Source organism: Leucopleurus acutus (assembly GCF_964270905.1).
Source record: "Leucopleurus acutus genome assembly, chromosome: 2".
Lineage (NCBI taxonomy): Eukaryota > Metazoa > Chordata > Mammalia > Artiodactyla > Delphinidae > Leucopleurus > Leucopleurus acutus.
Genome location: NC_139143.1, coordinates 21,855,149 through 21,997,967, shown reverse-complemented (window position 1 = coordinate 21,997,967; position 142,819 = coordinate 21,855,149). Strand labels below are relative to the sequence as shown.

General features: G+C 47.0%; 2 protein-coding genes and 1 pseudogene across 3 annotated transcripts in view; 2 read left to right on the top strand and 1 right to left on the bottom strand.

Annotated features, from left to right (window-relative positions):
* Nucleotides 1–43,046, top strand: part of TP53BP2 (tumor protein p53 binding protein 2) — a 66,868-nt gene extending 23,822 nt beyond the window's left edge. The window contains exons 3-18 of the mRNA XM_082833774.1: nt 4,499–4,612; nt 8,477–8,559; nt 19,335–19,436; nt 21,375–21,549; nt 22,320–22,501; nt 22,859–23,023; nt 23,394–23,622; nt 25,022–25,135; nt 25,450–25,598; nt 26,360–26,825; nt 28,138–28,913; nt 31,976–32,113; nt 32,811–32,944; nt 36,227–36,393; nt 39,458–39,657; nt 42,234–43,046. Coding sequence (XP_082689900.1) covers nt 4,499–4,612; nt 8,477–8,559; nt 19,335–19,436; nt 21,375–21,549; nt 22,320–22,501; nt 22,859–23,023; nt 23,394–23,622; nt 25,022–25,135; nt 25,450–25,598; nt 26,360–26,825; nt 28,138–28,913; nt 31,976–32,113; nt 32,811–32,944; nt 36,227–36,393; nt 39,458–39,657; nt 42,234–42,275 — 3,236 coding nt within the window. The 3' untranslated portion in view covers nt 42,276–43,046. The remainder of the gene's footprint in view (nt 1–4,498; nt 4,613–8,476; nt 8,560–19,334; nt 19,437–21,374; nt 21,550–22,319; nt 22,502–22,858; nt 23,024–23,393; nt 23,623–25,021; nt 25,136–25,449; nt 25,599–26,359; nt 26,826–28,137; nt 28,914–31,975; nt 32,114–32,810; nt 32,945–36,226; nt 36,394–39,457; nt 39,658–42,233) is intronic.
* Nucleotides 43,047–46,720: 3,674 nt separating this feature from the next.
* Nucleotides 46,721–109,849, bottom strand: CAPN2 (calpain 2; the record flags this gene model as incomplete). Its single annotated transcript, XM_082833777.1, has 20 exons — nt 46,721–47,734; nt 49,488–49,546; nt 50,041–50,157; nt 51,561–51,639; nt 52,197–52,265; nt 53,523–53,587; nt 55,827–55,884; nt 57,179–57,244; nt 58,171–58,207; nt 59,391–59,602; nt 62,871–63,040; nt 65,511–65,671; nt 66,845–66,919; nt 67,827–67,912; nt 77,105–77,188; nt 78,376–78,544; nt 79,644–79,777; nt 80,279–80,397; nt 104,992–105,061; nt 109,613–109,849. 20 exons carry the CDS (start codon nt 109,847–109,849, stop codon nt 47,711–47,713), a joined length of 2,091 nt encoding a protein of 696 aa, XP_082689903.1. The 3' UTR covers nt 46,721–47,710.
* Nucleotides 100,384–101,252, top strand: LOC309957622 (poly(A) polymerase alpha-like; annotated as a pseudogene). The gene has a single exon. The product of its transcript is annotated as a poly(A) polymerase alpha-like (transcript).
* Nucleotides 109,850–142,819: the final 32,970 nt, after the last annotated feature.

Sequence of the window (142,819 nt, the reverse complement as noted above, 5' to 3'; positions counted from 1 at the left end):
GAATAAAATCCAAAGTCTTGATCTGAGATTGTGAGGTCTTTGATGTCATCTGGAACCATTTTCCTCCTTGCCTGCCTCCTGCAGCTATTTTATATTCCTGGATAAACAATGCTCTTTCCCGCCTTAGAGCCAGTGGCGGCAGCTGTTCGCTCTGCCTCTATTGCTCTCCCTCCAGATTTTGTCATTGCCGGTTCCCTGTGGTCATTTGGATTGCAGCTAAAACATTGCCTCCTCGGAGGTGCTTCTCCCGAGCTTCCTACTAAAGCAGGCATGAGGTTCTCTGTTTTACAGCTCCATCCTGATTTGATCCTCTGCGTGAGGTGTGTCCGGTTTTTTGTGTGTGTTTATTAGTTTATTGCCTCTTTAATCCCCGTAGCCTCACACACACGCACAAGAATGTAAACTCCCTAAGAGCAGAGACCTGCTTGTCTTGTTCCTTGCTGCACCCCAGCTCAGAGGGAGTGCTCGATAAATATTTACTGAATGAATAAATGAGCTTCTCGTTGCTCTGGTGGCCTCCTTGCATTCTGCAAATTACTTTCCCAAGATGATTGAAACCACGCATTGTGAGCTTCCTCGGTTTCCTTCCTCTGTACTTACCTCAGGTTTCTCTGCATGTGTGCCTACCCTTCTGGCTGATTTTCTTAGAGCAAGAAGTGTTCTTTCACTTTGCCAAGGCTCACTCTCTGAGTTGAAACTTTTTTTTTTCTGGGAGCCTGGCATGGTCTCCTTATTTTTGATTATTGATGGAATTCTTTTATTTATTTTAATGAATTCATTTATTTATTTGTTTATGGCTGCATTGGGTCTTCGTTGCTGCGCTCAGGCTTTCTCTAGTTGCGGTGAGCAGGGGCTACTCTTCATTGCGGTGCGCAGGCTTCTCATTGCGGTGGCTTCTCTTGTGGGGCATGGGCTCTAGGCACGTGGGCTTCAGTAGTTGTGGCACACAGGCTCAGTAGTTGTGGCTCGCAGGCTCTAGAGCGCAGGCTTAGTTGTGGCGCACAGTGTCACAACTGTGGTGCACAGTTGCTCTGTGACATGTGAGATCTTCCCGGACCAGGGCTCGAACCCGTGTCCCCTGCATTGGCAGGCGGATTCTTAACCACTGCGCCACCAGGGAAATCCTGTGAATTTTTTTTTAAATTATTTATTTATTTATTTGGTTGCGCCTGTCTTAGTTGCGGCAGGCGGGCCCCTTAGTTGCAGCACGTGGGCTCCTTAGTTGTGGCTTACCAGCTCCTTAGTTGTGCCACGTGAATTCTTAATTGTGGCATGCATGTGGGATCTAGTTCTCTGACCAGGGATTGAACCCGGGCCCCCTGCATTGGGAGTGCAGAGTCTTATCCACTGCACCACCGGGGAAGTCCCCCACGAATTTTTTTTAAAGTGTCTTATTGAACAGCTGTCTTTTTCCTTACTGATGTGAAATGTCACTTTGAATTCTGTTATATCTTATATGAAGTTATGTTTCTATAAGCTTTATAGTCCGTTACTTTTATTGTTTTCTTCTAGTTTTATGATAGGACCAAATAGTTTTAATTACTATAGTTTTATAAAAGGTTTGGTATTGTAAGGCAAGTGCTTATTTCATTGTTATCCTGTAGTATTCTTGTGTATTTTCTTTTTCAGATATGTTTTAGAATTACCTTGAAATGTTCCATGAAAAATTCTTTGGGGCTTTTGATTGCTTACAGTGAATTCGTAATTCATTTGAGGGTTGTTTGTATGGTGTGATTAAGATCAAGGTCTTAGGTATCAAAATCTTGTCTCTTTCATTTACTAGCTTTATAACTTCAGACAAGGTACTTAATCTCAGTAGTCCTCAAGTGTTTACCCTGCATAATTGGGATAATAATTGAATCTATTGCATAGGATTGTGTGAGGATCCCAGGAGCTGACATTTGAAGGGGGTTTAGCATAGCCCCTGTTAGCATAGCACTTAATGTTAGCTCTCAGCAAGTAATAGCTGTTTATGTTTTCAACTCCTCCTTTTTTGCTGTAAATTGTTCAAGGTGCCCCATTTTAAAAATAGTACATTTGGACTTCCCTGGTGGCACAGTGGTTAAGAATCCACCTGCCAGTCCAGGGAACACGGGTTTGAGCCCTGGTCTGGGAAGATCCCACATGCCATGGAGCAGCTAAGCCTGTGCGCCACAACTACTGAGCTGGCGCTCTACAGCCACAACTACTGAGCCCATGTGCCACAACTACTGAAGCCTGCGCGCCTAGAGCCTGTGCTCCGCAACAAGAGAAGCCACCGCAATGAGAAGCCCGCACACCGCAATGAAGAGTAGCCCCCGCTCGCCACAACTAGAGAAAGCCCGCGTGCAGCCAAAAATAAATAAATGAATAAGTAAAATTTAAAAAATAAAAATAATAAATTTGTTGCTTCCACTTTGTTAGCTTCTCAAGTTTCCCATTTCCTTTAACTGACAATCTTTCAAAATATGTAGCTTTTATTTGCCATCTCCATTTCCTTCCTCCCCACTCATTTGTTTGCTAAGAGAACATTTCTTGGATTCCTATAATGTACTAGGAACTGTGCTTGATTGTGAGGAATAGAGAGATGAAAGTGTCCTGCCTTCAAGTAAAAGCAGGAATCAGCAGACATTTATCATACAGTGCGATGACTGCAGGAATAGATGGATGTGCTCCATCTGCAGAAGGAGAAAAGAGTGATGGGGACAGTTCTCGATGCTAGGAATGGCTTGTTCCCAGTCACATAGGCACGGATGCCAGGACAAGGGGATTGGTGTGGTCAGAGCGTGGGGTGAATAGGCGGCTTTGAGACCCTTTGAAGTGTATTTCAGCGTTTGCTGGCCTAATCCTGATTTTTTGTCGTCATAGGCCATCAGGACCTTAGCTCCTAGACCTTGTAAGACGGTCCAACCCAGCGTGGACTGGAAGTTACTTCCCTTCCTTTGAATTCCCTCTTTGCTTATGGAACCTGGGGATTTCACTTCTTTTGAAATAAAGTGTCTGTGTGTGTGTGTGTGTGTGTGTGTGTGTGTGTGGTTTTGGTTTTTTTGTGAGGAGGTGGAGGGTCTGCTGAGAGTTTCTTTTGGGAGGGTGTCTACTCAGCTATGGGTGTTTCCTTTTGCGGGGTGGTCTTAGTTAGAATTTCCCCAGTTTAGAGGGGAGAGGGGTATCTGTGTCAACTCAGTATGTCAAGAACCAGAGCTGTACTTCGTTGCAACCGAGCAGATTAAGTTCAGGGCTTAGTTCACAGAATTGGCTGCTGAACCCTTGGCTGCCCCATTCTCTGCCCGTGTTGTTTATTTAAGGTACTCAGATAGTGTCTTTGATTACTGACAAGTGCATTGAGTTTTCTTAGGCTGTTTCAACTTTCTTATATTAAAAACTATATCGATGTTACCGGAGTTCTTTCGTTTTAAACAGTTGCATCCTCAGACAGTATATTTGGTTTTTATATCCAGATCCCTTAAGATTGGAAGATTTTTTTTTTTTTTTTTTTAATTTTGGCTGCGTTGGGTCTTCATTGCTGCATGCAGGCTTTCTCTACTTGCGGCAAGAGGGGGCTACTGTTTGTTGCGGTGCACGGGCTTCTCATTGCGGTGGCTTCTCTTGTTGTGGAGCACAGGCTGTAGGTGCACGGGCTTCAGTAGTTGTGACACGTGGGCTCAGTAGTTGTGACTCGCGGGCTCCAGGGCGCAGGCTCAGCAATTGTGGTGCACTGGCTTAGTTGCTCCGTGACATGTGGGATCTTCCTGGACCAGGGCTTGAACCCGTGTCCCCTGCATTGGCAGGCGGATTCCTAACCACTGCGCCACCAGGGAAGCCCTCAAGATTGGAAGATTTTTTGAGGGGAGCTTAAGATATCTGGTTTCTCCTAAAGTTCCCATTTATTAGGGTATTTATCTATGCCCTTCTTTTTGTGTCTAGAAAAGTTCTGACAACTGGCAGTCTCATTGGAAGAAGGGCCAAAGAAGCATATTGTCAGGGCAGTAAAGAGGCTTTTGTTTGGAAATGCATGTGTCTGATTTTTTTTTAACGTAGTTTATAAAATTGTAATTAAAAAAAACAATAGACAGTAAGACTACACTATTTAGAAAGCTGTTTTTTAATGTTTCATGTGTATACTTAGAGAATCATAGAGCCATTAGAGTTAGAAGGGACCTCAGAGACTGTCCTATGGAATAGATGACAGGAGCTTTGGAACCCGCAGAGCTTCCCAGCCTGCCTATGGCTAGTGAGGGGCCGCTGAATTAGACTCCTGAGTTCCTGCTAGTGGCCCGGATCCAGTCCTCCCCCCAGTACTCCACCCATGCTTGACCCTGATTATGTGGGTGGAAAGCTGGTGATGCTTCATTTTCTAAGGGTTCTTTAAGAAAAAAAAAAAAAAAAGATGTAAGATGCTAAGTAACTTCTCCATTCATAATGCATAATTTGCATGAAGGATAGACAGTAAATGATATGTTCGTCTTTCTTTTTACCTGCAGATAACATGATTTGTACCTCATTTATTCGTTTCTTTTAGAACGTCCAGTTGCCGATAATGAGCGAATGTTTGATGTCCTGCAACGGTTTGGAAGTCAGAGGAGTGAAGTTCGGTTCTTCCTTCGCCATGAACGCCCCCCTGGCAGGGACATTGGTAGGTAGCATCCTATCAGTCATAACAAAGATCTGAAGTTTTATTTCATGCTCGGGTGTAGCACGTGATCAGGAGCCAGGTAATTTGGGGGGTAAGTGAGAGGTAAGGAAGTGGGAACAGCGAGGATAGACAGCTCCTCTAAGCCCTGACTGGGGGGTGGGGAGAAAGGGGTGTGGTTCAGTTTGTTCTGTTTTCTTGGAAGATGGGAAAAGTTTGGCGACAGTTTTTAATGTGGGTGGGAAGGAAAGAGTCAGTAGAGCAGCGGGTTGAAATACAAGAAGGAGGAATGCTCGATGGGCAAGTCAGCCAGTGGGAGGTGGCGGGGGAAGGGTCTCTCTTCCATTTATTTATTTATTATTTTTAAAATTTATTTTTAACATCTTTATTGGAGTATAATTGCTCTGCAATGGTGTGTTAGTTTCTGCTTTATAACAAAGCGGATCAGCTATACATATACATATATCCCCATATCTCCTCCCTCTTGCGTCTCCCTCCCACTCTCCCTATCCCACCCCTCTAGGTGGTCACGGAGCACCGAACTGATCTCCTGTGCTATGCAGCTGCTTCCCACTAGCCCTCTGTTTTACATTTGGTAGTGTATATATGTCCATGCTAGTCTCTCACTTCATCCCAGCTTCCCCTTCCCTGCCCCCCACCCCTGCTGTGTCTTCAAGTCCGTTCTCTAAGTCTGCGTCTTTATTCTCTCTTCCATTTTAACTGGGTGGAAGGGAAACTTTGCAGATGCAGGTAAATGTGTGCTCCCTGTGGGAGCAGTGCAAGGGTCTTCTCATCTGAGAACATTTGTTTTCTCTGAGATGGGAGGCACAGCCGTGTGAAAGTGATGGTTGGAGCCATGGTGGAGAACAGGAGAGAGTGCTGCTGGGGGACCAGGGTCCCCTGGAGGCCAGTTGAGACTAGAGACGAGGAGACCATGGGTGATTTTTTTCCCCAGTGATGCTCTGCAGCCCAGAGGGTTGTAAGAGGAGATGGTTGGATTGACCCAAGGTTGGGGTTTGACCAGACCAGTTCAGTGGAGTCAGTGGGACAGGGAAGACGAGGATGTTGGTGAGATGACGTCTAAGCTGGGTGGGGGCGAAGTGAAGGCAGGGGGGCTGCAGGGCAAGAGCAGACCAGTGCTAAGGAACTGCATGTCTCAGATTCATGCACAGGTGCAGTGAGAGGAAATTATGGTCAAAAAGTAGAAAGTCTGAATTTAAGATTTCAGGGGTAGAGCACCTCTAGGTGACGTGGTCCTGCACCGGGCCATGAAATGATCCTGAATTAGAGAGGAGGTAGGAGGCCACGGATCCTAGAGGTGAGCTTTTGGGTGGTAAGGTCATCCAGCATGAAGGCAGAACTTGGAGTGGGGAGAACAGGGGGGTCAGGTGGTCACATCTGCGGTGACTGAGGGTTGTGACCAGAGTTTATAGATGACAGTGAGGAAAGGGTAGAAGGTAATATGTGAAGGTGGAGAAATAGTGGGCTGAAAGCAGCCCTAGACCTCGGGACACAGCTATCCCTGTGACCCTGGAGATCTCATAGGACATGGGAGAAAAGGCAGTTTCAGGTCTGAGATCTGTAGGGAAACTTTGTTCTCAGTGGGAAACCACTGGCCGGAGCATGATTACTAGGTGTTTCTAAAAATGTTGGAACTTTTAAAATGGAAGGTTTGTGACTTCAGTATATGTGTAATTCTTGGGAGTAAGAATGTCGGTAACAGAGGTTAATTATTAGATGTCACAGAATCTCAGTTTTATTCCTTTAGTACAGATGTCCACATGGTACCCAGCAATTAGACATTCAGACCGTGGGGGACCCCAGAATTGACTTAGTCTGGCCTCTTACTCTACAGATGAGAAAGGCTGATACTCAGGGGTTAAATGACTTGTCAGAGGCCACGTCCCTAGAGGCAGAGGCAGGAGTGGAACCTGAGTCACTTCAGCCAGGCTGGCTCACAGGCCTTTCAGTGTCTCTGGTGTCTGTAACTTTATTTTAAATAAGCATGCTTTTTTTTTTTTCCTAAAGCAGCCTTCTTTTTTGTGGTTTTAAGTTGGCATCTGCATCTTATTTTTATTTTGTTCTTTGTTTACATTACTGCATACATCTTCTTTTAGTAAATTAGATGAATTTTCCCCGTTGATCTACTAGTTCAAATATCTTTCTCTGTCGTACCGGGTAAATTATTAAACAGCCTCTCAATAGTGCAGTACGCAGTTTCAGTGTGTCTGTAATGTGAGAAATATAATCTGAAGATAAAGACGCTGTTTTCACATTGTTGCAAAACACCAGTGCCACATAGTGTCTGAACTGGGATAAAACAGGATTGCTGTTCAGTGTCAGCCTTTGTGGTGTAGACTTCTAGATTACAGATTAGGAGACTGTTACTGTATTCTTTTTCCAGTTTAACTAGGACCTGTGACCCAGAATGTATATGACATTAATTTTAAAACTCTTGCTTTTTACTCTGATTATGTAACTGAACATGCCAAGGAGAAACTGGTGGAGTGTGCTTTCTTTGAGGCAGCAAAGAAAGCAGTTATTCCTAAGTGATAGATTTTTTTTTTTCTTCTACGGAAATATTGTCACAGGTTACCTGAGCTGTTTTGTCAGAGAATTGAACAGTATTTAAAAGTAGGGCTTCCCTGGTGGCGCAGTGGTTGAGAGTCCGCCTGCCGATGCAGGGGACACGGGTTCGTGCCCCGATCCGGGAAGATCCCACGTGCCGCGGAGTGGCTGGGCACCTGAGCCATGGCCGCTGAGCCTGCGCGTCCGGAGCCTGTGCTCCGCAATGGGAGAGGCCACAGCAGTGAGAGGCCCGCGTACCGCAAAAAAAAAAAAAAAAAAAAAAAAGTAAAGCTAACTCATTGGAGTTAGATGTAAGTGTGGTACGTGGCCCTGAGGATAGACATATTTATTTACTGGAAATTTGTGCTAAGCTTCCAGGCAGGTACAATAGAGATTTGATTCAAAAGAAATTTTAATCTAAAACCTCTTGGGAGATAATTTAATAAATTTTCTAACTTCTGGGAAGTACTAGGTCTAAGCTTAATTTCACATATTTAAGAAATTCTCTTTGATATTGTTTCTTATAATTTATCAGTTTAAGACTATTTTCCCTTCATGATGCTTTAAATGGTACTGAGAGACCCATATATTCAGGCTTGAAAAATTCTTTTTAGCCAAAAAAGCAGAATGCACAGTGTTTTCCAATTAGTACTTTCCCAAGCTAAGAAAATGGAAATTTTTTTACTTAAATAAATGGGGAAATACTTGATAATACTTCGGAATTATCGCAAAATGACCAAATGTTCGAAATGCCACTTGTTCTGTTTTCATTTGCTTCCTTCCCGTGTAAGGTACAAACTCTTTAACGAGTACAAGGATGGGTTGATTTAATTTTCACTTTTATTTCTTTCAATGAAACTATTCCCAATTTCACTGCTGAGTAGCTAAATAGAGAACTGGGAGGAGCCACTTAAGCAAACGGTGTGAATGACCCGTAATCAGAAGTACATGTATTTTCTTAACTTTGCCTCCTGTGGTATCTGACGCATGGGAATGGTTAGCATGTGACATTTTCTAGTGCTATTTCTTTTTTTTTTGTGGTACGCGGGCCTCTCACTGCTGTGGCCTCTCCCGTTGCGGAGCACAGGCTCCAGACGCGCAGGCTCAGCGGCCATGGCTCACGGGCCCAGCCGCTCCGCGGCATGTGGGATCTTCCCGGACCGGGGCACGAACCCGTGTCCCCTGCATCGGTAGGCGGACTCTCAACCACTGCGCCACCAGGGAACTGAGAAATGAACTGGGACTTAAAATATCTGTCAACTCTAGTGTTAATGCCTGCTTTCTGAATTTTGTGCCTAGTGAGCGGACCAAGGTCTCAGGATCCAAGTTTAAAAAGAAATGGTGTAAAAGTTCCTGGTGAACATCGAAGAAAGGAGAATGGCGTAAGTGATCATTGTTACCCATGCCATGTATGGACCACAGTGATACTGCTTTTTTAACCTTTAAATCTCATTCACTGTTACTTTTTTTTTCAGTGGGTTATTAAGGATGGCCCTTTTTAAAAGGCCTATTTTAAATTTATTTCTTCAAAAGGGTTAATTTTAATGATCTCCACGTGGCTGTCGAAATAATTCAAATGCTGAATGTACCATAAATTCAGAACAAAGCAGATGTTGAGCAGGTTGGAGGAAGTGTCTGTTTTTTTGGTGATTTTATTTGTTGCCGTCGTTTTTAGCGATTAATGATATATTAATACTCTTGCTACTGCATATGAATTTTAGCAGGTATCCTTGGGATTCCTTGTAGGCATTTTCTTTTCAGAGCTTAGACTTTTTAATACTGTTAAGGATTAGCTAAATTACCTCTCTCCAACCTACATTTGCTTCCGCTCTGCCTTTCCCCATATTCTTTGTTTTTCCCCCCAAAATTCTTCCTGCTTCTCTTCTCTGATCTCATATTTATCTTACAGTGAAGAAAGGTTGATATGACGATAACAGAAATGGCTCAACCATTAACAGGATTTCAGTGCATCTTGACACAATGTATCTTTCCCTATCACTGGGTTTTTTATTTTTTATTTGTTTTTTCGGCCACGCAGCATGCGGGATCGTAGTTTCCCGACCAAGGATCGAACCCATGCCCCCTGCACTGGAAATGCAGAGTCTTAACCACTGGACTACCAGGGAAGTCCCATCACTGGGTTGTTAAAAAACATCTTGATAGAAGTATAATTGTCATATAATAAACTGCACATATTTCAGGTATACAATTTGATAAGTTTTGACATATGTGTACACCTGTGAAGCCATTACCATAATCAAGTTAATGAACATATCCATCACCCCCTCCCCCCGCAAAAAAATTTCCTTACGTCCTTCTGTAATCCTTTCCTTCTTGCCTCCCTCCCCATCCTCAGGGAACTGCTAGCAAGTCTCCTTTCTGTTACTACAAATTAGTTATATTTTCTAGAATCTAGGATTAATGGAGCCATCCAGTATGTGCTCTTTTTGTCTGAATTTACTCAGGATAATTATTTTGAGATTAATCCATTTTGCTGTGTGTATCAATAGTTGATTCCTTTTTATTGCTGAGATACTTCATTGTCTGGTTACACCACTCCTTATCCATTCATCTGTTGATGGACACTTGGGTTGTTTTCAGTTACTCCATATCAAGCTACAATGAATATTTGGGTACACATCTTTGTATGGACATATACTTTTATTTCTCTTGGGTGAATACTGTATAGGAGTGGAATGGTTGGGTCGTTTGGTAGATGTATGTTAACTTTTTTTTTTTTTAACATCTTTATTGGAGTATAATTGCTTTACAGTGGTGTGTTGTATGTTAACGTTTAAAAAGCTGCCAGAGTGTTTTCCAAAGTGATTGTTTTATTTTACATTCCCCACCAGAGAGTTCTAGTTTTTCCACATCCTTGCCAACATTTGGTATGGTCATTCCTTTTCATTTTGGCTGTCTAATAGGTGTGTAGTGGTATTACATTGTGGTTTTAATTTGTATTTCTCTAATGGCTAATGATGTTGGGCATCTATCATGTGCTTATTTGCCATTTGTGTATTGTCTTTGGTGAAGTATTTGTTCACCTCTTTTGCTTAATTTTTTCTTTATTGGGTTGTTTACTTTCTTATTACTGAGTTTAAGGCTTCTTTATATATTCTGGATCCAAGTTTTTTATTACATAGATGATTTGCAAATATTTTTCCCAGTCTATGACTTGTTCTTAATTTTAATACAGTATAATTGATTAGTTTAGAAGTTTTGTAGTTTTAGATTTTACATCTAAGTTTATGATCCATTTTGCAGTAACATTTGCATATGGTGTGAGAGTTAAAGTTCATTTTGTTTTTCGTATATGGATAGCAGTTGTACAAGCAGTATTTGTTGAAAACACTAAACTTTCTCCACTCAATTGCCTTTTTTTCTAAAATCAATTACCCCATGTATGTGTGGGTCTATTTTTGTACTCTCTATCCTGCACAATTGATCTATTTATCTATCATGATGTCAGTAACACACTGACAGGCTGAAACATGGTAAGTCTTGAAGTCAGGTAGTGTATGTTTTCAACTGCATTCTTTACAAAGTTTTGGCTATTGTATGCACTTCCATATGGAATTTTAGAATTTGGTTGTCAGTTTATACAAAAAAAGCCTGCTGGGATTTTGGCTGGGATTCTGTTGACTCTGTAAGTCAGTTTGGGAAGAATTGCCGTCTTGACAATATTGAGCTTTTCGGTTCATGAGCTCCACTTCGCCATTTATTTAAGTCTTCTCTCTCTCAGGCAGGTTTTGAAGTGTTCAGTGTGCAGATCTGGCACATCTTCTGTTAATTTATTCCTAAGTGCTTCATGTTTTTTATGCTATTGTTAATGGTATTAAAAATATTTTCTTCAGTTTCTGCTTGTTGCTAATATATAGAAATATAATTGATTTTGGCATATTGATGTTTTATCCTGCATTCTTGCTAAATAAATTATTCTGGTAGTTTTTTTGTAGATTCCATAGGATTTTCTTCATAGATGACTGTGTTGTCTTTGTGTAAAGACAGAAAAGAAACTTTTTTTTTTTACATCTTTATTGGAGTATAATTGCTTTACAATGGTGTGTTAGTTTCTGCTTTATAACAAAGTGAATCAGTTATACATATACATATGTTCCCATATCTCCTCCCTCTTGCATCTCCCTCCCTCCCACCCTCCCTATCCCACCCCTCTAGGTGGTCACAAAGCACCGAGCTGATCTCCCTGTGCTATGCGGCTGCTTCCCACTAGCTATCTATTTTATGTTTGGTAGTGTATATATGTCCATGCCTCTCTCTCGCTACGTTACAGCTTACCCTCCCCCCTCCCCATATCTTCAAGTCCATTCTCTAGTAGGTCTGTGTCTTTATTCCTGTCTTACCCCTAGGATCTTGATGACATTTTTTTTTCCTTAAATTCCATATATATGTGTTAGCATACGGTATTTGTCTTTGTCTTTCTGACTTACTTCACTCTGTATGACAGACTCTAGGTCCATCCACCTCATAACAAATAGCTCAACTTCATTAATTTTTATGGCTGAGTAATATTCCATTGTATATATGTGCCACATCTTCTTTATCCATTCATCTGATGATGAACACTTAGGTTGTGTCCATCTCCTGGCTATTGTAAATAGAGCTGCAATGAACATTTTGGTACATGACTCTTTTTGAATTATGGTTTTCTCAGGGTATATGCCCAGTATTGGGATTGCTGTGTCGTATGGTAGTTCTATTTGTAGTTTTTTAAGGAACCTCCATACTGTTCTCCATAGTGGCTGTACCAATTCACATTCCCACCAGCAGTGCAAGAGTGTTCCCTTTTCTCCACACCCTCTCCAGCATTTATTGTTTCCAGATATTTTGATGATGGCCATTCTGACTGGTGTGAGATGATATCTCATTGTAGTTTTGATTTGCATTTCTCTAATGATTAATGACGTTGAGCATTCTTTCATGTGTTTGTTGGCGGTCTGTATATCTTCTTTGGAGAAATGTCTATTTAGGTCTTCTGCCCATTTTTGGATTGGGTTGTTTGTTTTTCTGTTATTGAGCTGCATGAGCTGCTTGTAAATTTTGGAGATTAATCCATTGTCAGTTGCTTCATTTGCAAATATTTTCTCCCATTCTGAAGGTTGTCTTTTGGTCTTGTTTATGACCTTGCTGTACAAAAGCTTTGAAGTTTCATTAGGTCCCATTTGTTTATTTTTGTTTTTATTTCCATTTCTCTAGGAGGTGGGTCAAAAAGGATCTTGCTGTGATTTATGTTGAAGAGTGTTCTGCCTATGTTTTCCTCTAAGAGTTTGATAGTTTCTCGCCTTACATTTAGGTCTTTAATCCATTTTGAGCTTATTTTTGTGTATGGTGTTAGGGAGTGATCTAATCTCATACTTTCACATGTACCTGTCCAGTTTTCCCCGCACCACTTATTGAAGAGGCTGTCCTTTCTCCACTGTACATTCCTGCCTCCTTTATCAAAGATAAGGTGACCATATGTGTGTGGGTTTATCTCTGGGCTTTCTATCCTGTTCCATTGATCTATCTTTCTGTTTCTGTGCCAGTACCATACTGTCTTGATTAATGTAGCTTTGTAGTATAGTGTGAAGTCAGGGAGCCTGATTCTTCCAGCTCCGTTTTTCATTCTCAAGATTGCTTTTGCTATTTGGGGTCTTTTGTGTTTCCATACAAATTGTGAAATTTTTTGTTCTAGTTCTGTGAAAAATGCTAGTGGTAGTTTGATAGGGATTGCATTGAATCTGTAGATTGCTTTGGGTAGTAGAGTCATTTTCACAATGTTGATTCTTCCAATCCAAAAACATGGTATATCTCTCCATCTACTCGTATCATCTTTAATTTCTTTCATCAGTGTCTTAAAATTTTCTGCATACAGGTCTTTTGTCTCCTTAGGTAGGTTTATTCCTAGATATTTTATTTTTTTTGTTGCAGTGGTAAATGGGAGTGTTTTGTTGATTTCACTTTCAGATTTTTCATCATTAGTGTATAGGAATGCCAGAGATTTCTGTGCATTAATTTTGTATCCTGCTACTTTACCAAATTCATTGATTAGCTCTAGTAGTTTTCTGGTAGCATCTTTAGGATTCTCTATGTATAGTATCATGTCATCTGCAAATAGTGACAGCTTTACTTCTTTTCCTATTTGTATTATTTTATTTCCTTTTCTTCTCTGATAGCTGTGGCTAAAACTTCCAAAACTATGTTGAATAAGAGTGGTCAACCTTGTCTTGTTCCTGATCTTAGTGGAAATGGTTTCAGTTTTTCACCGTTGAGGACGATGTTGGCTCTGGGTTTGTCATATATGGCCTTTATTATGTTGAGGAAAGTTCCCTCTATGCCTACTTTCTGCAGGGTTTTTATCATAAATGGGTGTTGAATTTTGTCAAAAGCTTTCTCTGCATCTATTGAGATGATCATATGCTTTTTCTCCTTCAATTTGTTAATATGGTGTATCACATTGACTGATTTGCGTATATTGAAGAATCCTTGCATGCCTGGAATAAACCCTGCTTGATCATGGTGTATGATCCTTTTAATGTGCTGTTGGATTCTGTTTGCTAGTATTTTGTTGAGGATTTTTGCATCTTTGTTCATCAGTGATATTGGCCTGTAGTTTTCTTTGTGACATCCTTGTCTGGTTTTGGTATCAAGGTGATAGTGGCCTCGTGGAATGACTTTGGGAATGTTCCTCCCTCTGCTATATTTTGGATGAGTTTGAGAAGGATAGGTGTTATTTCTTCTGTAAATGTGTGATAGAATTCGCCTGTGAAGCCATCTGGTCCTGGGCTTTTGTTTGTTGGAAGATTTTTAATCACAGTTTCAGTTTCAGTGCTTGTGATTGGTCTGTTCATATTTTCTTTTTCTTCCTGATTCAGTCTTGGCAGGTTGTGCATTTCTAAGAATTTGTCCATTTCTTCCAGGTTGTCCATTTTATTGGCATAGAGTTGCTTGTAGTAATCTCTCATGATCCTTTGTATTTCTGCAGTGTCAGTTGTTACTTCTCCTTTTTCATTTCTAGTTCTATTGATTTGAGTCTTCTCCCTTTTTTTTCTTGATGAGTCTGGCTAATGGTTTATCAATTTTGTTTATCTTCTCAAAGAACCAGCTTTTAGTTTTGTTGATCTTTGTTATCGTTTCCTTCATTTCTTTTTCATTTATTTCTGATCTGATCTTTATGATTTCTTTCCTTCTGCTAACTTTGGGGTTTTTTGGTTCTTCTTCCTCTAATTGCTTTAGGTTCAAGGTTAGGTTGTTTATTCGAGATGTTTCCTGTTTCTTAAGGTAGGATTGTATTGCTATAAAATTCCCTCTTAGAACTGCTTTTGCTGCATCCCATAGGTTTTGGGTCGTCGTGTCTCCATTGTCATTTGTTTCTAGGTATTTTTTGATTTCCTCTTTGATTTCTTCAGTGATCACTTCGTTATTAAGTAGTGTATTGTTTAGACTCCATGTGTTTGTATTTTTAACAGATATTTTCCTGTAATTGATATCTAGTCTCATAGTGGTCGGAAAAGATACTTGATACAATTTCAGTTTTCTTAAATTTACCAAGACTTGATTTGTAATCCAAGATATGATCTATCCTGGAGAATATTCCATGAGCAGTTGAGAAAAATGTGTATTCTATTGTTTTTGGATGGAATGTCCTATAAAGATCAATTAAGCCCATCTTGTTTAATGTATCATTTAAAGCTTGTGTTTCCTTATTTATTTTCATTTTGGATGATCTATCCATTGGTGAAAGTGGGGTGTTAAAGTCCCCTACTATGATTGTGTTACTGTCGATTTCCCCTTTTATGGCTGTTAGTATTTGCCTTATGTATTGAGGTGCTCCTATGTTGGGTGCATAAATATTTACAATTGTTATATCTTCTTCTTGGATCGATCCCTTGATCATTATGTAGTGTCCTTCTTTGTCTCTTCTAACAGTCTTTATTTTAAAGTCTATTTTGTCTGATATGACAAAATCCACTCCAGCTTTCTTTTGGTTTCCATTTGCATGGAATATCTTTTTCCATCCCCTCACTTTCAGTCTGTATGTGTCTCTAGGTCTGAAGTGGGTCTCTTGTAGACAGCATATATATGGGTCTTGTTTTTGTATCCATTCAGCCAGTGTGTGTCTTTTGGTGGGAGCATTTAATCCATTTACATTTAAGGTAATTATCGATATGTATGTTCCTATTCCCATTTTCTTAATTGTTTTGGGTTCGTTATTGTAGGTCTTTTCCTTCTCTTGTGTTTCTTGCCTAGAGAAGTTCCTTTAGCAGTTGTTGTAGAGCTGGTTTGGTGGTGCTGAACTCTCTCAGCTTTTGCTTCTCTGTAAGGTTTTAATTTCTCCATCAAATCTGAATGAGATCCTTGCTGGGTAGAGTAATCTTGGTTGCAGGTTTTTCTCCTTCAACACTTTCAATATGTCCTGCCACTCCCTTCTGGCTTGCAGAGTTTCTGCTGAAAGATCAGCTGTTAACCTTATGGGGATTCCCTTGTGTGTTATTTGTTGTTTTTCCCTTGCTGCTTTTAATATGCTTTCTTTGTATTTAATTTTTGACAGTTTGATTAATATGTGTCTTGGCGTGTTTCTCCTTGGATTTATCCTGTATGGGACTCTGTGCTTCCTGGACTTGATTAACTATTTCCTTTCCCGTATTAGGGAAGTTTTCAACTATAATCTCTTCAAATATTTTCTCAGTCCCTTTCTTTTTCTCTTCTTCTTCTGGAACCCCTGTAATTCAAATGTTGGTGCGTTTAATGTTGTCCCAGAGGTCTCTGAGACTGTCCTCAGTTCTTTTCATTCTTTTTTCTTTATTCTGCTCTGCAGTAGTTATTTCCACTATTTTATCTTCCAGGTAACTTATCCGTTCTTCTGCCTCAACTATTCTGCTACTGATCCCATCTAGAGTATTTTTAATTTCATTTATTGTGTTTTCATCGTTGTTTGTTTCATCTTTAGTTCTTCTAGGTCCTTGTGAAATGTTTCTTGCATTTTCTCTATTCTAATTCCAAGATTTTGGATCATCTTTACTGTCATTATTCTGAAATCTTTTTCAGGTAGACTGCCTATTTCCTCTTCATTTGTTCGGTTGAGGGTTTTTTATCTTGCTCCGTCATCTGCTGTGTGTTTTTCTGTCTTCTCATTTTGCCTATCTTACTGTGTTTGGGGTCTCCTTTTTGCAGGCTGCAGGTTTCGTAGTTCCCATTGTTTTTGGTGTCTGTCCCCAGTGGCTAAGGTTGGTTCAGTGGGTTGTGTAGGCTTCCTGGTGGAGGGGACTAGTGCCTGTGTTCTGGTGGTTGAGGCTGGATCTTGTCTTTCTGGTGGGCAGGTCCACGTCTGGTGGTGTGTTTTGGGGTGTCTGTGGCCTTATTATGATTTCAGGCAGCCTCTCTGCTAATGGGTGAGGTTGTGTTCCTGTCTTGGTAGTTGTTTGGCATAGGGTGTCCAGCACTGTAGTTTGCTGGTCGTTGAGTGAAGCTGGGTGCTGGTGTTGAGATGGAGATCTCAGGGAGATTTTCCCCTTTTGAAATTCTGTGGTGCTGGGAGGTCTCTTGTGGACCAGTGTCCTGAAGTTGGCTCTCCCACCTCAGAGGCACAGCACTGACTCCTGGCTGCAGCACCTAGAGCCTTTCATCCACACGGCTCAGAATAAAAGGGAGAAAAAGCAGAAAGAAAGAAAGAAGCTAAAAGAAAATAAAGTAAGGTAAAATAAAAGTTATTAAAATAAAAAAATAATTATTAAGAAAAATTAAAACAAAAAACGGACGGATAGAATCCTAGGACAAATGGTGAAAGCAGAGCTGTATAGGCAAAATCTCACACAGAAGCATACACATACACACTCACAGAAAGAGGAAAAGGGGAAAATAATACATCTTGCTCCCAAAGTCCACCTCCTCAATTTGAGATGATTCGTTGTCTATTCAGTCATTCCACAGATGCAGGTACATCAAGGTGATTGTGGAGATTTAATCCGCTGCTCCTGAGGCTGCTGGGAGAGATTTCCCTTTCTCTTCTTTGTTCGCACAGCTCCCGGGGCTCAGCTTTGGATTTGGCCCCTCCTCTGCGTGTAGGTCGCCGGAGGGCGTGTGTTCTTCGCTCAGACAGGACGAGGCTAAAGGAGCTGCTGATTCCGGGGCTCCGGCTCACTCAGGCCGAGGGGAGGGAGGGGCACGGAGTGCGGGGCGAGCCTGCGGCGGCAGAGGCCGGCGGGACGTTGCACCAGCCTGAGGCGCGCCATGCGTTCTCCCGGGGAAGTTGTCCCTGGATCCCGGGACCCTGGCAGTGGCGGGCTGCACAGGCTCCCCGCAAGGGGGGTGTGGATAGTGACCTGTGCTCGCACACAGGCTTCTTGGTGGAGGCAGCAGCAGGCTTAGCGTCTCATGCCCGTCTCTAGGGTGCGCGCTGTTAGCCGCGGCTCATGCCCGTCTCCAGGGTGCGCGCTGTTAGCCGCGGCTCATGCCCGTCTCAGGAGCTCCTTTAAGTAGCGCTCTTAATCCCCTCTTTCTCGAGCACCAGGAAACAAAGAGGGAAGAAAAAGTCTCTTGCCTCTTCGGCAGGTCCAGACTCCCTCCCAGCTAGCCGTGGTGCACTAAGCCCTTCAGGCCCAAAGCCTGAGCCTCAGCTCCCAGCCCCATCCGCTTCGGTGGGTGAGCAGACAAGCCTCTCGGGCTGGTGAGTGCCTGTAGGCCCTGATCCTCTGTGCGGGAATCTCCCCGCTTTGCCCTCCGCACCCCTGTTGCTGTGCTCTCCTCCGCGGCTCCAAAGCTTCCCCCTCCGCCACCCGCAGTCTCCGCCCGCGAAGAGCTTCTAGTGTGTGGAAACCTTTCCTCCTTCACAGCTCCCTCCCACTGGTGCAGGTCCCGTCCCTATCCTTTTGTCTCTGTTTATTATATTTTCTTTTGCCCTACCCAGGTACGTGGGGACTTTCTTGCCTTTGGGGAGTTCTGAGGTCTTCTGCCAGCGTTCAGTAGGTGTTCTGTAGGAGTTGTTCCATATGTAGATGTATTTCTGATGTATCTGATGCTGTTGGTATCTTGTAATGAATCACGTAGACGCAATTCTCCTTTCAGGTAAAGCTGCGGAAAAATGACTGAATAATGGCTGTTCCTTCATTATCTCCTTTTTCTACTTTTCTTCTTTTTCTGCTAGTGTTGGAGGGTCTCCTGCAGAGTCTGAGGGCGGATGTGGCTCACCACAGGGACAAGGACACTGGCAACAAAAGTTCGGGGGAGTACTCCTTGGCGTGAGCCCTCCCACAGTCCGCCATTGGCTCCATCCAAGAAACGTTTTCGTTTTCAATCTGGACACAGTTTATTTCTACTTTTTTGTTCTGTGGCACTGGTTAAACCTCTTAGGACCATGTCCAACGGATGTTTAGAGAGTGGACATCTTGCTTTGTCCCTGATGACCCAATGTATCTTGAATTTTTAAAATTCTAGTGTCATAGTTTTTTTTTTTTTTTTTTTAATTTTATTTATTTTTATTTATTTATTTATGGCTGTGTTGGCTCTTCGTTTCTGTGCGAGGCTTTCTCCAGTTGCGGCAAGTGGGGGCCACTCCTCATCGCGGTGCGCGGGCCTCTCACTATCGCGGCCTCTCTTGTTGCGGAGCACAGGCTCCAGACGCGCAGGCTCAGTAATTATGGCTCACGGGGCTAGTTGCTCCACGGTATATGGGATCTTCCCAGACCGGGGCTCGAACCCGTGTCCCCTGCATTGGCAGGCAGATTCTCAACCACTGCGCCACCAGGGAAGCCCTAGTGTCATAGTTTTAAAGGGTGTTTTGATGACTGTATTCTAGGTTTGCTGCCAGTGTCCCAGTATCATGTTTAATATGGTCAAACACTGCCTTCCTAATTTAAATTAACTATAGAACGAAGTAATTCCAAGTTGTTCCATCTGTGTTACTGACTATTGAAACTAGTTAATTTAAATTTACAGCTTAGAAGAGTGTTGGTCTGTATGTTAGTATGTTTTATATGTTAATAAGTCAGTGTGGGGTATTAATATAAAAGTTAATGGTTTCTTTAATATTATGGAAGAAAAATGGCTAAATAATTTTGTCATGATTGGTTCAGGTGATGCTTATAAATGGGCCTTTGAGTGAGGAATCTCTGTGATCATTTTGTACTAAGTTGGATTGTTTGCATTTTTTTTTTTTTGGTAGGTTAATAGTCCTAGGATGGACCTGACACTTGCTGAACTTCAGGAAATGGCATCTCGCCAGCAGCAACAGATTGAGGCCCAGCAACAAATGCTGGCCACTAAGGTAATACCTTGTTTTCAAAGACCTAACGGGCCACTCCTGTTCATGTGTGTGTAAAGCCGTTTACGTTCCATCCTCACTGGTAAACCAGTTACCTCCTAGATACGTGTTGATACCATCAACCCGAAAGGTACCTGCTTCCTTCTCTTCACTGCAGCATTTTGTAGAAACCTTAAATCACCCAGGTGTTCCGGATCTTCCCGACCACCATTCTGATCAGAGTTAACCACGCTATGTTGAGTATCAGTAAAACAGGACCAGCGGAAAGAACCTTTCAGCTTTGCTTGTAGGCACAGCTCTGGGCTGACCTCCTCCTGAATCATTACTGCAGCAAGAGGCGCTTGCTGCTCACGTAAACCTGTCCCCAGCTGCTGCTTGGCACTGGTAACAGGCTGCCTGCCTTTATCTGGGGACATTCTTCACCCACCACCTAATTCTCATCCTGTCCTTGGACAAAGAAAACATGGGAAGCCTCTCCACTGCTATCTAAACCAGTCTCCCTGCTGCTGCTTCTGCCAGCCATGGGCTTCTAGTCTGAGCCAGATGTTGTCGGACTTTGTCTGTAAAGGGCTGAGATATTTTAGGCTTTGCAAGCTGTGCTGTCTCAGCTCCGCAGTTGTAGCAGGAAAGCAGCCATAGATGAACGGGTATGGCAGTGTGCCGAGAAGACTTTACTCACAACACGGATAGCAAGCTGGATTTCGCCTGCAGGTCTGCCAGCCCCTGGTCTAAATACCCAGTCTCTGCCGCCAACCAGTCTTTGAGGGACTGTAAGTTCACTTGGGGTGAACAACTTGAGGGTTTGAGTAGCAAGGTCCCCAGCAAGGCTTTGAAGTGATGGCCAGGGATTCTTTAAGGTGGTTCTCAACATGCACGATGGCCTTCCCTGGAATACTTGCTAGGGTTCCGATGCATCCTTTCTACTTCTGATGCCGGACACCAGCTTTTTCAAAATCATGTGTATCATTGCTTCTCAGACTTTAATACGAATACAGATCACCTAGGGATCTTGTTAAAAATGCATATTTTGATTCAGTAGGTGTGGGTTGGAGTCTGACATTTTGCATTTCTAACAAGGTCCCATGTGATGCTGACGCAGCATTCCTTGAGTTGCAAGGACATGAATTCAAAGAAAAAGGTTGATTGTTAACAGAATAACTCTCTACCCTCAGGGTCTTATTTTGAAACTATTTCTGTGTTATTTGTATGTTTTAGCCGTATTAATCTCTGAAGTTTACCCTTGATTATAAATTGTGTGGCTATATTAAAAATTTTAATATAATAGAAATAAAATTGTAAGTTGCATTATTGCAGTTTTCTAAAGGCACTAAGTAGTTCTTTAGCTCTTTTCTAAGTGTATTGAGTGTGTACTAACTATGTACAATACTGTTGACAGAGATTTACATTTCACATTGCATTTAATCCTCACTGTAGCCCTAGGAGGACTAGTGATCATCTCATTTTATAGGTGAAGAGACAGACTTGTGGATTTGGTGAAATTATGTAATTTGCCCAAAGTCTCATAGCTAATAAATGGCAGAGCTTGGGTTTGAATCCAAATTGGGCTTCGAAGTGTATCATTTAATAGCTTTCTCTTACTGCCTCCCCCTCTACATGAGCTCCTTCTTAAAATTATAGCCGCAGCTCATGAAAACTAGTTCAAGGATCACTGCTTGCTTGCTGCACAAGGACCACTTGGATAAAAATACTGGTTCCTGGATCTTACCCCCTAAGAGGTAGATTCTAGGCTTGGGCCCGGGAGAGTCTGTTTTTCACAAACTCCCCAGGTGGTTCTCATAGCAGTGTGTAGGACAGATGGTGAGACCAGAGCAACGCCACCGGTGTACCTCAGCCTGGGCACCTCAGGGTGTGGTTAGATTAATTGTGGGTTAGTGGTCTGCTGTTTAAAATGACATGTCTGATGATGGCTTATATCTTCAGGAGCAGCGCTTAAAGTTTTTGAAACAGCAAGATCAGCGTCAGCAGCAACAAGCTGCTGAACAGGAAAAGCTTAAGAGGCTCAAAGAAATAGCTGAGAATCAGGAAGCTAAGCTGAAAAAAGTGAGAGCACTTAAAGGCCACGTGGAACAGAAGAGGCTAAGCAACGGGAAACTTGGTGAGTTGCTCCCATTTGGTTTACCTCAGTGCTGAATGCTACAGTGTTAAACTGTTTGGGTGTAAGGAAACGCATTGGTATAAGAAAACACGTTGGTGTAGGAAGTTTATGTGAATTTGCAGTAAGTAAGAAGAATAAGATGAGACTCTGTACGTAGATCAACTTCAAAGGATTTTTTTGGAAAAGTATAACTCACTGCAGTTTTGATGCTGCTGCTTCCCCCTGAATTGAATTCAGCTGTTGAATGTTTTAGACAAGGTTTCCAGGTTCCCTTTGGAAAACGTAGTAGTAGTAGTTTCCACCCCCCCCATTTAGTTATTTATTTATTTGGTTGCACCAGGTCTTAGTTTCAGCAGGCGGGCTCCTTAGTTGCGACTCCAGGGCTCCTTAGTTGTGGCATGTGAACTCTTAGTTGCGTCATGCATGTGGGATCTAGTTCCCTGACTAAGGATGGAACCCGGGCCCCCTGCATTGAAGTCCTCTTTCTTCTCTCTAATTTTTGACTGAAAATTTGATGAAGGTAAGGATTTTTTATGCATATAATGGCTCCATCTATTACAATACCATTTTAATTAAAATTTTAGTGATTTGATTTAGAGATGTCTGTTTGATTTAGAGGTGCTTATAAAGGAATAGGTTGATTCTAGGACATTCCTGAAAATTTTCTCTACTTTTTATGAGAAAGTTTATGGTACATCCTGGTTGCCCGGAAAGCAGTCCATTCTCATTTTTCTTTTCAACTACTGTTGCTTTTCTTGTTCTTACTTTAGTGGAGGAAATTGAACAGATGAATAGTTTGTTCCAGCAAAAGCAGAGGGAGCTCGTTCTGGCTGTGTCAAAAGTAGAGGAACTTACAAGACAGCTAGAGATGCTCAAGAACGGCAGGATTGATGGTCACCATGACAACCAGTCCGCGGTGGCTGAGCTTGATCGGCTGTACAAGGAGCTGCAGGTAAACTGTGGCCGCCTGTGACATTCAGTGGCACATCCTCTCTAGGACGACAGCATTGTCCACATAAGCGGCAGGAAGTCCTGGGTTTCGGCCTCTTTTCCTTAAAGCGGGGAGGGGGAGGAAGACCTAAACCCCGCAGAATCCAGAATAAACTTTATAGTACCTCAGACAGGAAATCTGAGGTGTTCCTTATGACCACAGCTGGTGGTCCAACACTTAATTTTAAACCGTGAGATGAGAAGTGTGGGGGGACCTTACATTTTTAGAAATTGTATGATCGAGAACCATGTGATTATCTGTTTGAGAAATTTTTCTTCCTACTCCTTGGCTACCTTTTATTCCCTTAATTTTGTTCAGTTAAGAAACAAACTGAACCAGGAGCAGAATGCCAAGCTGCAACAACAGAGGGAGTGCTTGAATAAGCGCAATTCAGAAGTGGCGGTCATGGACAAGCGTGTTAATGAGCTCAGGGACCGGCTGTGGAAGAAGAAGGCGGCCCTGCAGCAGAAAGAGAACCTTCCAGTAAGTGTGCTGTTGGCAGGGGGCGGGAGGAGGGGACGATGACCATCCCAGTGAGGTCAGTACTTGCAGCAGCATCTTCAGAATCATTGCTCGGTGCGTCCTCCGGAAAGGGACTTCTTGAAAGAGAATCCACTGTTCTTATACTTTTAATATGATCACCTACGTAGCTCTGCTCTTTTTTCTAATTCTTGTAATAAAGTGTGGGTGAGAGTTCACCATGGGGTGTTTTTGTTTGGGGATATCTCTTGTAGATTTGATGGCTAGATCCTGAAAGTGCCGATTTTTAACAAAATTATGAACACGTCACGGGCTTTTCTGAGTCAGATCCAGCCTGACTTGCAATACTAAAGGCTCTGTGCTTTCTCCTAAGGTTTCGTCTGATGGACACCTGCCCCAGCCGGGGGCGTCGGGGCCGAGTCGAGTGGCTGCGGTCGGTCCCTATATCCAGTCGTCAACTATGCCCCGGATTGCCTCGAGGCCTGAGCTTCTGGTGAAGCCAGCCCTGCCCGACGGGCCTGGGGCCACGCAGGCTTCCGAGGGGTCCATGAAAGTCCAGACACTGCCCAACATGAGATCTGGGGTCGCTTCACAAGTGAAAGGTAAAACCAGGCATTTCCAAGTCCTTCCAGGGCTAAGTTGCTCCCGTGCTCACTATGATTTTCCCCCAAATTTGAGTTATTTATTTATTTGTTTGTTTGTTTTTGTATACCTTTCTTTTATTTGTGCTTCACAGCAAGTCTTTTTTTTCTTTATTAATTTAGATTTTTTTTTTCCCTCCAGGTTTGAGTTTAAAAAGATGTCTTCCTATCCCTTGTTCATGTGGCAATTCTAAGAATCTCCTTGTGTTCTCTGGGGTTAAGAAATGATAATTTTCTTAACCCTAAGTACTCTAGGGTTCTGTTCAGGAAATGAAATAAAACATCAGGTTTTTAAAAACCTGGAAATTGTTTTGAATTCCTTCTCGTCAATAAGGAAGTTTTGATCTGATGTTAATAACTTGAGAACTTTCCTTGTGGTATAAAAACTCCAGATATGTTAGTGGTGGTGTCGCCACAGAATGCGAGACAGTCGGTCCATTCTGTTGATGATTGGTGTTTGCTATTCGTATATGTTTCCGTGTGAGAATTTGCCTGATGATAATTTTTAGAATAAAGGTAAACATATTGGGAGATAAAAGTGAAAGTAACAGAGGCTCGTTGTGTTAGTGGTCTTTGCATTCTGTGTGTAGTCCTCAGATACTTGGCCGGGGGCGGGGGGCAGGTGCAAGCCAGACTTTTATAATCGGAGGAAAAAATGAAGGGAGAGTTGTAGGAAAAGCAGGGCAAAAAGCATCCTTTAATGAGCTTATTAAACTCACCCCTGGAGAAAAAAAAAATAGAATCGTCTCTTTTCCGTAACCACTATCATGTGTAAATAATAGCTAACTTTAAAATTATTTATTATTTTGGATTAATTGCCACTGTGAAGCAGTAGTGCTGCATAGTCTGGGTTTTATTGTAGAAAGAGTTAGTTTTGTTTTTTTAAGGAAAAATAAAAGCTATGGCTTTGAAACTTAAATACCAGTGTAGAAAAAACCTGAATACTCTGATTTACCCAAGACTGTGGTCAGAGTCATGGGCTGAAAGTCCGTGCTTTTGCTTTTGTTGTGTGTGCATCACTTGTGGTGGTTATGTAAGACACACCAGAGAGCCCTTGGTCTGCTAGATTGGAAGTTGTTTTCTGGGTGGGATGGTGACGTTTTCTTACCCAGTGAGGAGTAATGCGTCCTTGCTGCTTCAAACGGACTTTCTGTTGATGGTGATTAATTTATTTGAGTCAGCAGGAGCACTCTTAAATTACAAGTATAAAATCTGATGTTTTCTAAGTAAGTTTAACTGGGGTTTTTGTGAGTCTGAGATTTAAACCCATTTTTAGAGATTTAACTTCTTAGCAGCAAAGTGAACCATTAAACATCTCCTTAGAATGCCAGGTTATTGCAGTTGCTTTTCTGTGTTCTAGGCTCTAAAATCCATCTGCTTGGCCCTGATTGGACTCCTCCGAATGCAGATCTTTTCTCGAGCCAACAAGCCTCTGCTTCTGTGTCCAAAAGCTCTGGAAATGCTCCAGAGCAAGGTGAGGTTTACTTGTGCTGTTCCTGGATATTCTGTTTTGGGCATCTAAAGGTTCTGTGTATCCTTTTTTAGATAGCTTATTTTCTAGTGTGTTAAGACCAGGGACTGTGTTTATTTCCAGAACAGCTTCATTTAGCCAGGGAATTAAGGTACTAGCATTGTAGTGTTGGGTTATCCTTCAATCAACTTAATTTAAGAATAGAAGAGCATTTAGTGGGTATACGTTTGAGGAGAGAGAAACATGTGTGAATAAGAAATTTTATTACAAGCAGTTTGGTTATCAGCGTGATTCTTTTTTTTCCCTGTCTTCTTCAGCTGATGATGGGGAGGTTCCGCTGAGGGAGAAGGAGAAGAAAGTGCGCCCCTTTTCAATGTTTGACACCGTGGACCAGTCTGCTGCCCCACCCGCCTTTGGTACCCTCAGGAAGAACCAGAGCAGTGAAGATATCTTGCGGGATGCTCAGGTACTTGAGAGTATCCCAGTTTTAAGATTTAATGGTAATTCTATATACATTTTTTTTTTTTTTAGAAGAGAGAAAGTAAGGGAGAGAAAAAAAATCTATCTGGAAGATTAGAAAATACAACAGCATTCTGTTTTTTTAAATTCTGTTCCTTGAGTATATTTGTGGTCTCACATCGTACTGGCACATGACTAACATGCTTGCTTCTGGCTCATATTTTGTATGATTCTCTAAAAGAAATACTAGTGCCTTGAAGAACATTGTATTTGTGCTGCTCACTTACCTTGTTTCTTCGAAATTTGGAGCTTAGGTTATGTCAAGCAATCTGATGATGAATCTTCCGTAACTGTTAGGATCCCACCCTTTGATAAGCAGTCTGTGGCTGCATGCTCCAAGTTAGGAGTTTTTTTTTTAACCACGTGGCCCAGATTGCGTGACGTTCCGATGAACGAGAATGGTTTTCAGTTATTGGTGTCACCCGTGAATATGAAAAATGGCAGTTAAAAGTTTTCAGGTGGCCACTTACAGTTGCCCAAATAGGAAGGGGTAATGCGGAGGAAATCGTACGGGGCAGGATCTGTATTGCATTACTGAAGTGCCTTTTACGTGTGATTTAGTTCAGAGATTTAAGAGTTTTTAATGGTTTTTAAATGTAGAGCTAGTCTTTTCAGTCTGTACTTAGCATTTGTGCAGTTTAGGGTGTCTGGAACATCCTGTACACCCAGTCACACAGTATTTTAATCGGCTGTCGTGTGTGTTCACAGGCTGCAAATAAGAATGTGGCTAAGGTACCACCTCCTGTTCCATCAAAACCAAAACAGATTAATTTGCCTTATTTTGGACAAACTAATCAGTCGCCCTCAGACGTTAAGCCAGATGGAAACCCTCAGCAGTTGTCAGCGGCTGTCGCATCCATGGGAAACAAACCCAAATCAGCGGGGCAGCAGCAGAGGGTCCTGCTGGCTGTCAGCATGCCTTCAGTTGGCCAAGCGGACCAGACCCTTCCTCCAGGTTCTAAGCAAGAAAGTCCCCCTGCTGCTGCCGTCCGGCCCTTCACGCCTCAGCCTTCCAAGGACACCCTCCTTCCGCCCTTCAGGAAACCCCAGACCGTGGCTGCCAGCTCCATATACTCCATGTATACCCAGCACCAGGCTCCCGGCAAAAACTTCCAGCAGGCTGTGCAGAGCGCGTTGACCAAGTCCCATTCCCGAGGGCCCCACTTTCCGAGCGGTAAGATTCTTGGTCTCATCTTCACCTGCGTGGATGTGTTTCCATCCTACACCAGAGCTGCCGTCGATCAGCAGACAGCACAGTGACGTGTACCTCTTTTGACTGATGCTTTTGTCCTAAGAGATTTGTTTCATTATGGCTTCTGTTCTTCATGGGGAGTTTCAAAGAGTTTGTGCTAAATGTCAGCTACTGTAGTAGCTGAAGATGGTAGGTGAATAAAATGAAATAAATATGAAAATTGATGCATAAAACCTATAGCGATGACATAGCCTTCTGTGTTGAATTTCCTGTGTGCGTTTGTTTCCCGCTCACGGACGAGCTCCTCGGTGAGTGGGGAAAAGTGCCTGCAGGGGTTCGCTGCGCAGAGGGATGTGTCTTCACTCTAGGTCTGACCAGGTGTTCTTGGTGCCTAGAGGTTTAGACAGCTGCCTCTGTATATGTATTTTTTTTTTTTTAACGTTCTCTACTATATTTTAAGTTGTTCTAATGAGGACACAGTTACTAGTTAAATATAAAACACAAAAAGATTACTTTGTGTTCAACACACATAATTTGGTAACTTGTTGGGTTCTTTCTAAGAGTCATTAGTTTATGGGACTGGAATAAAATTCACTGTGTTTTAATGGAATGAAAATGGCTTTCTAGTTATGAAATAAGCACGTAATTGTGGCCCAGAATGTCATGAAAGTAATTACACAGCAGAGAATTAGTATATATGCTACATCTTACTCTTTTTCATGAGTCTGGTGAAAACTGCTAATATAATGATGATGTAATCAGAATGTTTAAGGAGAATAGTTTTGGTAAATAGAAGTGGTTATTAATAATTTTGTAAGCCAAATGATTTGTCACATTGATTTCCTTTTGAAAATTGTGAAAGATGGGATAGTGCATGTTTAGTTTTAATCTGGACACGTGAAAGGATCACCAGTTTTCACTGATTCTAAATTCTTTTCACATTTTGACATTTTATTTATTTTAATTTTTTTTTTTTACATTTTGACATTTTAAATTTGGATACTATGGTCTGTGATTTCTTACAATTATAATTGACAACATTTTCTTTCACACTGGTACATAAAATAATGGTACCTCTTTACAATCAATGAGGGTTTTGATTCTGTAATAAGTTTATTATGCAATGATGGAAACCTTGCTTTGTCATTTGTTATTTTTAAAAATTAGTTGTATTGAAGGGTATTATGTAATAACTGAAATTAAAAGAGGCTTTAATTATTGTTAGCTATGTCTGTTATTTGCTAGTTTTGTTTAATTAATCCTAATCAGGGCTTTTTTTTCCATTTCCAATTAGTTTATGGCAAGCCTGTGATTGCTACTGCCCAGAACCCACAGCAGCTCCCAGAGAACATTTATTCCAATACCCAGGGCAAACCTGGCAGCCCGGAACCTGAAACAGAGCCCATTTCTTCAGTTCAGGAGACCCATGAAAACGAAAGAATTCCTAGGCCACTGAGCCCAACCAAATTACTGCCTTTCTTATCGAATCCTTACCGAAACCAGAGCGACGCTGACCTAGAAGCCCTGCGAAAGAAACTGTCGAACGCACCACGGCCACTAAAGAAACGCAGCTCTATTACAGAGCCAGAGGGTCCTAATGGGCCGAATATTCAGAAACTGCTGTATCAGAGGACCACCATCGCCGCCATGGAGACCATCTCCGTCCCGGCACACGCATCCAAGTCCACTTCTGGGACTGCCAGCCCGGAAAGCCCGCTGGAGACCCAGAGTCCATATTTGCACGTGGAGCCAGAGAAGGAGGCGCTCCCTCTGGCCCCTGAGCCGGTATCCCCGGGGGAAGCAGGGAGCGCCAGTACAGAGAGCAGTGACCTGCCCGCTCCTTCTCCGGGCCTTGAGTATGAGCCTGAAGGAGTCCCAGACAGCAGTCCAAGTTTCCAGAACAACGTGGAAGAGCCAAACCCAGAGGCTCCCCCTCTGCTTGAAGTGTACCTCGAAGAGTACCCCCCCTACCCACCCCCACCGTACCCGTCTGGGGAGCCAGAAGGCCCAGGAGAAGACCCTGTGAGCCTGCGTCCGCCTGAGATCACTGGGCAGGTTTCTCTGCCTCCTGTAAGTACTGTGGTGTCTTGTGGTCACTGCAGAAACCTTTTGTCTTGTCACAGCTTTCTAGGTGGCTAGTTGTCACTACTCAGTGAAACACCAGTGAGTACTTACAGCCGGCCATTCACCAAAGATGGCCTGTGTTTAAACTGCCTGTTGTAGCAAATGTGTTCTACCGCTTGCCCTTTATTTTACAGTTCCCTTGGCACAGAGTGGATCTTATAAATGTTATCAAAACGCAATATGTTCAGCATCACAAACATTTTAATGTTGGGGGAAGAGCCCCTTTCTTTATGAAGGAAACAAAGTTTTGCTCTTATACCTATAAACACCATGTTTGCTGTTTCTTCTCTAGCTGGTGTCACATATTATGGGAGGCAACACTGGGAATGAAAAGACCTGGATTTGGAACTTTCGATCACTAGTTTAGCTCTGTGAAATCGGGCAGATGGTTTAACTTCTCTCATTGGTGATATCACTCTTTCAGACTTTTCTTTTTCTAGCAGTGAAATTTATTTTCAATGTCATATTTAGGTGGAACCTCAAACTTCCAATGCTGATAAAATTGGAAGGGTTCTAGATGAAATGGGGGCTGGGGGAGGTAACTGAGCAGAGAGTGGGGTGGACCCTCTAGAGCCTCTTCCTCTCCTTCAGCCTGGTTTGAAGTCTCTGGGTATCATGGCGATCCCTCAGGTTTCCTTGTGCTCTGACATTGTTATTCTGTTTCAGTACTTGTAATTGGTCTGTTCATATTTTCTATTTCTTCCTGGTTCAGTCTTGGAAGATTGTACCTTTCTAAGCATTGGTCCATTTCTTCTAGTGTGGACAGTCATTTTATTGGCATGTAGTCGCCTGTAGTAGTCTCTTATTGGTCCTTTGTATATCTGCGGTGTCGGTTGTAACTTCTCCTTTTTCATTTCTAATTTTGTTGATTTGGGCCCTCTCCCTTTTTTTCTTGACGAGTCTGGCTAAAGGTGTATCAATTTTGTTTATCTTTTCAAAGAGCCAGCTTTTAGTTTCATTGATCTTTTCTGTTGTTTTCTTCGTCTCTAGTTCATTTATTTCTGCTCTGATCTTTATGATTTCTTTTCTTCTGCTAACTTTGGGTTTTGTTTGTTTTTCCTTCTCTAGTTGCTTTAGATATAAGGTTAGGTGGAGGTTTTTCTTGTTTCCTGAGGTGAGTTTGTATCACTGTAAACTTTTCTCTTAGAACTGCTTTTGCCGCATCCCATAGGTTTTGGATGACGCTAAGTTATTCTAAAGCTTTGTATGTTTTGACTTGGGCGTGTCTTCTGCACTCCTTCCAAATGTTAAGCTTTTCTTTGGAAGTTTATTTTGTCACTTTGAAATAGGTGAGAGAAGATCAGAATCCCAAAATGTCTTCAAAGTTGTTTTCTTCAGAGTTTAGTTTGAAGTCATTTTGTTTCAGTAGGATGCCAAGCTATGAATTTTTAAAACCTGGGCAGAAGCACCATAGCATATTGTAAGGGTTTTTTTTTAAGTGCTTTATATGTTTGATCCCTTATTACATCTTTTAGATGTGGTAGAAGTCAAAGATAATGATTATCCAAAGTTGCCTCAACTACTACTTTACAGTCGACATTTGTTTAAAACTTCTATATGGTAGGGCTTCCCTGGTGGCGCAGTGGTTGAGAGTCCGCCTGCCGATGCAGGGGACACGGGTTCGTGCCCCAGTCCGGGAAGATCCCACATGCCGTGGAGTGGCTGGGCCTGTGAGCCATGGCCGCTGAGCCTGCGCGTCCGGAGCCTGTGCTCCGCAGCGGGAGAGGCCACAGCAGTGAGAGGCCCACGTACCGCCAAAAAAAAAAAAAAAATTCTATATGGTAAACATTGAATTCTAGTGAAAAAAGTTTTAAAATAGAGGTTAACACTTTTTTAACAGTTCTGTGCTGCTCCATCCTGAGGCGTGATTCTCTTTGAGTTAAACATGCGAGATTCTGTTATTCTCTTGCTGGGAAGGTGATCTATAAACTTTTCCCTTCTTGGTTCAAGTGAAATAGAAGCCACTCTCTCGTGCTGTTGTTTGAAAGTGGGTATGATTTTACTGTTTGTGAGTTGTATTATCTCAGCCATGTAATATTTACTCTTGTTTTCTTTTTTTCAAGAGACAGAAACATTTTAGCCATCGTACATTTATGAAATATATTCATTGCTACTTAACGTTTTTCAAAACTCAGTAGTTTTCCACACCTGAAATAAAATAAAGAGAAGTATGTGCAGCATATCATACCCTAGGAGATGTTTCCACTCTGTTGGCTGTGTTTAAGAAACCTGTCTTATAGGATGTTAGATCTAGTTTTAACATTTGCCTTAGTTTTTTAAGCCTGACGTATTAAAATGTAGAAAAGATGGTTAATTTACCCATGTGTCTTGGAGTACAGTTAAATTTTTAAATATAAAATAGTGATAGCATTTTAAGACTTGTAGGATTCCTCCCTGGTATGTCTAAGACAGACTAATAATCTTTAATTTTTTACTTTCATAATATGCTCCACTCCCCGTCCCCCAGGAGGCATTATGTTGGATATGGTTAAAAGGAGGGGCTTTGAAGAAGCCAGATTCCTTGGATTTGAATTCCAGCTCTGATGTTTACTGGCTGTGTGCCTCAACTTCCTTATCTGTAAAATGGGATAATAGGGTTTTCAAGAGGAATAAATGAATAATCATTCAATAAATGTCAGCTCTCGCAATTCTCAGTTTGTGCTCTTGCCCAGTTTATTCATGTGGGGTTAGCGCTACTGTATTAGGTAATTAAAGACCAATCTTGGCTAATTTTGATCCTTGTCAGAGAACCAGCCTGCTTCCTACTGCAGATTATACTCTTAGCGCATGTTACCCAAATGTAGTTTTCACTAGGCTTTAAAGAGTTAGGTTCTTCCCACTTAGTTACGTGGGTTTATTCATTAAGCGCTAATATATATATGTATGTATGTATGTATTTTCAAAGCTCCTTTTACTATCTCGGCTGAGATATTATTCCTCCCTTCTTGTTGTTTTTTGGTCTCTTGCTTAGACCGGGATCCTTAACCTTCCGTGCATTTCTTTTGCAGGGCAAAAGGACAAACTTGCGTAAAACTGGTTCAGACCGGATTGCTCATGGAATGAGGGTGAAATTCAACCCCCTTGCTTTACTTCTCGATTCCTCTTTGGAGGGAGAATTTGACCTTGTACAGAGAATTATATATGAGGTACGACTGAATTAGTACGTTTCTTATATACCGCCTTGTATTTTGTTTTAAAGCTCTAATCAGAAGGCTACTGTAGGGAAACTGTACCTTTGCATTGTTTTCTCTTTTGGGAGGTGGGGTTGTTGAGAGGAACTCTTGAGCATGCTCCCAAACCAGCTTCTCTGTTTTAAAGGTGTGGCTGTAACACTTTCAATAAATAGTGCGGAAGTTCAGTTATTCACTGGGGGTACTTTCCTTAGGGACATCATGACCCTCCTTTAAAAGTTGCTCAAGTATGGATTTGTACCCTGCAGTGTTAAATTACAGATGTGGTCCCTACTTTTCAGAAACCTGCTATTTAAAATGGTTTTAGTTGACCTTTCTTCCCTTCCATGGCAAACGTGACTTCTCCTTAGATGCTTATCTGTGGTGGGAAGTTGGAGGATAAATAAGCAAAAATGACTATAAGGATATATAGTTTCTGGGACTTCTTCAGCTTTTAAAACCCTTTTTATAGGGAGTGCCTACTTAATGTCGTATTTCTAGAACTGTACTTGGTATAGTTTTCTTGGCTCCTGAAGGTTTTAATTATGTTTAAAAAAAAAAAAACTACAAGAGTCTCTTTCAATTCTCTTGATCCTAGAGCCAGTTAATAGTTGACAGTTAAGGTGACAAAAAATTTGAGTGATGCTCACCCTTGTTCTTATTGATGTTACAGGTTGATGACCCGAGCCTACCTAATGATGAAGGTATCACAGCTCTTCACAATGCCGTGTGTGCAGGACACACAGAAATTGTTAAATTCCTGGTACAGTTTGGTGTAAATGTCAATGCTGCTGACAGTGATGGATGGTAAGGTTTTCTTTTAAACTCCACTCAGACTTCAATTGTATCTGCTGCGTAGGCAACGGAGGAGCAGTGTTGTAGACGCTGTTAGAAGGGAAGAAGTATGTCAGTGCGTGTCCTCAATGCTGCTTGTAATCTAGAAGGAGAGACGTGGGAGACATTTTTAAGGAATTAATATGTCTTCATGTAATAGTCATCTCACTCCCGTTCTGGAAGCAGATGGAGTTCTGTTTTTTTTTTTTTTTTTTTTTTCTTTTTGCGGTACGTGGGCCTCTCACTGATGTGGCTTCTCCCGTTGTGGAGCACAGGCTCCGGACGCACAGGCCCAGCAGCCATGGCTCACGGGCTCAGCCACTCCGCGGCATGTGGGATCTTCCCGGACCGGGGCACGAACCCGTGTCCCCTGCATCGGCAGGCGGACTCCCAACCACTGCGCCACCAGGGAAGCCCGAGTTCTGTTTTTTTATATAAAAAAATTTTTTTTAGCCACACTGCATGGCTTATGGGATCATAGTTCCCGGACCAGAGATTGAACTCAGGCCCTTGGCAGTGAGAGTTTAGAGTCCTAACCACTGGACCACCAGGGAATTTCCCAGATGGAGTTTCAGAAGTTTAGTAGTTAAATAATAAAAATAAGAAATGTCCCAAAGTGGTACACAGTTCATTGGCATGCTTCAGTGAATATGAGAAATGCTGATTTAAGCAGGGTCCCCCCACCTCCCTGAAACTACTGTGTGTCTAAGAGGGGATTTTAATTTGTAAACTTCTCCCAATAGTTTTGACCGTGGAATCCATTTTTCATGGAGCATCTTGTGGAACTGGTGTGTGGCTAAAACCCAGGAGATATTATTGTAAATGATGAATATTATTATTCCTAGGATGATGATTTAATGATTATTATTACTAATTAAATTATGATTTAATGATTAATAATGATTCCTAGGAAAGATTTACTTCTTTCTATATGAAAAAAAATTAAGTTATAATCACACTATATTTATGCAAGTATTTAAATTTTATAGCCTGTATTTCTCTCAATATGGAAATAATTGTAATATCAAATTTACATGTATACACATAGAAGTTGCAGACACCCATATGCATAGGTTTGGAAAAGCCTCATCTCTTACCACATGGCTACGACTCATTCATTGTGGCTGTCTCCTTCTTGCTAGACGTTTAGATTGCTTTCCAATTCTTCGTTTGTTATAAATAATTCTTGGAGAAGCATTTTTGGTTGTACTTTAAAAAAATTGTATTTATAAAAGTAATGTGAGCCCATTGTGGAAAACGTACAAAATAGAGAAATAAGAGGAAAACAAGCCATTTGTATCCTACAATCTAGAAGTAAACACCATCAATATTTTAATATGTTTCCTTCAAGCTCATTTATGTATGTGTATATATGTATAATTTTTATTTTTATTTATTTATTTATTTATTTTTTGTGGCATGCGGGCCTCTCACTGTTGTGGCCTCTCCCGTTGCGGAGCACAGGCTCCGGACGCGCAGGCTCAGCGGCCATGGCTCACGGGCCCAGCCGCTCCGCGGCATGTGGGATCTTCCCGGACCGGGGCACGAACCCGTGTCCCCCGCATCGGCAGGCGGACTCTCAACCACTGTGCCACCAGGGAAGCCCTATGTGTATAATTTTTTATGCCTATATATTTTTTTTAGTTTAGCTCTCAATAGGTTTTTTTTTTAAGTTGAGGTATAGGTGAGTTACAATATCATACTAGTTTCGGGTGTATAACACAGGGTCAAAATTTTTATAGGTTATACTCCATTTAAAGTTATTAAAATATCGGCTACATTCCCTGTGCTGTACAAAATAACCTTGTAGCTTATTTATTTTATACATAATAGTTTGTACCTCTTAGTCCCTGATCCCCGTCTTGATCTCTTCCTCGCTTGGCTTTCCCCACTGGTAACCTCTGATTTGTTCTCTGCACCTGTGAGTCTGCATGTTTTGTTCTTTTCATTCATTTGTTTTATTTTTCAGATTCTACATATAAGTAATAACAAACAGTATTGGCCTTTTTTATGCCTACTTTTTTAGTTTACTTTCACAACATAAGCAGAACAAACTCTTAATGTGTCACAATGTCTTTGTTTCCTAATATTGGGAGTTTAGATTATAATTTTTTACTATTAAAAAACTTAAAAAGCCATGCAATTAAAAAGTCTGTAGTAATATTCACCAAATTATTAGTGATAGTGTTTGGGATATGGGGGGTGGGAAATAAATTTCTTTTGTGAAAGACCCAAGTGGAATAACATGAAAAGGGGAGGGAAGAAAAGGGTAAAGAAATCTCATGTACTTCAGGGCTTGATTAACATCCTCCAGCCCATCTTCTGAGTTTCGGCAGTGGTCCCGGCTCTTCCACCTTTACCACGAATCTGGAGTCATTTATAATACATTATGAAACATTTGAGATGGTGGAGAAGGTTCTTTGTCATGGTATTCCTAAGTTCCTGCTAACCGGTTGCTAATATAGATTGAAATGTGTATTTTCCAGTCATTTTTCTGGTCTGAATTGAATTGGCAACTTTTTTTCCAATTAAAATTGAATTAGGATTTTAAAAATGTTGGGTAAAGGTAGTTCTTTATGTGCAACTTAATTCCTTCAAAATTGGTGGTGATAAAGGGACATTTACAGGCATGTGTTTTTTTTGTTGTTTTTTTTTTGTGGTACACGGGCTTCTCACCGCCGTGCCCCCCCCCCCACCGCGGAGCACAGGCTCCGGACTCGCAGGCCCAGAGGCCATGGCCCACGGACCCAGCCGCTCCGCTGCATGTGGGATCCTCCCGGACCGGGGCACGAACCCGCGTCCCCTGCATCGGCCGGCGGAGTCCCAGCCACTGCACCACCAGGGAAGCCCAGGCACGTGTTTTGAGGGGAGGCCTATTATTTAAAGACGTTAGGTCCTCCATCCTGGCGGAAATCATCAGGCTGGATGCTCCAGAACATGGAACTAAATATATTCTATCTTGCTTTAGATCAGTATACAAATTGCGTGTCCTTTCACTCCTGTCCTTGATCCCTCTCACCCGCGGTGCCGCCCTGGCCCCAGTGCCGTCCCGACATTTTTCTTTGTGGCTGGAATTCTCGGATGGGCTCAAGCATCTATGTTTAACTCATTTTTAAAAATCTGTGAGAGCGGTTTTCAGGAGAAAGGGCCTGGTGGGTGACAGGCTGGAGAGCTCTCCCTGCGGATGCCGTGTTGCGGCGGGTGTCGTCCCGTGTAGGAAGGCACCCCCAGTCCTTGCTGTGCCCTTGTCCGCAGGACCCCGCTGCATTGCGCTGCGTCCTGTAACAGCGTCCAGGTGTGTAAGTTTTTGGTGGAGTCCGGAGCCGCTGTGTTTGCCATGACCTACAGTGACATGCAGACGGCTGCGGATAAATGTGAGGAAACGGAGGAAGGCTACACCCAGTGCTCGCAGTTTCTTTACGGTACGGAACAATTCGATTTACGTGCACTGATTACTGCATTCATTTATCCTCTATCTCTAGGGGATCGTTCCAAAGGGTTTTTATTATTTGGGAATGCATTTTGTGTTGTACATAGTCCTGGGCATTGAAGATAGGGCAGCCTCGATCACAAACGTGAATGCAGCTTTTGTGTGTGCCTAGAAGCGGCTGTTATCAGGGACATCTTCAAAGACAAAAGACAGTGATGCAGCCTTGGACCTAGCAGGGTTAATAGCTTTTGACCATCGAAAGATCCTCTAGTAAGACTTCAGTACTTAGCGAGTGATGCTGTATCTGTGCAAATAAGTAAACAGAACCCCCCCGCTAGATGATCAAGAGAAATGCAGGGTTGGAATAAGAATCCACAGATCCAAGTTTTCCTGCTAAATCAAACTTGTCGCAGAGGAAAAGAAAGGCAACACCATATTTTAGAACTGATTTTTTGGACTCTTTTGTTCTCTTGTTTTTGAGTTTATGATTCTGATGCATCCCATCAGCTCTGTCCCTAGAGAAAAAAGGACTTGAAGTTTTAGATGGATATATGTTGATTGGCACAGTTATTTACAAGTTGAGGTTAATGTTTCTTTTTAGTCTGGCTTGAGAGAAGTGGAGAAGGGGAAAAGACAGAGACAAATGAGGAGGTACGTCCCAGGACCCCAGACCACTCAAGCATCAGGCATGGAAAGATGCCTGAGGTGAAACGTCTTCTCTGTTTGACTGTTTTCCGAGTCTCACTAGGCCTGTTTTCAGGCTCTCGGAGAGAAGGGAGAGGGGTCAGAGGGAGAACCACAGACTGCAGGTTCTCTTCTTCATCTCTCAGCTCTTAGTTTTTATCGTTGATATTTATGATCACTCTCTGTTTATGTTCTCAACTTTACATCAAAGAATAATTTTGACATATGGACACATTTTGAAATCAGTATGTTATATTAATATGTATTTTGTTACATTAAACCTATTGGCGATCGAGCTATATGTAAGTATGGGATATGATTTTTTAAAAAACATTTAGGGACCTTTGATCAGATTTTTTAAATTTATGAAATATATCGTGGATACCGGGAGCATTTCTGACATAGATGTGCAGTTTAAGTAATGATGATCCTAGATTAACACAGTGAAACATCCAGGTATCCAGCTTGGGGAACAGAACATGAGCTCTGTCTGCCGTCAGCAGGGGCCCTGCCCTGATATAGCTCCTCTCACATCTGTGGTGTCTGCCCCCTTGAATTTATAAAAATAGGTATATCACCTCTGTATGAATCCTACAACTGATATTGTTTAGTTCTGCCCGTTTTTGACCTTCATATTAAATAAACCATACTGGTGATTCTGTGGCTTGCTGTTTTCATTCCCCATAGTTTTTGAGATGCATCTGTGTTGTTGCATGTAGCTGTTGTTTCTTTTCACTGCGCTGCTGTTCCATTTGGGGACTCTACTACAGTTTATCTTTCCATTCTACTTTTGGCAGATGTTGAGTTATTTCCTTTATTTATTTATCCATTCATGCATTCAATTATAAACATGGCTTCGGCCACCATTTTTGTCCTCATCTCCTGGTGTCTCTCTAGAAGTAGAATAGCCAGGTCGCAGGAATATACGTCAAGCAGAGAGTACCTTTTGCTCTGTGTTCTCTTTGACCTTTGGTGGATTTGGAAGCCTGTCTCACTGTGCCTTTAGTTTGCATTTCCCAAACTGCCAGTGAGATGGAGCATGTTTTTAGGGCCCTCAGAAACGTTTGAAAATTGTTGACTCATAACTCTTAGTTTGGTAAATAGCAAAGTAATGAGAAATTGTCTTCCATGCCTAATGGTTTCCTGGAAATGAGACTCAAGTTGTTATGTTGAGTGCACCATTCTGATCCCAACCAGATGACGAGTCTGGCGTGCTTTAAAACTTGGTGGAGTTACAGTTCTATCAAGTATAACTTGAAAGTTGGAAGTTTACTTGTCCCCATGAGTAGAAACCTGACCATTTAGATAGGTAGAGCCTTCTTTTGGAAAAGAACGATTTAATTCCTTGTTTTGCCCAGAGTGAGAGGTAGTGTGTGCTATGTCATATTAATTGACACAGGAAAAATAAGTTCATAATAATTTAGGTTCGCATAAGTTGAGAAACCCAACTGTTCACAGGCAAGCAGGTATTTTCCTGGCTTTTCTAAAAAGGTGACAATGATAATGACCTCTGACTTGCCCAGGACGTTGTTGTCTAATTCTTCCTCCCCTTTCCCCATGTTGCCTGCCCGTTGACGATTGTTACTGCTCATTAGCGTCGCCTTATAGGATAGGAAGGTATAAATGGAGAACGGTCCAACCTAAGGTCATAGTTCATTTGCAAATCTGTTACTAACTCTGGGAAGAAGTGGACATTTGGGGATTTTTTTTCCTTCCCCAGTTTGTGGATTTCAGTATCTTTTAGAATTCTGATTCTCATCATTTTAGAGTTGACTATATGTGGACTTTTATATCCTGTCTAATATACCTGGCCATATTTCTATATTCTAACATTTTATAATTTTTTTTCTTTTATCTTTCCACATTTGGAAATTGATAGAGACCACTTTAATAGGCACAACACTCTGGTCATTTTTCTCTGTCTGCTTTACGTTTTAGGTAAAGAACAAAAATGATTCCAGAGTTCCTTGGTCATTACACTTAGTGAATAGGCTAAAATTGGACAGATGTTTCATTAACTTTTTTAATATCCTAGACTGGAACAGTTCTTTTTTTATTCCTGGGTTTGTAATCGTTTTGTATTCTGAGTAAGAGAAGTTTTGAGAGCTGCTTATAAGGTGTTGGTTAGTTTTTAGAGCTGGTTTAGAGATGATAGCATATGTTAACTTGTCTTTTATATGTTCCCTCTACACGGCTGGCCTTCCTCTGCTCCCCCTGGCCCCGGGAAGTTTATTTATTGAATGTTTAATGTAGTAGTTCTACCATTCCAGCAGGTCCCCATTTCTTCTCATTTGGTTTTATAGAGTGACAGGTTCTGAGCGTGGTATCCTCTGAGTTACATATATTCTGTTCTGTATCTTACATGATTTCAGGAGTTCAGGAGAAGATGGGCATAATGAATAAAGGGGTCATTTATGCCCTTTGGGACTATGAACCTCAGAATGACGACGAGCTACCCATGAAAGAAGGAGACTGCATGACAATCATCCGCAGGGAAGACGAAGATGAGATTGAATGGTGGTGGGCCCGCCTGAATGACAAGGAGGGATACGTTCCACGCAATTTGCTGGGAGTAAGTGAAGGATGTTTTTTTTAAAACAATTTTTGTTTCTCTAATGTTGTATCTATTTTATGTTATTTATTTGTTTATTTTTGGCTGCATTGGGTCTTCGTTGCTATGCGCGGGCTTTTCTCTAGTTGGGGCGAGCGGGGGCTACTTTTTGTTGCGGTACATGGGCTTCTCATTGCAGTGGCTTCTCTTGTTGTGGAGCACGGGCTCTAGGCGCGTGAACTTCAGTAGTTGTGGTGCGTGGGCTCAGTAGCTGTGGCTCGTGGGCTCTAGAGCGCAGGCTCAGTAGTTGTGGCGCATGGGCCTAATTGCTCTGTGGCATGTGGGATCTTCCCGGACCAGGGCTCGAACCAGGGCGCTGCATTGGCAGGCGGATTCTTAACCACTGCGTCACCAGGGAAGTCCCTGGATTTGTTTAAGTCAGGATTTCCGAATCTGCTAGGGAACTTGAACAGGGCACCAGAGAAAAGATTCTTTGTTCTTTCTCTACCTTTGGATTTTAAGTTTCATAAAAACCAAGAAAATAATCAAATCATATCAGCACATGTAATCCAATAACATGTCTGTATTAGTCTGAAGGGACTGCTGTCAGTGGGCAGACATTCTTGGTGGGGGGAGTATTTTCAGGGAAAGGCTAGTATAGTTGGACAGAGTCTAATATACAAAAAATGGGAGATATTTTCACTGTATTTTCATCAGCTGTCAGACAGACATGGTCTGTGTCCGCAGAGAGCTTCTGTCCCACTCGAGGCCCTGAACCAGGGCTCTGTCTGGAATCATCCCGCTGTCCGGACATTACTCTCTGTGGAGCTCGTTAAAATGACCCCGGTGTTGGGACCTGGAGCTTGGATTCTGGCCTGTATCTCCTCCTCCTGACTCTTCTCCTTTGTGGTTTGATGTGCAGTGTAAATGACATCGTATATCCTGACTGCTGTCTTCCTGGTAGCAAAATTTACTATTAGATAAGCATTTGGGGTTTGGACAATATTCATTCGTGTGATCATACTATAAACGATAAAGAGTAGTGAAACTGAAAAAAACAATTAAGCCATGGAGCCCGTTAAAAAAATCTTTCCAATTACCAGACGAAAGCAGAAACGTAAAGATAGTTCTCTTTTGAGCCCTCCTGTTCGCTTCTACAAAGTCTTTAGCGCCAGAGAAGCATAGTCTCTTGCGTGCAGCCTCTTTCCTTCTTTAATGAACACCGAGAGCAAACAGGCACGCACTTCTGCTTTTTGTAGTTTCTTATCTGGGAAAAGCTCTACCTCTTAGAAGTAGTTGCTTATTTGAGTCTTAACTTTAATTTTCTGACAAAGAGGTCCCGTGGTGAATGAAACATGGGGAGAATGATTTGTTCCCAAGTGTGGAAGCAGCTGGTCAGAGACCAAGCTCTGCCTCCTGGGTGGCTTTCAGAGGTTCTGTAATCAGCGGACTGGACAGCAGATTTTCATTTTAATCGGACATTTAAATATTCTCGGTTCTTTGGAGATCTTTCCTGGGAAGAAGTGGCCTCTACACAACTTCTTTGGGTTCCTTTTGAGGTTTTTTTTTAAAAAGGAAATTGCATAAATGTTTTAGTCAGAGGCTCACATACAAGTGTAGAAAATTATATTGGCTAAAATATCTTTCCTCACAGAGAAAAACAACCCTTGATACAACATTGATCCCTCAGTTAACTTTGCAGTTTGGGCTGGAAGTCTGGCTTGACTTTGTTTCAGTAAACCCTTTTTTCCCTTTGTCTAGGGGAGGGGGAGGAGGGTTTTGTTCTGTTTGCCAGTTGAATGACTAGTTTGAGTTGCTCTTGGCTTCCTGAACACCCTCCTTGCCAGCTCTTGTTATGGAAAACACAAAACCACCAAATCCTAAAACAAAAAACTCCACTTATCCTTCCTCAAATCTGTAGACTTTTAGTCTGTGGCATTTGGTTCCTGATAGCCTCAACTCTGTGTGACGTCCATTGTGAAATAAAGTTAAAATAGAGACTTTTTAACCTCTTACCTTTTCCCGTGGAGCTTATAGCGTATTGCAAATCACCTCTAGTCCTTTGTGGTCCTTGTTGGACTTGATTTACGGTTCAGTAGGTTGTGTAGATGGAGTTAATGCTCAGAGCATCTTGGATTTTTTTTTTTTTTTTTTTTTGCGGTACGCGGGCCTCTCACTGTTGTGGCCTCTCCTGTCACGGAGCACAGGCTCAGCGGCCACGGCTCAGGGGCCCGGCCGCTCTGCGGCATATGGGATCTTCCCGGACCGGGGCACGAACCCGTGTCCCCTGCATCGGCAGGCAGACTGTCAACCACTGCGCCGCCAGGGAAGCCCGCATCCTGGATTTTATATCACTGCACCATGGCGTTGTCCCTGTTGAGGGAACCCCTGTGACCTTTGAATGTCCTTTGTACAAGAGTTGGTAAATATGAATCTTTGGGCAGCTCTGGGTGTTTCACATGGCAGGGAGTTCTTTCTTTGGTTTAATTTCTTTCCTGTGACATCAGCACCCGTCCCTACCCCCCATATTTCTTGAAAATGTGTTATACTCCCACGTCTGTGCAGTATGTAAATATTTTTAAAATTCTTTTTTACAGCTATACCCAAGAATTAAACCAAGACAAAGGAGCTTGGCTTGAAACTTTGCACACTTTTAGTTAATGAAGAATTAATCTGTTACCAATAAGAAGAAATAATATGATTGTTTGTGGCAGAAATTTTGTAAGACTTATTTTAATGACAAACTAACTTGAAAGCAATGAAGATCGGGCTCTGGAAGCAAATGAAGGCTTGGAGCAGAGTCACTGCTGGTGGAGGATACTCAGCACGACGGAATGAACGGAGCTTGGCAGGAAGCTGACCACTCTGCGCTGGATACAGGTACTCCGTGTCACACTCCGAAAGATACACGGTGACCGTCCTGTTCTCTGCAAGAAACGGGACCACTTATTGGGCTCCTGGGAGATCAGCTTCGGGGCCTGCTTAAATGGGCGTTTTTCATTGCCTGCCCCTGTCCCTGCCCTCCCACCGGAAGGAGCAGTGCCATCATGATGCCATCTCAGATTGTCCCCCAGCACCAGCAGGCCCGTGGGGGACTCACATGGAGGCTCGAAGGTGCCGCACACTTGCGTGTCGTCTGTGAAGAACTGTTTGTTGGTTGTCAGTGAGCAATAACTTTATGGTATGAGTTCTTGTAGCGTCATGTATTCAAAATATTGAAACCACACTACACTACAGGTAATTAGATGTAGACTTTTGTTTTTAGGCTGAAGTTTGAATCTATATTTATTGTCTTTTGTATCTCGGAAGTTAGAGACTGGCTATATAGACTTACCCGTGATATTTGTCAAGATCATAGCTGACTTTCAAAACAATTGTAATAAAGTTAAACTTTTTGACTCTAAGCTTTTTACCGGCTTTAGTTTTTTATGTCACGTTAACAGCCTTGTTTAACGTTCCTAAGCCATTGGAATATCGTACCCTGCTGAAAAATAATGAGAATTTTTTTTTTTACCAGCCATGTGATTAAACGTAAGTATTTCTTTGCTCAGTTTTGCAATTTGTGAGTTTCGTGGCGGTCTTTGTTATAGAATTAAGACGCTTTTTAAAGATCCTAGAGGCCATGGTGCTAGAAACTTGTACCTTCACCTAGAGCTTCTGATAGGCTGTTTCAGTGTCCTCATTTTATTTCAGATTCTTCATAGAGTTATATACATTTACGGGATGAAAACTTAGGTGGACACAGTCTGCACGTCGTTTTATTAATAAGTTACCAAGTTTGTGAATTTTGGGGGAACTCATTTTGCTTAGTGAAACTTTCATTTAATAGAAGATACAGGTGAGAAAAACCAGTGGTCACTTTTCCTTATACATTTTTATGAGTAGCTAACTTCTAGCAAAAAAGGAAGATAGATGAATGACAGAACATATGATGCCTTTCAGAGTCATGCAGAAGTAGTGACAACATGGATGAAACATCAGAAGACCCGTGTGGTAGACAGAATTCTAAAGATGCCCCTCCAGCCCCTCATATTCCTGTCCTGTGGTGCTATGGACTGACTGTGTCCCCCTAAAATTCATGTTGACGCCCTCACCCCCAGTGTGATAGTATTTGGAGGTGGGGTCCTTGGGAGGTGATTAGGTTTAGGTGAGGTCCTGAGGGTGGGTCTGCATGATGAGGTTAGTGTTCTCATAAGAGGAGGAGTCTGGTGCACTGTGTGAGGATACCCCAGGAAGGCTGCCACTCTCACCAGACACTGAACCTGCTGGCACCTTGATCCTGGACTTCCCAGCTTCCAGAATCATGAGAATGTTATTTAAGACACACAGCCTGTGGTATTTTGTTACAGCAGCTTGAGCGGACTGAGACACCTGGTTATTTAATCAAGCACTAATCCAGGTACTGCGGTGAAGGATTTTTCAGATTTAAATTAAATTTACTAATCAACTGACCTGACCATAGGGGGATTATCCTGGGTCCATCCCAGGTGGGCCCAACTGGAGCCCTTCAAAGCAGGAGAGATGAGGCCGAAGGGGAGGTCAGCGAGATTTGAAGTGAAGGGATTCGACCTGCCATTGCTGGCTTTGAAGGTGAAGGGGTCATGAGCCAGGGAATGTGGAAACTGAGGAAACCCCTGGCTGACAGCCAGCAAGGAAACGGCGACCGCGGTTTTTACAACGACATGGACCTGAATTCTGCCAACCTGAGTGGGCCTGGAAACAGATCCTCCTCCAGTCTCCAGCAAGAATGCGTCACCCAATAAGAGAGGTGTTGGACTTTAACCTACAGAACTGGGAGATGGTGGGTGTTCTTCAAGCCACCAAGTTTGGGCAAACATGTTACAGCAGCATAGGAGCCAAACAAACAATGGATTCTCGTCCTGGGCTGGTGCACTTAACTCATCCATCCTGTGACCTTGCCCGGGACACTCAGCCTTGTGTGTATAATCTGAGATGGGGTCGAGGGAAACCATACTAAGTACTATACGTGAAGGTACCTGGAAACCCGCAACAAATTGCGCCCATGTATGAAAAGGGAAGATGGGAAAATTTGGGAAAACGTGATCATCTCACTTTTATTTCCTTAGTCCGAAACTTAGAGCATCATTTGTTTTTATTCTCCCTTCGGGGGTGTTTTTACTTGCTTGTTTTATTATCAGAATATCCGTATATTAAAGCTCCCTATAGGGGATTCCCTGGCAGTCCAGTGATTAAGACTCCACGCGGTATAGCCGGAAAAAAAAAAAAAAGCTCCTTAAAAGTATAGAAAAAGGTTATGAAGCCAGGGGGGAAAAGACCACTATGGAGGCAACCATAACTAACATTCGGGCCTGTTTCTTTCTATTCTTGCTTATGATTTTCTCTTCACATAGTTGAGAGCATACTGTTTAAGCAATTCTGTATTGTCCTGTTTTACGCTTCACGTTGCATCACATGCATGATTTTTAATGGCGGTGTAGTATTCCACCAGGTCATTCATCCAGTCGTTTGTGTTGAACGCGTGGCTGCCTTTCGCTTGTGTTATCATCGATGCTGCGCTCACATCTTTATGGGAGCGGAATTTTTAGATTGTTGAAAAAATAAGTGGGGATAAAGCAACTGGAGAATGGGCCTTGCTAAGGAGGGTAGGGTGTAAACTCTAACTGTGCTTGGAGTCTAAAGGCAGTGGAGCCACCGAGGGGTTTTAACCAGGGGAGTACGGGAGTCAGCCAGGGAGGCAGGCGAGCAGGGTTGTCCGAGAGGGAGAGGGAACGGCAGGGACGGCAGCACAAAGTCGGGGAGGGTGATGACAGATACGTGTTCATAGCTTTTGGCTTTGGGAGGTAAGTGGTGATCATCAAAAGCAGTTTTAGGAGAGCGGTCAGGCCATTAGCCAGATTGCAGAAGGTAAAGGAGTCCCAGAAAGATGCAGGGGCGCAGCTGCTGGGGAGGCCTGCCTCTGGGGGAAGGAGGGGAGGCCGGGAGGAGGCGGGTGGTCTGTGTGTTACCAGGTGGCAGGCCTAAGGCACCTGAAAGAGAGTGTGAAGAGAGGGGCCAGCTGATAGGCTGAGACTGCAGTTCAGAGCAGAGACGGGGAGGGCTTTTCTTTTGGACTGGAGGGAAGGGAGCAATGGGGGATTAGATTAGGGTGACTTCCTCGGGGCAGAAGTCTGGGGGGGGGTTTACTTTATCATCTGGTTCTTTCCCCCTGTGAAATCTCTCCCCTTCTCTTTTAAATCTTTTCTAAATTTGCTACGATAAGCATATAACGTATCTTTTTTTTTTTTTTAAGCATTATTTCTTATCCTGTGACTAAAAGTGAAGTTGTGAACTCCAGCTTCAGGCAGCGCGGCAGGTCAAAGTGCACCGGGAGGGGCAGAGCACCCGGAACAGTGGGAAAGGTTTGGAGCAGCCTGGGTGGACTGGGGGGAGCCTGCCTGCCCTTCCCCTCCCAATTTCTACCACTCCTGTATTTCAACCGCCTTAGCACCCTCCTCTCCCCTTCCAGTGGTCAGCCTACCCTCCCCCCACCCCACCCCTCCCATAGCAATCCCGTGTCACTGGGAGCATCCAGCCCTCCCAAACCCAGTTCTACTGAATGGAGAAAATCACCACCCCCCCCCCACCAGGGGAAGTGCTGCCTGTTCTTGGTTCCCGCTTCCTCTGGGCCCTGAGATGCTCCGCAAGCAGGAAAACTTAAACTCCTGCGAGTTGAATTTGGGAAATCCATCTTCCTATCTTTTCATGAGATAGTAGGCCGCCATTTGCCTCTCTCTAGTCGTCTGACATCTTTCCCTCCTGCGGTTCCTCAAGGATTCCCCAGCAGCCGACCTGTGGTTTAGCTGCATGTCTTCCTGGCTCTCTCTTTTTCCCTCCACCAAAGTGACAGGCAGGTGGCAGGTGGAGCACAGACTTGCCGGTACCTCCTTCAGAGACCAAGAAGCAGTAGAAATTGGAGCTGACTTTCTGGTCCATTATCAAAGCTTCTGAATTGGATTTTTAAAAAGCTGTATAGTTCCACACTGAAATGGAGGCCAGCTGCCCTTTCCTCTCAATACCGGCATTTAGGGAGGGAGGGAGCGCGACTGGCTAGAGTGGGACGGGATGTAACTGGGTGTGCTCACCGCTGGGCCCTCAGGAAGAGCGGCACCCACGTGCGATTGCCTGAGCGACTCTTTATTGAACAGTACATTTGGCAGAAGATAAGGCAACAAGGCAGTATCTGTACAGTGTCGCTAGCATTTACCCAAGGTGAAGCCAGGAAACACGTTCATGTGGTTTCCACGGGCGTCCCCCCAATCCATGCGCGAACGCTAGCGGTGAAGTCTGGGAAGGTTCGAGGCAGGCGGCGAACAGCCGTGCTGTCTTCCGTCACCGTGGGCTTGCAGACGGGACCCCCGGTTTGGGTCATCACTTCAGCTGAGCAACAGGAGCGTCCCTTCAGTATCGTAACGCTCAGTTTATAAGACCAGACATGCGCGAGGACTTGAGACAGACACACTGTTAACCAATCAGTTTTATATAAAATCTGTCTCTTATTTAGCCCAAATGAGAGATGTGCTTCTCACCTGGCCTCTTCAGGTGCCTTCGTGATGCAGCATATTTTTCCATTTTACTCAAGGGAAATGGTAATCCCTGGACAGCTGTGTGGTACATGTCACAACTGTATTTTTAAACTCAAAGTTGCTTTAAATATTGCCGGCAAGGACCTTATGTCCTTTAAGGTTTGACTGAATGTTAAATTAAGCTCAGCTGTTAAATACCTCCCTGCATTTTTTTCCTGATTTAATATTGTTATAAACAGGAAAGTGTGTAAAAGTAAAGTGTATCCTATGTACAGATTGAAGGTTTTCTCTAAGTTTTTCAAGGGTTAAGTGACTCGCTTGCATTTAGTACGATTATATGCAAACCTTTTACTTTGATATCTGAAAGTTCTGCTTTCTCAAGCAGATAGTATCATCATTTTCAGCTCTAATCATCAGTTTAAGTAAATGTTCCCATAAGTTCAAGATCAAGATAAAAAGTTTCTCTGTGGAGGCTTAGTCCGTGGCTGATTTTCTTTCATGAGAAGTCTTCAGGCAGATCAGTTATAACCTCAAAGTACTGAAAAACACAGCCACTGTGGGGAAGGAAAAAAACCAAATCAGTTCAGTGAGCATTCTTAGAATTAAAAGGCTATCTGAGTACCTACAGATTATTCTGAAAGATTGACTGTTGTACGAGAAAAGCTGATCAAGGGTTACGATATCAGAGTATTAACTCACATTTTTTCTACCCGATTTCTAGAGTCTAGCTTTTTACAGGGTCGTAAAAAGCCGTTATCTGAATTAGGTGGTCATGAGTCGTATTACAGGGTTGACTGAAACACGTGAAACGTGGAAAACACGAATTAGCATTTCTGTATCCCTGCCTCAGTGTCACATCAGAGGTTAGTTTGGATAGCCCTTAAACTAGTGGTTTTCAACCTCGGTTCTCTACTGGAGTAATCTGCGAACTTTAAATCAGTCTCTAATGAAATTAGTCTGGGATGGGCCTGGACATCAGGACTTCTGCGAAGCTCCCCAGGACTGCAAGCTGCAGGCCAGGCTAACAATCGCTGCAAACTGAAGGAGAGGTCGTCTTCTGTCGCAGCCTCAGCGAAAAGAGAGTTGAGTGTGGGGAACCCCAGGGACCTGTGAAAGGCGAGGCTTAGGAAAGGAAGGAAAGCCGGTGGGTAAGATGTTTCTCAGAGGAAATGGGAGGATGGTCTGAGTAGGCTGGCCGCATAAAATAGTGGGAAGAATGAGATTTCCAGCCAGAAGGATAAAGGGGGCTGCAGTTTCCCAAACTTCACACGTGGCATGTTTAGGTCCCAATTGTATTGCCTCTACCTTAGACTGCAGTCTCAGGGGAGGGTTATTTCCTGAGCTACACAGAGTTTTAAGCAAGTTAGTGTTCTTTGGAAGCAGCTAAAACGTATTTTGCAGTTGGCTCGCGTTACTTTAAAATGCATTGATACCAGAGTGAAAGAGCTATTTAGTTGCTGGCTTCCTCCAGAGTTCGAAATTCAATGGAAGGAGGCGCCAGTCCCTCACCCTCGTCCTTCTTACCACTCTGCTCCTCTCTGGTCCCTGGGACTTGGTCGTTCCTACCCAGCACTGGCCACCCAACCCCAGTCTCTGTAGCCTGTGTTGCTCCAAGCTCAGTTCCCCCTTGGACAGAGGAAATGCAAGCTGGAGCCGGGCAAGGATGAAAAGTAAGCCCAGCTGGCTTCCTTCTTTGGAGTGAGAGAACTTTCTGTCTTCGGATGACAAGAGAACATTTTTGCGCTTTGCTTTCTGTGGAATTGGCATGCCAACTGAATTTCGAGTGATCGTTTCAGAGGTGCCCATTGCTGGGGTTCCAGACACATGAGCACAATCATTATATATGGTAAGCTTATCTACTATTGTTATTTTATTTTAAAGGTGGAGGAAGTAGAGAAAAGTAATTTGTGCAGAAAGTATTTTAAGTAGATCTAAGAATGACAGATCTTCCCAAGACCCACTTAAATTTCATCCACAGGGTTTCTTTGCATAATAAGCATCTTCTCCCATGCATGCTAATTAGCAGGTCATTTTTCTAAGAGGGATTCTGCAGCCACCCTCTTCTTCTTTTAACCTTGTGCTATTCTCAAGGCAAAGCTTCTGGGAGGAGGGACCAGGTGTGTTTTCTTGGACTCGAGAACCAATGGGTAGTTGGGAAATGACTGCCAATAGAGGTGCACTGTGGGATCTTACAACAGTTTACAGCCTGACCCTGACAGACCAAAAGCCACAGATCCCTGTCGCCCAAGTTGCAGCCCTTCTCCCCTCCGTCCCCTAGGAGTAGGGGCTGGGAAGCTGCTGACTTACAGAGATAAGGTCAAGCTGGATCATACCAGTATCCTCGGGGTCCAGCCGCTTAAATATCCCTGTGGAGGCAGAAACAGGATGTCATATAAGTGAGCTGCAACAGAGGTCACATTATCCTTTTCCCCAGCCTGGCAGCTGAGTTCACTGAATGGCACAAGTTACGATGTCTTCCCTCTGTCCCCAAATTAAAGAAGGATTTTCATTTTCTTTTTGTTTTTTTGGTTTTTTTTTTGTTTTGTGCGGTACGCGGGCCTCTCACTGTTGTGGCCTCTCCCGTTGCGGAGCACAGGCTCCGGACGCGCAGGCTCAGCGTCCATGGCTCACGGACCCAGCTGCTCCGTGGCATGTGGGATCTTCCCGGACTGGGGCACGAACCCGTGTCCCCTGCATCGGCAGGTGGACTCTTAACCACTGCGCCACCAGGGAAGCCCAGGATTTTCATTTTCAACTGGACAGACACGTCTCTGGCTCAGGTGGTTTCACCCGTGGGGAAAGGCAGGCTGCTTTCGTACGGAGAGAACTGAAATGGGCCTTTACCCAAATGGCCACTTACTGAATAGTGTTTCCAGTCGAACCAAACACCTAACAAAATTGTCAAAATCGATGACGAGCTGGTCATCTGCGAACCGAGCAACGATGACTTGGTGGAGCTGACAGGGCATCTTGAAACCTGCAGTTAAATGAACATGCAGACCGATTGCCAGGTGTTCGACTGCACCCTGGGGCTCTGTTCATGGGCTCTGGACCCGGCAGATGAGAGTTATGATTGCTTTGGTCCCCTGGCTGCTCTGCTGTGAGACATTTTATTTTGCAAAGCCAGTGCCTTCTGCCATTGCTTCTGTTTCCACACTGTTCACCTCCACCCTGCCTCTCTCCTTTTCTTTTGGTTTTTTTTTTGCATTTTAATATTTATATATTATTTATTTAGGCTGCGCCGGGTCTTAGTTGCGGCATGCGTGTGAGATCTGGTTCCCCGACCAGGGATCGAACCCAGACCCCTTGCATTGGGAGCGTGGAATCTTACCTACTGGACCATCAGGAAGTCCCGTCTCCTTACTAACATGTAAGACTTTCCTTGCCTGTTCCTACTTTCATGGTCAGGCTATTTCATGCTATCGATCCTATCTCCTTTTCTGTCTGTCTTACGCTGAATCGCCTTGGAGACTAGATTCTTCCTGGATGTATGTGGCAGAAACTGTTCATGCTAAACTAATATTAATTCTCCCTTTTTCCATAGTTGTAGAATTTTTAACAGGCCATGGCTGCCTAGAATCAAGGCTGCCTTTCCCAGCTTCCCTGGCAGCCCTCTGAAGCCTTGTGACTAAGTCCTGGCACTGGGATTTGTGTACAGAGTGACATGTGCCCTTAAAGGCAAGGAGCCCCTCTTTCCCTCCTTCTGTCAGCCCACTGCTAGAACGTGGTTGTGGTGACAAGCCGTCCCCATCCTGCAGATACGGGTGACGATCTAAGGGCTGGTGACACAGTGTGAGAGAAGGAGCCCGGGTCCCTGACAGCAGGAGACACCGTCTGGCCTTGGATGGCTTGAGCTTGAATCGTTATGTGAGAGGAAGGTGTATCTTGTTTAAACCACTTATTTGGGGTCTCTGCTGCAGCATTACATCCCAACGAATGGACAACCTCATACTGTCATATTTGTCCCCTAAGCACACCAGTCTCCCACTCTGCTGGTCTCCCACAGCTGGTGTCCCTTTTACTGACATCACGTGCTGCTAAGGACTCACCCAAGGGTGGAACTGGACATCGCACTTCTGCCTGACCAGCCCTGCACCTGAACGGACGAGGGCAGGGTGTGTGGGTCTGCTGAAAACTGGCTTTGCCTGCGACCCGCTGGGGCCCTTGGAGGGAAACTGAGATTCCAGACGGCTTAGAGGGCAGAGCGTCCTGGACTCCATTTCATTTTACCAATTAGTCTTTAAGAGGCGATGAAAAGGATGTGTTTGTACAGAACCAGCACCTACTCTATTTCATAGCTTACCAAACTTTGTATCGTATAGAATAAGTTTTCACATATTCTACAGATAAAAGAAAGAAAATACAGTTAGGAAGTGTTACCTGCTTCTTCTAATGCTTTCCGCATCTCATAGGAGTTCATGGTTCCGGACCTGTCCACGTCGATCTCCCGGTAAATTTTCTGAAACACGCAAAATAGTTAGAAAACCATGACCCAAAAGGTGGCAAGTTACCTCTCTGTGCTGTGTGCTAAGCGGGGCTGAAGTTCTCCCAGCTCCATGCCTCTAGTGTGGCCTTGGAAACATCACCATGTTTCTGCCTTAAAGAGTATTCTGTCTCCCCATGAGCTAGTTTATAAATACGCCCATCCAATCACCTAGCCAACTACATGAGCCCCCGTTATTATCTTCTGTAATTTTTGTACTTTAGCTGTCAAAAACCCCAACTACAAGCGGCTACATGGCCTTTTCAGGACACTTGATGGTGGCTTTTAGATGACCCCGTTTCCGGTCAGTAAGGCAGGGAGTAAACCACGTCACGTGCGAAGTCTCTGTTTTTCCTGTTTGCATTTGCCCAGCCCTGTCTTCACCCATTCTGAGCTCCGTTACGAGTACAATCCCCTCTGCTTGGAGATGCTCCTCCACCGTCCTAAAGAGCTGCTGCGTCCAAAAGTACGTGCATGGCGCGTTGCCCACACAGATCCACCGCCCCTGCCGCCCGGCCCTCCTGGGCTCTCACTTGGTATTTCTGAATCTTGGTCCAAAGAATGTAGAACTCCTTCAGACCCAGCTTGCCACTCCCATCCGACTGCCTGCAGTTAAGGAAAGCTCCCAGAGTCTGGGTTCACGTGGGCCGTGGCACCTGGTTTGTCCTCTCCCCTGGAGCATCTGGTAACCACAGTTCAATCACGAGAAGCTCTCGCAGAAGGACCCTTTTCCTGCTCTTCACACTGGCTAGACCTCCATCTGAGGGCTGGTGGAAGGGCCCAATAGAGACCTGCTGGTTCCCCGACACTGTGTGCTGATGGGTCTGGGGGTGCTATGCAGCTGGCCCCAGTTCCTGCTAAGGAGGAGCTGTTGGAGGATATGCAGAGGCTTCAGACGGCTTCTAATGGCTGCGCCCTTGCCCATTTAGGGAGTATCATTATTTCTAAGAGGCCTTCTGTGAGGGGAGCTACACAGCAGGTGCCATGAGCCCACCAGATGAAACTTCATAGAAGCTTAAGCCATCCAGGCCATCCTTGCCCAGCACCTCTCAGTAAGCAGCAGGGACAGCAGATGGACGATGAGTCGGCCTCAGGGCCGGGTGGTGGCCTGGGAAGGAGCCAGAGCAAGAGGAAGGAGAGTGCTCTTGGAGGGTGGGCCCCTATCTTATGAATCAGGAAGAAAATCATGACTGGGGAAAGCATTCACATCACAAGTATCATGGTAGGGACTCCTCTGGTGGCACAGTGGTTAAGAATCCATCTGCCAATGCAGGGGACACGGGTTCGAACCCCGGTCCGGGAAGATCCCACATGCCGCAGAGCAACTAAGCCCGTGCGCCACGACTACCGAGCCCGTGCGCCTAGAGCCCGCGAGCCACAACTACTGAGCCCACGTGCCACAACTGCTGAAGCCCGCGCGCCTACAGCCCAGAAGAACCACTGCAATGAGAAGCCCGTGCACCGCAACGAAGAGTAGCCCCTGCTCGCCGCAACTAGAGAAAGCCCGCGCGCAGCAATGAAGACCCAACACAGCCAAAAAAAAAAAAAAAAAAAAAGTATCATGGTTTAGGGACTATTTCCTCAGAGGTAACACATCCAAGCTGCCCTGGGCAGAGAACAGCGGGCATGCTGTCGGGAATTTCCTGCAGGAACCCCTCAGCCTGTGGCATCTCACATTCCCTCAGCTGAAGTCCCTCGAATTCCCTACTAAGGGAGGTCAGTGCTGACAACGGTCCTACGCCTCTGCCAGTAGGGACAGCTGGCCGCTGTGAAGGGGAAGGAGGCCTGTGTTTGTATCTTCCTGGAGTGAAGTTTCAAACTCTCCCAGCCTCTGTCCTGCGGGGCCCATTAAAGGATACGTCGAGCATGTCAACCATGATTTTGCAGGTCTCTATGCTGAAGCCGTCTGACTTGATATCTTGGCCTAGGAGACAAAAATAAGTGTGACAGGAACATCTTCTAGAGCAGTACTGTCCAATACAACCTTCTACGATCGCAGAATATTCCGTATCTGCACCCTCCCATGTGGGAGCCACTTAAATTGTTTTAATAGCCGCACGAGGCAGGTGGCCACCATACTGGGACAGTGCAGAGGCTGTGTGACATCTGCCTGACTTCTCTGTATATTGGCCATGGGCATACGGAGTTATAAGAAGTACTTTTTAAATAAGAGAATGGTAAGAGTCTGGGCCTTGAAGTGTTCATAAGATGCAAAGTCACCTGTGGAGATAGCGGGGGCCCCGCGTGTTTATTCTAGGCAGGGCCCTGCGAGAGGAAGAGGTTTACTTCACTGCCCGTCTGCAGGCATTTAGGGGGCCTCTGTGTCCCCAGCTGGGTTAGCCAGAGGGCCAGAGCCTGTCCGCAGCCTGTGCTCTCCTAGGTGAGTCACTCCCTGGTTGAGTCCCGTCTAGGTGGTGGTCGACAGGTGGCGTGAAAGCCTTGTCACAGATGTGATTCTGTTCCCACAGCCTTCAGGGGAGCCCACCCTTTTCATCATGTCCTTGTGGAAGGTTAGGACGTAACCTGTCTCAAAGCTGCTGTTCTGGGCTCTGACCCCTTCTCGGGTGTGGGTGTGGGCTGTGCCTGGGGCCCTCGGGCAGGAGTCGTCACTGGGTGTGGAGCGGGGAAGGGTACCTCCGGGGCTCGGGTGAGGCTACTGCCGCGCCCCCAACAAGCAGCAGCAGAATCCCAGCGTGGCCCGATCCCTCCCCTCCCCCTCCCCGCATCTGTGCAGAAACAATGGGGCTCAGTGTCCCTGGGTTCATGACAACCACACAGCTTAACAGGCTGTGACCTCACTCGTGCCTGGTGGCCTCGAGGGTAAACACCATCTTCTCATCACCCCCAGATTGGAGGAGGGGCGCCGAGGACCAGGGTCCGCCTTGGGGAAGCCCCACCCTGGCCGCTGGACCCCCTGGCTGCAGCTCTGCGAAGAAGCTCAAAGGCAGCCTTTTGTTTGGAGGCCCCCGGGCATGGATCGGTCACACGTGGTTCCTGTGAGGGACCACACGCGTGTCGTTCACGTGCGCTGTGATGGAAGACCCCACTGGCCTGGATCCTTCTTTGGCTTCAAGAGGAGGATTTTGATCTCTTGGGGTTGGGCCAGCGTGAAGTCCACGAGACTTCTGGAGATGATCCCAGGCTGACGCTCAGCCCTGACGACATGCGCTCTGGTTTCGGATCCAGGCTGAGAACTCCTGATACCGTACGGACCCCTGCTCAGTGGACTGCTGTCTTATCACAGCAGCACAGTTCTGGTGCTAACTGGAGGGGGAGAAGAGCAGTGTGTGGGGGTGCTTTCTCCCCACCCCCTGCAGCGGTGATCAACACTGGGGAGGTGGACGATCCATCCTTTGATATTTTTTGCTTAAGAAACAGTTTCACCTGAAAAGGTGCGTGAGGACCATGGCTCTCCAGCTCCTTCTCAAGTCTCCACCCAGTTCTGTCCGTTCTTTATAGATGCCCATCGGCCTGGGCTGAGGGCAGTCACTTCTGGAGCCTTGAAGCCCCTTGCCTGGCCCACTGGCTCAACGGAAGTGACATTTCTCCCGTCAAGAACTGGCTCGACCAGGCTCCCTTAAACACACATGTGGGAGATGAGCCTTTTTAATGCCATCCCCTTAGCTGGAGTGGAAGACAGACCCCTTATTTTTCCATTCTGGCTCATCAGTGAGCTGTCGTCACGCTGTCAGTGGTTCCCCACTAAATACAGCCGGGAATCCGGGGAGGGGATGCTTTCTGGCTCCCATCACGCTTTTTCTTAGCAATTAATCATCATAAGAGTCACCGTATATATACGGAGCCCAGGCTTTGTTCCTACACATCATCTCACTTAAGACATTCAACCACTCTGAAGAGGTTAAGTAATAATATGCCTATTTTGCAGATAAGGAAACAAAAGTCAGGGAGATTATCTAACAGAGCTAGTAAGTCGTGGAAACCTGGATGTGATCATTGACCTCTAGACTCCAGAAACCTCCGCCCTTTTTTATCACATCGGGGAGAACCTCCTTCATCCGGTTCCTTGGTGGTGACGGTGGCGTTTAAGCAGGAGTGGGGGTGACGGTTCAGCCACAGCCGCTGAGCCGGGGAAGGGGAAGGGTCACCGTGTCCCCTCACGTTGCAGAAGCAGGATGAGGGATGTGCGAGGGGTGGGTACTTACGCCTTGCCAGAACTCTTCTCAGGATTGTCTGCAACTCAAAGGCAGAGATCTCTGCATCCTGTGGAGATGCAACCAGAGCGTCATTATGGGCTCCCTTGGGGCTGCGTGAAGCGCGGAGCAGCGGACGTGTAACGGGTGTCTGCTCTGGCTGAGCCCGCGAGGTGCATTAGAGCTGGGGCGGGGAGGGGTCTGTGGGCGTGCGTTTCTAACAAGCCCCCGGGATACGCTGCTGCCACCACCCCCCAGGCCGCACAAGGAGCACAGCCACAGCCCAAGTTTCTGATAGTGCTTTAATGCACAGTGTGCTCCAGGCAGAGTTCGTTCGCCATTGCTCTGCTGTAGAGAATATAAAGGATAAATTCTCCATTCTACCCATGTTTGTGGTCTTTTGACTCAGTTCTCTATACCCTTCCTCGCACCCAGCATGCCTTCCTCTCCCTTTAAAACCCAGATCCGGCTTCCTGCAAAGCTGGCTGGGACCGGCTGTCTCCAAGAACTGGCCCAGCACTTTTTCTGTGGCCCTTGATGTCACAGCTTCTCAGAAGGGGTGCGGGTACCTCTGTTCACTTACACATATTGTGTAACTGGGGGACAAGCCCCATTATTTAAGACCAAGACTGACATTGTGCGTTCTTGGGGGATGTGTGTGTGTGTGTGTGTGTGTGTGTGTTTCAATCAGTGTGGAAGTATGTCTCTACGATGCCCCTTCCCTTAGAAACCAGGAGGGAGGGAGGCAGACAGGCGGGCGGAGGCATGGGGCAGGTGGCACCTGCTTCAACTCTGATGAGGAGGCCCAGGTAAGCCGATGGTGGACACTCGAGAGAGCTAGTGTGCTCCATATATGGAGGAGAATGACTTTGTTTGGAGTCATTGGAGGAAGAGGCCTGCTAACTTTGTAGCGGACGGAAGCCTAGATGCCTGAGGGATTTCTTTTTTAAGGACAGGGAAGGCTGACACTCTGTTGCTTGCATCCTTGAGACTGAAAACCCTCCAAGTCCCCAAATATTTTCGTGGCAATCAAAGAGAAGGGGCTGAGTTCCACGTCTCAGCTGCAGTGGCACAGAGCAAACAAAACAGCCACAAGGAGAGGCCCAGAGTCCTCAGGCAGGAGGATCACAGCCAGAGCCGACCCCCGACAGCAGAAGCCCCTGGCGACTGACGTGCAGAGGCCCTGGGGAGGCCTTGGGTAAGGAATCTGAGCGGAAATCCCAGTTATGTTTGTAATTCCTCTTTGCTTTTTGTTCAGTTTGTTTCCTCTCCCGCCCTTAGACTGAAGTCTCCTTGAGGGCAAAGATGGTCTCTTCCTTTGCGTCAAGCAGGGCGCGCAGCACAGAGGTTTGGGGAGCACTTACCTCTCCTGCCAACTGGGCAAACAGCCTCCTGAATCCATCATCGATGTCGTCCTCGCTGATATCAATCTGGAAGGTGAGGCACAGAAGTGAGACGCAGTGACCAGCGGGCGCCTGCTCTCCCTTCCGGGGTGGCCTCCCCCGCCACCTCAGTTACCCTCTCTCCCTCTCTCAGGCCTGAATTTTAAGGTTACCGGGATTGAGACAAAGGACAGTGTGAGGAAGGAGTTTTTTTTCCAGTTAAAACACATAAGAGGGACTATGAACTATGCGGGAAGGAGTTCCACTCTAATTTCTCACATAGGCATCTTCTCCAACATTCCACCAAAACGGCCTTTTATGATCTAAGTAATGGGGACTCAGAAGTGTAAAGATGAGCTGGTGGGGTCTGGAATGACTCTGAACGTGGCGAGAGCACAGCCGTGAGGCCCTTGGAAATTGCTCCACGTCTCACTGAGTACACGGAGCTTCAGCAGCTGAGGAATAACCATCATCAGGCCGCTGCGGGCACCAGGACAGAGGGAAGAGCGCTCCTTCCCATCTGTGTGCTATCCTTCCTCAACTCTGGACGCTTAGGTTGGGTCTGGAATTCCTGAGTTGCAGTCCTCAAAGCCCTCAGGATTTACCACTGAATCACAACTCCCAGAACTCTAGGGAACCTGAAAAATCTTGTCATGCAACGTTTCCATTTTGTTGATGAGAAAACTGAGGGCCAGAAAGGGGAGTGACAAGACCGCCCACTGCTCAGAGCAGCCTGGTGTCCCATCCTCCAGGCACCCCGTGCGTGCGGGCTACATCCAGGGGACCGTCCAGCCCCACGCAGCGGCCACAGCCGGTGCAGGAGGCGCTCTCGGACTCCCAGGCCAGGGCTGCACCCTAGTTTCAAGCTGTGCTCGTGAAATCCTAGGGGCCTCCTGAACCCTTGGGGTTATTTTCTGCTCCGCTGCTCCTGGGTTGTTCAGGACAGAGCGGGTGAAGCTCAAGCAGTACGGTACCTCTTCAAGGTTGGCCTCGATTTCGTCGTCGACAACTCTGGAAACAGAAGGAAACTACGTGTCACTGAAAAGGGAGCGTTGCAGAAATCCCGGCTAAAATGAAACTGCGCCGTTAAACCCAGCATGGGGTGGGCACAGGGGGGTTTTCTGCATCCCAAGTTTCTGTGACAACACATCCCCTACAGCAGAAATTACAGTTAGAGATGATCCAAGGAAGTGTCCTGGCTAAAACAACTTGAGAGTCAGAACTGTTTTGTTTGCTAGTTTTCAATCTTCATCAAAGAGCACAGGCTTCCCAGGCACTACGGTGCTGGCGCTCTGGCTGGAGGGACAGCTTTTAGGTTCCCCCTGAAACGCCCTTTGCCGTCATAAATCTTCACACGGAGAATCCTGCAGTGTACCCTGCTGCCTACTTGCTCTGCCGAGGGTGGGAGAAGGCAGGGAGGCCTGGGTGAGATTTCAGCTGAAGCTCAGGCCCTGGCTAGTTTATCCCACACACAGTCCTGTGTGCAGGGCTGGTCCTTCTGCTCCACAGAGAGGGAAATTCCTTCTCTGCTGTGCATGGTCTTGGAGCCCAGCGATCCCTGCCCCTCCCGCCCACTGCCCGCCCCCCTCCATCCCACATGGATCTGAGCATGTGGCCCAAGGTCAGAGGGGGACATGGCAGCTGCCACGCCCCCTCTTCCCACACCCTGGTCCTCTGGCGCCCAGCCTCCTATCAGTTCTAGAGGGTCTCCAGGGCCTTCCAGTAAATCTTGTGCTTAAGTTGCCCAAGGCTGATTACATCGCACGCAGTCAAGGGCCCAGCTGAACAGACACGGTTAAGCCAGCAGCCATTGTGAATTGAGCCAAAAATGGTCCCTGAACAGCGGGGCTCCAGTGAGGACGGGGGAGCGCCTGGAGACATCTGAGGGACCGCTGGGATTGGCACTTAGACCCTCGGCTCTGCCAGGCTGGTGGGCTGGGGACGCAGGGATTCTACCAGCACTGCCCCAAATGACAGGCATTTGCAATTTGCTCTACAACCATCCCTTTCTCATCAGAAAGATCCCGAGTGTCTATTTTCTTTGCTGACCCGAGGACAGCACTGACGTTCTTCGATACCTCAAGTCCTCACGCTAAGCCTTCGAAGCGGGCGGGTACTACAGAAAAAGAAGCTGACGCGGGGGTCCAGGCGGGGCAGGAACAAGGCGTGGGGACGAGGAGGGCTGACGACCTACTGGTAGTCAGCCTTCTTCTCGGAAAAGACCCGGATGCAGAAGTCCCCGTCCTTGTTGGGCTCGAAGGTGGACGGCACCAGGATGTACTCCCCCGGGGGCAGCTTGAAGCGGTTGAGCACCTCCCGCAGGTTGATGAAGGTGTCCGACCGCTCCCTCGCTCGGTGCGTCAGGAAGAAGCTCTTGCTGAGGTGGACGTTGCTCTGTCCTGTCAACTGGTGAAGAAACAGGAGCAAGAGGGAGTGGAGGGTGGAAAGGGCTCCAAGCACTGTCCTCTCCACTCATCGAGACGAGAGGCTCACGGCGACAACTCTGCATCATCTTAGATGAAAAGCTAACTTTCTACCCCAAACACGAGCTCAGAGGCACACACAGCAGGAGACCCACATTCACCCCGTCTTCAGAGGCCCCATCTCTCCATTCGGACAGAGGTCCTCAGCCTTCCCCTTACGACTCAGGGGCATTAAAGTGCCCTCGGCCGGGATCCACTCAGTTCTGTGTGGTATAGACACACTGACGCAAGCAGCCAGGACCGCGGCGAGGAGGGGGCCCAGCTCTCAAATGTGGGGTGTCAGTCTGACCACGGCATCCACAAAGGCCCAGCACGCCACCAACTGCCCTGTCCTGTGTGTCGACTTGAATAACTGTGGCCTTTAAAAACACACACTGCGACTGTGTGTCTCACCAGCTCGGTTAAGCCTAACTGTGGGCCTACTAGGTGCTCTCACGTATCACAGCGCATCCCAATAGTCTGGCAAGTGGATGGTTGACCAGTTTTACTGACGAAGAAACTGAAGTCCAGAGAGGACAGGTTAAATGCTCAAGGTCACACAGCTTGCAAATGGCAGAGCTGGGAATGGGGTCCGGGCCTCTTTCTGTGCTCCCCCATCTTATAATACCACCTCAGGGCTCATCATTTCCCTTTAGGCCTGTTTTAAGAGCACTACAGGACTCCAGGAAGAGTCTCCCGCAGCCCCTAGACCACGGACCCTCCACCCGGGACTAAATGTGTGCAGCGGCTTTGCCAGGTCTGGGGAGACAGCACGCCCCGTGGCAACTGCCCCAGCTGCCTTACCCTGTGCTTAGACCCTGGGATCTAGGACCTGAGCAACCTCACTGCAGCCCAGAGGGGCTGGGGACTCATCCTTCATCGCCACCAGCCCCTGCCCAGGCTTCACAAGACCCCCGAGCCAGCAGTCTAAGCCTCTTCCTTGTTGGTGAACCTGAGCCCCCAGGGACAGCGGCTGACGTGAGCCAGACGTACCTCCTCTGGAATCTGCAAATAAAGGAGAACACGCTGAATTCAGACTCTGGAAAAGCTCCAGAAAGAAATGTCACCACTGAGATGGTCTCCTTTGCTACCCCCCTTTCTCTGTAGCTTTACCAATAGGAACTAAGTCAACCCAGTAATTACTTCCCAAGGAATGCAACGTATTCCCACATTTTAAAAAAAATCTTGGGCTTCCCTGGTGGCGCAGTGGCCGGGAGTCCGCCTGCCGATGCAGGGGACACAGTGTTCGAGCCCTGGTCCGGGAAGATCCCACATGCCGCGGAGCGGCTGGGCCCGTGAGCCATGGCCGCTGAGCCTGCGTGTCCGGAGCCTGTGCTCCGCAACGGGAGAGGCCACAGCAGTGAGAGGCCCGCGCACCGCGATGAAGAGTGGCCCCCGCATGCCGCAACTAGAGAAAGCCCTTGCACAGAAACGAAGACCCAACACAGCCACAAATAAATAAGTAAAAAATAAAAATAAAGGAATTCCCTTAAAAAAAAAAAATCTTATGAGCCGGCGATAATGTACATGAGCCCTTAGCACCGTGCTTAACTTATAGAGCAAGAAACCGAGGCCTGGAGCTGTGAAGTGACCTGGCTGACCTGGCTGAGGTCACCCAGCTGCCTGTAGCAAAGCCCACACCCCACCCTCGCCACCAGGGAAAGCAGGGCTGGAGGAAGCAGCACAGGGACACAGCTGCCCCCCGGGGCTGGGAGCCAGCAGGTGCTGGTTCGAAGCTGCTGCCGGCCACATCCATCTGTATTTCCTCAAGCAAGTCGCTTCCCTTCTCCGGCCTCAGTTTCCTTATCTCTAAAATGGGACAGGTGCTTCTTGGCTCTGAAAGCCCATGGCTGGATTTCCAAGTCCGGGCTGTGTGTCACAATTCAGTCTGCATTTTTCTTGCAGCTATTCTGTCCTAGATCTGAAGTCCTCAGCTCCTACTTCAGAGACTGAGAAGCTTGGAATTATGTGCATTTTTTTTTTTTTTTTTTTTTTGCGGTACACGGGCCTCTCAGTTTTGGCCTCTCCCGTTGCGGAGCACAGGTTCCGGACGCGCAGGCTCAGCGGAATGGCTCACGGGCCCAGCCGCTCCGCGGCATGTGGGATCCTCCCGGACCGGGGCACGAACCCGTGTCCCCTGCATCGGCAGGCGGACTCTCAACCACTGCGCCACCAGGGAAGCCCTTATGTGCATTTTTAGAAATGATGGTGCTTGCCCAGCTCCACCTGTTGGTGGGTGAGCGGGAAGATCGTCGCCCCACGGGCGGCAGCCGCGTTTCCCTGCTGGGTGAAGTGAGCAGACAGCCTTCTCCCCGACACTGTGTCTGACTCCTACACGCCGTGCTGGGAGCCCGGCTCTCAGGGTTCGGTGGGAGACCTGATGTGTAGTATTTGCTAATTTCCATGCTGTACATACTGCCCCCTCCCTGCCATGGCTGTCTTCAGGCTGCCCACGTGACCTCACTGAATGTCAGGCTGGGAAGAGTGGGCCGGTTCCAGCACATCACTGCGGCCCGCCCATCACACCAAAGTGCACCCCACTTGAGCGGCTCTGAAGTCTTCCTTGCACCCCGCTTCTCCCACTGCTCACCCCAGGCCAGGAGCAGCTCTTCTCTGTGCGGGAGAAGGGAGAGGTGAAGGGACCGGGCCCAGTGTGTTGGGTCAGTTGGTTCGGAATGAGAGGACATGGGGGCAGTGAGAGCGCCTGTGTTGGGCGCGGGGCTCTAGCCGGCTGAGCCCTGGTGGGAGCAGAGGACCAACCACTCCCCTGCCCGAGCACGGGCTCTGCCCAGTGGGACGGGATCTGCTGACTCAGTTCCTGCCCTCACAGTGGCTCCGGACATGGTCCAGCACACTCTGTCCTCGCCTTACATCTGTTCTGTCCTTTGGAGATTGGTGGCCAGCCAGAGTGCCAGGCCTGGGGGAAGTGAGAAGGGACACAGAGGCCACTTGAAAGAGCGGGACTCCCCGGAAGCTGGCTGCAGGGGAAGGGGGGCGGGGGCTCCTGGTGACCCAGACCAATTGCAGGGACCTCCCTGCATGAGTCTCTTAGGACTGGCCCGGCCCATGGCTTTGCTTTTCCTTGGCCAAGCTCCCGGCCTGGGGTCCCATCTCCAGGTCTGCCTCTGGGGTTGGCCTTCATCGCAGGGGCTGACACGAGCCAAGGTGGAAGGGAAGGAGGAGCCCCAGCCCTGTGGACGCCCCTCCCATACCTCATAGATGCCGAAGCCAATGGTGTGCATGTCCTCGCCCATCTTCCTCTGCCGCCGCCGGTGCTTCTGGATGAGACCCACCAGGAAGGTGCAGCCGTTCTCCCCGTCCTCCTGGTCTTCGTCCTCCTCCTCCAACTTGATCAGGTACTGAGGGTTCATCCAGAAGGTATCTGTAGCCAGAAGGGGCGGGGGTCAGTCACTCAGACCGCAGGAGCCCAGCGTGAACAGGTGTGCATGGGGGGACGAGGGGACGAGGCCGCGCTGGTCGCAGGGGTTGGAGGCTGCTGGGAGAGGGGTGAGGATGGGCGGGTGGGGGTATGGCAGGGCAGAGGAACCAGAGACCAGGGCTGGCTGGCAGCCCGTCCGGGTGGCAACAGGCCATGAGCAGTGGAGGGCTGGGGGTTTGTCTGAACCTCACGGGAACCTAAATTAGAAACTCCCCTTTGCAGTTCTCTCTCGCTCGCCCTCAGGCTGGCCGGGCTTGGGAGGCATCCTGGCACAGGGTGGTCAGAGCTGAGGCCCAGATCTCCTTTGGCTCAGCTGTGATATCTCCCCGTGGTATCTTCTCACCAGGCTCTAACTCGGGGGTCAGAGATGGCCCAGCTGGCCTGGCTGGGGGGACTTGGGGACTAGGTCTGCACCCCCCTCAATGAACCCAGGGGCCAGGAACATCCTGTGCCCCGTCTCAGCCTCTTGTTCTGTGTCCCCGTCCTCCTGGGCCTGTCCCCTTGCCCACTCCCATGGTGTCTCTGCCCTCCCAACTTCCAAAACCAACTTGTAGGAAGGAGCCGAGATTCATTCATTTTAAGGATAATTAATGTGATCTCCTTCCTTTACCTACTAACATTCTACTTGTGGAGATAAAGGTATCTAGTGTAGGGTTTGGCCAACTATGGCTCTATGGGCTGCTGGCTGCCTGTTTTTACAAGTAAAGTTTTATTAGAACACAGTCATCATATCTGTTCATTTAAGTATGGCTGCCTTCGGGCTACAGCAACATTTGAATAGTTGCCATAGAGACTAGATGGCCCACAGAGCCAAAAGGTCAACTATCTGGCCCTTAAGAGAGAGTCTGCCAACCCCTGATCTAGTGGGTAGGAGACATAGTCTTATCTGAGGCAGAGGACCATCCCAGCACCTCTGGAACTTGCTTGGTGGCTGCATACATGAGATGAAGGATTAAAAGCACCAGAGCTGGGCTTCCCTGGTGGCGCAATGGATAAGAATCTGCCTGCCAATGCAGGGGACCCAGGTTCGATCCCTGGTCCGGGAAGATCCCACATGCCACACAGCAACTAAGCCCGTGCGTCGCAACTACTGAGCCTGTGCTCTAGAGCCACAATTACTGAAGCCCGCGAGCCACAACTACTGAAGCCCGCGTGCCTAGAGCCCATGCTCCGCAACAAGAGAAGCCACCGCAATGAGAAGCCTGCGCACCGCAATGAAGAGTAGCCCCCGCTCGCCGCAACTAGAGAAAGCCTGCACATAGCAACAAAGACCCAATGCAGCCAAAAAAAAAAAAAAAAAAAAAAGCACCAGAGCTAGAGGCACCAATCTGCTAGTCCCAGTCTGACTACTTGCTCTGTGGCCGAGGTATGCCACTGAGAGCCTTGGTTTCCTCATCTGTAACAAGAGAATCAATATATGACCATGAATTGCCATTGCAGTACTTAAAGACTGACTCCACAGTCAGACTGCCCGGGTTCAAATCCCGGGCACAGTCACTTAACCTCTCCAAGCCTCAGTCCCCTCATCTTAAAGATGGAGATGCTAATAAAGTGCCTGCCTCAGAAGGCTGTTGTGAGGATTAAATGGAGTAATATATAAATAAATCACTTAGCACAGTTCCTAGCACCCAACGTATGTTTCATAATTGGCAAATGTCATCATGATGGGACAATTTCTGAGTGGGAGAGGGCAGGGGAGGACTGGGCCATTGAGGCAGAAGGGTCAGGGGAATAAACAAACGATAAACCAGAGGAGGAGTCCTTGCCCCCATCTGAGCAGGACCCCATCAACACCTGCTGAGTGAATTGGGCACAAGAGGATTGCCAGGCAACAACCAGGGTCTGGATGTGCAGAGGTCCAGTGGGTGAGGTCCCCCTGCTGGGCTAGGCCGCGTGGGCTTCGTGTGGATAAAGTAGCCCATGGGGGTTTCCCTGGTGGCGCACTGGTTGAGAGTCCGCCTGCCGATGCAGGGGACACAGGTTCGTGCCCCGGTCCGGGAAGATCCCACATGCCGCGGAGCGGCTGGGCCCGTGAGCCATGGCTGCTGAGCCTGCGCATCCGGAGCCTGTGCTCCGCAACGGGAGAGGCCACAACAGTGAGAGGCCCGCGTACCGCAAAAAAACAAAAAAAAAAGTAGCCCATAGGTATGAAGTGGGATTAACGCTGCCTCAGTGGGCGAGGCCGGGGCATCAGGGAATCTAGGGCCCGGAGAGGAATCACAGAAAGAGCACGTCTTGGGTTCTGCGTGGGCAGGGAGACAAGTGAGTGCAGAAGGCAAGGGGCTGAGGGGACAAGAAGGGTGTTGAGGTGTTGAGGTGGAGACTCAGGGAGAAGAGGCAGAGGGTCCTGGAGGGTAGGAGCGGCCAGGATGGGGTGCAGCACACCAGGGTGGGGCAGTGGCAGGGTGCTCACTCGGGTAGTTCCTGCAGCCGCCCGCGGTGGAGCCCCGCCTCCAGTTCCCATCCATCTTGGTGAGTTTCCACTTCTTGTAGGAGTCACTGGTCAGCGTGTCAGGGGTCAGGTTGCAGATCTCCAGGCGGGAATAGTGCCTCAGGAAGTCGTTGAAAGACATCCTGCAAAAGCAGGGACGCAGCACCCAGGTTGCCGGAGGACACACTGATAAGCCTGGACCTTCCGCCCAAGGCCAGACTAGGAACCAGTCAGGGCCAGGCAGAGCTGCTAGGAGACAACACCTCGGGGCCACATGGCCATCAGGTCCGCCACTGGAAGGCGCCAATTCTAGTCCTGGTGCTACCACCTTCTAGCCAGGTGACCTTCAGCAAGTTACTTAAGCCTCTATGAAACTCAGAACCCTCATCTGTAAAAATGGGGGCCACGTGCATCAAATGAGACAAAATAAGGCTGCTCATTTGGTAAAACGCCAGCACTGTGCAGACGCAGGCGGTCCCAGAGTAGCACAGACACAGCCGCGAGGGCCCCACTGCTACTCTCCAAAGGACCCATTTCTTTTTTTTTTTTTTTTTTTTTATAACCTATCCCTATCCCCCGGGGTGCTGTGAAGACCAAATGTCATACGTGACATGGTGCTTTTGAAAACTATAACCTTCCAGGAAGCCATCACTATTATTACGATTGTTTTTTTTTTTTTTAACATCTTTATTGGGGTATAATTGCTTTACAATGGTGTGTTAGTTTCTGCTTTATAACAAAGTGAATTAGTCATACATAAACATATATTCCCATATGTCTTCCCTCTTGCGTCTCCCTCCCTCCCACCCTCCCTATCCCACCCCTCCAGGCTGTCACAAAGCACCGAGCCAATATCCCTGTGCCATGCGGCTGCTTCCCACTAGCTATCTACCTTACTACGTTTGTTAGTGTGTATATGCCCATGACTCTCTCTCGCCCTGTCACAGCTCACCCTTCCCCCTCCCCATAACCTCAAGTCCGTTCTCTAGGAGGCAAAGGACCCATTTCTTGAGGCCTCGGGATGAATCTCTAGGAACTGGTTGGGAGAAAGGCCCCCCTTCCCCCTCTTTTCTCTTGGGACCTGAACATGCCTGCAGGAATTCTTAGCCTTCTCTGCTGAGCTGCTCAGCTTTGAAACCCTACTGCTGAGATGGACAAACTGAAGAGGTTCAAGAATTGTCTTGTTCAAGGTCTTACAGTGAATTTAAAACAACAAGAAAACCAGGATCCCACGCCCCTGCTCCCTCAACACGATAATCTCACTCATTTTCTAGTGAAGATCAGACACCTCTTTCCCTAACGCCTAAGAATCTTACCAGAATTCCCCATCTTCCTGCCGTCTGGTCAGCCTTTCCCTCTCCTCTGGGTCAATAGTGGTCCAGTTTGGGCAGCTGGAAAACCAAGCAATGGGAGAGGCATTAGAAACTAGTGTGGGACGATGACTTCTCCCCAAGATGCCCCAAAGTTGAGGACCGGGGACATGCTCTCCCACCTGAGGGCTCAGACCCCAGTAAGGGAGGGAAGTAACACACAGGTGGCTGAGAGGTACAGGGCAGCAAGGTGAGAGGATACATTATCCTGGAAGATGGTGGCAGGGAAGATTCCAGAAGATGAACACAGCCCATCAGAGAGACATGAAGTAGCATCAGTGGCCCAAACTGAGATGGGCCTGTCAGCTCTTTTAAGGGGCGATTGGAAATTCGATGTAGGGGAGGGGCGCTCATCTTGGTCTCTGTGGCTGGCCTGCAGTCCCGGGCAGGCGTCTCTATGCCATGGCAGAGGCTGCCAGGGAAAAGGTGAAGAACCGTGGGTGCTGGGCTGTGGAGGGGCATGGGGAGACGGGAGCAGAGGAAGACCATGAGAGGGGCTCACATAGTTCACCCCAGAGAGTCGAAGGTCTAACAGGCCTACCAGGAACCCTGGACATCAACAGAAGGACTTCTCTCTGGTCACAGGCACAACGTTTACATCCTTGGGATAGAACGAGTGCTTAGGGGAGGAAGGGTGTATTTTTTCCCTGAAGATCCAATAGCAAGGTGACGCTGAGCTAGGGAAGGGAGGAACCATGAGGTGATGAAAGGATGAGCATCCCAGGAGCCCTTGTAAAGGCACCCAGATGGCTGGAGTGCACTGCTTAAGAGCCTAGAGGGCCACCAGCCCCCGGGGTCCCACTCGGGGTGGCCTGTGCTCTCGGGGATTTATTCTCAGCACGGCTACCATGCCACCCCCCCTCCTCAGCTCCCCAGAGACCCCTGGAAAGAGTGCCCCCACGCCGGCTCCCGAACCTGCCCTACTCACTTGTCGTTCCACTGCCCGGTCCACTCCACCTCTCCCCAGGGATTCCGGATGCGGATCAGCTTCTGCAGGCTTCCTCTGCTTTCCACCTGCAGGAGGGGTGGGGGAAGGAGAGGAGAGAGATGTTGAGTTCAAGCCAGGCCTGGAGGTTCTCCGGCCCAAAGCCCCTTTTTCTCCATGAGCCAGGGGCAGGAGGCGTCAAGTCCATGTAATAAGGGGGATCGCAAAAGGGAGAGGGCCTTGACTCCCAGACCCTCGCTGCTGCTCGTCTTGGTCAGCTCCCAGGGTCTGGCCCTTGGAGGACCGGGGCTCTTTTTTTTTTTTGCGGCACGCGGGCCTCTCGCTGCTGTGGCCTCTCCCGTTGCGGAGCACAGGCTCCGGACACGCAGGCTCAGTGGACATGGCTCACGGGCCCAGCCGCTCCGCGGCATGTGGGATCTTCCCGGCCCGGGGCACGAACCCGTGTCCTCTGCATCGGCAGGTGGACTCCCAACGACTGCGCCACCAGGGAAGCCGCAAGGACCAGGGCTCTTTAACCTCTATCCTGAGTCTGAGGCACAAATGTGCTTGTTCTAGACGCTGAATTGGCACGTCACCTCTGAACCTTAGTTTAACTAACTATAAGAGCATGTACTTTTGTCACAGGAGCTCCATCAAATGAACACTGGTGATGACAAGCAAATGCAGTGCATGAATCTTGATTAAACACCCTGGACTGGGGGCATCGAGGGTACTCTAAAGGACATTTTGGAGCAACTGGGAAAATGTTTACATGGACTATATATTAGATCATGCTATTGAATTAATGTTTATTTCTTCAGCATGAAAATAGTACTGGGATTATGTAAGAGAGTGTCCTTATGGATAGGAGATAAATGCTGAAGTATTCAGGAGTGAAGTGTCTGTTGTGACATCTGCAATTTACTTCCAAATGGTTCAGAAAGGAAGTACACATACATAGAGACAAAGCAGATGTGGAAAATTTCAACCACTGTTGAATCTGGAAAAATAGCATTTGGATGTTTATTATACTATTCTGTCAACTTTTCTGTAGACTTGAAATTTTTCAAAATAAAAAGATACATGCGGTGGTGTTAAAAAAAAAAGAGAGAGAGGGCACTGCACATGTCAGAAGACCTGGGATCTAGTCCGGGTTTTGTAATTAACAGTGGATGGTGGCTACCTTATAGTATAAAAACAAACAAACAAAAACCGCCAGCAAAATCCAGGACAGTGACCTGCTTGGACACAATGTGTCAGGTGCAGTCTGAGTGCTATACATATATTACCTTGTTTGAATCACCTCAACAACCTGCAATGGATGTTATTTTTTTTAATTAATTAATTAATTTTTGGCTGCGTTGGGTCTTCGTTGCTGTGCGTGGGCTTTCTCTAGTTGCGGCGAGCGGGGGCTACTCTTTGTTGCAGTGCGTGGGCTTCTCATTGCAGTGGCTTCTCTTGTTGTGGAGCACGGGCTCTAGGCGTACAGGCTTCAGTAGTTGTGGCACGTGGGCTCAGTAGTTGTGGCTCACGGGCTCTAGAGCGCAGGCTCAGTACTTGTGGCGCACGGGCTTAGTTGCTCCACAGCATATGGCATCTTCCCGGACCAGGGCTCGAACCCGTGTTCCCTGCACTGGCAGGCGGATTCTTAACCACTGCACCACCAGGGAAGTCCCTACAATGGATATTATTATTACTGTTTCTAATTTAAATCTGAGGAAACTAGGGGGCAGAAGAGAGCTTAAATAACTGCCCAAGGCCACACAGCTGGCAAGCAGAGTCAGATTTGACCACTACAGTAATTGGGGCACCAATGCTTCTGTGAGATCAAATGTGAAAGCACTTTTTTTTTTGTTTTTTTTATGTTAGTTTCAGCTTCACAACAAAATGAATCAGTTATATATATATACACATATGTTCCCATATCTCTTCCCGCTTGCGTCTCCCTTCCTCCCACCCTCCCTATCCCACCCCTCCAGGCGGTCACAAAGCACAGAGCTGATCTCCCTGTGCTATGCGGCTGCTTCCCACTAGCTATCTACCTTACGTTTGGTAGTGTATATGTGTCCATGCCTCTCTCTCGCTTTGTCACAGTTTACCCTTCCCCCTCCCCATAGCCTCAAGTCCATTCTCTAGTAAGTCTGTGTCTTTATTCCTGCTTCACCCCTAGGTTCTTCATGACATTTTTTTCCCTTAAATTCCATATATATGTGTTAGCATACGGTATTTGTCTCTCTCCTTCTGACGTACTTCACTCTGTATGACAGACTCTAGGTCCATCCACCTCATTACAAATAGCTCAATTTCGTTTCTTTTTATGGCTCAGTAATATTCAATTGTATATATGTGCCACATCTTCTTTATCCATTCATCCGATGATGGACATTTAGGTTGTTTCCATCTCTGGGCTATTGTAAATAGAGCTGCAATGAACATTTTCATACATGACTCTTTTTGAATTATGGTTTTCTCAGGGTATATGCCCAGTAGTGGGATTGCTGGGTCATACGGTAGTTCTATTTGTAGTTTTTAAAGGAACCTCCATACTGTTCTCCACAGTGGCTGTATCAATTTACATTCCCACCAACAGTGTAAGAGGGTTCCCTTTTCTCCACACCCTCTCCAGCATTTATTGTTTCTAGATTTTTTGATGATGGCCATTCTGACTGGTGTGAGATGATACCTCATGGTAGTTTTGATTTGCATTTTTCTAATGATTAGTGATGTTGAGCATTCTTTCATGTGTTTGTTGGCAGTCTGTATATCTTCTTTGGAGAAATGTCTATTTAGGTCTTCTGCCCATTTTTGGATTGGGTTGTTTTTTTGTTATTAAGCTGCATGAGCTGCTTATAAATTTTGGAGATTAATCCTTTGTCAGTTGCTTCATTTGCAAATATTTTCTCCCATTCTGAGGGTTGTCTTTTGGTCTTGTTTATGGTTTCCTTTGCTGCGCAAAAGCTTTTAAGTTTCATTAGGTCCCATTTGTTTATTTTTGTTTTTATTTCCATTTCTCTAGGAGGTGGGTCAAAAAGGACCTTGCTGTGATTTATGTCATCGAGTGTCCTGCCTATGTTTTCCTCTAAGAGTTTGATAGTTTCTGGCCTTACATTTAGGTCTTTAATCCACCTTGAGCTTATCTTTGTGCAGGGTGTTAGGGAGTGATACAATCTCATACTTTTACATGTAGCTGTCCAGTTTTCCCAGAACAACCTATTGAAGAGGCTGTCCTTTCTCCACTGTACATTCCTGCCTCCTTTATCATAGATATGGTGACCATATGTGCGTGGGTTTATCTCTGGGCTTTCTCTCCTGTTACAGTGATCTATATTTCTGTTTTTGTGCCAGTACAATACTGTCTTGATTAATGTAGCTTTGTAGTATAGTCTGAAGTCAGGAAGCCTGATTCTTCCAGCTCCGTTTTTCGTTCTCAAGATTGCTTTTGCTATTCGGGGTCTTTTGTGGTTCCATACAAATTGTGAAATTTTTTGTTCTAGTTCTGTGAAAAATGCTAGTGGTAGTTTGATAGGGAGTGCATTGAATCTGTAGATTGCTTTGGGTAGTAGAGTCATTTTCACAATGTTGATTCTTCCAATCCAAGAACATGGTATATCTGTCCATCTATTTGTATCATCTTTAATTTCTTTCATCAGTGTCTTATAATTTTCTGCATACAGGTCTTTTGTCTCCATAGGTAGGCTTATTCCTAGATATTTTATTCTTTTTGTTGCAATGGTAAATGGGAGTGTTTTGTTGATTTCACTTGCAGATTTTTCATCCTTAGTGTATAGGAATGCCAGAGATTTCTGTGCATTAATTTTGTATCCTGCTACTTTACCAAATTCATTGATTAGCTCTAGTAGTTTTCTGGTAGCATCTTTAGGATTCTCTATGTATAGTATCATGTCATCTGCAAATAGTGACAGCTTTACTTCTTCTTTTCCAATTTGGATTCCTTTTATTTCCTTTTCTTCTCTGATTGCTGTGGCTAAAACTTCCAAAACTATGTTGAATAAGAGTGGTGAGAGTGGGCAACCTTGTCTTGTTCCTGATCTTAGTGGAAATGCTTTCAGTTTTTCACCATTGAGGACGATGTTGGCTGTGGCTTTGTCATATATGGCCTTTATTATGTTGAGGAAAGTTCCCTCTATGCCTACTTTCTGCAGGGCTTTTATCATAAATGGGTGTTGAATTTTGTCAAAAGCTTTCTCTGCATCTATTGAGATGATCATATGGTTTTTCTCCTTCAATTTGTTAATATGGTGTATCACGTTGATTGATTTGCGTATATTGAAGAACCCTTGCATTCCTGAAATAAACCCCACTTGATCATGGGGTATGATCCGTTTAATGTGCTGTTGGATTCTGTTTGCTAGTATTTTGTTGAGGATTTTTGCATCTATGTTCATCAGTGATATTGGCCTGTAGTTTTCTTTCTTTGTGACATCCTTGTCTGGTTTTGGTATCAGGATGATGGTGGCCTCGTAGAATGAGTTGGGGAGTGTTCCTCCCTCTGCTATATTTTGGATGAGTTTGAGAAGGATAGGTGATAGCTCTTCTATAAATGTTTGATAGAATTCGCCTGTGAAGCCATCTGGTCCTGGGCTTTTGTTTGCTGGAAGATTTTTAATCACAGTTTCAATTTCAGTGCTTGTGATTGGTCTGTTCATATTTTCTATTTCTTCCTGATTCAGTCTTGGCAGGTTGTGCCTTTCTAAGAACTTGTCCATTTCTTCCAGGTTGTCCATTTTATTGGCATAGAGTTGCTTGTAGTAATCTCTCATGATCTTTTGTATTTCTGCAGTGTCAGTTGTTACTTCTCCTTTTTCATTTCTAATTCTATTGATTTGAGTCTTCTCCCTTTTTTTCTTGATGAGGCTGGCTAATGGTTTATCAATTTTGTTTATCCTTTCAAAGAACCAGCTTTCAGTTTTATTGATCTTTGCTATCGTTTCTTTCATTTCTTTTTCATTGATTTCTGATGTGATCTTTATGATTTCTTTCCTTCTGCTAATTTTGGGGTTTTTTTGTTCTTCTTTCTCTAATTGCTTTAGGTGCAAGGTTAGGTTGTTTATTCGAGATGTTTCCTGTTTCTTAAGTAGGATTGTATTGCTATAAACTTCCCTCTTAGAACTGGTTTGCTGCATCCCATAGATTTTGAGTCGTCGTGTCTCCATGGTCATTTGTTTCTTGGTATTTTTTGATTTCCTCTTTGATTTCTTCCGTGATCACTTTGTTATTAAGTAGTGTATTGTTTAGCCTCCATGTGTTTGTATTTTTTACAGATCTTTTCCTGTAATTGATATCTAGTCTCATAGCATTGTGGTCGGAAAAGATACTTGATACAATTTCAGTTTTCTTAAATTTACCAAGGCTTGATTTGTGACCCAAGATATGATCTATCCTGGAGAATGTTCCATGAGCACTTGAGAAAAATGTGTATTCTGTTGTTTTTGGATGGAATGTCCTATAAATATCAATTAAGTCCATCTTGTTTAATGTATCATTTAAAGCTTGTGTTTCCTTATTTATTTTCATTTTGGATGATCTGTCCATTGGTGAAAGTGGGGTGTTAAAGTCCCCTACTATGAATGTGTGACTGTCGATTTCCCCTTTTATGGCTGTTAGTATTTGCCTTATGTATTGAGGTGCTCCTATGTTGGGTGCATAAATATTTACAATTGTTATTTCTTCTTCTTGGATCGATCCCTTGATCATTATGTAGTGTCCTTCTTTGTCTCTTCTAATAGCCTGTATTTTAAAGTCTATTTTGTCTGATACGAGAATTGCTACTCCAGCTTTCTTTTGGTTTCCATTTGCATGAAATACCTTTTTCCATCCCCTTTCAGTCTGTATGTGTCTCTAGGTCTGAAGTGGGTCTCTTCTAGACAGCAAATATATGCGTCTTGTTTTTGTATCCATTCAGCCAATCTGTGTCTTTTGGTGGGAGCATTCAGTCCATTTACATTTAAGGTAATTATCAATATGTATGTTCCTATTCCCATTTTCTTAATTGTTTTGCGTTCTTTATTGTAGGTCTTTTCCTTCTCTTGTGTTTCTTGCCTAGAGAAGTTCCTTTAGCAGTTGTTGTAGAGCTGGTTTGGTGGTGCTGAACTCTCTCAGCTCTTGCTTGTCTGTAAAGGTTTTAATTTCTCCATCAAATCTGAATGAGATCCTTGCTGGGTAGAGTAATCTTGGTTGCAGGTTTTTCTCCTTCAACACTTTCAATATGTCCTGCCACTCCCTTCTGGCTTGCGGAGTTTCTGCTGAAAGATCAGCTGTTAACCATATGGGGATTCCCTTGTGTGTTATTTGTTGTTTTTCCCTTGCTGCTTTTAATATGCTTTCTTTGTATTTAATTTTTGACAGTTTGATTAATATGTGTCTTGGCGTATTTCTCCTTGGATTTATCCTGTATGGGACTCTCTGTGCTTCCTGGACTTGATTAACTATTTCCTTTCCCATATTAGGGAAGTTTTCAACTATAATCTCTTCAAATATTTTCTCAGTCCCTTTCTTTTTCTCTTCTTCTTCTGGAACCCCTGTAATTCGAATGTTGGTGCGTTTAATATTGTCCCAGAGGTCTCTGAGACTGTCCTCAGTTCTTTTCATTCTTTTTTCTTTATTCTGCTCTGCAGTAGTTATTTCCACTATTTTATCTTCCAGGTCACTTATCCATTCTTCTGCCTTCTGCTATTGATCCCATCTAGAGTATTTTTCATTTCATTTGTTGTGTTGTTCATCATTGTTTGTTTCATTTTAGTTCTTCTAGGTCCTTGTTAACTGTTTCTTGCATTTTGTCTATTCTATTTCCAAGATTTTTGATCATCTTTACTATCATTATTCTGAATTCTTTTTCAGGTAGACTGCCTATTTCCTCTTCATTTGTTAGGTCTGGTGGGTTTTTATCTTGCTCCTTCATCTGCTGTGTTTTTCTGTCTTTTCATTTTGCTTATCTTACTGTGTTTGGGGTCTCCTTTTTGCAGGCTGAAGGTTCGTAGTTACTGTTGTTTTTGGTGTCTGTCCCCAGTGGCTAAGGTTGGTTCAGTGGGTTGTGTAGGCTTCCTGGTGGAGGGTACTAGTGCCTGTGTTCTGGTGGATGAGGCTGGATCTTGTCTTTCTGGTGGGCAGGTCCACGTCTGGTGGTGTGTTTTGGGGTGTCTGTAGACTTATTATGATTTTGGGCAGCCTCCCTGCTAATGGGTGGGGTTGTGTTCCTGTCTTGCTAGTTGTTTGGCATAGGATGTCCAGCACTGTAGCTTGCTGGTCGTTGAGTGAAGCTGGGTGCTAGCGTTGAGATGGAGATCTCTGGGAGATTTTCGCCGTTTGATATTATGTGCAGCTGGGAGGCCTCTTGTGGACCAGTGTCCTGAAGTTGGCTCTCCCACCTCAGAGGCACAGCACTAACTCCTGGCTGCAGCACCAAGAGCCTTTCATCCACACGGCTCAGAAGAAAAGGGAGAAAAAGTAGAAAGAAAGAATTAGTAGAAGTAGAAAGAAAGAAAGGAGGGAGGGAGGGAGCAAGAAAGGAAGGAGGGAAGGAAGGAAAAAAAGAAAGAAGACAAAGTAAAATAAAATAAAGATAAAATATAATGAAGTTATTAAAATAAAGAAATAATTATTAAGAGGAAAAAAAACAAAACAAAAAAACGGATGGATAGAACCCGGAACAAATGGTGGAAGCAAAGCTATACAGACAAAATCTCACACAGAAGCATACACATACACACTCACAAAAGGAGGAAAAGGGGAAAAAATCATAAATCTTGCTCTCAAAGTCCACCTCCTCAATTTGGGATGATTCGTTGTCTATTCAGGTATTCCACAGCTGCAGGGTACATCACGTTGATGGTGGAGCTTTAATCCGCTGCTCCTGAGGCTGCTGGGAGAGATTTCCCTTTCTCTTCTTTGTTCTCACAGCTCCCAGGGGCTCAGCTTTGGATTTGGCCCCGCTTCTGCGTGTAGGTCGCCGGAGAGCGTCTGTTCTTTGCTCAGACAGGACGGGGTTAAAGGAGCCGCTGATTCGGAGGCTCTGGCTCACTCAGGCCGGGGGGAGGAAGGGGCACGGAGTGCGGGGCAAGCCTGCAGCGGCAGAGGCCAGCGTGACGTTGCACCAGCCTGAGGCGCGCCGTGCGTTCTCCCGGGGAAGTTGTCCCTGGATCCCGGGACCCTGACAGTGGCGGGCTGCTCAGGCTCCCAGACGGGGTTGTGGATAGTGACCTGTGTTCGCACACAGGCTTCTTGGTGGCGGCAGCAGCGGCCTTAGCGTCTCATGCCCGTCTCTGGGGTCCGTGCTGTTAGCCGCGGCTCGCGCCCGTCTCTGGAGCTCCTTTAAGCAGCGCTCTTAATCCCCTCTCCTCGCGCACCAGGAAACAAAGAGGTAAGAAAAAGTCTCTTGCCTCTTCGGCAGTTCCAGACTTTTCCCCGGACTCCCTCCCGGCTAGCCGTGGCACACTAACGCCCTGCAGGCTGTGTTCACACCGCCAACCCCAGTCCTCTCCCTACGCTCCGACTGAAGCCCGAGCCTCAGCTCCCAGCCCCGCCCGCCCCGGCGGGTGAGCAGACAAGCCTCTCGGCTGGTGAGTGCCGGTCGGCACCAATCCTCTGTGCAGGAATCTCCCCGCTTTGCCCTCCGCACCCCTGCTGCTGTGCTCTCCTCCGCGGCTCCGAAGCTTCCCCCTCCGCCACCCGCAGTCTCTGCCCACGAAGGGGCTTCCTAGTGTGTGGACACTTTTCCTCCTTCACAGCTCCCTCCCGCTTGTGCAGGACCTGTCCCTATCCTTTTGTCTCTGTTTATTCTTTTTTCTTTTGCCCTACCCAGGTACGTGGGGGGTTTCTTGCCTTTGGGGAGGTCTGAGGTCTTCTGCCAGCGTTCATTAGGTGTTCTGTAGGAGTTGTTCCACGTGTAGATGTATTTCTGGTGTATCTGTGGGGAGGAAGGGGATCTCCGCGTCTTACTCTTCCGCCATCTTCCTGGAAGTCTCATGAAAGCACTTTGAAGAGGACGGAACACTACACAGATGCAGTGTTGTTGTATTATCTTACCTGGTCCAGAAGAGCGAGACAATTCTGGAACTCAGTGGCACAGAGGGCCTGGACCGACCTGTGGCCAGCAGAGGGCAGCACGTGGCCGGCAGGGGCTGGAGAGGGCCGGCCCATCCCCTTGGCCCTGAATTGCAGCGAGAACTGGGGAACAAGGGCCCCACCCTCAGCAAGCAGCAAAAATGGCTTTCGCCATCGGGCGAACAAGAGAAAGACCCCCGAAAATGCCTGCCAGGCGTTACCTCCTCGGCGCCAGTGACCGAGTACGCGTGCCCTTTCACCAGCTTCTGGAAGGTGATGGCCTCCGAGTCTGCAGCACTGGTGATCTGGAAATGTGGGAGAATCAGTCCCAGGCCGGCCGCCTCCCTGCCTCCCTCCCTCCCTCCCTCCCTCTGTCGCTCAGGGCTCAGCAGGGCCTTGGCCCGGGTGGAGGGCTCTCGCTCCCGCCTGGAGGCCCACCTACTACTTCTTTGAGGCGCTGCCCGGCTATTCACAACCAGAGAAGAGGCCGAGGGCAGCCCTCTGGGAGAGCGGCGCTTGCACTCGTGTGTGCCCGGCGCGGTCACAAATTCCCGCAGGAAAGGGCACACCGTGGAGGGGACTCAGGACACACACCTGGACGGCATCGGTGGCCCAGGTGCGCTGAGTCCCCTGAAACTGCGAGGGCTGCCCCACCCACTGCAGGGTTTACACTAGGACAGCCGTTCGTTTCTGCCTGACTTCAGAATTGGCTTCTGTTCTACTAGAACTTCCCCAGTCATTCCTTCCCCATCTGTTCTGATGGAGGTTGTTATTTTTGTCTGGGTCAATGAGAAGGGCTGTGTCGGAGTAGAAAGGGTCTCTGCCATGCAAACATGGTTTGCAGAGAAAGTCTGAGAATCCCTGCCTAGAGTCAGACAGAGACTTGGGCCCCCAGAGCCACACTTCTTACCCCTGTCCCCACAGGGACCAGAGCTAGGACAGGGCTCCGGTGCCGGGCACAGGCAAAGCCTGGAGGCTCCTTGGGGACAGGGGTTGTGCCCACCTCCCTTCCTCTGGTGACGTTCACCAGCAAGGGTGGCACGTGGGAATGGTTCCTTCCTGTGCCTTCTGAAGTCTTGCCACAGGCCCCTTAACCCTGCAGCAGTGGAGGGAAGGCTGCTGGGCTCCCTGCGGTCATAGGCCCCGCAGGTGGGGCAGAAGGTGTCTAGAATGGTCCTGCCTTGGGCCCAGCAGAGGGCAGGGGACTCTCAGGGAAGCTGTGGTCCGGGGTGGTGAGTTCAAGGAGGCTGAGGGTTGTAAGCAGGTGGGAGAAGGAAAGGCTGGAGTCACCATCGCCCCAGCAGCTGTACCCCAGCCAGCCTGGTGGTTGCCTAGCCACCCCTGGGCTCCGGGTGAGGTGCACTATGGTGGACAAAGGACGCGCCAACCGTGTGGGGAATGAGGGCAGTGGGTCTCTTTGGTCACTGTTGGCGGAGGCTCCCTTCAGCTAGAGCAGATGGGGGTGCGGCCAGGGAGGGAGGCCTGGACTTACATCGATAGAGCAGCCAAGGAGAGAGCCTTTCTGCAGAGCTTTCTGGATGATCCTGAACAGGTTGGGAGGGGCCTTCCTTAACTCATACCACTCGGCGATGCCTCCGGTGAAGTCCTCGAAGCCCTCAGTGGTGGCACCCCCGGAGAGTGCTTCGTAACACCCATTGATCCTGCAGGAGGGGGACAGATGCCGCTGCCACCTGGTGCGGACACTTCTGCTTCTCAGAGCGCCCCTCCCCCCACGCCTCTTTTGTTGGATGCTGCAGGGACCCCCTGCTCGGTCTTTCCTTGGTTTGTCTCCACCTCCGGGTGCCCACGAGGGCCAGTGACTGTCACCAAAGCTACCACTGCCTGGTACTTGGTGAAGGTTTTGGAAAAATCTCACAGAACCTTAAGAGTTAGGAAGGACCTCGGTGTTTATCTGGCCCAACCTCCTGTATTGATTCTTTCTACATCCTGGCAGGAAAGGGGAGGTCTGCTAAATTGGCTGTTTGGCATTTATAGCTTAAAAGAAAACAGTTCAGTAATGAAAGCAGCTTCCGTGTGCTGTGTTAGGAGGGGCTGGTCTCTCCCCATGGCGATGTTGGCGCCCTGTGGCTTCCCTAACTCTACTGTTAAAGCATAAGACTTAGTAGCATCTCAGGCCCCAGATTCTCACAGCTGGGTGTGTGACTCCTGGCCCTCCTCCCTGGCAGGGGCTGGAAGGAACAGAAATCCTCCTGATGCCTGAGAGCCGGTCATTTTCCCAGAGGGAGCCCAGACAGCAGGGCCAGGACCCGGCCACTCTGGAGGGGGGCCGACGTGGGCGTCCCGCTGAGAACGGGCAGTGCTGAGCGCTGGACAGGCTCGACTCCGGGCAGCCTGGGGGGGCGGGGGCCCGGCTGGGGAAACCAGTTTTACTCAGCGTATTATGTACTGTGGGCAAGTCTGCATCATTTTCATACCTCTGCAGTGGATAGTTTTGCCCACGGGCAGCAACTCTTTGCTGTATTTAGCTGACAAAAATGTAACATGACCTGCCAAGGAAGCAGAGGCCCTTCTCAAGGCCAGCACGATCAGTACCATGACTCGTTCCTGTGCATTTGGTTAAAAACGGCAAGAGCTGGGTGCGTTATCTCCTAGAATTGAGAGCCCAATCTTGTCCAAAGTAGTCCTTCTGTACCAGAGGACTTCTCTTCGGGACAGCCCTCGCCTAAGTCCTGTGTTGCTTCCCAGAATGCAGGGCAGCTGGGGGAAGGCTGCGGGGGGACGGGCACGGCAGGCACTTACTTGGCGTAGGCCTTCTCCAGCAGCGCGCTCCAGAACTCACTGCCCTCTACCGAGTGCACGAAGAGCAGCTCCCCGTCCTTGGTGGGCAGCCTGTCGTCCACCACCACCTCCACCCATTCGCCGTACTGCCAGAACTGCAGGAGGGGGAGGTGGCGGCAGTGTGCGGGGGGAGCCGCAGCTGGCTCCTCCCTGCCCGGCCCCTGGGCGCCGGTTCCCCAAGCCCATCGCATCCCCGAGGAGACGCTCCCCTCTAGCCCTCCTCCTGCAGGTACAGCCTCGCTGAGAAACGAGCGCAGAGGCACCTGCCCTTCCCTCCCAGGCCACACCTGCCCCTCCAGCCTTATGCTTTTCAAAATGCTATTTCTCCTTTACCGGCATAAAAGGAGAACAGCGAGCGGTACCTTAACATTTTGTCTCAGACCCCAAATGGTCAACTTTCTTAAAGAAACGTGGGAATTACTTCCTGAGTGCCCTGCCCTACCGCCCTCCTCCGCATTGCTGTCCTTACAGGGTCCCAGGGCGACGACAGGCCAGGCAGCTTCCTGCTGTCTCTCAGTGTCCTTGCCTGGCCCCCAGCACCTGCTCCTAGCCCTCAGGACCTGCTCAGGAGAAGCTCGAGCCAACTCTTAAGTTACCTGGAAGTGGAAGATCCCCGCGTAGTTCTCCTGGAAGCTCTGGTCCAAGGGGACGACTCGGGCCAGGACTTCTTCATTCAAGGTGAGGGAGGCAATGGCTGCCAGTAGCCAGCAGTCACCTGTGAACACGGTGTAAGGAGCTCTCATCAGACAGGTTCAGTGCCGGGAGGATGCTAAACCTCTTGTGCCCACCTCTGGCACTTGAGGCCTAAGGTGAGCCCGGCACAGATGTTCCCCCGCGGTCCTCACATGAGGGCTATGGAGGAGGGCTGGGGTGATGCTTTGAGGGAATGCTGAGGGAGAAATGTTTTTGCTGTGATAGTTGAGATGGGAGAATTCATTCCCTGAAGAACCCAGAACCCGGTGATGGCTGGACTGTGTCCTCACAGCCGGCTCTGGGCCTGGGCCACCGAAGGTGCATGGCAGCGATCATGTGTGGAGTGAGGACTCCAACTCAGCAGCAGAGGCTTCTGTCAACACAGGGTTTAAAAGTGGGCGAGTTTGAGGGAGAGGAAGAAGACACCGGCAGGCAGCCCCATGGACGCAAATGCAAGAGCCAGAATCTGAGGAGGCACCCTGGGCTATCTCCCTGAGGACGGGCGAGGAACACCTCTGGGCGGGTGTGTGGGTACCACACGTGGGAGTCAAAGATGGGGACAGTCAGATGGTCAGCTGTCTGGCAGCCTGGCCTCCCCTTAGCCTCGGTGCCCTCCTCTGCGACACGTTGAGTAACTGGGAGGTGTGACGAGAGCATGTGTGTAAAGCACACACCCATTTCAGGGGGTCAGAAGCAAGCTGGTGGCGGGGAGGGGTCATGTTTGCCACGAGATAAAAGGCCCGACTGATGGGGGCGTTCTGGGACGAGGATGAGGAAGTTTACTCCATTCTTTTTTTTTCTTTTTTTTTGGTACGTGGCCTCTCACTGCTGTGGCCTCTCCCGTTGCGGAGCACAGGCTCCAGACACGCAGGCTCAGCGGCCATGGCTCACGGGCCCAGCCGCTCCGCGGCACATGGTATCTTCCCGGACCGGGGCACGAACCCGTGTCCCCTGCATCGGCAGGCGGACTCTCAACCACTGAGCCAGCAGGGAAGCCCAGTTTACTCCATTCTTAAGGAATGTGCACTTTCCTACAATTTCCCATGACAAGAATAGGAAATAGCCTCAGATGAGTTTGATTTCCATGGCTGGGTTTATTTTTATTAACTGGCAGGTCTATTAAAAGTGTTACTGAAGGACTTCCCTGGTGGCGCAGTGGTTAAGAATCCGCCTGCCAATGCAGGGGACACAGGTTTGAGGCCCGGTCTGGGAAGATCCCACATGCCGCGGAGCAACTAAACCCATGCGCCACAACTACCAAGCCTGTGCTCTGAAGCCTGCGAGCCACAACTACTGAGCCTGTGAGCCACAACTACTGGAGCCCATGCTCCGCAACAAGAGAAGCCACTGCAATGAGAAGCCCACGCACCGCAACGAAGAGTAGCCCCCTCTCGCCGCAACTAGAGAAAGCCCGTGCGCAGCAACGAAGACCCAACGCAGCCAAAAATAAATAAATAAAAATAAGTTAAAAAATATTTTTTTAAATGTCAACTCTTTTTAAAGAGTGTTACTGAAATTCACCGCAATCTTTGAATTCTGTGGACTAGTTGGTGTCCTGAGAGTTGCTGAACCGACTGACCTGCTAACACTTAGCAATGACGGCGGAACAGCTCTGAGGCCTCTAGGTGCTCAAGCTGGCCCTGTGGGAAGTGGAAGCACACCTCTCCCTAACCAGCCAGTCAGTAGCCAAAGGAAGTTAAATCCCTTTGCTCCTTAGGTTGGGCGGCCACTGTGGGTTCACCGCAGTTTTCCACTCAGCGGCCATCTCTTCCCTCCTGGCGCCACCAGTGACCCTCCGGGAAGCAAGTCTCCCTGCCTGAGAGGTTTGGGTAGCGCTGGCCCTGCCCCCAGTTCCAGAGGTGGATCTTCAGCAAGCTGGGCTGCATGTTCTCTGGCTTCAGTGGTTCACTTGGGGAAGGTTCTGCCATCCAGCCAGAGCCAGGGAGGTGTGAGGAGACCACTCCTGGGGCTTCAGAGAGAGTGGACAGGTACCCTCTTCTACTGCATTGGCTCTACAATGAGGGGCGGCCTACTGCTGAAGCCGTCTTGCAGCCAACTCAGAGGGAGAGGGGCTGAGAGCTGGAGAGAGAGAAACCATGTCCTGGTTTCATCACTTGAGTCCCTGTATCAAGCTGTACCTGAAGCCACACCTGCCTTGGACTTCTCAGTTCCAAGAACTGGTCAAGTCCCTATTTCCTGACCCATTAGCCAGGGCTACCAGTTCCTGCCTCCTGACTGCTAGGGGAGCTTGGGCAATAGCCATTACTGATGAGGCCTTCCTATGTGCCAGCCAGTGTTCTAGGAGCTGCAGGTTCATCATCTCATTTATTTCTCACAACAGCTCTATGAGGATGGTGCTATGACCATCTCCATGTTAAAAGCTGAGAATGACAAGGCTTAGGAGGTTAAGTGCACTGCCAACAGTAAAACACTGCAAGGAAGAGTTTAAAAGGTGTGGTGTTTGTCAGATCTCAGAGACAACCTTCTGGGTCAACTAGATCTTTATATAAACCAAACTAGAGACACACTCTTTGACACAGTGAGAATAGGAGCTTGCAAAGAAACTTGACAGTGAGGGTTTTAAGCACTGGCCCTGCGGAAGGAGCCCCCGGTTGGTGAGGATGGAAATCTATGTAGAGGAGCTCTTCCCGGCTTGATTCCGTACGCTGCCTTGTAGGAACCAGACTGTCATTGAAACAGACGACATTCAGGCCTTTTCTGAGCACCCACCCCCCTCTCACTTAGACCTTATCATGCTGTCTGCCCTGGAGGATGACTACACCAAGTGACAGCTGCTCTTCGAGTCATGAGATCCTCCTTTTCAATCTATTCCCCTTCCTCCAACTTCAGATCTTCTCCTGACTTTAGTCCTTCTTTGAGAACCTGGAGATGACTGTGATTCTTATTTTCCTTGAGGTTATTTGAGATTTTCTAGGAATCTTGGAAAATGACTTGGGTCTGTCAATACATGGAGGCAGACAGGCGTGTGGGTAAAGTGGGCCCAAGTGTAGGAACTTCAGCGACATCTGTCCTGAAACCAGTTATTCCCATGGTTCCTGTAGCTCTTCTGTCAAATCCTCGGAAGAGCTGCCCACTCTGTCTGACTCTGGGAGGGCCATTCTAACGCCCTCCTGGTTCTCTTTCCCTTGGTACCAAGCGTCGATGCCTTTACCTTGTGCGTGTGTGTAGGCATCACACGAGTGTGTGTCTGCAGGACCTGTCGGCTGCTTTTTAGCGTTGGAGGTCACGGCTGACTGTGCTGCTATTTGTGGGACAGTGACTGAACTCAGGTAGTAATGCCTTTTCCTTTTTTTTTCTTTTTCTTTTTGTGGGTCATACATCTAGGTCAGTGCTGACCGTACATGTGTCTCAGATTACCGCTCACCACCAGACCTGGACGTTCTTGCGACATCCCAGAAATCAGTGGCCACGGCTCCCTGTTTCACGGGAGAGTTTCACGGCTCCCTGTTTTTTTCCTTCGTGTCCCAGAAGTATTTTTCCTGGTCATCCTGAGAGGAGCAAGGCCTCATCTCCCCCTGCCCTTCAGAGAGGATTGCTTTCTTCATCCCTTCCTATTCCAATCTAACATGTTTCCTCTGAAAGGATTCATAATCCTAGAATGTCTCCTAGACCACAAAACTGTACCTTTTAGAGACTAAGTTACAAAAAAAAAAAAGGCAATTCCCTGGTGGTCCAGTGGTTAGGACTCTGTGCTTTCACTGCTGGGGCCCAGGTTCAATCCCTGGTCAGAGAATTAAGATCCCTCGAGCTGTACAGTGTGGCCAAACCAAAAAAAAAGAGAGAGAGAGATGAAGTTACTTTCTTGAGGTCACAGGTCCTGGAAAGGGGGACCTGTGCAGGGACAGGAATCTAGACTCAACTTCTGGTCTGTGCTCCTTCCGCCAGAAGGAATGAAAGAAATAACAAGTAGTTAACATTGTATATAACACTCTGCAATTTACAAAGAACATGGTTCACATTTTATTTGATCCTTACAGAAATCTTATGATTATCCTAATTATTATCACCTTTTTTGGACGAAGCTCAGGAGTCTGTGTTCTACACAGTTAGCAGGTCTTAACATGTAAATCCTCTGAATCCAAATCCTGGGTTTTGTTTAAAAACCGTACCTTGCTGAAGATTTCCTTTGGTTAAGAGTATCTGATTCTTCTAACTAGGGAAAGACCCCACTTCTAACCAGGAAAATCCAACTGCAATTCAAATTTAAAACTAAGGGGTAACAAGTTGGCAGCTTCCTGAAATCCTATATTGTATCTTAATACCCCAATATCCTTGGCTCAGAAATATTAAAACATATCACCCGGGCTTCCCTGGTGGCGCAGTGGTTGGGAGTCCGCCTGCCGATACAGGGGACGCGGCTTCGTGCCCCAGTCCGGGAGGATCCCACATGCCACGAAGCGGCTGGGCCCGTGAGCCGTGGCCGCTGGGCCTGTGCGTCCGGAGCCTGTGCTCCGCAGTGGGAGGGGCCGCGGCAGTGAGAGGCCTGCTTACCGCAAAAAAAGAAAAAACAAAACAAAAACAAACAAAAACACGTATCACCCATTCAATGCAGTGCAGTTCCTTACAGCAACAGGAGGATGGCCTATCACTGCACAGCCAAGACCCTGGCACTAAGATCACAGCACAAGCAAGAAGAAACAAGAGTTAGATGCATTTTACAGTCAAAGGTTCAAAGTTTTTTTATCAGGTCTCCAAATTCTGGAGTTGAGGGAGACTTAGAGCCACTTAGAAGAACATCTTGATTTCTAATAAGGTGGAAGCTTTGAAATCCTATTGTATTATTCTCATTTCTTAACTTTCTCCCTCACCCCACGCAGCAAAATATTTTTAACTAAGTTGGGAAGCTCCCTTATGTAGAGCCCATTTTTAAAGTTTATTTAATATCTGCTCATATAAGCTTTCTCAGTTACAAGATCTGAAGACAACGGTTATCACAGTTTACACTCACGGAGACTTGACTTACTGTGTGCCAGGCCCTGTGCTAAAATGCTTCACATGCGTTGCAAACAACAACAACAAAATATTGCCTCTCATTGCAGGAAACAACAATGTTGCTGCCATCAAGCCATCAGCCACGGCAGCCACCCAAACAGTGCACCCTGAGGGGATTCAGGACGGAGAAAAACTGGTCCTAGATAGTTAAGACGCATATGATATCTAGGGAATAATTTCAATGAGTCCAGACTCCTGGATCCTCCCATACATAGAAAAACACTAAAGTCATTAACTTGAGATGTCTGTTTTTTTGTGATTAGCAGTAATCTTTTGATGTCCACTACGTGATTTTTTTTCAGTAAAAACTCCTATATACCTTGCTCCTCCCTTACCTCTTTGGAACAGTCCCTCAGAGCTACCAGGGAGGCTGTCTCCCAGGCTATAGTCCCCAGATAGGTCCCCGAATAAAACGTAACTCGCAACTTTTAGGTTGTGCGTTTTTTTCAGTCGAAAGTTATCATGAAGTTATCTCATTTCCTCGCCACAAAACAATTTGGGGTAGATGGGTACTATTACCACCCTCTGTAAGGAGATTGGGTGGCTCACCCCAAGATCCCAGCTAATGAGTGGCTGTCAGACGTGCCTGAGCAAAGCACATGCTTTTAATGTATAATCTGAACAGTCTCCTTTACAAGTAGGTGTCAGTTTCTAATTCACCCAGTTCACAAAACACGGTCTTGGGGGCTTTTGTCCTTGAGAGGTGACTCCATTATGTCTCAGTGTTTGGGCTGCACAGTGTCCTCTCTCTAGCTTCCTGCTCGCTCCGCCTGGATGGCCACGTCCGCCTGAGGGTTTTCTCCCCACGTGGAAACCTGTTCTACACCCTCATTAGCTGTAGCCTCACACAGTGCCACTCCTCCGGGCTGAGAATGATTTATGAAAACCCGTCTCCTCCGGGTAATCCCATGGTGATCTGCTTCTGTAGAGGTGACCTGGTTGGAGAAGTCACTGGAGTCTCCTCCTGGCACAGCCTGTTTGGGTCAGTCACATCCTGGTCTGGATAAAAACCAGGCCAGATGGTACGGGCCGGGCAAGGCAACCCGTTGACCTCCGAGGCTCCAGACCACTTGTGGCGCAAACTGGTTTGAGAGGGTGCCTGCCAGTGACCAAGGCCTCTCCTGGAATGTTGCCACGTGGTTGGGGCTTGAAAAAGGAAGATCCGGCGTGTAGTTTTCTACGAGTGTTTAAATTATATATCTATAAGAGACTCTGGACTTTAGCAAGTATTTCTTTCTCGTGCTCACTTGTTTGTCTGTTTGGCTCTGCTCTCCAGTCACACAAGAAGATATTTTGGCAGGGGTGAGGGTGGCCGCCCAGACTGCTCAGGGGATGTGTCACTGAACAGTGCACCACGAAACTTCTGCCTTCCCTTCCTGGTGGGTTTTCCAGTCGTTACATGATTTTAGCCTTCCTGCCCAGGTACAAAGTCCTTTTAGAAGGAGCAGAAGGAAGTGATAACCTTCTGATCTTTCTTTTTTTTTTTGCGGTACACAGGCCTCTCACTGTTGCGACCCCTCACGTTGCGGAGCACAGGCTCCGGACGCGCAGGCTCAGTGGCCATGGCTCACGGGCCCAGCCGCTCCGCGGCATGTGGGATCTTCCCAGACCGGGGCACGAACCCCTGTCCCCTGCATCGGCAGGCGGGCTCTCAACCACTGCGCCACCAGGGAAGCCCTTCTGATCTTTACTTACTCCATTTATCTCAGAGCAGAAACAACTGTCTTGGGGGCCTGAGTGCCGGACTGTGTGAGCTGGAGGTGAGGATGGATTGCCTCCCCCATCCGGTTGCCTCCCCACGTCCAGCCTACACCCTTTTCCATCCTGCCCTCTGCCCCAGAGCTGACCTCAGTGGATGAAACTGTGGGCTCCTGGGGCCTCTGGCTGCTGGGAGGGTTTGGCCAGCAGGGAGCCCTAAAGACCAGAGGGAGGGAGGAAAGTGAGATTAGTGTATTTCTTCCCTGGCTCCTTCTTTGTGAGCTCGGCTCGAGCTATGTCCCTTGGCTGCAGGCACTGTTCCTTCAAGGTGGCATCTGTACACGACCCAGTTCTAGAATCCTGACAACTGCCTCTGACTCACATCAGGGCTCTCTTCTGGGAGGGATAGTTATGCTTCCTCATTTGATTACAGAGGCTTCCAGCCACGCCGTTTATATCCAACAGTGTTCAAGACTTCTCTGGCTACTGTGGTCTGTCCTCCACCGGCTGTTCACCCTTATAGCTAACTCCATCCTGGAGTTAGTTAGTCATCCATCCAGGACACCATCCTGCCTGGAGAGGCGTAGACAATCATTTACTCCATTCAAAAGGCGGCCCGCATTCTTGGCTAGAAAGATTCATCATAAAATTGGCGCTTCCTCTTAAGTCAGTCTATAAATTGAATGCAATCCCAATAAATATAGCAAGAGGATTTTTTAAAAATTGGAACTTAGCTGATCCTAAAATTTACAAGGAAAAAGTAAACATAAAGGCTAGCCAGAAAAAAATCTAAAGGGAGCAGAGTCTAGCTCTATTAGCTATTAAAACACATATAGAGCTAACATATTTAAAATAGGACAGAACTTGTGCAAGAGTATACAGACATACATAAATGGCACAAAATAGAAAGTCCAGAAATAGTTCCAAACATAGGACTTCAGTAAAGATAAATTATTCACAACTGGAACTGGAACAACTGAGTAGCTATCTAGAAAAAAATCAAGTTATAGCTCATCTTGTCATGGGGATAAATTGTAAATGGAATAATATTTACATAAACATAACATTATATATCTTAACAATGTACTTTATATTATTTATATGTTATATATAAATCTAGCCATTTGTATTATTTACATATTTATTGTTTATGTATTTATATGATATATTATATTTTAATATGTTCACATTATAAATATATTTATAATCTATATATCCTAGAAGAGACAATGGGAGAATTCTATTATAATCTTAGAGTGGTGACAGGCTATCAAATTGTAACCTAGAAGCCATAAAAATTTTAAATGATAAACTTTACATTAAAGTAAAGAAAATATGCATGGTAAAAAAAAAATCACAATAAGCAAGGTCAAACTAAAAATTAATAAGGAAAAATATCTGTTATTCAGCTCCCAGACCACAAGTGATATATAAATCTTCCTAGTATTTAAAAGGAAAAAAATGAAAGTTCAATAGAAATATGGGTGCAGTGGTTGAGAGTCCGCCTGCCGATGCAGGGGACACGGGTTCGTGCCCCAGTCCGGGAGGATCCCACATGCCGCGGAGTGGCTGGGCCCGTGAGCCATGGCCGCTGAGCCTGCGCATCCAGAGCCTGTGCTCCGCAGTGGGAGAGGCCACAGCAGTGAGAGGCCCGCGTACCGCAAAAAAAAAGAAAAAGAAAATGGGCAAAGATATAAACAGAGTTAATGGAAAAAGGAAAAATTAATGTCTCTTACACATAGTAAAAGGCATTTATCCTCACTCATCATAAAAGAAACATAAAGTAAAACTATACTAAGACACCATTTTTCACCTTTCGGATTGCAAAGGTCAAAGCATGATCATTTGGAGAGGCTGTGGGGGAATGTACACGCTCAATGCCGACAAAGGCAATTTGAGGATATCGTCAATATACTCCAGCAATTCCACATGTAGTAATCTTCCTACAGACATACTCACGTGTGAAAATAATGTATGTGTAAGGTTATTTATTGCAGCATTGGTTGCAACAGAAAAGACTAAAGGTAAATGTTCATCCACAGAGAACAGGTGAAACAAACTATGCTCCCTCTACGACAATATTCTGTGCAGCCCTAAAAAGAAACGAAGATGGTTTCTGTTGATACGGAATAATCTCCAAGATGTGTTAAGTGAAACAAAGCAAGGTACAGAACAGCAACAACAAAAAGGGGGAAACAGAAAAAAGAAAAACTGGGCGAACATAGTATTGGCTCCCATTCTGTAATTCATATCTTCACAAACTGAAGTTATTTTTGGATGATTTGTTATATAGAACATGTGTCCTATGTGCTTAAATCGTAGTTTTATTACCAGAAACTCTAGTTTATTGCCTTCAATAGATAATTGGGTTATGTCAGTATTTGCAGCAAAAAAAAAAAGCTTAATATCAGGTCTTCTAAATGAAAATGATTATTTTTTCGTAAAGTCTTCCATAATAATTGGTCTCTAGTCAGTAAGAACAAACAACCAATCAAGTCACTTATTCCTGTGTCCCCTAAAGTGTGTTGTGTAGAAACTAGTTCCTTGGGGTTAACAGATGCTCCTTGAGAAATGGGTTCTGTGGTCAAGTAAGTTTGGGAAATGCAAAGCTAACCAGGTCAAGTGTGGAGACATCTCAGATGTTTTTCAATAATTACACACTGTGACCTTCCCAGGGGTAAGGGGAGTGGGGTATAATATGAATGTTACCCAAATTTATTTGACCCTGGAACCCTTGCTGTTGACATCTCACACAGGCAGGGACCATGGAGCTCACGGGAGATGCTGGCTTACCTTGTGAGGGCACAGGAGCCGCTGGCTCACCCTGGGAGGTGCTCCAGGAGCTGGGCTGCTCAGAACCAGATCTTCCCTGGGGGCCCAGTGAGCGGCTGTCAGGCATCAACACTAGCTGCAGGGCCCACCTCTAGTGACTGAGGTCCTTCTGACAGCACCCATGTGCTTTTTCCTCTCTCCAGGTTTTGACATCCTCTTCTTTCTGGATTGTCTATACTTTATTAATTTAAATTAATTTAATTTATTTTTGGCTAAAGGCTTTGTGTCTTCGTTGCTGCGTGTAGGCTTTCTCTAGTTGCAGCGAGCGGGGGCTACTCTTCGTTGCAGTGCACGGGCTTCTCATTGTGGTCGCTTTTCTTGTTGTGGAGCATGGGCTCTAGGCGCACGGGCTTCAGTAGTTGTGGCTCGCGGGCTCTAGAGCGCAGGCTCAGTAGTTGTGGCATGCAGGCTCAGTAGTTGTGGCTCGCGGGCTCTAGAGCGCAGGCTCAGTAGTTGTGGCATGCAGGCTTCAGTAGTTGTGGCCCGCGGGCTCTAGAGTACAGGCTCAGTATTTGTGGCGCATGGGCTCTAGAGCTCAGGCTCAGTAGTTGTGGCACACAGGCTTAGCTGCTCCGCAGCACATGGGATCTTCCCGGACCAGGGCTTGAACCCATGTCCCCTGCATTGGCAGGCGGATTCTTAACCACTGTGCCACCAGGGAAGTCCTGTCTATAGAAATGATTATTTTTCTTTGTAATATATGGTTTCATTGTATGCCTTTTCTTGGGGGGCGTTTAGGCCAAAACAGTTTCTGAGGAATGAGGCGAGGCGTATCTAAACACTTAACACCTTCTGACTCACCACCTGTCATCTGCCTTTCTCATTCCGGGAGTCTGATACCTGCCTCGGTCTGTCCAGAGCCCTGCACACAAGCAGGGACAAGTATCAGAGCTGGGTCACTAGAGGTCCTTGACCACCCTGGCTCCCTGCGACATTTCCTTTCAGCAGGTGGCTTTTGGCCCCGTCCATCACTGAGGCAGCACACAGGGCCCTGCCCAGAGGTTCCTGAACCACCCTGAAGGCCTGCCAGCAGGCTCGACAGACTGACCACTCCCACATCTGGGCTCCCCCGACACCCAGCTAAGCTTCTGTTCCTCCTTTCTGTCCTGGGAGACACTCGGCCAGTACAGGTCTGTGAGGCTGGGGATCTTCTGCCCTGCTACCTATCCTAGAAGCCCACCTGGGTGCCCCTCCCTACAGGAGCCCGCAGCCCCCCTCTTCTGCACATCTGCACCACGTGCAGACGAAACTCCCCGGACAGAACAGTCCTCACCCTGCACTGAGGTGGGACCTCAAACGCAAGTACCGAGGGAAAGGGACCCGTGCATTTACATGCCCTAACATGAAAATGACCGAGAGCAGGTTAGTGGGGAAAAGGGAGAGGAAGGGTTCTGGGAGTCTGGAGCCGGGGTAGGGGTGGCGCAAATAAAAAGCACGAGAGAAAGGAAACCAGCCGAGGCCGGGGCGGGGGCGGTCCAGACCTGCCCCTTGAACTTGGACTTAGGTGGGCGCAGAGGTTCCCTGCCCTCCCCAGTGGGGACCTCTGGATCCCTATAAAAGGCGTATCTCGCTGGAGCCTGTGTTCCTGCCCGTTCCCTTAAAGAACTGCCCTTCTCATCTTGCTTCGCACCCATTCTCTCACCTTTCCATGCACCTTGCTGCCTCCTGGCACCGGGAGACCCCTGCACCAACTCCACGCTCCCTGGGTTCCTCAGATGCTGGCTCTCGGCCGCCCTGTCAGTCCCCTTTGGCCGGGTTTGTCCTTCCAGCCCAGGCCCTAGGGATCACCCTTCCTGCACAATCCCCTCTACGAGTCCAGTCCACGTTGTCCTGGGGCTCTCGCTGCCAGCACTGAGCTAGAGGGAGGTCCACAAGCCCGCTGCAGGGTGCCTGCCCACCGGGAGCGCTGGCCCGCTGGATGAGAACCTGGGTGCCGTCAGCCTGGGTGCCGACGGGTCCCAAGGAAGGCTGCGGCTGGGCTGATGTGCTGACCCACCACGGAGGTGAGAGGGGGAGGTGCGCCTTGGCTGGCCTTCCCGGATCCCAGGCACAGGGCAGGGGCTGCACAGGCACCCACAGCCCCGTGGGGCCTCCAGGTGACCCCCCAACCAGAAAGGAAAGATCCCCTGGATAGAGCTAGGAGGACTGACCTGGATTTGAATCCTGACCCCGCCACTTAAGATTGTGTAATCTTGGACACATTTCTTAATTTGTCTGAGCCCATGTTCTCTCAGCTGTGGAAGGGGGATAATACACACATATCCTCAAAGGGTTGTTAGGATCAGATGAAAAAGGGAAACTGGGGGTCCTGGATGGGCTTCAGAGAGCTGGAACCCGAAAACACTGTGTGCGCATTTTGTATGTATGCCAATATATGCATTTTCTAGGGAGGAGTCAGGTTTCCTTCCTCCTCACACCCCCAAAATTAAGAAACAACAGAGCCAGAACATGGAGTTCAAATTCCGGCTCTGACTCAGGGCAAACTACTCTCTTCGTGCTCATTTCCTCGTACATACAATGGGTTTCATGATAGGAAATGGCCTCACAGAGTTGCGAATTAAATGGGAGGAAAAAAGTCAAGCATTTAGAACACTGTCTCTGAGGGTCTGCTCTTTTTATCTTCTAAGTTTATGAGGGAGAAAACTGAGGCCCAGAAGAGGTGACGTCTCGACTGAGGATGAGTTACGCCCTGTTTCGGAAAGGGTGACAGCTCAGGATGGGGGTGCGGGTAGGTGGGAAGGAGGAGGGAGTGAGACCGGGGAGGACTGTGACCTGCTGAGTGCTTTGGGGGCCTGTCTCATCATCTTGAGCCCCTGCCGAATCTTCAGAAGCAAGCAGGGGGTGGGGGGGACGGTAAATAAAGGTAAAGGATGCGCACTGACGAGGATATAGACACGAACGCATTTACTCAAAACCCAAGAACGGCCCCTGCAGTGATGGAGCCCCTCACCTTCACCCCGCCCGTGCCTCAACCGGGACTGTGGCCTTTGCCCCCTACGCCCACCCCCACCCCAGCGCAGGACAAGGGGCCCCGATACCCGCCCCCTGGGCTGAGGATGGCTTCGCGGACTCTGCTCTGTCCCCTCACAGGAGACAAGGCAAGAGGCTCCTTTAACAAGCAAACTGCCTCCCCCGTCTCTGCAGTCTGATACTCACTTTCTCTCCCCGCATGCCTTTCCTGTGGGTTTTCACACAAAATTTTACTGTATTTTGTGCCTACGGCGGAAGAGTGTTCATGCATTAATTCTGAATTTATTCACCTGTTCAATGCCTATGTAGTGTCGTTCTCTCTGGCCCACCCTTGGGCACCTGCTGAGATCATTTAAGCCACTTTTCTCAAGGGACCTCAGGGAACCCCCTCGTAGTTCAGACCTCCCCCTGCCCTTCTAATTCGCTTGGGAAAAGGAGGCTTGAGTAGGATCTTGGTTTGTTCGTTAAGCACAGCTGCCTCACCCTCCTGGACTCGGGCACCCAGGCTACCTGGATAAAAGTTTAACTGTCCCCGGCTGGGCTGCCCTTCTCCGGCTCCTCTGCAGCCTCGCTGTGACCGTGACCATGTACACACAGGCTTCCCTCCACTGCACACACTCGGCACGCCCAGATCCCCACCCTCTGAGCACACAGCACCCACGGGCAGACCTCATGAATAGCTCCTTTAAGCTCCGGAGCCCTCTTCTAAAAAGATAAATTCATGCAGAGTCACGTCGATACATTTCCAGAGCTGTGCTCCCCGGGCCTCTGTGTCCAGTCCCGAGGGTCAGCGCTGAGCACAGGCCGAGGACGCCTGGGGCCCACTGTACTGGGGAGGGGTGGAATGGGGCTGGAATGGTGATGAGGATTACACTGGTGGCTGCTGGAAGTTTTCCCAAGAGGGGAGCGTGATATTTGTTGTGTGTGTTCCGCTCCTTTCCCTCCCACCATCACTGTCTTTCCTCCACCCACCGGGAAGCGGAGCAGAGGACCCAGGAGATGCTGGCTGCCGGCCCACCTGTCCCGCTGCAGCTCCATCACTCTAGGGCATGGTGCCTGCTGACAGTCCCAGGAGGAGGCAAGCTCTGTGAGGGCAGGGACGCTGCCAACGCGGAGCACGTGCTCCATGAAGCAACACAGGCCGAGGAAGCTCTTCATCTCGGAGGAGAAAGAGTGGACAGAACATGAAGCCCAGGGCCAGCCTTGCAGGGCTCTGCACCCCTCGCTGCTGCTTCCCGCGGCTCCTGGGGCATACCAGCCGCCCCGAGAGCCTCTGAGCACCTGACTGGCCTACGTGCTTCTTCTGCCTCCCACCTGGTCTCAGACGTCCCACCTGAGCCGGGTCTAGAGAAGGATGCTTCTCACGCTTGGGCTCACCAGCTGGCGTGGGGAACAATGTGGAAACACCATCAGAGAAGACGGGGGTGAGCCCCAGGACTCAAGTCCAAACGGGTCACACGGGCTGTAGGGCCATGGGGTTCGAAGAGGGGAGCTTGGACTGGTCCTGAGAGCAAGGTGGAGGTGGGGTGGGAAGTGCTTGCAGGGAGAGAGAAGGTCAAGTGCAGGCACCCGAAGGTATGGGGGGTGGCGTGGCACCGTCCAGGAGGGTGGGGAGCAGGGCAGAGGGGGTGTGAGGACGCCGGGGGTCTAGGGAGGGCAGAGTCTGGAGATGGGTTAAACTTCCGCAGAGTCTGAACTGACCCCGAGGGAATTTAAATGAAGGGTCCCTTTCACCCTTTCTTCTTCTGCACAGACCTTCCAGGCACAAGAAAATACCACTTGCACTTTCCAGAATGGGCTTCTTCCTGCTGGGGAAGCACACACTTTGCTCTGCTTCCTCTGTCCCACACCTTCCCTCCACCTCTCTCCTTAGTCGTCCTTGGGGACTGTCCCATCCCTTGCCGTTCCCCTCCTGTGTCCTCACACTGCATCCCAGCTGACCCCTACTATAGCATGATCAGAACTTATATTTAATTTGTCCGTTTCCCCCACTGGCCGTCACTTCCCTGATGACAGGGCCTCTGGCAGTAACGTCAGAATGGACCGGTGACAGGCAGGTACCCAGAGCAGGAATCCAGGTGAGAACTAGGGCCCACCTGGAGTAATGGGGCCTTGGTAGGTGGAGAGGCTGGGAGAGGCGTGACGAGGCATTAAGGACCCAGAACAGGGAGGACCAGATGGATGTGGGAGAAGGAGCTGGAGACAAGACGAGTCTGGTGCAGAGAAAGGGCCGCGGTGTTTTTTGTCTTCTGCCTAAAGTCGCAGCCCACTGCTCTTTCGGTCACAGGCACCCAATGGCCGAGTGGAAGCAGAAAGGGCCTCGGGGCCTGGCAGCGTGTCTCAGGAAAGCTCGGCACCACCAGCCCAGCCCGCTGAGTGCCCCTCGGCCCTGCGTACTGGGAAGTCCCAGAGAACAGAGGACACACCTGCCCCAACCACGATGGGCTAGTGTCCGAGCAGCCCTGGGTCACCACTGGTGACCAGTATTCAAAGGGGAGGAACTGTGGCATCTTCCCAAAACGGCAGCCACGATATTTCCAGTTTCACCTGTTCTTCTAGGACCTTGCCCTTCCCCACCAGGGGGTGGAATCTGCATCCCTCCCCTTGAACCTGGTGGGGCCTCTGTCTGTCTCAGTGAATAGATATGGCAGAAGTGATGCTCTGTGACTTCTGAGGCTCTCTCTCTGTAACTTCTGTGTAAGAAGTGGAGCTCCCTTAAAGCCTCCATGGAAGAGACCACACAGGATGCAGGAAGACCCCAGAGATTCAGCTGACGAGCCTCCAGCCCAGGCACCAAACACATGAGGGGGGGGCCTTCGGGTGACCTGAGCCCGTCCCCATCTGACACTGCAACCCCACGAGGGACCCTGAGAGAGTCCCCCCTGCTAAGTCCAGCTATCTATCCTTCAGAACCACAGGAGAGAATGAGAAAATGATTGCTGTTGTTTCAAGCCTTTGATGGTGGGGCAGATTGCCACGCAGTAGATACAGGTGCAAGGAGACCAGGACCTTCCTGAAATCTGTGCCTGGCCAGGGGCAGTAAGAGGCCCCTGCCAGCTGACAGAGTCTGCCCCTGGGGGGCAGGGGGGCGGGCGTGCCAGCAAGAGAGGAGTCAACACGGAGAGATGCCAGCGCCAGGACGCCGTGCCCAGACACCCAATCACTCTGCGGTCCCCGGGGCACCCCAGGACCTGAGATGCACCGCACATGCCTGCTCTGGGAAGCTGATGAGACAGACGGCCTGCCAAGGGGAGCGTCCCGAGACGGAGAGAGGGCCGATCTCCTCCTTTGCTGCAGCAGCTCCTCTCCATGGGGTCAAACATCCCAGCCATGCCGCCCTGACTGCAGCTCCATGTTTCCTCCTTCCCCAGGACGACGCTTACTCCCAACTGTGGCTGGCTTAGGGGAGGTGATTCTGGACGTGTGTGGGGCTGGTCTTCACCAGCTGCCAGAACAGGCATCACACCCTGGGTGCCCAATGACTGCCCTCCGCCTGCCCCGTGGTACTTACTGTGTCCATAGCCTCCTTCTCTCCCTGGATCTACCACTGGTTGCCCCCCAGGACCGTTTTTGCTCCCCTTACCCCCAAGGGATTTTTGGCTCTGTGTGGAGACATCTTGGGTTGTCATGCTTGGGGAGGGCTGCCAGTGCATCTAATGGGCAGAGGCTGGGAACGCTGCCACGCGTGCCGCAGCCCTCGGGACACCCCCATGATGGAGAATGAGCCGGCCGCAACCACCAGCAGGGCCGAGGTCGGGGAAACACTTCTCCCTCTCAAGTCCTGCTTGTCCTGTGTTTCATCCCTGCAGGGCTCTGTGCCTTTGCTTTTCCATGGTGACAGCTAGATAAATGATAAAGGGACCAAGATACTGAGGCTACTTCTGGCGAAACTTGACCCTTCCCGAGACACTGGTATTTAGCAGTCTCCAGCAGACCGAGACCCTGCTGGCAGAATACCTGTCTCCTGGCCCAGGCAGCCTGGGGCGTCTCAGCTTTGGAAGGAAGTCCTTGGGAGCCAACAGGCGCTCCCCCAGCCCCGGGGCTGCTGGTGCTCCCCAGAGGACGTGCACACCCTGCCAGTGCCCGGCCCTGCGCGACGGCGGCCGATGAGTCCCACGGGGCCATCCCTCCCGTGACTGCTTCACTGTCTGGAGCAGCCCAGAGAAGGGCACCCCCAAAGCGGAATGACCCCCTACACACAATCACGTCTCATTATATCGGCACTGTCGGGGGGAGGTGGAGGTGCTCCGTTCTGCTCACATCCCAACCCTGGTAAACACGGGGCTTCAGCCGCCTTCCGTGAGCTGCAAGCACGACTGCAGCCACAACAAATGATCCGAACCACATGTGTGCCCTCTCCCTCCCTTCCCCCTGCCCTCCTGAGGAGCGGGGCCCTGAAAGGGAGAAGGAGAAGGGAGGATGCAGGACGCCGAGGCCTCAGGGTCACACTGTCGCACACCGAACTTGCACGGACGAACCAGACTCTCGGAAGGGAGGCCCTGCCCCGTGCCGCCCTCGGCTGCCCTGGACCCGGAGGACACAGCCTCCCGGTTGTAGGTGTCAACTCTGCCCCCCAGCTCCCCGCGACCGTGGACGCGGCGGTCACTACCAGATGGCAGAGTTACCAGCCAGCTCACCGTAGCCCTGTGTCTTCCTGCCATCCACATCCACAACCTCGCCTTCCTCCCCAACCCCTCCGTGCCCAGAGGCCCCAGCAGGCAAGGAGGTGGAGCCAACCCCATCTTAGATTCCTACTCGTCAGAATTCCTTCCTCACCTCCCGGAGGAACCAGAGGGTGAGGATCTACTTTCCTGGTTTCCGGGGGGCCTTCACAGCGTTGAACGAAAGGTAAAGTCTCAATGCAGCTGGGGCGGCAAAACACGGGAGAGATCACGTCGGGGATTGCGGTAAGAGTGAACGTTAGAGGTTTTCTCACTCTGGTCCTGATCCCCAGAGAGAGAGAAACCATCAGTCATACAGCCTTGAGGTTCTCCGCCTCATGGGAAAAGGAAAGGACAGACATGTCACCTTGTTCCCATTTCACAGGTGGGTAAGTAGAGGCTTGAGACTGAAAATAGCAGGCGCGCTACAGGCAAAGCGAGTGCTAGGAGAGGAGAGAGCCCAAGTGTGGTGGCAGTGAGGAGCCTCCTGGCCTTTTGGGAAACGTCAGGGAGCAACGGCCATTGCACGAGCCCTGAAAGTTGGAGCAGGAGACTTCACCGAGTCTCTTGAACTTTTCTCCAAACATCAGCGCCTTGGTCACCTCCTAATGCCAAGTGCTAGAGACGGACCCCATCGGTTGTTCAAGACACAGCAGGGCATGCTCCATCTCCCCTCCCCAGCCTCATTTCCGTACTCCCCTCAAGCCACACTCTCCCCAAAGGTAACTTGCAATTTGCAGTTATTAAACCCTTACTAAGTGTCAGCCTCTGGCACTCTGAGCTTTCCATGCATTATTTAATTTCATCCTCACAGCCCTCTGAGGTAGATACTACTATCATCCCCATGTTATGGATGAGGAAACTGAGGCTTAACGAGGACGGTGATTTACCCCATGTGATAGAGCCAGGAAGTGGCAGAACCAAGAGGCCAACCTCTAACTGACGGACACCCAAGTCCTCACTCTGGACCGTGCCATTTACAGATGTTTACTGATGTACGTGGCTTGCTTGTCTCTGTGTGGAGACCATCCCACCCCGGAAAGTCAAGGATGGGAGGCCGGATCCCAACGCTGCAGTGGCCATAACGCACACGTGGCTTTTCATGTCCAAACTGAAGAAAATTAAAAATTCAGTCCCTTGGTTGCATTAGTCACACTTCAAATGCTCCACATGTGGCTTGCAGCTACCATATTGATAGTGTAGAACGTTCGCATCACGGCTCAAAGTGCTGGTGGACAGTGCTGGTCTAGAGTCTGCCCCACTGCACACAGGCCACCCAACGCTGGCCCAGCCAGAGCAGACTGCCCTCCTCCTGGGGCTTCCTCGCCCCACAGTTGCTGCCCGGGACCCCACTAGACCTCACAGAACACACGGCCCTTCATTTCTGAAATCCCCTGGATGGGGGCCTCTCTGATCATGGCTGATCCTGTGGGAGATGATCTGAGCAAAGGTCTCAGGCCCTGGGGTGGAGATGTTGCTGCTCAACAAACACGATCTGCAGCCTGGTGCCGGCGGGGGGTGGTGGAGAGGGGGGACTGCCAGGGGAAGCCTCAGAACGCCAGAAGTAGTGAGACCTTACGGAACTAGGATCCAATCCCCTCAACTCAGAAACGGAGCAGAGTCCACACGGGGATGCGACCTGGCTCCTGGCTCAGCGCCCGAACAAGCGCCCGAACAAGTGCAAAGTCACCCTCTGACCCACAGGCCCACGGGGAGCCAAGGAACCTCGCAAACTCTTCGCAAGCTTCCTCTGGCTTCGGAGGAACATGTACATGACAATGGTGGGGGGATTCTTTGGGGAGGATTCCCACTGCCTCTCCTCCCTGGGGAGAGGAGGTCAGGGACAGCCAAGGAGAGATGTGCCCAACTTTAGGCCTCGGATGAGGCAGGAACCCCGCTGTGTGATTGCCAAGGCTGGGGCAGCCAGGGCTGGACGGGGCCACCGGGAGATTCATCCCTGGCACGTTTATGGGCCTGTCTCAGGTGCAGCAGGAAAGGAAGCTGGGAGCCCAGGCAGTAGCCACAGGGGAGAAAAGCTGTGAAAAAGCATTTGTAACCAGAAGAGCTGCCGGGGAGAGGACAGGAGGACTCACGGACCGTACACATCTGCCCCGGGAGCTGGGGGAAGCCACTGGGGTCAGGGACGGTGAGGGCAGTGCTGGGGCTGGCGGTGAAGCCGTTGTTTTAAGAAACAGGAAAAAAGATATTTATTTTCCCCACCAAACCAGCCAACACTTATTTTCTAGTTCTTTTTTTTTTTTTTAAACTACAAGCACTCTTTTTTTAAAAAGGCACCTTCAAATTCCAGTAGAGGGGCATCCTCCAAAATCCCGGACCAGTACTCCTGAAAAGTGACAAGGTCAACCAAAACAGGCTGCGAAACTGTCACAGCCAAGAAGAGCCTTAGGAGACATGACCACTAAATGTAATGTGGGGTCCTGGATGGGATCCTGGGACAGAAAAAGGACCTTAGGTAAAAACTAAAGAAAGCTAGAGTATGGACGTTAGTTAATGATAATGTATCAATGCTGGTTCATTAACTGTAGCAAATGTCCCACACTTAATAATGTAAGAAGTTACCAGTAGGGGAAACTGGGCTGGTGTGTTTGGAATTCTCTGTACTATCATCTCAATTTTTCTGTAAACCTAAAACTGTTCTAACAAAGTCTATTAAAATGTTTAAAAGGCACCTATTAAAATGGCTTTTAAAAATTATAATTTAAGGGGGTTGGATCCAGGGCTGAGGCAGGCACCCCTCACCCCCGTCTCAGTGGGTCATGCCCAGGGCGGCAGCGGGGGAGGCGGATGACTGGGCAGTGTCCGCGCAGGAGACCATGCGGTTTCCAGTTACAACGCAGGGATCACAGCAAACACAGCTGCCGCAGAAGCACTATGGCATTACCTCTCCCATCAGCTTAGCAGCCCCCAAGGAGACTGACTGCCTGCTTACACAGAAACTAATTGAGACTCTGAAGCCCTCTGGCGTTTTTGAAGAGGAAGGGGAACTGCAGCGCAGGATTTTTTAATTTGGGGAAAATTAAATAACCTGATAAAAGAGTGGATAAGAGAAATCAGTGAAAGCAAGAATCTTCCACAATCTGTAATTGAAAATGGTGGTGGAAAAAGTTTTACATTTGGATCTTAGAGATTACGAGTACATACAAAAGGTGCCGATATTAATGCGTTGTGTGTTGTGTGTGTTGCACGAAGACACGTTGATCGAAGTGACTTTTTCACCTCATTCTATGATAAGTTGAAATTACAGGAAGCAGTAAAAGATTGAAGAGCTGTTGAAGAAGCATTTGTACCAGTTATCAGACTGTGTTCTGATGGGATAGAGATTGATATTTTGTTTGCAGGATTAGCACTGCAGACAGTTCCAGGAGACTTGGGCTTAAGAGATGACAGTCTGCTTAAAAATTTAAATATAAGATGCGTAAGAAGTCTTAATGGTTGCAGGGTAACCGATGAAATTGTACATCTAGTACCAAACACTGACAACTTCAGGTGAACCCTGAGAGCTATCAAACTGTGGGCCAAACACCACAACGTCTATTCCAATATATTAGGTTTCCTCGGTGGTGTTTCCTGGGCTATGCTAGTAGCAAGAACGTGCCAGCTTTATCCCAATGCAACAGCATCAACTCTTGTACATAAATTTTTCTTGGTATTTTCTAAATGGTATGTGTTTAGATTATATTAAAATAAAATGGATTGTAGACACTGAGAAAAATATATAATTTAAGAATCATTTAAAAAGTTATTTACAGTATTTAAAAATGGGAAAATAGGGAGAGGTTGAATTTGTTCAGGACTCTACAATTTGCCAATGTGTTTGCCTATATTAATCGCATTTTTCATCACAGCCCTGGGAAAGGAGTATTATCATTATTCCCATTTTATAGAAGAGGAAACTGAAGCTCAGAGAGCTTGGGTAACCTGCCCAAAGTCACCCAGGCTAGTAAGCAGGGGAGGAAGCAGGAACTGGAAACCTGCTTCCTGCACGCTTTTCCCACTGGCCCTGCCCTTCCCCACTCTCTGCTGAGCCGGGCTGTGGGGAGGGGCACCCCGTAGCCAAGCATCTCCTAGTGTTTGGGGGCCCACGTGACTTTTAGGGGTAGAGGCAGGGTGATCCACCTCTGAGGGGCCAGGTTACAAAGACACGGGGCTGTGCGGTTTCAACAGCTCTGACAGCGCTGGCAGCCTCGAGCCTTCCCCCAGGAAGCCGAGGGCCTATGGGGGCACCTGGCCAGGGCAGCTACCTTCCTCTGAGAGCTTTGAAGGCTCTGGGGCCCATGGGGGGCTATGAGGAGGCAGTGGTTAAAGCCCCGCAGTGGCCCAGTGAAAACCAAAGGTAGGAGGAGCTCAGCTCTGGGACCTCCTGGGCTCCTGGGGCCACTCCATGGCCATCACCTGTAAGAAGAGGCTGAAAGCAGCAACTCCAGAGCCATATTTAGCTGTAGGGCCAGCCTGGCCGAGGTTCAGCCTGGGTCTCCAGCCCTTCCTCCAGATGGGCAGATTTTTCCTCACTGACTCAGTGCTGAGCCCAACCAGGGTCTGCAAAGCGGATGGCTCACGTCAGAGCAGTTCTGCAAACATGGTTGGAATTACTTTGGTGGGGCTTCCAGCTTACCCTCTGGGAAAGTGGGTGGGAGCTGGTGGATTAACCATTGCTGGGCAGCCCTGTGAAGGGAGGCAGGAGGCTGAGAAACGTACAAGTCCCAGGATGGGCCCCGCCCAGGTTCACTGGTGAACTGAGTGAGTCTCAGGGTAGAAAGTACAGGTAGGAAAATAAATTTTGCTTTGAGAATTTTACCTCCAAAATCCCTCAACATAGCCTCATGGCCACTTGTGATGGGAGTGAGAAGAGTGTGGAAAGCTTTACAATCAGATCAGGGTTCTTTCCTTTGGCAATTTTTAGCTTTGTGGCCTCGCATGGGCTCCCCACCCCCTGCCTCCAGATAAGGTAAGTTTTCTTATCTGCAGAGTGGGGGTGAAAATATTTACTTGATTACATGAGACAATGCAATGAAAATGCTCCAGGAGTTGCATACTGTTATACAGTGATAGGGGCTCTTATCGTTCCTGCTCTGAGATAAGAGATCTGCCCTCGGTGCTTTTATTCTCCAGCACAAGATTTACACTCAGTGTCAGGCATGAGCAACGACTCTACAATAGCTGACTGCCCCGTCGTAGGGGATCTCGGAGGTCACCCCGTTGACTCTCCCCCTCCCTCCCATTTTCAGAAGAGACTGAGGTTCCAAGTGATGACGTGCCCAACGTCTGCCAACTAAGAGCTGAGCCTTGACTCATATCTCTGGTTGTGTGGCCAGGGGTCACTGCCGCGGCCCCCCTGCTCCTGATGCTTCTGAACCTGCTGGGACCTGGTGACAGTCACCACCCCATGCCCACCCTGTGTCCGGATGCCAGAATCAGAGCGAGAGTTCAGTCCACCACACTTCACAGATCGTAATCAAACCCAGATCCTCCAAAATAAAAGGCCAAGAGGACAAAACGGCCAATGTGGTGTAAAAAAAACCTTAGAAATCACAGACCTGATCACTGAGAAATGTTTTAAAGGACTTACACTTAATCTTGTTTCTATTTGATTTGGTGCATATCATGGGGAATTTTACCCCAGGGAGTGTAAGCTTTGCGAGAGTCTCCTCTCCAAGTGGCCTGACAGTATTTACCCAGGACTTAAATCTTGCAATTTGGCCCTTAAGATGTCATTAAACTTTAAAGTAGATGTTTAGTCGAGGTGTGGAATTTAGCCGAGGTATGACAGTTGTCCTTTTTTTTCCAGATTTCCTAAAGCCCCCATGGTTGGTCAAAGTCTCCATCAACTTCTAGCCCTGTTAACTTCCATTTTCTCTAACCAATGGATTTTCCGGGAGCACCCACCTAGGTGCCCTAGGCCCCCGGGGCATCTCTCTTTTGTGGGGGAGAGAAGGTGGGAAATGGGAGGTACGTTTTCTATGGGTAAGAATGTGCTCTGGCATCTCAGGAATTTGCACACAGAGGCTGAGCTCAGAGAGCGGTGTTTGCACGCCCAGCCCTGGGTCATGCTCTCGGAGACCCATTTCACAAGGGGCTCCCAGTTGCCTGTCCTAACGATTCACACAAATGCCCTGACATCCCTCAGAGACTGAAAACTTTCCATGTCCCTTCTGGGGAGCCTAGCTCAGGGGTTAAACACACAGACTCTCTGCATTTGCATTCCAGGCCCTCACTTCAGCTGTTGGATGACCTCAAACAAGTCACTCCCAGGACAGAACCTCTGCTGGGTGGGCCAGGAAAGAAGGTACAATTCAAGATGATTAATTTTGTTACTGATAGACTGGTCTGGAAAGCAAGTTGGAGCTGATGGCTCGAAACAAGTGTTTGGTTATTCGCAGCAAATAATCTCCTCCAGCGATCACAGGCCCATATCTATTATGAGTAAAAAAAATGAGCGTGGATTCTATGAGAATCTTAAATAGTGGTCCCAGGCCCCATCGTTAAGACTTCTTTGCAGAACGCTCGGGTCCTGTACAGCAATAAACAACAAGGTCCTACTGTATAGCACAGGGAACTATATTCAATATCTTATGATAAACCATGATGGAAAAGAATATGAAAAAGAATACATGTATAACTGAATCACTTTGCTGTACAGCCGAAATTAACACAACACTGTAAATCAAGTTTACGTCAATAAAATAAATTAAAGAAAAAAAAAAGAAAACTTGGGGGCTTTCATGCCAAAGCTGGAGCAGGTTCCAATCTCAGCAGGCACTATGTCCAGAAAATCAGAGCTCAGCTACAGAGAGCAAAGTTTCAGACCCTCACGATTCAGCTACTCCAGTTGAACTTACTTAAATGAACATTTCAGTTGCCTCTGTGACAATAAGCACCCCCATGCACTGTTGTGATACCATGGTGAGCTCGTCCTGCAAACACTGAGAACGCCCTGGTACGTTAACTTCCTCCCAGCAGTGAGTGTGAGGGTTTCCTCTTCCTCCACACACTGAGTCACCATCCCACCCCTGAACCCCAGAGACCTGATGTCTCAGTGCTGCAACCGGGCCTGGGCTAGGCCTCCCACCTGGCCCTCAGCCCAGAGTCTGACTGTTCAGTGGGCCACTAGCAACACGGGCCCCGGGACATACAGACACCAAGGGTGGCTGAGATGCAGAAGCTCCTCTGTCTTCTAGTGGGAGTGTCTCTGTAACTTCAACAACTAGCCCAGGGCAGGGGACCCAGGAGGCCTCACCGCACATCTGTGCATTTGTCTGCCACAGCACGGGGTCCTCAGGGGACAAGACATTCCAGGAAGCTTCTAGAACTGGAAATTGCCGAACTCTCTGGCAAGGGAGCGGAGCCATAGATCATCCCTCACGCCTTCTACCCACAGCCTTTCAGACAAGCCCCCGTAGCCTGTTTGAGATGCCATCACTTACCCAGGGCTCCTTGGCAGATGTCTGTGCGAGTGGCTCCTCCAGTAATGAATTGTGGATCATCGCAGATCTCCTGGAAACGAGACCCACAAAGTGCTGTCAACCCAGCTGCCATGTGCTCCTGTAGTCAGGACACCTCGCTTCCCAGCAGGTGCATCGGACCCCCTCCGCCCCTTCCCCTCCCCTCTAGGGAGAGCTATGCAGTTACAGTTAGACTGCCACGGGACCCCAACGCTCCACACCGCCTACAGCCCACTTCATCACGCTACCTTCCTAGGGCCAGGGCAGTGCCAAGTCCAGCCTCCTCTGGGGGCCTTGAGACGGTCCGCGCTCTGGAGCTGCCCTGCCCGCTATGCCGGTCCCTCTTCTCTGTTCCTGCATGGAATTCCTCCCTCTCCTACGCTCTTCTCTCCTTTTCCACATCTTACCGTATCTCAAGACCCACTGCCACCAACCCCACGAAGCTCTCCTTCACAGTCCAGCCCTCACCCATCCTTTGGATCCTGAATCCCAGAGTATGTGTACTCTGCAATTTAGCAGCTAGTTGTGTGCTATGTGGTGGTGCTGGGTACCAGTCTGTCTTCCTAACACTCACACGCTTCTTGAGGGCAGGGGAAGGTATCTAGCCTTCTGGATTCGTCCACGGGCCATGATACTTGGGGGTCCACGTACCGTGAGCCTGCTGTGTGTCAATACTGTGTGTGGTACTTTATCTCAGGCAGCCCTTCCGGGAGCACAGATGGACACCGACACCATTTCACAGGTGGGGAGACAGGCTAAGAGATAAAGCCACATATCCCAAGATACACTGCTCGTAAGCTGTAGAGGGCACTGGGACTTGAACTCACCGGTGTAAACCATATATTCTTTCCCTCCCGCCCTGCCCCTAATGCATTACTAACAAGCCTCCAAGGGCTGTCCCACAAGTCGCCTGCTGGAACCCAACCCTGAACAGTGCTGGCCCTTCTGCAGCCCCCTCTGAGTACGCTTCCTGATTCTGAAGAGCCCCACCCCAAAACCACAGAGGAAGTCAGGGCATGAATCTGGGCTTCCCTCGGCCGGGACCCCTTGGTTCGTAAGAGCTCCACCCCAGAGTGCCCAGCCCCCTGTACCCATCCCCCCACCCCCCTCCCTGTCAAGCAGCAGCTTTTCTTGGGTGAGGCCTGGATCTAGACCCTGGCCATCCCGGCTTGGGCTGTAGAGGCTCTTTTGGAATCCGCAGCAGAACACACTCCTTTCACGCCTCTGCACTGTCCCTTCCCTGTTAAGGTTGGGCTGTTTGGGGGAATGACAGGGACAGTGAGACTGCGTTTCTGGGAGGCAAATGAAGCCAGCTTGGCCCAAGGCCTGCCAGCCAAACGCTTATCCTGCTGATGGAAGAGACTGGGTTTGGTGCTGGGAGCCCAAAAACCATACTGACAATCTTCAGTGTGCCAGGCACTTACCCTAGAAGGATTTTTCCACTATATTTGAGAAACTTCCTCACACCTTTGGCACCCTCTCCAAAGAAGGAAAAGTTTCGAGTGGCCCTTAGAGATGCTTCAGGAAATTGAAACTTGTCCACAACACGAAGGGCACGGAATCAAATACGGAACTTAACAGTCCCAGGAAAGGGGTTGAGGGCTTGGGCCTTGGAGTCAGACAACCTGGGTTTTAATTCTGGCTCTGTCACTTCTTATATGGGTTCTATGACCCTGGCAAGTTACTTCACCTCTTTAAGCCTCAGTTTCCTCATCTGTATAATGGGGACGGCGCTGACAAGTGTACCTACCACATCAGGTTGTTCTGAGGGTTAAATGAGTTGACTATGTACACATGCCTTGGTAAGAGCTCTATAAAAGTCACCTACTATTAATTATTACTGGAGGAGTTGATCATAATCACTGAACCTGAGGCAGGAGATGCAGGTTTGAGGCTAAGTTCAGCCAGCTGAGTATAAACAAATCATAAACCACTCGGCGGCCTTAGATGTTTCGGGTAAGGTGGGGACTCACACACCTGCCCTCGCTCCCACCTGCCTGGTGGTGCCGGCTGTTTCCTCGCTGTGCCTCTGCGTCAGCCACAGGGACTGCAGCCCTGTGCTCCTCAGCCTCCTTCCCAGCCCCCAGCCCTCTGTGGCCAGAGGAGCAGCCCCCGCTCCAGGGCTGGCCTGCTCCCCTGCCTCCCTCCTGCAACCCTACTCTCACTTCCTGGTGGCTCCGTTTCACCGTCTCCCCGCTGCTTTTCTCTCTGGGACCTGACATATAACACATTCTAATTGCTCTCATCTGAAAACCAGGCTCTCAAGCCCCAGGTCCCACTCTCCCTGACACTTTTCCCCCTCTCCTTTCACAGGCCCCCTGCTGGAATTAGCTGGGCACGCTCTTCATTTCCGGTTCCTTACTTTGGGTTCTACAGCCATCCGGCTTCTACCCCGTTGCAATTCTATGCCACTGCAATTGCTCTGTTACAGTTACCAATGACTTGCTTCCATCTAGATCCAGTGGACACGTGTCTGTTCGCCTTGCCTGACCCGAACCACAGTGGTGTTGGAGAAGGCAGAGAGGGCGGCTGTGAGCTGTGGCTCTCGACACCCATAGGCTGGACACAGTCCTGGCTCCACCCCAGACACCTGTATGAGCGAATAGCTAACCTCCCCGGGCCTCAATTTCTTTAACTGCTGAATGGGACAATAACAGCTACCCTCCCCCTTGGATGTGCAGTGCACACCCTGTCCCGCCCTAATCTGGGGCCCTAGAATGGTCTTTTCCCCATCTGGAAGTCCTACAGGCATTTCCAACTGTTGGGTGACCTGTCTGTGTCCCCTCACTAGCCCCTAAAGCCTTCAGGGGCAGAAACCATATGCACTGTGCCTGGCATTCAGTAGGTGTTCAAGATACGCTTATTGAGTGAATGAAAGAATAAGCAAAGAAGTATGTAAATTCACTTTGTAAACTGTAAAGTGCTATACAAGTGTAAGGCGAATATTCTCGTTTATCACTTTCACAGCTGTAATTCTGTTTGAGGCTAATTAGTCCTGCATTCACTCATTCCACAAATAGTCACAGTCTTTGTTCACAGATGTATCCCAAGCATTTAAGACACTGCCTGACATGTAACAGGCACTGGATAAGTATTGTTAAATGAATGAATGAACGAATGAATGCATACTCTGAATGCACTGGGGATAGACTGGTGCACAATACACACATGGTCCCTGCAGTTCACTAGGAAGGACAAACAAATATATGTAATTACATTTATAAGTTGTGAAAATGCTATGAAGGAAATTAGCAGGGTTCAGTGATAAAGAATAACAAGATGAGAAGGGGGCTGCTAAGAATGGTCAGGAAAGATCTCTTTGGGGAGGTGACATCTGACTAAGTCCCAAAGAGTAAGTGAGCCAGACCCCAGAAAACCAGGAAAGAGCATCCCTGGCAGGTGAGGCAGGAAAGAGATGGGTGCCCTTGAGAAACTAAAAGGTGCTGGGCCTGGTGCGCCAGTGGGGAGAGGAAACTATGTAGGCACCACCTCTTCTTTTAGACGAAGAAACGGAGGCAGGGAGGTTAAACGGCTCACGCAGGTTAGCAAGAAATGAACTCAAGTGCTCTAGGCCAAGGACACTTCCTACTGAACTTGCTGCCTACGGGCTGGGTTTGGAGTAACAGAAGGTGACTAGCGGGTGGGGGTGAGGGGCTCAGAGAAGTGGGAGCAGGGCGGGAATGTTTATTTCCCTAACAGGAGTCCGGAGGCTGTATTTCCCAGGAAGCCTCCTTGAGGTTTGGTGGGGGAAGATCGGTGAGGTGTCCCATAGGACATGGGGCCAGGAGGGGTTCCAGGGGAAATAGGATGGACAAACTAATCAGGAAGGAAACTGTTCCAAGGCCTGCCAGGGCAAGGAGGACAGAGACCCAGCGGGGCGGGATAAGGGAACACCGAGGGGCCCTTGAGATGCAGGGGTGAGGATTCTGGGAGGGTGAGTAAGGTGCAGGAACTGGCTCCTGGCTGCATCTCCCCTGTCCTTTTGATAATCCCCAGGGTAAATGTTACAGGGAGGTCGGCCCCCATTTGGAAAAATAAACAGGAAACTCCGACTGGATAAATCTAACCGTGGCTGCATAAGGCAATCCTTAGTCACAAAGGACCAGGCCAGGCGTGGAGTTTCTCCCTTCCTGAAGCTGCCTAACTGAGTTAGAGACCGACTTTTCCCGGTTGGATAGTGTCCCACTCACCCCACCCCCACCCCACCCCCGGCACCCTGCCTCCCTTCTCCGCAGACTCTCTCCCCACCAGAGTCCAACAAGTTTTCTCCAGGTTCCCCCTATATCAACCCAGTTTTTGTGAGTTTTTGCTGGCGGGACTGCTAGTGGGATTTACGGGCAGCGTGCATTTCGGCCCGTCCTGCGGGCGCCGTGGGTGGCAGAGGGGACACGGGCGACCGCGGAGCTTCCCCCGACCCCGCGCCTGCAGAGTCCCCGGCTGGGCAGCGCGGGGACGGGGCTCCCGGCTGCGGGGCTCGGCTCTGCGCGCTCCCCGGGCTCCCCGCGCGCTGGGCCTGGTTCTCGGCTGCCGCGAGGCCCGGTCGCTGCGCCTCCGGTCTCCGCGCCCCGCCCGCCCCGCATCCCGCCGCGGGCCCGCTGCCTACCGTGGGCCGCTTCCACTCGATGCCCCGGGTCTTGCTGGAGTAGGGTCCCAACTCCTTGAAGCCCAGGGAAGACGGGAGGGCCGGGAAGGACGGGTCCTGGAAGAGCGCCCCGGCCTCCAGGCACTCGTCCCGCAGCGCCGCGTAGTCCTGGTTGAGGTACTTGATGGCCCTCTCGTGCGAGCCCAGCCCCTCGGCCGCCTCCCGGTCCCTCGCCAGCTTGACCGCGATGCCCGCCATGGTCGGCCCGGTGTCCGCGCTGCGCGAGTGAGAGTCTCAGCTGCTGCTCAGCGCGGCGCTCCGCAGGGGCGCGGCCAGGGTTCGGCGCGCGGCTGCGGGACTGGGAGCGGCCGCCGCGGGTGATGATTCAGCCGGCAGGGCAGCGCACTCCGCGCGTCGGGGCGTGGCCTGGCCGCTCCCCGCCAGCTCGGCGCGCGGCCCTAGACCCTGCCGGCCGGCGGCCTGCACAGCGCCGGCGGGAGGACGGCGGTGGCGGCCCACGGGGCCGGTGCTGCTACCTGCGGCCGGCGCCTGGGATGGCCGAGCCGGCTCGCGCCGTGCACCTGGGCGTCCTGGTGGAAAAGTGGGGACTCAAACCCAACCCTGGGCGAAACGCGAGGCTGGGGCTGTCCTGACTCTCCAGGACACACCCTGTGAGTCAGAAGATCGGGGAGAGAGCTCCAGGGGACTAAATTAGCTCTGTGAGAAGGTTGTCCCTCCGCTATAGTCCCAATTGGCAGATGGGAGAACTGAGCATCAGAGAGGTTCAATGACATCATCCAATGTTGCACAACTAATTAGAGGCAGAACAGGAATTCTAAGTCACCAGAGGCATGTTACAATCATGACCAGTAGCTACACACTGCTACTGGTTAGCTATATGATCACAGATAGGGTGGCTAGATTTGGCAAATAAAAATACATCCACCTGTAATAGGAAAGAACAAATCTGACTCCATATTAGATCTGTTTTGTTGCCTGCGTTTAGTCACGCTGGCTCCGAACCTTTTGTAAAAGAATGTTATCTACAGCCTGAAATATACAGGATAGCCTATTCTCAGGGCCCTGACCTTTAAGAGTACCTTCATATAGAGATAAAAAGTTGCAAAACAGAGAATAACTTTTGTTTCATTGGAGGTTTACAGGAACATCTTCACCTGACCAACATGAACAGCTACAAGAAGGAAGGATTCCAACACCAAGAAGTTTGCAACAACCAACCATGCCCCTCCCTCATCTTGCCTTTAAAAATGCTTTGCTGAACTTCTTGAAGAAGTTGGGGGCATTTTAAGCATGAGATGGCCTTCTTGCATAGCCCTGCAACAAATCTTTCTCTGCTCCAAACTCTGTTTCGGTTTGTTTGGGCTCGCTGTATGTCAGGCACATGAACTTGCGTTTGGTAACACACCCAGTTAAATTTGATTTTCAGGTAAACACTAATGATTTTTAGTATAAGTATATCCTAAATATTGCACGGGGGCATACTTAAACTAAAAAATTATTTCCTACGTAGGGGAGCAAAATTTGCCACCCCAAAATATCTCTCTGGCATGTGGATTATTTTGAGCTGAAAACAGTCAAGGCCCAAAAGACTCAGGAAGAAGCTTTGACCTTCCCGGTAACTGCCTAAAGAATTTAGATAAAGGGTCTCTTTTCAGAAGAGAGCCATCACCAGAGATGTGTGCAAAGAATGTGGGCTCACTGTGGTGGGGAAGACTGGCCTAGAGACCAGGTTCCTCCCTGTGTCCCATTGTCTCCACCTGGCCCAGCAAACATCTGTTTACCAAATATTTGCTTTTCCATCTCCAAGTCAATTGTCTTCTGCCCCTTTGAAGTCCCAAACCCCTACCACCAACATCCTCATTTGTCTTTAGCTGAAGATGGTGTTTAAGGAGAGGGCTTCAGCCAGTTTGGCGAGTTACTCAGTTTTTCTGGCTCTCTCCCATGTATACGTGGTATTAAACTTTTATTTGATTTTCTTTTGTTAACCTGCCTCATGCCAATTTAATTTTTAGACCAGCCGGAAGAACATAGAAGGGTGGAAGAAAATTTCTTCTTCTCTAATTGCTATTTATCTGAAACTCACTTTTATCTGGGAGGACGGAGTCCATATTGGTAAAGCCTTTAGAACACTGCCTGTGTTAGGGGCCACTGTGACCATTCTGCTCGTTGAAGAGATAGCGTGAGATTCTTGGCTCTTACACAGGAATGGGTGTGTGCCAAGGAGTGCGGTCGTCCCTTCCTCTCCATCTCTGTGCTAATATGGAAGAATTCGTGTTTCAGTGGAAAGCTATGCATTGTTTAGAACAGTATTTCTTTTTTTAATTTTTTTAAAAATTTATTTATTTATTTTTGGCTGCGTTGTGTCCTCGTTGCTGCGTGTGGCATTTCTCTAGTTGTGACGAGCGGGGGCTACTCTTCATTGCGGTGTGTGGGCTTCTCTCGTTGTGGAGCACGGGCTCTAGGTGTGCGGGTTTCAGTAGTTGTGGTGCGTGGGCTTAGTAGTTGTGGTGCGTGGGCTTAGTAGTTGTGGTGCGTGGGCTTAGTAGTTGTGGCTCGCGGGCTCTAGAGTGCAGGCTCAGTAGTTGTGGCACACGGGCTTAGTTGGTCCGTGGCATGTGGGATCTTCCTGGACCAGGGCTCAAACCCACGTCCCCTGCATTGGCGGGCGGATTCTTAACCACTGTGCCACCAGGGAAGCCCTAGAGCAGTATTTCTTAACTGAGGGTGAATTTGCCCCCTCCTCCCGGCCTTGGGTGACCCTTGGCAATGTCTGGAGATAGTTTTTGTTATGATGGGGTGCTACTGGCCTCTATTGGGTAGAAGCCAGGGATGCTGCTAAACATCTTGGATGTCTAGGACAGCTCCCCACAGAACAAAGAATTACGTGGTCCATGTCGACTGAAAAAAAGAAAGAAAAAAACACAACGTGAGAGCTGTGAGTTAAGTTTTTTGGGGGCAAAATGAGAATTATAGCCTGGGAGACAGCCTCTCAGCTCTGAGGAACTGCTCCGAAGAGGTGGGAGGAGGACGGTACACATGTGATTTTGGTGACGGGGGATACATAGAGTCAAGCTCACATCTTGGCAGAAGGTTGCAGCTAGTCACAAGGAGACGTCTCCATGAATGGTTTTAGTGCTTTCCTAGATGTGAGAAGGTGCAAGAAATTGGGCTCATAAAATCTTCTCCTGAAAATATCTAACTGTCTAAAGGCCTGTTCTGCCAGTTTTTCTCAGAGCACAGAGTGCCTCATTCCTGATCTCCACCCTGAACTCCTTTCGGCGGGTGTTGAAGGTCAGCAACTTTGAGAACCAGATGGGAAGTGACAACTGTTAGTCAGCATCCAAAGATGTCAGTAATGCCGAGGCTGAGAAAGTCTGGTTTAGAGCACCTCCTCCCAAGTAATCCGATTCCAGCCTTTCACTGTTTTTGAGTCATTTTACAACCCAAAGTTGTAGATAACAGTAGCAGTGCAAAATAATTTTTCTCTACATGCAAATTAATTCTGTTCAGTGTGGGGCGGGGGATCTCCCTCCCCACCGTGGAGAAGCCAGTTGAGTCCATTTGCACATTCAATATTCTTTATTCTTTACTTCATATAAATCTGTGCCTCTTTGACTTTTCCTTTGAATCAGTCATAACGTATGCTTAGTCGCCTCATTTAATTAATAAGTTAAATAAAATCTTTAAAACTTGTTCTTTTTATATCTGTATGTGAGTCATGATTTTACCTTTTTTTTAAAATTACCTTTTAGTCTGAGGAAGACCAGATAAAGTGGCATTTTAGTCAATCTTGAAGGACAGTTTGAGATTTGAATATTCAGGATTTTTTAGTGAAACAAGGATCTGTCAGGAAAAACTGAAAAGTCTTTGGAATTACAAAGTATTCCTGGTGTTCTATGGAATTAGGTGAAGCCTAATCACCCTGCCAGGGGTCAGATCTGCAGCGGTCTGTGCCTTTCACAGTCTTCAGGGTATTGTAGAAATCGATAGTAATGCAAATAATTATCGTCCATGTATATGCAAATGAACTTCTTTGGGTAGAAGCGCAATCAAACGGATTCCCTCCCTCAGTTTTGCATCTATTAACAAATTCCATTCAGCATTCCTAATTGTTCTTTTGCATTCTCCTTTAAACTATTTTTTTTAATATCTACTGGTTCCCTCATTTATTCATGAGTTAAATCAAATCTTTGACATGTAGTTATTTTATATTTGTATGAGAGTCATTATTTACTCTTTTTTTGTGTGTGTGTGTGGTACGCGAGCCTCTCACTGTTGTGACCTCTCCCGCTGCAGAGCACAGGCTCCGGACGCGCAGGCTCAGCGGCCATGGCTCACGGGCCCAGCCGCTCCGCGGCATGTGGGATCTTCCCGGACCGGGGCGCAAACCCGTGTCCCCTGCATCGGCAGGCAGACTCTCAACCACTGCGCCACCAGGGAAGCCCCCATTATTTACTCTTTTAACAGACACTTTGTGGACAGGCTCTGTTATGTCATGTGCACATTATCGCCTCTTAATAAATGATGGAGAAATAAATAAAATGGGTGAGAAATATTCAAGTGAAATAGAGGCATTTTTCTTGGATAAGAGATGGATATTGGGCACTCGATGCGCTAACTTCAAGTGTTTACAGGATTGTCCTGGAGAAGAGGAAGTGTATTCATTCTGTGTTGCTCCAGAGGGAGAAGTGGAACTAGTGATCGACTTAAAGGGGCACAGATTTTAATTCAACATAAAAACTAATTAAATAGTGGCTTGTGACGCAGAGATTCCAGCAGCACTGGCTGTGTTCAAGGGGTCAGGGGTTCCCCAACTCGGCTGAGTATCAGAATCACTTGGGGTCACAAAGTGTTTGGTCTTTAATGATTGAGGGCCAGCCAGATGGGGGTCCTTCTGCTGGAGGGGCCTGCAGAGAGAGGGGCTGGTGACCTACGGGATTCTTTCATAGCCAAAGATTCCATGGCCTCAAGGTTTGCAGGCAGCTGGTATGAGCCAGCCCTGCAGGTACTTTTCCATCATTGTAAGGTCGGATCTTAGCAAACGGCACCGCGAAACAGAGGAAAGCTTCAAGTGAGCTTTATTAGGGAGCGCTCCCGGGCGAGGTTCACTGCTCCGAGAGAAAGGGGCCAGAGAAGTCGCACCTGGGCGAGGGTTGGGCAAGATTTGATAGGGGAAGAAGGGAAAGGGGTGTGGTGAATCTGGGAGGGCGCAGGTGGTCTTTTCGGGTATCCTGGGGGAGCGTTGGTGGGAAGGCTGGGCCGGGTTCAAAGTCCCCAGGTCAGTTTCTGGAATTCGGTGGTCCGGAATGTCTCCAGGGCAGTTTCTGGAACTGGGTGGTCCGGAGAATTCGGTCTGATGCAACCTGTGAATCTGATTGTGTTCCCCTGCCTCGGGCCAGTTGGCCTTACAATCGTCATCAGGGTGCCAGCCTCCTCCTAGCTTTAAAGACAGCACTGGCCTTGTTCATGAGGGCCACACACCCATTCTATAAGTGGGGGGTAGTGGTTTGCATATGAAGGAACTACTCTGTCCCTCAGAATCTTTGGGGGATTGCCTATTACTCCCCACTTTCTAAATTTCCCGGATTTCATAGGATTTTCGAATTGCATTGGCTGCCATGAGTATTTATTCATATTTAAGAACGGAGCCCTTTGGACCAAGAGCTTCAGGAGTGGAATTCCCAGGCACCCCATTTCCATGGAAACAGCCTCCATTTGTGTTTGGTTTTGTATTTACCAATTTTATTCCTCCTCCCTCAATCTATCTTGTCCTTGACCAGGTGCTCACGTGTCCATTTCTTACACTCTGCTTGACCAAACTTTAGTCAGGTTTCTCTCTTGCCTCCAAGTCTGAGCAAACACAGAAAAAGCAGACCAGGTCCCGCTTATCAGCTTCTCCCGGGAAATCTCCTGACCCCCAGCATGACCTTTTCCCATCAGACCCCATTCGTTTCCCCTTGTTTGTCCAGCTTCCCCTCCAAAGATTCTGCTTATTTCTGTCGCCCCTCCTTTACCCTATTAAAAAACAAATTGTTGTTTTGTGGTTTTTTTTTTGATTTTGAGATCCTTGCAGCTTTCTGAGACCTGAGAGTTCCCCCTGTTGCAACAGTCTTTCTTTCTGATAGAAGTCTTCCCCATCTAAGTCTGGATGTGTTTTTACCTGACATCCTCCATCTCCAGTTGGCACTGCCCGATGGACGGGTACCATTGCCACCACCAGGCTCTGCTTTCTGTACCCTTGGATGAAATGAGGGACACAGGCACTCATTCCTAAGTCACAGGTTTCTGGCGCAAGTGTTTTACGAAACCATCCCAGTTGAGAGCAGAGGAAAGAGACAACCCTTCCTGGAAGCTGTTAATTTCCTTCACTGCTGGGCCACTGAGCCCCCAGGGGCTCTTGGGAGAAAGCTTGTCCACCCGTCCAGCAGCAGAGTGGGCAGATTTCTCCTCCAGCCGGTCTGCTGGAGGACAGCCCATCCTGGGAAAGCACCTCCTCCCAGGCAGGTGGCTGAGGTTCCCCTTCCCAGGCCTTTCGGCGACAAAGGCAAACCAGCCGTAACAGAAGCTTCCTGCAGCCCTTCACAGAGGAACCCCCTCGTCACCTGGGAGTACCATCCTCTGGCCCGGGCCACACCCTCTTCTCTGCAGTCCTGGCTGATGATTCGTCAGCCTTCAGGGCCTCTGCACACAGGACTCTGCTCACAAAGGAACTTGGTGGTCCTGAGCTACTCATATTTACTTGTAGTTACCCATGATGATGACTACACCCGCCACTGGACAAGGTCCAGTTTTTAAAACCTGAATAAACACTGCTCTGTACTTTTCAAAGCCTCTCACATGATTCTATCTCTCTGGATCCAGCAAAATCTCCTTCTGATGGCATAATCTCTTCCACAGGAACTCACCAGTGCAGACAGACAGACATACATCCCATTAGCCTCACTGATGCAGTGAGTCACCCAGCCCTGAGAGCAGGGGTGAGTCAGAGCAGCTGGGATTACCCACAGCTGCCTGGGGGCGGGCCACAGGCCTGTGTGCCACTAGGGGGGTGTGTGTGTGTGTGTGTGTGTGTGTGTGTGTGTGTGAGTGTGAGAGAGAGAGAGAGAGAGAGAGAGGGAGGGAGAGGAGAGGGAGAGAGAGAGAAAGTGTGTGTGTCTCAGAGGGCCAGAGCAAAGGAATCTCTTTTTGTAGAATTTTTCTTTTTGTTTCTTTTTCTTTTTTCTTGGTCAATATTGTGTTTTTATTGGAGTATAGTTGATTTACAATGTTGTGTTAATTTCTGCTGTACAGCAAAGTGATTCAGTTATACCTATATATACATTCTTTTTTAAAATATTCTTTTCCATTATGGTTTATCATAGGATACTGAATATACTTCTCTGTGCTATAGAGTAGAACCTTCTTTTTGTAGAATTTTTCTTTAGATTATTTTCTCCAAGTGAAAAGAAGAGAAAATAAAGCATCTAGGTCATACCAAATCCATAGCCCGAATGCTTAACCTCAGGGAAAATAAATAAAGTTCTGCAAGAGGGCTTCCCTGGTGGCGCAGTGGTTGAGAGTCCGCCTGCCGATGCAGGGGACGTGGGTTCGTGCCCCGGTCTGGGAAGATCCCACATGCCGCGGAGCGGCTGGGCCCGTGAGCCATGGCCGCTGAGCCTGCGCGTCCGGAGCCTGTGCTCCGCAACGGGAGAGGCTGCAACAGTGAGAGGCCCGCGTACCGCAAAATATATATATATATATATAATGTTCACAAGGAGTCAATATGTAGTTTAAGAGACAATCAGTATGCGTCTTATATAAATGGTGCATCTGTGGTTTTTAATCTGTGCTAGACTTTGAAACAGTGATCTCCTGTTATTGTATGCAACCTTGAACTCCACCTCTGCAGGGGTTCTTCTATGATTAAAGAGGTTATAATTATAAGTAAATTCAGAGCAACTGAGTACTTATCTAGAAAGATTACCTTTGGCTGGAGGTGAGCTGCACTGAAACTTTACAACAAAATGTCTCTGGACAAGGTGAGAGAACAGAAACCAAAGGACACTAATTCATCTGTAATTTGCTGTTGGTAAGCCTAGCAGTAAAGAGACGTTGGTCAATTGCTCTGACCCTGATGAATTTATAAACTGAGATCCTCGTTGTTTATGTTTGCAGATGTTAAATGGAAAAGTTATATATACATAAACCTTTCTTCCTGGATTTGGAAGATATGTATAATTATATTAAAATGGTTCTAGCACAAAAAAAAAGAAAAGCAAACAAAACAAAACAAAACAAAAAAACCAAAACTTTACTTAGCAGATCATAAATTCCATGAGATGTTAATGGATGTTCTATGGTATTGTGGCTGTGAGTGTGTGGACGTTAGCTTTTAGTGATCAAATAAATTTGGGAAACACTTCAAATGATGTTCCCCTCTTGAGAACCATAATGTATATTCTTACATTAAAGGCTCAGGCAAGTCCTGTAGCAAAGAATTCTGTTTTACTTTGTCGATTTGGGTCCTCCAGGAGGCAAAATGCCAACACAAAGTTAGACGTGCAAGAGATTGATTGGGGGTGATACCTGTGAAAGAGAAAGCGGGGAGGGAGCAGAGGAGGAAGGGGAGCCTTTGGACCACAGTGCAAGCCTGACACCTGTGGAAAGAGAGAGAGAAGGAAAAACAGTGGGGTTGGGGGGCCAGCAGTGCCGCCTGAGAAATCCCCAGCCAACCCACTGGGGACTCCTGAGCAAAGCAGGCCTCTTAGAAGTCAGCAGTGGGCAGCAATGGCCAGCCCAGTGCCTCTGCTGTATCGTCAGTGGCTAGAGCAGCCTGGGGAGAGCTTGTCTTCGTCTAGAATGCTCTACACATATTTTTTCATTTCATGGATGGGTGTTGTCATGTTTTCCACATTTATAGATGAGGAAACCGAGGCACCATGAGTTTCAGTGACTTCCCTGGGGTCATCCAGCTAGTGAGTATAGTGGAGTCGGAATTTGAACGCAAAGCTGCATTTGGGAAGCCCTGCCCTAGACACGAGGCAGTGTGGTTTGCGGAGCGAATGGGGAGAAAAATGAACATTCTGACCCTTATTTATCAGCACGCCGCAAACTGCAATGGCCACAGTCACTGATGGCTTCCAGACCTTCAGTCAAGGATCTAGTTCCTCCTCAAGGGCTAGAGATAATATTTTGAGCCACACCCTTTGAGCTGTTTTGCAGACACCAAGGCTTCCCTGTTTTCACCTGAGGTATTGTGCGCTGCCTCTGGCACTGCAGTCCTTCCCCTTCCTTCTCGAAACCTTTCCTCCCTCTGCTTCCGAGGATGACTCCCTCTCCCAGCTTTTCTCCCAGCTCTCTGCCTGTTCTTCCTCAACCTCCTTCACCAGCTCCTCTTTCTCTGCCTGTGCCTTTTGTGTACATTGTTCTGGCTTTTCCTGCCCCAGAACCTGCCTGGTCCATCATCCCCTCTGCTTCCAACTTCCAATCACAGGGGCCACTTGTAAATGCAGCCAGCGCTGGGGGTAGAATAACCAGGATATTTCCACTGCCTGAGGCTTCTTCCTCCTCTGAGAGGTTGTTTGTTTGTTTTCTTTTACACACACACACACACACACACACACACACATACACACACGACTTTTCTACAGACTTAGAGATACTTTTTTTTTTTTTTTTTTTTGCGGTACACGGGCCTCTCACTGTTGTGGCCTCTCCCGTTGAGGAGCACAGGCTCTGGACGCGCAGGCTCAGCAGCCAAGGCTCACGGGCCCAGCCGCTCCGCGGCACGTGGGATCTTCCCGGACTGGGGCACGAACCCGCGTCCCCTGCATCGGCAGGCGGACTCTCAACCACTGCGCCACCAGGGAAGCCCAAGATACTTACTTTTTAGAACATTAATTTGGGCTTCCAGGCACAATGAAGCATAATGGTGCCCAAGGCATTCTCCATACAATTTGTAACTTAAATTTTCACATGATTTAAAGCTTGGAAAGACATTCCTTTTTTTTTTTCATTTTTTTCGACCAGGGATCGAACCAGCGCCCCCTTCAGTGGAAGCGTGGAGTCTTAACCACTGGACCGCCAGGGAGGTCCCCAGAAAGACATTCCTTAGCATAAGTCTCTTCTGAGGATGAGGTGGTCAGCTACAGAGCCCATGCCAGACTGTCACTGCCTGGGTGTTGGGTGCCCAGGTTCTTCCCTGGCCCAGAGAGAGGCTCTGCCCAGCACCTCCAAAGAGAGACCCTGCCTGGGGCCAAACGAGGGAATTACAAAAGGAGCCTCAGAGCCCTGTCTGGGTCTGAGTCACCCCTTAGTGATGTGGCCACACAGCATCTGGCTCAGAGCATGGAGATCCTTCAGCTCCTAATGGCAAGGATGAGAATCACAAAGGCGACAGGCTTAGGGGTGGAGAAGAGGGCAGGACCATTTCTTCCCATCTAATTGCTGCAGATGTGAAGCTGAGGCCAGAGAAGGGCTGTGACAGCTGGAGGGCCAGCAGTCATAAGGGAGGGCTGGAGCCAGCACTGGGGCCTCTGCCTCGTGGGAGGGGGTGGGTTTCCCATCTTGCTGCCCGCTTCCCAGGCTGTGTCCAGCCTCTGGTTGGAACACATAGTGGAGCCCAGTTACCCTGCCTCTGACCCGGTTATGCCTGGGAGGCCTAGGCTTCCTGACTCAGACTCAGAAGGGAGTGTCTTGGAGGAATTTCTTTCCGCCCAAGCAGTCTAGGTGTTAGGGGAAACACTGACTGAAACCGCCCGCCCGGGCCAGGCAAAGACAGCAACAATTTGCATGAGTTATTTTACAACACGAGGTTCTGGTTAGGAACACGGAACTAACAAGCCACCGCCAACCAGAAAACTACGGGAAAGGTCAAAAGGAGAGAGGAGACACCTATCCACATGTCTTACCAGGTTCCCAGAATCCTCCTCGCTGGAATCCATCTTGGCTGAGCCGTTGTGCGCACCACCAGAAAGGACCCTGAGTCAGAGAGATTGGCCAGAGACAACCCGAAACTAATCCCATCACCATGAAACCCAAGGCTGCGAGCCATGTGGCAGAACACTTCTCCTGCGGTCCCTCACCCTGCTGTTCTCTTCCCCGGGCGCCCCTTCCCAATAAAGTCTCTCACTTTGTCAGCACGAGTGTCTCCTTAGACAATTCATTTCCAAGCTTTAGACAAGAGCCCACTGTCGGGCCCTGGAAGGGGTCCCCCTTCCTGCAACATAGGCACTGATCAAAAATGCAAGTCACGTGAAGACATAAGTGCTCTCTAATGTATATTCTGTGATGTGGCTTTGAATGCAAATCAAAAAACACAATAATGAATAATCAGAGCTATTACCTTAGCACTTTTTGTGTCACTTCTTTTACAGTGCTTATAACCAGGTGCGACAAATACTAATGGGTCTGATTCCCTGCTAGCCTGTAAGTTCCTGAACTGGAGAACTGTCTTTCTTATTCACCCTGTGATCCTGGCACAGTGCCTGGCACCTGGTGGGTCCCTGGTGAAGGTCTGTTGACTGAAGGAACATAGACACAAAGCTTACTCTAGGCAAAGCTTGCTGGTATCTCCCATGGCTGTGTCACTTATATAGGGTGGGGGAAATGCTGCTTAGGGCCCTGTGTCCTGCTAAAGGGGTCCCTGAATTGAGAGTTTTTAGGAGCCCAGGCTTAACAGCCATGAGGGTTGTGTCTTGTGTCTGTGTTTATCGTGGGGTGGGGTGAAACATTGCTCTCTACAAGAGAGCCAGAAGATCTCTGCCCCAGGGTGGGGCGGCTGTGATGTCTACTCTAGGAGAAACATGAGAAGGTTCTTGGTCAAGGTCTGTTTCCTGCTGACTCCCTCTTCCCCTCACTCTCCTTGGCTGGACTGGTCTATCCTTCAGATGTGGGTGCTGATGCTGGCCTATGGGGTTGGGGAGCCCTGAGAGTCTTCAGGGAGTCTGCCTGGGACCAGACTGGCCATTACACAGCCCAGTCTCTCCACCCCATTTCCACCCACTGGGGTGTGCAAATACCCTGGGGCGTGCAAATACCCTGGGGCATTCAGGGCTGATTACAAAGTACTGCAAACCAGGAGCCCGCCTCTACAGGGCCTTGTAAGGGCCTTGAGGGAGTCATCAAAGGGTTAAGGAGGTGAGGGTGAGTAAGGCTGGGAGGTGGAGGGGGAGGGATTTGGGTGGAGGGGGCCCCTGAGCCCCATCACAGGAAATGCCAGGAGCACTGAAGGCTCCTTCCAGAAGCAGGACTCTGGCCAGGATTGCAGAGCCCCACCTCTCAGTCCCCAGGGCCTGCTCAGCCCTCAGAGGCAGGCTCTGAGGGAAGAGTACTCGGCTTTTCTGAAGACAGCAATTCCCCAAGGTTTCTCCTCGTTCACAGGGGAGCAGCCTTCTCACTTATTAGCACAATAGGCTGACACACTTTTGTGGGAGAGGAAATAACCCTCTCCGCCCTTTCGTGGAGCTGGGATGATCTCTCTGAGTCTCAGAGAGCTGTAAATATTGCCAAGATTTCCCAAACAATGAATACAAGCCCCTAGTAAAGTCTTTACACCACAATAATGCTGTCCACTGTCAACAAGGGTGGGAGGTATCACCCCCAGTCTGATGATGGGGGCGAAATGGCGCCTCTGAAGGCCTCTTTGGTGTTGTGCTGGCGCCACCACGTGGCAAAACATAGTACTGTTCCTTCAAAGCCGTAAAACTCCCAACCTAGCTGTGGAAAAGGAAATCTCTACCTCAAAGGCCTTTGATACTTTTCGGCCATAATGAGTAAAACTGACAATGTGTATTGCTATGGCTCTCAGGAAGTCATGAGTCCAGATTCCAAAACCCTCTGGAATTTATACTGAGTTGTTTGTTCGTTTACCTATTCTCTATCATCTATCTATCTATCTACCTATCATCTATCTTTCTATCATCTATCATCTATTATCAATCCATCATTTATCTATTGATCCATCTATCCATCTCTCTATCATTATATGTGGCCAGGTATAATGTGCCAGGTATAACGACGAGCACTGAGGCTTCAACCGTGGACAAGACAGTACTGTCCTCACGAAGATAAAGACAAATAAACAGGAAATCACAGTTCACCGTGGCAAATACTCTGGTGGGAAGTGCATTATAGGAGATCCTCAACCAGACTTGGTGAGTCTGGTAGTAAACAAGTGATGCGTGACAGCTGAATGCAATTTATGTAAGAGCGAGTGAGTGGGTGGGAGAAGCGAGTGGAGTGAGGAATGGTAGGAACGGGAGAGGTTTCCAAATTGATGGGGGAATATTGGGCTGGAGGAAGTGAGGGAAGTTTGAGGGGCTGGCATGTAGGGTGCAAGAGGGGAGAGGCAGTAGGAGATGAGGCCAGAGGGGAGAGCAGGGGCAGAACACAAAGGGCTTTGTGAGTTATCTGGGGGAGTTCAGACTCAGGTTAAAGTGCTCACCCACGGCGTTTAACCTCAGTGTGACGCGTGGCCTAGAGGGGGAGAGGAGAGCTAGGAGGCTGTTGCAATGATCCAAGGAGAGCTGGGGTCAACGGATTGGCGGGGGGTGACTGTAGTGATAGAAGTGGACGGGTTTGAGGGAGAATTAGGAGGCAGAAAAGACAGGACTCAGCGACTGACTGAAGGTGCTCGGTGCACAATGATGCTCAGGGTTCCGTCTTGAGAACAGGATATTTTCCGAGGTAGAGAAGACTGGAGCAACAGTGTGGCAGAGTGAACAGGAAGACAGCGAGCTCTGTTTGGGACATGTTGAGTTTGAGATGCCGCTGGGTGCAGGTACCCAAAGGACAGGTGGAAATGTAGATACACCTTAGAAGAGCAGGGCCTGAGCGGGAGATGAGGGTGGGAGATTCTTCAGTATGAGGTGGTCATGGAAGCTGTGAGCATAGATGAAGCTGAGGTGGGAAATTGTGAAGGGTGGCGAGACCAGAACCCTGAATGTCACATGCGTGAAAGAAATAGGCAGAGAAAGAAAAGCTGGGAAGAGATGGAAAGGCAGAAGGAGAAATCGGGAGAGCCATGCCAGTGGAAGTGGAGGGAAGAGATGTTTTCAAGGAGACAAAGTCAACAGCAGATCAGAGATCAACAAGGAAGATGACTGGTGAGCGGTCGCTGGACTTGGTCACTGATGCTTCACCGAAGTGGTGGAATTGGAGGCCAGAAGGTTCAGGTCCTCCCTATTCTCTCAGCAAATCACATTCCCTGTGTCTTTAGCAGCCATTTCCAAACCTCATCACCTTGCAAGCACCATACTCCTTCATTTCTTTTATATGCATATAAAATGCATATAAAAGAATATATGCATATACCATTATGTATGCATACATATATACATATATATATAAAATACATGAATGTATTTTTTCTGAACCACTTGGGAATCAGTTGCAGACATTGTGTCTATTTGCCCCTAAATACTTTAAGGAGTAACAAAGTCAGAATATTTAACTTTGATACATTGCTATTATCTAATTATCCAAAGAATGTCCTTCAGTTTGGGTTTGTCTGATGTTTCTTCATGATCAGATTCAGGTTATGCATTTTGGCAATAATATTACAGAAATGATATTGTGTCCTTCTTAGGACATTATATCAGGAGGTACATGATATTGATTTGTCCTATTACTGGTAATGTTCATTTTGATTACTTAGTGAAGGTGGTGTCTGTCAGTGTCTCCATTGTAAAGTTACTATTTTTTCCTCTATAATCAATCAATCATTTGATAGGAAATATTTTGAAACTGTATAAATATCCTGTTCCTTATCAAACTTTCATCCACTAGTTGTAGCATTCATTGATATGTTTTGCCTGAATCAACCATTACTCTGAGTATTACAAAATAGTGTTTTTTCTCATTTTATTATTTCTTCTGCCTTTATTGGCTGGCATTCCACTGTTAGGAAGCACTTTTCCTTCTCCTCCAGTTATTTATATAAAGACACACAGATTCTTATTTTACTCAATGGATTCTAATCCTTTACTGTCATTATTTATTTCTATGCTTAAATTGCCCCAGATTTGGCCAGGTGGAGTCCCTTCAAGTAGGCTCCTGTGTCCTTTTAACAAGCCCCCACCGTTCTTTGAGCACTCCCTTACTTTCTGGCACATAACTACATTCTAGATCTCTCTTATACGTTTTCTGCCCTAGCTCTGTAATTAACCATTGCTTCATGGAGTAATGGAGAATGGTGTTTAGAAACCAAGATCCTGGTGCTTGCTTATTGCTACTGAAGTAGCAATGTTTCCTGGCCCTCATGGCAGACATATCTTGTCCGCTCTATAAAGGACACTGTCCATTCTGCAGCTAAAGGCCCACTCAAAGGTTTTTTTATTTTTTAGGGAAATGTGCTTTTGTTTGAATGGTTATTCACCATTGAATAGAGCCCAGACTGTATAAGCTTACATGTTAACATGCAGATTTTTGTCTGGTACTGATATAAATCATTTCTTTCAGGTAAAAAATAAAACAACAAAAACCAAAGAAATCAGAAAAAAATCCCCGGGACTTCCCTTGTAGCACAGTGGTTGAGAGTCTGTCTGCCAATGCAGGGGACACGGGTTTGATCCCTGGTCCAGAAATATCCCACATGGCGTGGAGCAACTAAGCCCGTGCGCCACAACTACTGAGCCTGCACTCTAGAGCCCATGAGCCACAACTACTGAGCCCATGTGCCACAACTACTGAGCCTGAGCTCTAGAGCCTGTGCTCCACAACAAGAGAAGCCACTGCAATGAGAAGCCCGCGCACCACAATGAAGAGTTGTCCCCACTCGACGCAACCAGAGAAAGCCCGTGCACAGCAGTGAAGACCCAATGCAGCCAAAAATAAATTAATTAATTAAAAAAAAAAAGAGGGCTTCCCTGGTGGCACAGTGGTTGAGAGTCCGCCTGCCAATGAAGGGGACACGGGTTCGTGCCCTGGCCTGGGAAGATCCCACATGCTGCGGAGTGGCTGGGCCCGTGAGCCATGGACGCTGAGCCTGCGCGTCTGGAGCCTGTGCTCCGTAACGGGAGAGGCCACAACAGTGAGAGGCCCACATACCACACACACACACACACACACACACACACACACACACAAAAAAAGAAACAAAATCCCCAGATCCCAAAGGTTACAGCTTCCTTGCCCTGTATGACATTAACCAGTTTTGTATCTAACCCAGAAATCCTATTCTTTATTCAGTGCCTATAATATTAAAAAAATAATTTTTATTGAAGTATAGTTGATTTACAATATTGTGCCAGTCTTGCTGTACAGCAAAGTGACTCATACATGTATATGCATTCTTTTTTTGTTGTTTTCTTTTGTTTTTTAAATTAATTAATTAATTAATTTTTGGCTGTGTTGGGTCTTCATTTCTGTGCGAGGGCTTTCTCTAGTTGTGGCAAGCGGGGGCCACTCTTCATCACAGTGCGCGGGCCTCTCACTATCGTGGCCTCTCTTGTTGCGGAGCACAGGCTCCAGACGCGCAGGCTCAGTAGTTGTGGCTCACGGGCCTAGTTGCTCTGCGGCATGTGGGATCTTCCCAGACCAGGGCTCGAACCCATGTCCCCTGCACCAGCAGGCAGATTCTCAACCACTGCACCACCAGGGAAGCCCTGCATTCTTTTTTTTATATTCTTTTCCATTATGGTTTATCCCAGGATATTGAATATAGTTCCCTGTGTTATACATAGGACCTTGTTGTTTATCTATTCTAAGTGTAGAAGTTTGCATCTACCACCCCCAAACTCCCAGTCCATCCCTCTTCCTCCCCCTCCTCCTTGGCAGCCACAAGTCTGTTCTCTGTGTCTGTGAGTCTGTTTCCGTTTTGTAGATGGGTTCATCTGTGCCATCTTTTAGATTCCACGTATAAGTGATATCATATGGTATTTGTCTTTCTCTTTCTGACTCACTGCACTTAGAATGATAATCTCTGTTTGCATCCATGTTGCTGCAAATGGCATTATTTCATTCTTTTTTTATGGTTGACTGGTATTCCATTGTATACATGTACCACATCTTCTTTATCTGTTCATCTGTCGATGGACATTTAGGTTGTTTCCGTGTTTTGGCTATTGTGAATAGTGCTGCTATGAACACAGGGGTGCATGTGTCTTTTTGGGTTTTTTAAAATAAATTTTAGGATTTTAAAAAAAGATTTATTATTTATTTATTTAATTTATTTTTGGCTGCCTCAGATCTTAGTTGCAGCACACGGGATCTTTGTTGAGGCATACGGGGGTTTTCGTTGTGGTGCGCAGGCTTCTTTCTAGTTGTGGCATGTGGGTTTTCTCTTCTCTAGTTGTGGCGTCTGGGCTCCAGATCTTGTGGGCTCTGTAGTTTGTGGCATGTAGGCTTTAGTTGAGGAGCGTGCAAGCTCAGTGGTTGTGGCATGTGGGCTTAGTTGCCCTGTGGCATGTGGGATCTTAGTGCCCTGACCAGGGATTTAACCTGTGTCCCCTGCATTGCAAGGAGGATTATCACTGGACCACCAGGGAAATCCCTGTCTTTTTGAATTATAGTTTTGTCCGCGTATATTCCCAGGAGTAGGATTGCTGGATCATATGGTAATTCTATTTTTAGTTTTCTGAGGAACCTCCATACTGTTTTCCATAGTGGCTGTACCAACTTACATTCCCAAGTGCCTAAAATATTTAATCTTTCAAATTCTCTTTGAACCACCTTTGCTACCCTGCTGGTTTTCTTTTAATTCGGTAAATAAATTATTTTTAAACATTGGGTAAATAAATTCATCTTCACTTTATATTTATAAAAGTGAATAAATGAAATAACATCTTAATTTATTAAATGTTATACCTTGCACACGAGTTCCCATTGACCTTCAATTTCCAAACAAACACCACATGAATTTGTTTTAAAGATCCCTCTCTCCATACTTGTAATTCCCTTCGCCAACAATGAAAAACATGGCTTCCATCATTCTTGATATATTTTTTCATTTACTTAATCCAAGAATACACAGAAAGTAGTTTTAAATTGCTAACCCATTCTACTGTGAAAATCAAAACTACCAACCAGTATTCAATATTTGTTTACAGTTGCCTTTGCTCAGGATATATGGTCAAAATGCTGTGGATAAAGTCTCTTGGATTAGTTTTTCTTCTGTCTGACAGATCCTTTCTGAGTCTGAAATCTGTTTATAAAAGGACTGGAACAGTTTATTCCACACCTGTAGCCAGAGTGTTGTTAACTCTACAAGTTCCTTTCACATGAAAACAGATTCTTACTTTTTGTACAAAGTAGCCATATAAATAGAAATATCAAATGTACATGGAACAGAATGTAAAAAAAAAAAAAAAAAGTTGTGATCACTTCCCAGGAGTTGTACATTCAATTTACCAGTGACATATTTTTACTAGCCTTTTGCTGATATCCTAACTACACATTAGTTCTTTCTGCCCCACATGGAAAATGACAGTATCGGCACATTTTAATTAACTCCAGATATTTTTCTCTATTTAGAACTCTGATAAGTTGATATCCCTTCAGAGAACCCCAGGTAATAAAAAGCATCTCCAATTCTCCAGAGTTGGGCCATTCAAAGCCAGTTTTAAACAAGAGGCTGAATGACGTTTCTGATTGTTCACTCTTATATGTGGTGTTAGTGTACTCCTGGGGGTTAGGGAATTATTTTATGACTCATATAAACGATGTCTTAATTTTTAGTTTTTAATAACTGGGCTGTACGTTTTATTCACATTAGCATCAGGAATAAGAGTCTGACAAAGCCTAACTGGGTACAAAATTTGGAGTTTATCTTTAACCCCTGACCCCATTTCATCACCTTTTCCCGCCTTAATGTAGGTATTCTTTCTACTTTCCAGGTATGCAGTGCCCCTAAGCTCGCTTTTTACATGTTTTAAGATCTTTCATGAAAGGATCTGAAATTCATTTACATTAAGGGGTAAATGACAGATAATAGCTGAAAGTATTACTCCTCTTTTCCAAACTCCCGTGGGACAACCAAATTAGTGGCACGGGATCTCACCCTCAGGGCCTGCTACATAATTTACAGGACTCAGCACAAAAAGAAAATGTGACCACATTCTCAAAACCCAGGAAAAAAATGCTGTTAAAATATAGAGCTTTTGGGTTTCCCTGGTGGTCCAGTGGTTAAGACTTCGTACTTCCACTGTAGGGGGCATGGGTTCAATCTCTAGTTGGGGGAGTTCTGCATGCCATGCAGTGGAGCCAAAAAAAAAAGAGTAATATATATATATATATAAAATATATATAACATATATATAAAGCTTGGTAGGTAGTCTTGGTCAGAGGGTGAAGTCAAAATGTGATAGAGCTGAGACAAAATTTTGGCCAATCCCATGGAATGTTCTGGACCATCCATGACCCATAAGAAATGCTAGGTTGGGCCAAAATGTCTTTAGACCTTTGTCTCTGTCAATCACTGGATGTGGGCTGCTCCAACGGCAGGGAGTGTGATTAGCAGAAAGTTTCCAACTCTCAGTTCCTTTAGGGTGTGTTTTAGTTGCAGGAGGCCACCTCACCCAAGGACACACCCTTCCCACCTGGACCCACATCCTGCTTTGTCTTCTGAAGAGAATGTTAACAAATGAAATCCAGCCATATACATATGGTAATAATCACAACCAACAGCTTGGGTCTGTTCCAAGGATATAAGGTTGGTTTAACATTGGGGAATCAGAGAATCAATCACTGATTGACTGATCTGCATTAACAGAATGATATATAAGCTTACAGATAAGAAAGGATGAAAATAAAATAATGGGAAAAGATATATCCTGTGTCAATGATAAATTAATCAGTTGGTCTAAGAAAGGAATGGAAAATTTTATTGAAGCCAAAAGAAGACTGTAACCTGGGAACAGCAACTCAAAAAGCTCCAAGAACTGTTTCATCCATTAGAAGTCAATGCACAGTTATATAAGTTTTTTGAGACAGAAGGCTGTGTATTAAATGATGTATTATTGACAGTTTACACAATCCAGATCTAAGTGTCATCATGGCCCCTTTCAAGATCAAGAAGGAATGTTATCTTTTTTTTTTTTTTTTGGTGGTACACTGGCCTCTCACTGTCGTGGCCTCTCCCATTGCGGAGCACAGGCTCTGGACATGCAGGCTCAGCGGCCATGGCTCACGGGCCCAGCCACTCCGTGGCATGTGGGATCTTCCCGGACTGGGGCACGAACCCGTGTCCCCTGCATCGGCAGGCAGACTCTCAACCACTGCGCCACCAGGGAAGCCCAGGAATGTTATCTTTTAAGGAGTTGTCTTGTTGATGCTAGGAGAATGTTGTTCTTTATGGCTGAGCAGGTATTTCTGCCAGTGGGGCAGGTTTGGTGGATGCAAAATCCAGATACAAGTTATCAAGGTACAAAAAGACATGGAGGAAATTTAAACATGTTTTGCTAAAGAACTCAATCTGAAAAAACTGCATACTGTATGGTTCCAGTTTCATGACATTCTGGGAAGGGCAAAAATATGGAGACAGTAAAAATATGGTTGCCAGGTGACAACAATAGACCAGACAGATCTAACTGCTGTTTATAGAACATTCCACCCCAGAGTGGCAGAATACACTTTCTTCTCAAGGGCACAAGGGACAGTCTTCAGGATAGATCACATCTTGGGTCACAAATCGAGACTCAGAAAATTTAAGAAAATTCAAATTGTATCAAGCATCTTTTCTGACCACAATGCTATGAGAAGAGAAATCAATTACAGGGAAGAAACTGTATAAAACACAAATACATGGAGGCTAAACAGTGTGCTACTAAATAAACAAGAGATCACTGAAGAAATCAAAGAAGAAATAAAGAAATGCATAGAAACAAATGACCATGAAAACACGATGACCCAAAACCTGTGGGATGCAGCAAAAGCAGTTCTAAGAGGGAAGTTTATAGCAATTCAATCTCACCTCAAGAAACAAGAAAAATATCAAATAAACAATCTACCCTACACTTGAAACAACCAGAGAAAGAAGAACAAAGAAAATCCGAAGTCAGTAGAAGGAAAGAAATCATAAAAATCAGAGCAGAAATAAATGAAATAGAAATGAAGAAAACAATAGCAAAGATCAATAAAACTAAAAGCTGGGTCTTTGAGAAGATAAACAAAATTGATAAACCCTTAGCCAGACTCATCAAGAAAAAAAAGGGAGAGGACGCAAATCAATAAAATCAGATCCAAAAAAGGAGAAATCACAACAGATACTGCAGAAATACAAAGGACTATAAAAGACCACTACAAACAACTATCTGCCAATAAAAGGGATAACCACGAAGAAACGGACAAATTCGTGGAAAGTTACAATTTTCCAAGACTGAACCAGGAAGAATTAGGAAATATAAACAGACCTATCACAAGTAATGAAATTGAAACTGTAATTAAAAATCTTCCAACAAACAAAAGTCCAGGACCAGATGGCTTCACAGGTGAATTCTATCAAGCATTTAGAGAAAAGCTAACACCAATCCTTCTCAAACTCTTCCAAAAAATTGCAGAGGGAGAAACACTCCCAAATTCATTCTACAAAGCTACCATCACCTTGATACCAAAACCAGAAAAAGATATCCCCAAAAAAGAAAATTATAGACTAATATCACTGATGAACATAGAGGCAAAAATCCTCAACAAAATAGTAGCAAACAGAATCCAACAGCACATTAAAAAGATCATACACCATGATCAAGTGGGATTTATCCCAGGGATGCGAGGGTTCTTCAATGTACTCAAGTCAATCAATGTGATATACCACATTAACAAATTAAGGAATAAAAACCATGTGATCATCTCAATAGATGCAGACAAAGCTTTTGACAAAATTCAACACCGATTTATAATAAAAACTCTCCAGAAAGTGGACATAGAGGGAACCTACATCAACATAATAAAGGCCATATATGACAAACCCACAGCAAGCATCATACTCAATGGTGAAAAACTGAAAGCATTTCCACTAAGATCAGGAAAAAGACAAGGATGTCCACTGTCGTCACTCTTATTCAACATAGTTTTGGAAGTCCTAGTTACGGCAATCAGAGAAGAAAAAGAAATAAAAAGAATCCAAATTGGAAAAGAAAAAGTAAAACTGTCACTGTTTGCTCATGACATGATACTATACATAGAAAATCCTAAAGATGTCACCAGAAAACTACTAGAACTAATCAATGAATCTGGTAAGGTTGCAGGATACAAAATTAATGCACAGAAATCTCTGGCTTTCCTATATACCAACAACAAAAAATCTGAAAGAGAAATTAAGGAAACACTCCCATTTACCATTGCAACAAAAAGAATAAAATACCTAGGAATAAACTTGCCTAAGGAGGCAAAAGACTTGTACTCAAAAAACCATAAAACACTGATGAAAGAAATCAAAGATGATATAAACAGATGGAGAAATATACCATGTTCTTGGATGGGAAGAATCAATACTGTGAAAATGACTATACTACCCAAAGCTATCTACAAATTCAATGCAATCCTTATCAAGCTACCAATGGCATTCTTCACAGAATTAGAACAAAAAATTTTACAATTCGTATGGAAACACAAAAGACCCCAAATAGCCAAAGCAATGTTGGGAAAGAAAAATGGAGTTGGAGGAATCAGGCTCCCCGACTTCAAACTATACCACAAAGCTACAGTAATCAAGGCAGTATGGTACTGGCACAAAAACAGAAATATAGATCAATGGCACAGGATAGAATGTCCAGAGACAAACCCACGCACATATGGGCACCTAATTTATGACAAAGGAGGCAAGAACATACAATGGAGAAAAGACAGCCTCTTCAATAAGTGGTGCTGGGAAAACTGGACAGCTACATGTAAAAGAATGAAATTAGAACACTCCGTAGCTCCATACACAAAAATAAACTCCAAATGGATTAAAGAATTAAATGTAAGACCAGACACTATAAAACTCTTAGAGGAAAACTGAGGAAAAACACTCTTTGACATAAACTACAGCAAGATCTTTTTTGACCCACCTCCTATAGTAATGGAAATAAAAACAAAAATTAAAAAAATGGGACTTAATTAAACTTAAAAGCTTTTGCACAGCAAAGGAAACCATAAACAAGACAAAACGACAACCCTCAGAATGGGAGAAAATATTTGCAAATGAAACAACAGACAAAGGATTAATCTCCAAAATTTACAAACAGCTCGTGGAACTCAATATCAAAAAAACAAACAATGCGGTTAAAAAATGGGCAGAAGACCTCCATAGACATTTCACCAAGGAAGACATGCAGATGGCCAAGAGGCACATGAAAAGATGCTCAACATTGTTAATTATTAGAGAAATGCAAATCAAAATTACAATGAGATATCACCTCACGCCAGTCAGAATGGCCATTATCAAAAAATCCAGAAACAATAAATGCTGGAGAGGGTGTGGTGAAAAGGCAACACTCCTGCACTGTTGGTGGGAATGTAAATTGATACAACCACTATGGAAAACAGTATGGAGGTTTCTTTAAAAACTAAAAATAGAACTACCATATGAACCAGCAATCCCACTACTGGGCATATACCCTAAGAAAACCATAATTCGAAAAAAGTCATGTACCACAATATTCATTGCAGCACTATTTACAATAGCCAGGAGATGGAAGCAACCTAAGTGTCCATCATCGGATGAATGGATACAGAAGATGTGGCACATATATACAATGGAATATTACTCAGCCGTAAAAAGGAAAGAAATTAGGTCATTTGTAGAGATGTGGATGGTTCTAGAGACTGTCATACAGAGTGAAGTAAGTCAGAAAGAGAAAAACAAATACCTTATGGTAACGCATATATAGGGAGTCTAAAAAAAAATGGTACTGATGGACCTAGTTGCAGGGCAGGAATAAAGAGGTAGACATAGGGAATGGATTTGAGGACATGGGGTGGGAGGGCGAAGCTGGGGCAAAGTGAGAGTAGCATCGACATATATACACTACGGAATGTAAAATAGTTGGCTGGTGGGAAGCAGCAACATAGCACAGGGAGATTGGCTCGGTGCTTTGTGATGACCTAGAAGGGTGGGATAGGGAGGATGGGAGAGAGGCTCAATAGGGAGAGGATATGGGGACATGTGTATGCATATGACTGATTCGCTTTGTTGTGCAACAGAAACTAACACGGTGTTGTGAGGCAATTACACTCCAATAGAGATCTATTAAAAATAAATAAATAAAAAGCATTTAAAACAAAACAAAACAAAAATAATAGAGGAAACTGTGTGTGTTGTGGGGACAGGGGTAGGAAGTGAAGGGTATATGGGAGCTCTTTGTACTCTCTGCTCAATTTTTCTGTTAACCTAAAACTTGTCTAAAAAATAAAGTCTCCTATTAAAAATAATATTACTAGGAGAATGTAATATTACTAGGAGAGATCCTTTTGGTGCAAGTAACAGAAACCAACTCAAAATAAGCCAAAGACAAAAGTACATGCATGAGGGTGTGGGGGCCAGTTGAGTGAAGAGTTAAATCCAAGGTCATAACAAAGCATCTGAAGTTCTTAGCAGGGCTGTGATGGTACAGAAAGGAAACGTGGAAGGCGTGGATAGGACCCCAAACTGAATCCTCACCATGGTGAGGCTCACAGAGGACATGGATGTGATGGCGGTACTCTGAGAAGACGCCGCTGGTGACAGCAGGGAAGCTGTGAGATCTGATGGCAGACCTACAACGTGGAAATGGCCTGCAAAATCAACTTCTTGAAGACAAAGAATGGGGCAGACTCGTGGCAGGGCTGCTGAGGCCAGGAGCTAGGATGCCCAGTATGAAATCCTCATCTAGTTTGTCTCTCCACCCATTTTCTTTCTCCAACCCCATCTTCTCTTAGCTTTCTCTACAGTAAACTGAATCCCAAATATGTATGCAGGCCTGCATATACAGAAGCAATCTCACTAGTCAGCAATGGAATCATTGCTGGTTTTATGGAATCATTTATCTGGTTTTCTGGGTTTTCCATTTTGTGTCTTGATATTGATTTCTTTTCATTTATTCTGCCTGGGCTTTATTGAGCTTCTTGAATCTGTGGTTTGATGATTTTACTCAGTTCTGGAAAATTCTCAGCCATTGTATCTTCAAATATTCTCTACCCCTTTCTTTCTCTCCTCTCCTTTGGGAATTCAATTTTATGTTATTATACCTTATTGTACTCTTTATGTCTCTAACCCTATCTTTTTCTACTTTACATATTTTTATCTCTCTGTGCTTCAGTCTTCTGATCTAACTTCCAGTTCACTAATTTTCCCTTCTGTTGTATCCAATCCACTGTCAAATATATCCAGTGAGTTCTTAATTTGGGTTACTGAATTTTTCAGTTCTAGAAGTTCCTTTTGACTTTTTCAAATCCATGATGTAGCTTTTTATAGTTTCCTGGTCATGCAAATGTTTTAAAGTTTGAATTTTATCAGTTTAATCATAGTAATCTTAGGTATTTAATGAATGAAAATTCTTAAAGCTTAAGTCTTTGTGAGTCTTTCTGTTTTCTGTTATTACTTATGGCTCTCAATAAATATTGTTTTTGAAAAAATATTTATAGGAATATTAATAGACATAGGATAGCATCACCTTCCTCCAGAGAGGATTTTCATTTGTTTCAGCCAGGCTCCTGGGTCTAGTCAGGACCATTTTTGTCCCCTTTTAAGGATTGAGTTTCCCTGGAAGGGTCACTCAGATTCAGCCTGCAATTCTAGGTGAGAGTTTACTTCTGGTTTGCTTTTATCTTTAAGAAGAGAAACTTCAGTGTCTCATTTAAAGTGTGGGAGGGTATTGGATTTCTCACCTTGGTTGAGTTCTGTGCCGGACTCTTGTTCCCTTCTTCCCACAGGGCTGCTGAAAGTTCAGCTTAATTTTTAAAGCTATTATTCAGCTGTTCCTACAGGAGCAGCAAAAACAAACAAACACCCTCAGTGCAAAAGCAGGTTTGTATAAATGACTTATCTTTCTGTCTCCTTCCTACAATTTATCTGGTTCATCCTCATTAGCTTTTTTTGTTTTTGTTTTTTTTTTTTTAGGCTGCACTGCGGCATGAGGGATCTTAGTTCCCTGACCAGGGATTGAACCCATGCCCCTGCAGTGGAAGCGTGGAGTCTGAACCACTGGACTGCCAGGGAAGTCCCTCATTAGCTTTTTTTTTTTTGAATTTTATTTATTTTTTTATACAGCAGGCTCTTATTAGTTAACCATTTTATACACATCAGTGTATATATGTCAATCCCAATCTCCCAATTCATCCCACCACCACCACCCCCACCACTTTCCCCCCTTGATGTCCATACATTTGGTCTCTACAGCTGTGTCTCTATCTCTGCCCTGCAAACCAGTTCATCTATAACATTTTTCTAGGTTCTACGTATATGCTTTAATATACGATATTTGTTTTTCTCTTTCTGACTTACTTCACTCTGTATGACAGTCTCTAGAACCATCCACATCTCTACAAATGACCTAATTTCTTTCCTTTTTATGGCTGAGTAATATTCCATTGTATATATGTACCACATCTTCTTTATCTGTTCATCTGTTGATGGGCATTTAGGTTGCTTCCATGACCTGGCTATTGTAAATAGTGCTGCAATGAATATTGGGGTGCATGTGTCTTTTTGAATTATGGTTTTTCTCTGGGTATATGTCCCATAATGGGATTGCTGGGTCATATGGTAATTCTTTTTTTAGTTTTTTAAGGAACCTCCATAGTGGCTGTATCAATTTACATTCCCACCAACAGTGCAAGAGGGTTAGGGAAGTCCCTCATTAGCTATTTTTAAAATTAATTATTTAAATTTTGGGCTGTGTTGGGTCTTCATTGCTGTGCACAGGCTTTCTCTAGTTGCGGTGAGCAGGGGCTACTCTTCGTTGAGGTGTGCGAGCTTCTCATTGTGGTGGCTTCTCTTGTTGCGGAGCATGTGCTCTAAGTGCTCAGGCTTCAGTAGTTGTGGCATATGAGCTCATTAGTTGTGGCTTGCGGGCTCTAGAGCTCAGGCTCAGTAGTTGTGGCGCACGGGCTTAGTTGCTCTGCGGCATGGGGGATCTTCCCGGACTGGGGCTCAAACCCGTGTCCCCTGCATTGGCAGGCAGATTCTTAACCACTGCGCCAACAGGGAAGCCCCCTCAGCTTTTTTTTTAAATTTATTTCTTTAATTTATTTATTTTTGGCTGCGTTGGGTCTTTGTTGCTGCACATGGGCTTTCTCTGGTTTCGGGGAGCAGGGACTACTCTTTGTTGCGGTGCTCAGGCTTCTCATTGCGGTGGCTTCTCTTGTTGTGGAGCACAGGCTCTAGGTGCGTGGGCTTCAGTAGTTGTGGCTTATGGGCTTAGTTGCTCTGCGGCATGTGGGATCTTCCTGGACCAGGGCTCGAACCCGTGTTCCCTGCATTGGCAGGCGGATTCTTAATCACTGCGCCACCAGGGAAGTCCCCCCTCATTAGCTATTAATGCTCTTAAATTTAAACACCTTCATCCAGATTTTTTTTTTTTGTCCTTAGTGGGAGGATCGTTTGAATAACCTGATCTACTATTACTAGAAGCAAAAGACCTTTTGCTTTTATTTTATTCTATTTTTACCATCTTGTTATGGAACCTGTAAAACCTACACAAAAGTAAAGAGAGAAGCAGAATGAACTCTCTTGTACTCATCAGTCCGCTTCAACAATGATCAACTTTCTTAATTTCTTGTTTTATTTACTCATCTCTGCTGGCTCTTTCTTTCTTTGTTGAATATTTTAAGTCAAAAGACAGAAAAATATAATTTTAATTGAAAATACTTTGGTGTGAGTGTTTATCTGTTAAGGAGTTTTATATATATATACACAATAAAAATACATCTACAATATCTTATCATACCCAACAAAATTAACGATAATTTCTTACCATCATATAGTACCAATCTTATGTTCAGTTTTCCTCAGTTGTCTCCAAAATGTTTTTTTACAGATTGTTCAAATTGGGGTCTAAAGAAGGCTCAAACATTGCATTTGATTGATGAATTTAACGACATTTAGATCTATAACATGCCTTCACTCCTTTTTTTCCCCCACGGCATTTATTTTTGGAAGAAAGTGGATCATTTGTCCTGTAGACTTTCTCACATTTGGGAGCAGGCTGACTGTATCCTCATGGTGTCATTTAACATGTGTCTCTAACTCAGTGGTGCTTACCTGGGGCTGATTTTGCCACCTAGGGAATATTTGGCAATGTCTGGACATTTTTGGTTGTCATGACTGCAGGGATGCTACTGCTATCTAGTAAGTTTAGGCCAGGGATGTTACTAAATATCCTATAATGCACAGAATAGCTCTACCCAACAAAGGATTGTGTGGTTCAAAATGTCAATAGTATGGACATTGAGAAAGTGCCTAATCTTTGATTTTCTCTAAAATGGCAGTTAGATCTAGAGGTTTTATCAGATTTAAGTTCAGTTTTAGGGAGAGGATAGAATTCTTCACGGGTGGACTTGTGTTGTATATCCTAGGATATCATGTAAGAAATCAATCATCTCACATTTTCAGTGATGTGCAGATGGATAAACACATTTAGGTATTGTCAGCCTGATCCATCCATTATAAAGTTTCTATTTAACTTTTCATCTAATAGTTTTATCATGCATTGGTGGCTGCTTAAGCCCATTATTTCTTCAAAGGTTGCAAAAGGGTGACAATCCTTCTATACAGCTGCAATCCTTCTATACAGAAAAGCATTGCCTTATCAACTATTTACCCTGAAATACAGTCCATACTGGAAAGGCAGGATGAATGCATGATTCTTTCCCTTTCTCAATTCTCAGAATGCCATAGTTGCTTATAAATATGTTTAAAATAGTCTTTATAAGTGTTTTTGGAAAACCCAGCTTGCTACCACCCTCTGAGGAGCGAGACAGGAAAAGAGTGTTACTACACAGACACTGTTACACCAGGCACTTGGTTTTAAATGAATCCACAAGGTGGGTTGGGATGAGACAGGGATCTAGGGGGCAGCAGAGACCACCAGCTGCTGGAGTCAGAACACCTTTGTTTTGATAACCTTTAAAAATTCCTTGCCACTGACGGTTGCTGCTTGCAGCTCTAATTTCAGCTAGACAGAATCTCAGCTGATTTGAGAAACCACATCCCCGCCATGGCTGCAGGGAGGAGCTGGGCTCTCTCTGGACCTCCTGGCCCTTGCTACCTGCTACGTAAAGAGTCTCACCTCCCACTAGCAACGGGAACCTGTCAGTCCCTGTGGGTGGGGTCTGTCTGTGACAAGAAAGCAGCCTCCACCAAGTTCAACTCCAACGTTCATTCTGCGTGTTTCCAAGCGATCATTTATGTGTCTCTTTAAACGGTGTCTATATGCTATCCTGGAGAAGAGCGTGGGCTTTTAGGTAAGACAAACCTGTTGCCAAGTCCTGGTTCTGCTATTTATGAACTGTGTGATGAAACTCAGCTTCCACGTCTGTAAAACGTGGTGGATGAGAGTTGCTACTGCACAGGGTTGTTGCTGCTGAAACAGAGGATGCTGGAAGTAAAGGGCTCAGTCAGGGCCCTGACGCGCAGGGCAGTGCTGTGCAGTGTGCGTGCGTGAGTGCACAGTAACCGCAAAGGAGCGCCCCTCATCTTCCCCTGGCACAGCTTGTCCCAGCTCCAGGGCTGATGGCTGCGTTCAGCTTGCCCAGGAGCCAGTCACCTCCGGACAAGTGTAGCTTGGTTGAGCGCATAGTGGAGCTGTGCTCTGTGCCCCCCCATGTCCCCTGTGTCCGGTGAGCAAAGGAAGACCTGGGAGAAAAGTGACTTCTCCAGGTCACCATGAGGATGGGACAGGGCGGAGGATGGAATCCACTACAGACTCTTGGTCTAGGGTTCTTATTGGCTGCATTTATATTACTATTTTGTCTAGATCCCCCTAGCCCTTCCCTAACCCCTTCTTATGTTGTCTTGGTTTAAGTCATACTTGCAAACCTTTTCAGAGAATTACGCATAAAATAAGAGCCCTCAGGATACATGTGTACTGAAATTCCTATAATTTTACCCATCCTGGGCTTAATTATACTCTGTCTTTTGCTAATCCAAGGATGCAAGATACAAAGCCTGAATATAACTTGTATGTTTAGCTAGTTATTCATTCATCAAACATGTATTGAATATTTGATATGTGCTAGGTACTGGGCCAAAGGAAAGGGGTTTGAGATAATGGGGTGGGGGAAGGGTGAGTGGAGACATAGGGATGAAAAATGCAGTCCCCTGCATGCAAGGAATTTTAACTCTAATGGGAGGAGTGGAGGCAATTCAGAACCAAGAAGCAAACCGATGATTACAATTCAGTGTAATGCACAGGATGGCCTTTACCTTGGGAGCCTTTCTGGAAAATTGATACTTGAATGTAATCTAGAAAGGCGGGTCATGGCAAAGCAGGGAGAGAACAGAGTGACTGTCATTTCAGTTAGAGGGAGCATGGGGGGTTGTTAAAAGGCATGGTAGGTTTGGGGGAGTTTCCCATAGCTCTGTATGGAGGAAGCATGGGCAGATAGGGTTGCTGTGGTAATGGGGCTGGGGTAGAAGCCAGGTGGTGAGAGCCACGATGCCAAGGCAAGGAGTTGGGACATCATCTTTAAGGCAAGATGAGGGGCATTGAAATACTTAAAGTAACAATCAGACTGGAGATTGGAGAGATTTGAGAAATTTGGAAGACTATCGCCATGATCCAGGCTAGAAGGGATAAAGGATTGTACTTAAGGGGCTTCCCTGGTGGTCCAGTGGTTAAGACTCTGTGCTCCCAATGCAGGGAGCCCCCCCCCCCGCGGGTTCGATCCCTGGTCGGGGAACTAAGATCCCACATACTGCAACTAAGCCCACGGACCGCAACCACTGAGCCCGCAGACCCTAGAGCCCGCGTCCTGCAACCTAGAGCCCGCGAGCTGCAGCGAAGACCCAGCACAGCAAAAATAAACAAACAAAAAAATTAATTAATTAATTAAAAAAAAGAATTGTACTTAAGCTGTGGCTGTGGGCATGGAGAAGAAGGAAGTAACTCAAGGGACATTTAGGAGAAAGACTGGATAGGACATATGTTCAAATAGTAACCACGGGAAGGATCTACCTCGACGTTTTGGAATCAACCTTGAGAAATTGCTATGATGTGCCCAAGTTCCCACCTGGTTTTTCACAGGTTCAGATTGGGGCACTCCTCTAAAGTTTGCTGGAAGTTGGAAGTCTGATAAACACCTATGAAGATTTTTTTTTCTTCCTTTGCCTCCCCTTTGAAAAACCCAGTGGAAAATTCAGTGTTTTCTTTGTCCTAGTGATGGGGATGGGGGGAGATGAGAAACGTGGCTATTTCCAGTGCAGCCTATGGCCTGCAAGGGAAAAATGATTGATGGGCTGTGAGTACCTTCCTTCCATCCAATTTCATGCCAAGCTCTGCTGTGGCACCAGGGTTATAAGATTTGAGGCTCCTTGCACAAAATTCCCAGCCCATAAATATCTCCCCTTCTGCCTGCCATGGGAACATTTTTTCTGTTAATGTCCAAAATTAGATTAATTATAATCCTTGATTTAGGACACAAGCTCATCATTAGTCCATGCATTTCATTTCTTGTTCATAGTATAATGAACTCCTATGTAGCCACCACCCACCTGAGAATGAAAACATTACCTGAAATGTGTACCTCTCTTCTGCTCCTCTCCCACCCCATCTCCCTCCTCTTCAAGATGGAAGGAAAAACCCTTCTGATCTTTGTGTTTATCTTTCCTTTTTTGGTGTGTTTTATTTTGTATATTTTTATGTATGGGTTTTTCTCCCCCACATTCAAAAATTGACCCACTAAAATGAGGACATTTGAACTTGGAGAAGAGCAAATACAAAATCCTTCAGAAGAGTCTGACATCTTCGTAAATATATTTCTTTTTTAAAAATAGATTTAGTTATTTATTTATTTTTAGTTTTGGCTGCGTTGGGTCTTTGTTGCTGCCCGCGGGTTTTCTCTAGTTGTGGCGAGAGGGGGCTACTCTTCGTTGCGGTGCGTGGGCTTCTCATTGCGGTGGCTTCTCTTGTTGTGGAACACATTCTCTAGGTGCGCGGGCTTCAGTAGTTGTGGCACACGGGCTTAGTTGCTCCGCAGCATGTAGGATCTTTCCAGACCAGGGCTCAAACCTGCATGCCCTGCATTGGCAGATGGATTCCTAACCACTGCGCCACCAGGGAAGCCCTTAAATATGTTTCTTATTAAAAACCTAATTTGTGGGCTTCCCTGGTGGCGCAGTGGTTGAGAGTCCATCTGCTGATGCAGGGGACACGGGTTCGTGCCCTGGTCCGGGAAGATGCCACATGCTGCGGAGCGGCTGGGCCCATGAGCCATGGCCGCTGAGCCTGCGCGTCTGGAGCCTGTGCTCCGCAACGGGAGAGGGCACAACAGTGAGAGGCCCGCGTACTGCAAAAAAACCCCCACAATGCCCCCCCACAACCCCCCCAAAAACCCCCCTAATTTGCCTTACAAAAAAAAATCTTTGAGTGAAATTGAGAGTCCAAAAAAAAGATATGTTTGTGCTCTATTATGTCACCAAGCACCCTGGAGGGCAGACGGCCCCGGTTAGAGAGGCACTTCTGGCTTCCGTGACTGCTGGCAAAGTGGGCTCTGACAGCCTGAGATCAGTGCCTCCTTCCAACAGAGGGACACAGGGAGGGGCTGCCAGCAGGTGACACTCATCAGAGCCCAGGTGCACAGAATGGTGACGGGCTCCAAGCGGTATGGATGCAGCAGCTTATCCCTTAAACCGGGTCAGTGACATAGGACTGCACCCATGGGTGCAGCAGCTTATCCCTTAAACCGGTCAGTGACATAGGACTCAAGTGGTCTGGCTCCAAAAGGGGAGCTGGGCCAGTTAGATTCTCTCTTGGGAAACTGGACTGAGAAACACAGAAGGAATGATTTGCTAGTTAGTGGTGGGAGTTTCACTTACTTGACAAGTCAAGAGAGAGAGCTGGAGCTGGAGAGGACACGATGGGCCGTGGGAAACTCAGAGTTGTACTGGAGCAAAAAGGATGAGCAGTCCAAGGAGGCCAGCTGAGAGCCAGACAGAATGAGATGGTTGACCAGAACAGAGGCTTGCTAACAGGAGGGCAGTGGTGGAAGGAGCCACAAGTCCTGATACTGAGGCTGGGGGAGCTATGAGTATCCAACATTCAGCAGAATTCAACTTCTGATTTCAGAAAGCCTGGTACCATCAAGACTCTGGTTCTTAGGTTTCCTGTTCTCAGG